This window comes from Heteronotia binoei, chromosome 6 (genome assembly GCF_032191835.1).
Source record: "Heteronotia binoei isolate CCM8104 ecotype False Entrance Well chromosome 6, APGP_CSIRO_Hbin_v1, whole genome shotgun sequence".
In the NCBI taxonomy this organism is placed as follows: domain Eukaryota; kingdom Metazoa; phylum Chordata; class Lepidosauria; order Squamata; family Gekkonidae; genus Heteronotia; species Heteronotia binoei.
In genome coordinates this window covers 96,296,660-96,440,838 of record NC_083228.1, presented here as the reverse complement: position 1 = coordinate 96,440,838, position 144,179 = coordinate 96,296,660, and positions in this window count along the sequence as shown.

Here is a 144,179-nt window from a genome sequence, read left to right as displayed (position 1 = left end):
TCGGGGCGGAGCCAGGAACAAGGGTGTGACAAGCATAATTGAACTCCAAGGGAGTTCTGGCCATCACATTTAAAGGAACCGCACACCTTTTAAAATGTCTTCCTTCCAAAGGAAATAATGAAGGATGGGGGCACCTTACTTTTGGGGCTCATAGAATGGGACCCCCTGGTCCAATCATTTTGAAACTTGGGAGATACTTTGGGGAGAGTCACTAGATACTATACAGAAAATTTGGTGCCTCTACCTCAAAAAACAGCTCCCCCAGAGCCCCCGAAACCTCCAGATCAATTCCCCATTATACCCTATGAGAATCAATCTCCACATAGAGAATAATGCTCAGCAGACGTGAGAGGATGCAAGGACTACAAGTCCCAGCATGCACCTCACAAAGGGAGGCTGGAATGGAGTGAATAGAAGGCCGGCGGTGGGCGGGTCTTTGTGATTCGGAGGAAGGGAGAAGCCAGGCAGGGAAAAAGACACGATGCCGTTCCACCCCACCCCCACCCCCTCTATCAGATTTTTAGGGAGCGGTGGATTAGGCTGCTAATTCAGGGGTCCCCTGGCAGGGCGGGGGGGGGGGGTTGGGAAGCCTAACAGACAGAGGTTCTCATTATTCCCATTTTGTTCTGTCAATGTATCTTTCTTCACATTACCAGGCCATATATTCTGAAATCCTGATCTTCCGGTAAACCTGCTCTGAACTAACGGCTTTAGAGCAGCACTATTCCTAATGTTATAAATCCCATGAGACAATGGACACACTGGCACAATATCAATTTCTGTGGTCTATTCTGTAGAATGTTGTCTTTATACAGTCCTAACCATGCTCAGAAATTGTAAATTTTAAAATCATATTGACCTTTTCTATATCAAAGAAGTCAGTTGGTTTAAGAACCTGCACATGCTAAATACAATGCTTTCCAACAGTGTGTGTTTTGTAATTCACTTCTGGCCTCAGTGCAAAAGGCAGATTATACATGAAGTAAAAAAATAAATACCGTATTTGCCGGCGTATAAGATGACTTTTTTGCCCAGAAAAACATGCCTCCAAGTGGGGGGGTCGTCTTGTACGCCGGGTGCACTTCAGTTGGGATACCGTATTTCCCCGAAAATAAGACCTACCCAAAAAAATAAGCCCTAGCAGGATTTCTATGCATTTGTGATGGGCTTGTTTTTTGGGTAGGTCTTATTTTCGGGGAAATATGGTAGATCCAAAGCGCAAGGGACGGGGTCACGGGGGCGAGAGGCTGTCTTTTGCTGTGGAGGGAAAAGGTGCTGTGCAAGCCCGATCCTTTGCATGCTTACTTGGAAGTAAGCCCTTTCTGAGTTCTGCGGTTGCTCGCTCTCTGGCTGCTGTCTTTGCAGCCTTGAAACGAAAACCCAAAGCAACCACCTATACATTACGGTATTTAGCGACCTTCTGTCTCCTGTTCCTAGGGATTCGCTGCCTTGCAGCTCTCGCTTCGGGGGAGAATTAAGGGGGCAGTTTTCATCCAGCAGGAGAAAGGGGCCGTGGATGCTCTTCGAGCCTTTCTCCCTTTTCTTGCTGGTGGGCAAACCAGACTTGCATTTGCTTACAGGCTCCGTCTGTCGTTCTCTGTTTGTACGGGGAGGGGGAGAGGCAAGAGATCTGCTGGCCGGGTGTGTTTGTCTGGGACTGTAGCTGCACGCGGGCAGACATGTGCTCCCCCCACCCCCAGTTTCCACCAACGATCATTCCCCCTTCCCTCCCCTGTATCACTTCGGCTGTAAATGCCCTTATTGCAGATGGTCTCCCATTTCTCCAGCTTCCAATTTTGCCCCAGAGATGGAGGATGGGAAAACGCAGTAAAAAGATATTATCCAGGGCAGGGAGGATTTCTACTTTTAAAAAAAATATTGCAACGATGGCTCCTCCCCCCCCCCCTTTTTTATTTGCACCTTGACTCCCTGCATCCTTTGGCCTGCTGGCTGGTGGGGAGAGAAGCTGACGCATCTAAAGCGATGAGCGGCCTCCCAGCTGGCATTTTTAAAAAGGGAAAAAAGCCTCACGAAAACCAGTGGCTCCTCTCCACACATGCTGCTTTCCAGGGTTGGGGGGGGGGGCTGTCTTTGAAGCGCGCGAGCCTGTGGGTGCTCTTGCGTGCGTGTGCAGGCATCCTTCTCTGACCCGGCCGGGTAACAATGAGAGAGGGAGAGACAGAAAAAGTGGCCCAACACCACCAAATTAAATTCCTGAAAGATTGGGGATTTGAACTCAAGTCTTCCAGATTCTAGTCCAGCAATCACTATACCACACTGGCCAGGAGACTTTAGTTTATTTTACCTGAATATGCCTGTGTTTGAACTTACTTTCCTCCTTGTTAAACTCTCTCTCCTCTTCTTCTGCTGTTTCTGTACTATTGAAGTTCTAACTATAAGATTGCTTCAGGTGGGGACTTGCTTTCTGTGTTTATATTATGCACTACTACAACTCCCAAAACGCTTTCTCCCTACTCAGCTGCCATATTCTGCCACTCTTCCTCTCCAGTGAAGGCTAAGGGTGGGAGCTCAGGGGGCGAGAAATCATCCCTCTTAAAAGGGCCACGCTTATTCGGTCTAGAGATAGACTACTCTGCAAGCTCTGCCACCCGGCGCTAGATGAGGCAGGAACAAAGAGGAGAAAGTGTGTGGAAGGTGTGCAGAAGAGAGGGTAGTCTTAAACGGCAAGTATATAACAAACTCTATATTTTGAGTGGAAATGTTGGGGGGTCGTCTTATACGCCGGCAAATATGGTAACTCTCTCTTTAACCAAAGGAATGTATGTGTACAGCATGCATTCACAGAACCATTTTATTGTAAATTAGCATCACTTCCTGTTTCATAATAGGAAATGATGACTCAGAAGTTTCTCCTCTCCCACAATAATATGGGGCCTGCAATGTAACAGAATGAGTTTAGATTCCTGTCCCTCCCAAAATGCGACTCCTTCAGCTAATTATTCAGTGCTTGAGACCTGTGAGTCAAATTGCCAATTTATTACTTCTATAAAGGTTTTGTTCACTGCACTGGTTTACAAATAATAGGTCCACTCATTCTAAAATGCCCTTTCAGTTGGTGGAACATATTTTGTATCTTTCATAAAATCAGGGAGTTTTTTTGTAGAAAAAGTCAAGCAAGAACTCATTTGCATATTATGCCACACCCCCTGATGTCACTGTTGTTTCACACAGGGCTTTCTTGTAGAAAAAGCTCAGCAGGAACTCATTTGACTATTAGGCCACATCCCCTGACACCAACCCAGCCAGAATTGCGTTCCTGTGCATTCTTGCTAAAAAAAAGCCCTGCATAAAATTATGTGAACAAGAGTCTAAAATATCAGCATTCTCTTAAAGAAGTCTTCTATAGCAGTGCCACTCGTGTTTCTCTGTACCCACAGTTCTACAGAAAATATTTTAAAAATAAAGTTAGTATGGACAGTAAAACAACCTTCTGTGCAATTCATGCAGTACACAAGGGGGGAAATGAATGTATTCTAGAGCTTTTGCAATAGTAGGGGGAAGAAAAAATGTTATCTCTCAGTTTAAGCTCTTGTCATATAGATCAGCATGTCCTAATGATCACTTACGTACTGTGGTTTCTACTTTCGTAAATTCTTTGCTGAGAAAACCTTAGACTAAGCATTGTGTTTTCACCCTAGTCTGCTCTCTCTCCAGTATTCCAGCTATGTTAAGGTCATCATATAAGTAGGTCAACCTATTTGTCTAAAATAGGACAGGGAATGTTTGACTAAGCAGAGACTGCCATTGGCACCTGGTGGCACAAAATGGAGTCTGGGTGAGAACCTGTTATTGTTGCTTGTGCAGGCTTTTTGTTATGCATTTTGACGAGCTTCTAGTGGCCCGAGGAAAAGGTATATAGTTCTGGCTCTTCCAGGTATAGCCAGATCTGACACAAAGAGTCATACGTGCTGTAATCACAGCAAGAGGCCTGATTACTGAGGACCACTCAGGAGCTGACAAGTCCCCAGGTCTGGGAGGGGGATCCCCTGGTTTTCAGGGCTTCTCCCTGCTGACAGCCAGCTAGGGAACCCTTGCCTGGAAAAGCCATGTCTCCATGCAATGTCCCTGATGTGATGACATCATGTGGAGTGACCACATCATCAATATTGCATAGCGACACTGCTTTTGGGGCAAAACTATGGTTAGAGCTAAATTTTATCATAGAGTTTACCCCAAAAGTGGAGCAGCACTGCATGACATTGGGGGTGGAGCCAGGAGATATTGGGGTGGAATCAGGAACAAGGATGTGACAAGCATACTTGAACTCCAAGGGAGTACTGGCCATCACATTTAAAGGGATAGCTGACCTTTTTAAATGCCTTCCATAGGAAATAATGAAGGATAGGGGCACCTTTTGGGGCTCATAGAATTGGACCCCCGATTCAATCATTTTGAAACTTGGAAGATATTTTGGGGAGAGGCACTAGATGCTATATGGGAAATTTGGTGCCTCTACCTCAAAAAACAGCCCCCCCAGAGCCCCTGATACCCACAGATCAATGATCCATTATTCCCTATGGAAATCATTCTCCATAAGGAATAATAGAGTGCCCAGTAGACAGTCCCCCCCACTTTCTGATGATCCTAAAGTGGGGGGAGGGCCTCCAAACCTGGGGATTGGCAACCCTCTCTCTCTCTCTCACACACACACTTACTGGTCTGGTTCCTCCACAACAGGGGCTTTTTCCTCTGAAAAGAACAGGGGCTACGCTGCTCTCTCTCTCTCACACACACACACTCTTAATTGCTCTGAAACAAAAGCAAAACAAACAGAGGGACTGTGCTGCTGACCCTTCCCCATGAAGTACTTCCTGCTTCCTGTTCCTATTTAAAGGCACACAAGAAACACACACACACTTTGAAATGGAATCTGTTTGCAGGTTTCTAAATCTGTGAGAGATCTAGAGGTGCATGGTGGCTGTGTGGGCGAGGCTTCCTCCACCAGCCAGCTGGCTGGGGGCAGGGGGAAGCCTGTAAAACCCCAGGATCCCCCGCTGGGACCTGGAGATTGGGACGCCTAGACATCGCTGATATGATGACATCCCCACCCTCTCTTGAAGCACCCTCCAGATACCCGTCCGTCATGACTAGGGGACCTGGCAACCCTGGTTTTTGAACTTTATCCACTTCTTTGCAATTCAGTCTGTTTCTTCCCTTAAAATGTGTGCCAGGACTGTTTGGAAAATAAATATTTGGTGATTGTCACATACTTGGCACAGGCTTCGAAATAAAATTTGAGATTGAATAGTAGTATATGATTGTAATTCATGCACACAACACATGCTGCTATAATACCCTGTGCATTTTCCTTGTATTTGCACACACACTTTGTTGCTTAGTCACATTGTATGACATTTAGACTCCTATAAAAAGTGGGAGAAAATAATCAGAACTGGAAATGTGATAGCACTAATAAATATTGCTATATTCTGGTTTCACATAGGAACTGTAATTAACTCCAACAAAACTTTCTTGGCAATGAGGAATGTTTTTAAAAATTTAAGAACAAAAGTTTCACAAATTCAGCAGAGTAGGCTTCAGCTCAAACCCTCCTTAATATACAGATTACATCAGAGTTTGTTGAAACTACCAGGAAGTTCACCTTTTAAAGAAACAGTAATCCTTCTACCACATATTATATTCAGTATCACAAAGAGACCACACAGAAGGTACAAAACCAACTAGGAACTTTATTCTAAACCACAGAGCTACATCAGGAGAAAACCTTGATGACTTAAAAGTAAAGTGGCTGCTAACAGGAACCATACTGAACTGAAACTAGAAAGTGAAACTCCTGTTGCTAAGAGGTGGAGTTCCTGCACTTCCTATTATGGCAAGCCTGGGGAGCCAATACACACTCTATATAAAATATATAAAATGGGAGAGAGAGGGTAAAAAGTAACCACATGTTGAGTACATGGATAGCTTCGCAAATGACTAACTTTTCCTGCTTATGACTGGAGTGGACTGAAGTCAGGCTATCAGGCAGATAGGGTTGCCAGGTCACCCCTATTCCATTTGGAGGCTGGCAATCCTAGGTGTAGACAGCATCTCTTCCACCTTTCTTGCCTCTTAGAAGCAAGTAGTAGGGCTTCTCTTGCGTTTGGACAAGACTGAACTAGACTCAACTTTTCTCATTATCATCAGCCATATTTTACATCATCATCTAATACTCTATAATTTGTGCACGACCTGATTTTTTTAACTGTGCAAACATTCTTTTGGAAGATCTTATATCTCTTGATATTTTATTTTAGCCCTGTAGTGGCATGCACTTTGCTGCTAACAGCAACACCACTTTACCCCAGTCAGTTCACTTGCCAGGCAACAAGCCACTCTTAATTATGCTTAGCATTGAACTGAAAACCAGGGTCCAAGATCCCAAGGTTTGGGATTAGCTAAATAAGTGTCATGAACTGTGTGTTCTCATCCTCAAGTGCAAAAGAAATATGTGTACAACATTCAGGGTTACCAGTTTAAGGTTGGGAAATACCTGGAGATTTGGGGGAGGGGTTGGAGGGCAGAATTTGAGGAGGTAGATCAACCCCCAAAAGCACGTATTTTCTTCAGGGGAACTGATCTCTGTAGGCTGGAAATCAGTTATAATTCTTGGAGGACTCCAGGCTTAGGGTTTCCATGTCTGTGTTCGAAAATACCTGGAAACTTTGGGGGTGGATTCAGAAGAGGGTGCAGTTGGGGAGGGGAGCAGCCTCATCGTGGTACAATGCCATGGAGTCCACCCTCGAAAGCAGGCATTTTCTCCAAGAGAGCTGATCTCTGCCAGCTGGAGATCAGTTGTAAAAGTGGGAGTTCTCCAAGCCCCACCTAGAGGCTAGTGACCCTATCAGGTTCCACATGGAGGTAAGCAGTCCTAAAAATATCAGCCAGTGGGATTGGCTGGCAATATGATGTCTCTGTGGTGACCAAATTTTACAAATGGTAGGACCCCAACCTGCTCAACAGTGTAGGTTTGCTTGCTGACATTGAGGATCCTGAAATGTGGGGATGGGCCTAACCCTGGAACGCATGCAGTGAAATTCTAAAAATGCTTTCCTTGAGTAAATCCCTCTTGGTGTGGGTATGAGAGTGGCTACCTATTTCCCTAGACCAACTGATCTTTTTTTTCATAATAGGATTGCCAACTCCAACTTGGGAAATTCATGGAGATTTGGGGACAGTGCTTGTGGAGGAAGGAATTTGGGGAGGGATTTCACATAGATTCTATGGTATATCATAGGGTCAGCCATCTGAAACTGCCATTTTCTTCAGGAAAACTGAACTCTGTAGTCTGGAGATCAGTTGTAATTTTGAGGGAACTCCAGAGCCCATCTGGGGGTCGGCAACCATAGCCATTAATGCTCAGGCCATCAGAATGGATATTCCATAAACAACAGCTCATTCCCAGTCACAACACCATGCAAAGATATCTGCATGCAATGTGAGACTTCCCATAAAAGGGATCCTGAACCCTAGTTTTAGAGCTGAGTACTTAACGGTATGGAGGGAGGTAGCATGGTATACCCCAAACTTGTCAGATCATGGAAGTAAAGCAGAGTCAGTACTTGGAAGGGAGACCACCAAGAAAGACTACACAGAGGAAGACAATGGCAAAACATTTCTGCTTCTCACTTGCTTTGATAGCCCCTTGCTGGGGTCACTATAAGTTGGCTGTATTTTGATTGCACCTTGCAACACATCACTGTAGGGGAAAATGGGAGATCTCAAATAAAAGATAATGATTTTAATTGGAAAGGTGCAGGGCTTTTTTGTAGAAAAAGCCCAGCATGAGCTCATTTGCATATTAGGCCACACCCCTGACACCAAGACAGCTGGAACTGCGTTACTGTATGTTCCTGCTCAAAAAAGCCCTGGAAAGGTGACAAAGTCACTGATCGAATCTAGAAAGTCAAAATATGGAATTGGTTTCAATCCAAATGGGCCTCACAATAAACCACAGTTTGATAAGATATTTATTTTCTTGATACAGCTGTGTATAAACTCTTATCTATCTTATAAAATTACAGATCTGAGAAATTAAGGAGTCAGGCTTACTTGTCCTTGATAAAGTGCCAGCTGCTGGTATATCTGTTCTCAGAAATTACACCCCGTCCTTTTCTCATCATGATTCACTCTTTTTTTCCTCCTTGCTAAATCTGAAACATATTAGGTAATGAAAAATGCACTCTCTTATTAGAATTGTCCCACCTGTCTTTGGTAGTTTGTTTCTTCACACTATTGTCAAATGAAATTAAGAAGGAAAGTGGTAATTAATTAATGCACGTGAACATAGTTTCTATAAAAGTTAAATTTATTGATTTTTTTTTTAAAAAGGTGTAATACCAGCAAAGAAAACAACTATTTGAGTATTTCAAGGGCTCATTTTCTGCATCAATGAAAGGGGGAGGCAATTTATTTATTTAAATTATTTATATCCCACTTTTATTCAGTGGAACTTGAAGTGTCTTGCATAATTAAAACCATATAAAATTTCATTTCACAAACGTACAATACAAATAACATAAAAAGAATGCCAGGTTAAAATAACTTTGTATGGTGTTTAAATTTATAGATTAGTTAGCTAAGAACATGAGACTATCAAGTGGGACAGCTAGCCATTGTTAGGAAATGATTTAAAAACATATTATTTGCAAATCTGCAAATGCAATTTTGGGCTGTATCAACAGAAGTATAGTGTCCAGATCACGTGAAGTGATGGTATCACTTTACTCTGCTCTGGTAAGACCTCACCTGGAGTACTGTGTAGAGTTTTGGGCACCATATTTTAGGAAGGATATAGACAAGCTGGTACAGGTCCAGAGGAGGGCAATGAAGATGGTGAGGGGTCTGGAGACCAAGTCCTATGAAGAAAGGTTGAAGGAGCTGGGCATATTTAGCCTGGAGAGGAGGCGGCTGAGAGGTGATATGATCACCATCTTCAAGTACTTGAAGGGCTGTGATATAGAGGAGGGTGTGGAATTGTTTTCTGTTGCCCTAGAAGGTAGGACCAGAACTAATGGGTTGAAATTAAATCAAAAGAGTTTCCGTCTCAACATTAGGAAGAACGTCCTGACTGTTAGAGTGGTTCCTCAGTGTAACAGGCTCTCTCAGGAGGTGGTGGGCTCTCCTTGCTTGGAGGTTTTTAAACAGAGGCTAGATGGCCACGACAGCAATGAAGATCTTGTGAATTTAGGGGGAGATATTTGTGAGTTTCCTGCATTGTGCAGGGGGTTGGAATAGATGATCCTGAAGGTCCCAACTCTATGATTCTATGAAGGTCAAGACTGGGTAGCCATGTTTGTCCGCAGCAGTAGAAAAGAACAAGAGCCCAGTAGCACTTTAAAGACTAACAAAAATTTTGGTAAGGTATGAGTTTTAGTCAGTCACTGCTCATTTCTTCAGAAATCTGACTCATGAAAACTCATACCTTACCACAAATGTTGTTAATCTTTAAGGTGCTACTGGACTCTTACTCTTCTCTATTAAAAACGTGTTATTTGGGAGGCTGGATTGATTGGGAACTCACTGGATCCTTGATTGTAACCTGCTTACCTTTGGATAAGATACTTTTATGGACTCATGTAATTGCTCTTCTTTAATCATCTATTAGTCTGACCTGGATTGCCCAGGCTAGCCTAATCTCATCACATCTGGGAAGCTAAGCAGGGTCCTGCTCAGTACTTGGATGGGAGACTACCAAGGAAGGTTGCTATGGAGAAGCAAGCAATGGCAATCCATCTCTATTCATCTCTTATATTAAAACTCTATGGTCGTTTTCGCACTCACCTCCAGCCGGCGCGACCCCCCTCTTCACCGCGCAGGATCTGCACGGATTTCACACTAAATACCGTGGAGCAGCCTTTTGTGCCAGAAACTCCCGTCGCAAAAGCCGTGCAAACGTCAAACTGCTTTTTGGCGATTTATGTTTGAGCGGCTTTTGCGACGGGAGTTTCCGGCGCAAAAGGCTGCTCCGCGGCATTTAGTGCGAAATCCGCGCAGATCCTGCGCGGTGAAGAGGGGGTCGCGCCGGCTGGAGGTGAGTGCGAAAACGACCTATGAGATTGCCATAAATCACCCACACTGAAAGTGAAAAGGAGAGTCAGCTAAATTGTCCTGACTGGGAAAAATTTACACATGCACATTCTATAAGGTAATGTGTCCACTATATGTAACGCAAACAATGAAGGGGCATGGCATCCCTTGCTGCCCGGCCGCAGGCCAGGGTCCATAGGGACCAAACTGGCCCATTGGCCATGACCAAGCTGCAGACCAGTGCCCATGGAGGAAGAGGTACCCCCCAGCAGCAGCACCTGGCACCACCTGAGAAGCAGGAGCCCAAGGACCTCATGGCCAAGCCATGCCCGTGTATGACTGTGTAGTGCCCCCAGCCTTACCCCCAGATCCAACCGGCACCAGTGCTGACCCTGCTCCGGGATCTGCTGGAAACAAAGCTGCACCTCCATCTGCACCGCTGGTGCCCTCAACTCCTCCAGTGCTGAGTCCTGCAGACCTGCCCTCAAGGATGGACAACCTAGTTAATATATCAGCCTGCAATGCCACCGTAGAGGTTTTTCCCAAGCCCAAGCCTGACCTCTGCGAGGAAGGAATGCCCGCCACCTTTTCCAATCCCGAAAGCCTTTGCAGAATAACTGTATTAACCCCCCATTGCCCTCCTCATCAGAAGAAGATGAAAGGGGGGGGGGGATGGCATTTTTGGCGGGGCTTTAGGGCCCTTGGGTGCTGGCTGCTTGCCTTTATGCTTCCCAGACCCTTTCTTCCCAGGCATTTTGCAAACTGAGATAAAAATAAAACCTAACAAAATGCCCCTGAAAATGGTTGCCCTTGAATTCACTGAAACTGACCTAAAATGGCTGCCACCCTAAAATGGCTGTCGCTGGGCACCACTTAAAATGGTTGCCTATACCTTCACAAAGAACAACCTCCAGAAGCTGATACTGGATGCCTATATGAAGCTGCCTTATACTGAAACAGACCCCCAAAATGGCCTCCGCTCCACTGCCTCCAAAATAGTTGCTGTTCTTATGAAGAAGCAAATATGGCCGACCCAGCCTGAAGCAGCCCAAAAAACAAAATTTTGGCCCCGTACAAAATCCCCCTCCCCTTGGCCAAACTAAAAGGGAAAGGTGCACAGAAAAACACCACCACCCTGAGAACCCTCAAATCTTTACTTTTTGGGGGGGGGGAGAGAAAGGGAAGAAATAACAGGCTGTGAAATGGAGCTCCTCTTCCAAAATGCCACCAGTCCAACGCTGAGAAACAGCCAGCCACGGGGCCTTATCAGAGGCCTGATTGCAGCAGCTGAACTTGAGAAAAGGCCCTACAACCTCCGTCCAGGCTGCTCTTCCTTATCTACGATCTGATCAGGCAGCAGAGAAGCAAGCGAAATCGCTGCTTAGCCTCCCAGCCCTGAAACTGACAAACAGAGCAGAGCTGTCAAAGGAGCTCCGTCTGCCCCGATCTCAGCCTGGAGACTGAGGTAGGGGGCAGATGGTGCTGCTGCTAACACAGCAAGCTCTGCCCCTTCAAAAGCACGCCCAAATGGGCTGCAAAAGTCCTCCCTTTCCTCCCAGAGAGGCAAAGACGTTCCAGCAGCCTAGCAGCGTGCCGCTGGCTGCTAGAAACAAATTGCGTAACTAGGAAACAATAAAATACTTTATGATTTGTTGGTGGTCTATGACAGTATGATTCAATAAATTGTTCAGGGTGGTGAGAACCAGAGAGGAGTGTAAGGAACTCCAAAGGGATCTGTTGAGGCTGGGTGAGTGGGTGTCAATGTGGCAGATGCGGTTCAATGTGGCCAGGTGCAAAGTAATGCACATTGGGGCCAAGAATCCCAGCTACAAATACAAGTTGATGGGGTGTGAACTGGCAGAGACTGACCAAGAGAGAGATCTTGGGGTCATGGTAGATAATTCACTGAAAATGTCAAGACAGTGTGCATTTGCAATAAAAAAGGCCAACGCCATGCTGGGAATTATTAGGAAGGGAATTGAAAACAAATCAGCCAGTATCATAATGCCCTGTATAAATCGATGGTGCAGTCTCATTTGGAGTACTGTGTGCAGTTCTGGTCGCCGCACCTCAAAAAGGATATTATAGCATTGGAGAAAGTCCAGAAAAGGGCAACTAGAATGATTAAAGGGCTGGAACACTTTCCCTATTAAGAAAGGTTGAAACGCTTGGGACTCTTTAGCTCGGAGAAACGTCGACTGCGGGGTGACATGATAGAGGTTTACAAGATAATGCATGGGATGGAGAAAGTAGAGAAAGAAGTACTTTTCTCCCTTTCTCACAATACAAGACTTCGTGGGCATTCGGTGAAATTGCTGAGCAGACAGGTTAAAATGGATAAAAAGAAGTACTTCTTCACCCAAAGGGTGATTAACATGTGGAATTCACTGCCACAGGAGGTGGTGGCGGCCACAAGCATAGCCACCTTCAAGAGGGGTTTAGATAAAAATATGGAGCAGAGGTCCATCAGTGGCTATTAGCCACAGTGTGTGTATGTGTGTGTGTATATATATATATATAAATTATGCCACTGTGTGATACAGAGTGTTGGACTGGATGGGCCATTGGCCTGATCTAACATGGCTTCTCTTATGTTCTTAATATGAGGAAGTGTTTAGGATAATTAATAGTCAGATTTCACGGTTTGAATACTATCAGATGAAGATTGTTTTCTAAACTTTACCAACTGATAATAACATCAAATATAAATGCCAAAGTTTAAGCTAAAATGGAGCTCAGCACTAGGACATGAAGTTTAATGGAAGTTTGGGAATTTGCTTTATCTTATGGATCTAAGTTTTCTATATGTTTGAATTTCAAGAAAAATCTGTGGAAAATAATTCATCAGTTATATTTAACCCCAAAAGCAATTGTCAAACTCATATTCTAGATCCTACTGATATTATAAAGCAGAATCAGCTGATTTTGTTTACATTTGGTGGCTTTGCCCTAGAGTTTGTTTCCCCCCCCTCTTTTTTTTTTTTTTTAAAGGGAGGGAGTTGTGTGCTTGGTGAGCATTGGTTTGGAAAGGACTATAGAAAATAAAACAGAATGTCTGTTACTGAATTATGTACCAAGAATTCCAATTAGGTTACAAGATATAGCTTTGTAGCTAATTACTGCAGCACATTTAACTTTTCCATGTTATTGGAAATCAAACAAGATGCCTGAAGTTATAGAATGACTCAATAAAATGAAGGAGGTTTTTCTTATGCTAAAACTTACATCTCTCCAAACGAATGATAGCTTTGATTTACTAAGGTCCAAGTGGTTTAAAGTTATAAAGAGTATTAAGTCAAAAGCTGAAGGACAAAAAATGTAAAGTTTTTATTTGTTTTGTAATGTATAGGTGTGTATATGAATTTTTTTTTTAAAAAAAAGTACAGATAAACATTCTAGAAGATAATGTATCCACTATATGTCATGCAAACAGTGACATCAACTGTAAGCACAAAGAGTCTTTGAATCAAGAGTGATAACATGTAGATCATGTTAATGACCCAGCCATGAAGACGGGATATGTGCTTTCATCAGTGATCAATAAGATTTTATGCTCTGACTGTGCATGTGCAAAAGTAGCCACAACCTGCAAAATACATATTGCAAGTATAGCTTGTTTACCAAAGTAAACCTCAGCCAGATCCTGTAGCACAAGTGGCTACTATACAGGCATGAGCTGCTTGGCATAGGCAGGAGCTACTATAGCTATAGTGGGAGTCTCTCTCCCCCCTTTGGGACCCCATTCCCTAGTGCTGCTCAACAGGATGGAGGGAGGACGTGGGGGAAACAACTTAGTGTCACTTCCACCATAAAACTGGAAGCGACAGCACACATCAGCTGAAGGCTGAATAGCTTGTCCCTGCCCTCTAAATTCTGACAACTCTATTGACACAGCCTTCAAGCTTAACTATGAACAGCATTATTGAGACAATGTGTCAAGATGCCTCAACTCACGGGTAAATTAGCAGTTCAATCACAGGAAATTCAGCTCAGAATTCCATACATGTCTACGTTCTCAAGATCCCTGGCCCCAGTTTACAGGAGAAGCAAAAGTGACATTGGGTATGCATATTCACTGTGAGAGCAATTTGTAATGGTATATTAAAATAAGCATTTGATTGCATATTTCCATAGGGACTAATAATATATAACACAGCGGCTGATGTTCTGAGCTTCAAGTAGCTTAGTTTACTTTAAAATTCAATTAAGATATCCTCAGTTTGTAGAGGAACTGGTAGTGGTTTATCATAAGGAGCAAAATCCAGCTTTCACTTTCCACTAAAGTGATAGAAGGGAATCCGGCCCCACCCTGGCCGGGCCGCAAAAGCAGCTATGGGCCGTGGGGCCGTTCTTTGCAGCCCCGGATGGATCCGAGGCTTTCCGGAGCTTTCTGGCCATCCGGGTCCTGCAGGAGGGCGGAGGGTTGAGGCTATATATAGCCTCGGCCCTGCCCATCCTCGCATTTGGAAGAAAGCTCTCGGCTGGGTGGGAGGCATATTCATGCTCCTCAGCCGAGAGTGCATAGTTAACATTTCGGCGAGCTTGACTCCTTTGAGCCAAACAGGCGTCGGAGAGTTGACGAGCCGGCGTTGAGGCGGCAGCTGTCTTTGTCGATGGCGGTGTTCATTGCCAGGCCCCAGGAGGGGCGAAAGTAAAGGGAAGGGGGTGGGGGCACCAGGGAGCGGCCCACGGTTTTGCACGAGCCTCGGTCAGGGGCTTTCCCCCCCTTATCACAGAGTTGGACAAAAGGGGGGCTGTGCGTGCTCATTACCCCCCCTTCTTCACCCCTGGGGATTTTTGATAAACCCCCTCCCCCTTTTTCGGTGGTGGTGCTCATAGTGGGAGGTGAAGGCTGCCCATACTCTGTTATTTTCATTACCCCCCCCCCCCAAACAACCAAAGTAGTTTGTGAACGGGGTGCATTAGGGCCTGTGATATGGGTATAAAGAAAGGCAAGGGCTCTTCAAAGGGTAAACAGCCGGCTAAGGGGACAAAGAAGCGGGCCCATCCAGGGGCACCGGGGGAGGACCAATTGGATGGTGTTGACGTGAGGCAGGCTATAATGCATAGCCTCAGTGCTCTAGAAAGAGAGCAGGGTGTGTCAGGGGCGTTGGTGGTGTGGCCTGGGCATCGCAGCGCCACGGGGCGCTCTGGGACTTTCACTTTTGAGCGTGAAGTATTGGCGAGACTTTCTGCTTTACAGAGCAGTATGGCTCCTAGGACGACATCCGAGCAGGGTCAGGAGGCAAGTACGAGCAGGGATGCGGGTGCAGAATGATGAAGTGGTGGAACAGGAAGTTGCGGACCATGGGCAACAGACGGCACAGCCAGTGGCAGTTGCAGTGACACCGGCAAGTGCCGAAGGTAAAAGGGGAGTGACACAGCAGTATGCTACTTGGCCTTGGGGTCCTCGGGGCCCCAATGTATTGCCAGGGCCTGGATCTGCATTGACTGATCAGGGGGGACAGTGGGTTTTACCGGCCTAGCCAGGACCATCATGGGCATCAGGGAACCCTGCTGTGGGTCGGGTTCAGGGCGCACCAGTTGTTTGGTGCCAGCCACCCGCTGTTTCAGTGGGATCGGAGGTCGCCCAGGGGGCGACGACATCGGCTGCAGCAATGAGGGTTTTCTCCAAGATCGGGGACAAAGCGTGGTGATAGGGGAGGAAGCATCCCAGAGGCACTCCCTTAGTTGCGGGGTGCCGCAGGGAGCGGTCCTATCCCCGATGCTATTTAATATCTATATGCGCCCCCTTGCCCAGATTGTCAGGAGGTATGGACTGGGTTGCCATCAATATGCGGATGACACCCAGCTCTACCTAATGATGGGTGGCCAGTCTGACTGTACCCTGGAAAACCTAGACCTGGCATTACAAGCCGTGGCCTCCTGGCTCAGACTGAGTCGGCTGAAATTGAATCCGACGAAGACGGAGGTTCTCTACCTGGGTCGGGGCGGTCCGGGGAGAGAGATCCAGCTGCCGGCCCTTGACGGGGTGCCACTGATACCGGTCCCCAAGGTCAAGAGCTTAGGCGTGCTCCTTGAGTCCTCCCTTACAATGGAGGCTCAGGTGGCAGCCACTGTTAGATCTGCCTTTTTCCATCTTCGGCAAGCACGGCAGCTGGCCCCTTACCTGGAGCGCAGCGACCTAGCGACGGTAATCCATGCTACGGTCACCTCAAGAATAGATCACTGTAATGCTCTCTACATGGGGCTACCCCTGACGCTAACCCGGAGACTACAACTAGTGCAGAACGCTGCGGCACGGCTGTTAATGGGGCTACCACGACGGGAGCACATTCAGCCAGTGCTGAGAGAGCTGCACTGGTTGCCTGTTGTGTACCGAGTTCGCTTCAAGGTGTTGGTACTAACCTTTAAAGCCCTTTATGGTCAGGGACCTGCCTATCTACGGGACCGCCTTTCCCCATATATCCCCCAGAGAGCACTGCGATCAGGGACAAAAAATCTGCTGTCTGCCCCTGGCCCAAAAGAAGCCAGGCTATGCGCAACAAGATCTAGGGCTTTCTCGGTGGCAGCACCAGAACTTTGGAACACCCTCCCAGAAGCTATAAGGGCCCTGCGGGATTTGTCGGCGTTCCGCAGGGCCTGTAAGACCGAACTGTTTAGACAGGCTTTTCTGGTTGATTGAAAATGGGCTGCCACCGGACATCCTACAGAAGCTGGCGATCATAGTCAGAACCCAATACCGCCAGACTGGATTGAGACAGCGCAAATAGTTTTAAACTGATAAGTGTATTATGGTTCTATATGTTTTATGGAATTGATTGTTTTTATGATATTGTAAGCCGCCCTGAGTCCGCTTGCGGAGAGGGCGGGATATAAATGTAAAGTAATAAATAAATAAATAAATACCCTGGGGGAGGCAAATGTTGCTTGCCCAACCTTCAGTATGGCCCAGTGTCCCTTGTAACCCTTGGGGTTATTCTCCTAACCCTTATGGGTCAGTGCCTTTTTTGGCTCTCCCATTTGGGAACTCGGCAATGCCCTTGGGGGACCACTTGACCCCAATGACTTGGGAAAAAAATTTGAGGGGCGAATACATGGATTTAGTCTCCTTTATAGAGAACTGGAGAAGAAGCGTAAGGAGGAAATGGACGAAAAGGAGAAGGTAAAGCTCAGGCGTAGGAAGGTGGATGGGACCTGGGCCGATTGGCTACCAGGTTTTCTTATTTACACGGGAGTGATTGCTAGGGCACAGCCAGCAAGGGCTGCGCCATTGTTTCAGTATTGTGACATCATTTATAGGGCTTACATCAATTTTGCGGGGGCGGCCTGGTTATAATATGGCGGCACTTTCAGGATGAGAGCAGCAATTAATCCAATGTTGCCGTGGGACCAAATCAATCAGCAGCTGTGGTTGCAGCTAATGGCCCCGGCTAAGCTCAACTTGGGTGATAGGGCCGATAGTGGGCATTTAGTGCATAGGCAGCCTGGAACCTCAACAGCCTGCTCCATGGCGGGTAAGCCAGTTTAACCCCGGCTGCTATGTTGGGAGTTCACTTCCAAAGGAGTATGTTCACGTAAAACATGCACATTTCGGCATGAGTGTGGTGGCCCCCATGCATTTTTGGCATACAATAGGGCCAAACAAAAAGGGGGGGCAAAGCGCCCCGGGGGAGGGGGTAATCCACAGGCACCTGGTAAAGGGTCCCAGTCCCATTCGACTGAGAGTTCTTAGGTGCTTCCTGGAAGAAGAAGAAGAAGAAGAAGAAGAAGAAGAAGAAGAAGAAGAAGATATTAGATTTATATCCCACCCTCCACTCTGAAGAGTCTCAGAGCGGCTCACACTCTCCTTTACCTTCCTCCCCCACAACAGACACCCTGTGAGGTGGGTGGAGCTGGAGAGGGCTCTCACAGCAGCTGCCCTTTCAAGGACAACCTCTGCCAGAGCTATGGCTGACCCAAGGCCACACTAGCAGGTGCAAGTGGAGGAGTGGGGAATCAAACCCGGTTCTCCCAGATAAGAGTCCACACACTTAACCACTACACCAAACTGGCTCTCTTCTGGGAAGGTTATCCCAGAGTTGTGGACAGAGTCTACTTGTGGGAGGGGTTCAGCTATGGATTTTGGATCCCTTTTTAGGGGCCTAGGGCGCCCTAAATGGCATCTAACCTTCATTCCGTTGTAGGGCTGGAACATGTTGTTAGAGCTAAGATAGCTAAGGAATGTGAGGAAGGGCGAGTTATCGGTCCTTTCAATGCCCCTCCAGTTCCATGTTTGAGAGTTTCCCCATTGGGAGTGGTTCCTAAAAAGGCGGTGGGTGAATATAGGTTGATTCATCACCTGTCATACCCCAGCGGGGGGTCGGTGAATGATGGAATTCCCGACCATCTTTGTTCGGTAAGATACACTTCTTTCAACCAGGCGGTCAAGGTTGTTCGGGGGTGCAAGCTGGGTGCAGAAATGGTCAAATGTGACATCAAGTCAGCATTTCACCTGTTACCGGTGCACGCTGATGATTTTGAGTTGTTAGGGCTTAAGTTTGAAGGTAAGTTCTATATGGATAGAGCATTACCCATGGGGTGCTCTGTATCATGCGCTGCCTTCGAGAGGTTTAGTTCCTTTTTGGAATGGCTGGTGAAGGATAGATCTGGGCGAGGCGAGACCGTTCATTATTTAGATGACTCCTGTTTGTGGGCATGGCCGGGACTGGCCATTGCAGCAAACTTTTGGAGCTCTTCATGAAACTGGCGGATGAGCTTGGAGTGCCTTTGGCACATGAGAAGACGGAGGGCCCGGCCATTCGGCTCACTTTTTTAGGTGTTGAATTGGACACTTTCCAGCAAGCTTTGCGACTGCCAGCGGAAAAGGTTCAACAGCTGAGGGACAGGCTGGCTACCTTGAAGTGAAAATATAAGGTTTCACTTTTGGAGTTGCAGCAACTAGTTGGGCATCTCAATTTTGCCTGCTAGGTAGTAGCCCCAGGCAGGGCATTCCTCCGGTGCTTTTGCGATGCCATGGGGTCCCTGCGTTTACCTCATCACAGATTGCACATAACAGCGAGTATGTGCAGTGATTTGGAGGTTTGGGAGAGTTTTCTGGAGTCATTTAATGGGGTTTCTTTTTGGCGGGAGGATACGAAAGTCGAGGCCGACCTCCAAATATCCTTTGATGCTGCAGGTTCTTCCGGTTTTGGTGTTGTGTTTAGGGGACATGGGTACGCTGAGCAGTGGCCTAAGGATTGGCATACCAGCGGCATTTGCAGGAACTTGACATTTTTAGAGTTTTTTCCAATTGTGGTGGCAGTCTGTTTGTGGGGGGAGCACTTGGCTGACCGAGTTGTGCACTTTTGGTGTGATAACCTGTCGGTGGTGCATGTCATCAACTCCTTATGCTCCAAGTCAAAGCTAGTGATGAATCTGGTTAGGGTTTTCACGTTACGCTGCCTTCGTTTAAATATTTTGTTCTTAGCCAAGCATGTTCCAGGGGTCAATAATAGGGTAGTGGATGCTCTTTCGCCATTTGGCCACGGAGGCCGATCCTTAGCCGGTTTGGATGCCTCGGGACTTGTGGCAGCTTGGCAGTCTGAAGCCGGAAGGGCAATTCTTTTAGCTTTGGCCCCGAGTACCCAGAAAGCTTACAAACGTGTGGCCCTACGGTTCAGGGTATTCAGGAATTTTGTTGGGCTGGGGGGATAGTTGGCCCATCCCGGTCTCACACCTGATGCAGTTTTGTGTGCAGCAAAAAAGTAGAGGGCTGACGGTTAAATCTAGCCGGGGTCAGTTGGCCTCTTTAGCTTTTATTAGTAAGGCACAAGGGTACCCAGCAGCTGTAGATGATTTCAGGGTTAAGAAGATGCTCGAGGGCTGGTCGAGGGAATGTGGGATGCAGGCAGACACCAGGCAACCCATTTCCCCTTCTATTCTTAGTGGGTTAGGTGGCATTTGGCCCGAGGTTTGCAGTTCTAATTATGAAGCTATGCTTTTCCATGCAGCAGCACTTACCGTGTTTTTGGTGCTTTAAGGGTAAGTGAACTAGTTAGGCTGTCACGTTGTGACCAGTCTGATAGCACATTACAGTGAAGCAATGTATCATTTAAGGGCGGACACGTGTTTTTGCGTATACGGAGATCCAAAATGGACGAGGGCACCATGGTGGAGCTTGGTCCTTGTGTGGAGGCTGGTTTGTGCCCTGCGCAAGCGTAACAGCATTATGTTGCTGTTCGAGGGGATGCCCAAGGTCCATTTTTCTGCCATACAGGTGGGGTTCCCCTCACCAAGTATCAATTTTGGGTGGTGACATTACGGGCACTGGATAAGTAAGGATTGGGGAGATTCAAGTTTGGGACCCATTCCTTCCGAATCGGAGCTGCATCAACCGCGGCAGCAATGGGCTATTCTGGACCGGCTATCCAACGGGTGGGACGTTGGCGATCAGCTGCTTACCGTTCCTATGTCCGCCCAATGTTGTTTCCCTGATGACTCTTAGTTAATGGTTATGTATTTTTAGTTGAGTTCAGTTCTTAATTGTTGTTTTATTCTAGGTGCTGTGGCTCGTCATGGGAAGCTGCGGATCCTCATATGCGGGCACAGTATGATTTTCTGGGCTGCCCACTTTGCAAGGAGATCGCCAATCGGCTCACAGTTGGGGTTGAGCGAGTGGGCTATTGTTGAATGGCAGGGGCGATGGGGGCTAAGATGGCCTGGGCTCCTGCCTTTGCTGTTTTCGGGAAGGGTCGGTTCCCCACCTCACATTCTTGTCATTCACCTGGGTGGTAATGATTTGGGTTTGATGAAGGGGAAGGCTTTGTCCCTGCAGGCGGTGGCAGATCTTCGGGTCATCCTGCGGAGGTGGCCCGGAGTTTGTCTGATTTGGTCTGCTATCCTGCCTCGGAGACTCTGGTGGGCTATTTGGGATCCAGCGGGGATCAAGCTGGCCCGCGGGAAGGCAAATCGGACCCTGAGGAAGGCCTTGGAAGGGGGGCTGGGTACCTTTCTTCCCCACCCTGGGATCAGAGTGGGGATGATCGAGTTGTATCGGTCAGATGGTGTCCATCTTTCGGATACGGGGAACCAGGCCTTTTTGAGCAACTTGCGACAAGGTCTGCGGGTGGCTCTGGGCCGCCTGGGGGGTGCGAATGCCTAAGCGGAGGCTTGGCATTTGTGGTGGCAGAAGGAGCAAGGGGTTTATTCCTTGCTGGTGAGCACCCAGGCATCTGCACCTGTTTAGTGCAGTCGATCCGCAGGAACAGCAGATGGGCTTTACGGCTCAATGTCATATAATGTGGATTGTATTCATGCCTCCCCTTATTAGCCTCCTTCTGGTGATCGGGGCTCAAATGTAAGGGGAGGATAATTTGTGGCCTGCCGGCCTGGCGCTAGCCACATTGGTATGGCTCGCGCTGGGAGTGAGCCATACCAATGGACTTGGTGGGGTCAGTGGAAGACCCCAGGGCTTGTCCTATAGCTGTTTACCTTGCCGCATTTGTTTTGAAGTTAATAAAGTGGGCCATTTCCCAATAATCATGTATCAGCCTCTTTATTCCGACTGGGGGTGCAATAGTCATAAACCACAATCTCCACCAGAAGTAAGAAATGTGAAAATGATGGGGCTGTGTGATATAGGGTTGCCAGGTCCCTCTCCCTGGCCACTGTCAGGAGATGGCAAGAGAGTTGCCAGATCCAGATTGGGAAACCCCTGCAGATTTGGAGATTGAGCCTGGGGAGGCCAATGATCTTGGTAGGATACAACACCATAAAACCCATCCTCCAAAGCATCCTTTTCTCCAGGGGAACTGATCTCTGTAGTCTGGAGATGAGCTGTTATTTGAAGGGATCCCTAGGTCCTACCTGGAGATGGGCATCCCTAGTGTGGAAAAGTGGCTAAGAGTGTCAGACTAATATCTGAGAAAGCTGGGTTTTAATCAACATGTGCCACGGAATGACCTTGGGCCAGTCACAGTTTCTCAGACTAATCTACTTCACAGGGTTGTTGTGTGGATAAAGTGGAAGTGTGGAGAATGATGGACTGAGACAAGACTGTTCACTTGCAGATGTAGAACCCTATGCTGGCATTATTGATGGTCTATTAATGGTTCCTAGCCATGGTGACTAAAAGGAGCCTCCACATTCAGAGGTAGAAAACTTCTGAAAACCAGTTCCAGGAAACAACTTCAGGACAAGGCCTCAGTAACAAAACACTGTGTTGGGTTCTTATCATGTTAGAACAGCATAGGAAAGGAGAGGACCAAAAAAATCCTTGCCCTTCCAGGAAGCTGAATGCAGTTCTTTCATGGGATTGGTATTTATGGTAACACAGAATAATTTTATATATACATAATCAAGGTATGTTATTATTGACCACAAATTACTGTGCTTTATAGAAATAACATTCTGGTTTTTGATTTTTAATTACTAGTATTCCATGGAAAAAGCCATCTTGTCCTGCATTCTTTGCTGCTGTGATATTTGTCCTTGTAATTTATACAGTTGACAGCATTTGAATAAGCTGGAATGATGACACCAGGAAAGGCATATTTCTTTCTAAAAAAATAGTCTTGCCTGCAGGCAGCAAAATTACTGCTGTTTCCTAAAAGACCCAGTGCACGGATTGTGTGCATGGATTCAAATTTGCACTTCCATAGCATCTGTATAATTCTCTCTCAGCTATTTTTGGTAATAGTCCTTAGCCTACATTTACAGTGGTCCCTGCTGATGCATTCAATGCTGTATCATGTGGAAAAAAATTATTCATGTCCTTATTAAATATTCCGTATGGAAGTTGGTGAATCCCACATTAGATTGTCTGAAGATAGCCTTGCAGCCTTGAGCAGATGATACAGGTAGTCTAGAGGGTCAAGGAATAAATGCACTGCATGTTAAAAATATTTTAATTTCAGCTTTTAAAATGTAGTGGGAAGATGGATTCCTTATGGGCATAGCAGTGAGCAATCTTATCACTGAGTAAGTGTCCCTTTGTTTTTAACTAGCAGGTACAGCCATATGTTAACATTAGTTCTGCATTAAATTGCCCACTTGGAATTTGTAGATTGAATTCTAAACTTAATGTGCTATAACTTCAGATTAGTAGCTTTTATGTTTGCAAATGTGACATGCTTCCTCTTTGTTAATGCTGTGTGGCACATTCGTGAATCGTCCCCGAACTTTAACACTAATTACACAATTGCAGGTTTTTACTCAGTTGTGCTTAAAATAGTCAAAAGAACAAAAATATCAACCAGGCACTGGAAAAATAATTGAATTTCCCCATTTAACAGTTGTGATATGATTTGTGCACTTTTTTATTTTGTTTTTTTCAATTTTCAAGATAAAATATTCCATCCAAAATCCCTACTGATGAGAATATTTACCTTTTCCTGTGACTATTTTCTGCCACTGTTACTATGCTCTGCTCCTAAAGCTTCAATGCCACATTTACAAAAAGTTAACTTCTTCACAACTTCCCCAAAATAATCACATTGAGAATTCCAACTAATAGAGAATCAGGTGGTTAACAGGATGCCATCACAGCAATATGTGGCCAATCAGACTGAGGTCAACTGAAGAAGCCATCCAAAAGCATTGAAGTTTCTCTCAGTGGAGCAGCACTTTTGCTTACCTTTGATACAATGTCAGCAATGTCGGGGCAGGGGGGATGTTGAAAGGAGACTGCATTTTTACTAAGGCTGAACCAAATCATGAGACATGTTTCATGAAAATATTTTATAGCCTGTGGAACGTGCTCTTCTTTCCACCTTTGAACTATCATATCACCCAATATTGTTGATTCAATACCACTACAATACCTGATGTAGCACTGGTACTGTTCTCACCCAAATTGATTCCTCACTGGCAGTTACTCCACCCCCAGGCTGACTGAGCTTTTTTGCTGGCTAAATAATTGTGCAGACCTTCTGGTACCTTGGAAAATAAATAGAACTGAGCACCAGATTAATTTCTGGGTTTCTCAGTAAATCTCAAGCCTGAAGAAATGGATGCATGAAACGGGAATTACATGCTAACAAACCTGTTGCAATCTACAATTTTGGGGATTTGAAGATATATTTGTTCTACTGTGATTAAAACAATTTTATTGGTAACATATGGTAATAAATCTATTTCTTACATCTTTAAAAACTTCTTTTATCCACCCCGTATATTACTTTCTACCCACCCATCCCCCCATTACTTGACCCCCACCAGTGTTATTTACTTAAAATGCAAATATTTAAAGGTACCTTTAACTATTAAAACAAAAATTTATATATTTTTAAAAAAACTTAATCATTATCAAAAATTGTCCAATGCCCTTTTATTTTCCACTCTTTTTCTACATATCTTCTAAACTTTTTCAACTCCGTCTTAAAAACTTCTAAATCATAGTCTCTTAATATTCTTGTTAATTTGTCCATTTCACCCCATGTCATAACTTTTATAATTGAATCCCATTTCTCTGGTATTTTTTCTTGCTTCCACAACTGCACATATAATGTCCTAGCAGCTGAAAGCAAGTACCAAATTATTTGCATTTTATATATATATATATATATATATATATATATATATATATATATATATATATATATATATATATATATATATATATATATATATATTTGTTCTACTGTGAACCATATCTGTGTGAGACATTTCTATGAGACATCTGATTTATTAAAGACTTTGATATACAATATGAACATTACAGACTAGTTATTTGGATCACATATACCTTCAGAGGTTTTTGGTTTGCATATATTGACTAACAACATTTAGTAAAACCTTTTAAAGAGTTATATAAATCTTTTGTACACATTATAAAGATGTACAACTCAATAATATTACAAAGAGAAGTCCGTCCAATGAGCACTGGATGTAGGCTGATTTCATCAAAAGTCTTCCTCAGGAGTGTTCTTATTTTCTTCAAAGTTATCAGCCTTTTATTAAATTCAGTGTTAATATTGGGAGCAAGCCGGGCCTTAACTTCTCTAAACAGATGCAAAAGTCTTCTGGATTTGAATGGCAAAATACTCTCTGCAACCTCTTTATTTTTTTCAAAATCTCAATACTACTTAAGTGTTTATATTAGGAGCAAGCCAGTCCTGAACCTCTTCTCTGACCAGATGCAAAAGCCTTCTGCTGGCAAAATGCTCTCTCTTTTGAGAGCAAATGGGTGCGATCACATGAGATATTTGGCCTGACCTAGCCGTAGTTCCCATCTGGATTTAATGTGCATGATCACATATATCTGCCTCCTGAGTCCCACCAGTCCTTACCTAATCTTAGGATGGGCTGGGACCGGATTAAATAGCTACTGGGTACTTCCTGGTAGCAAATATCTAAAGCGTAGGTAGGGTCCATTTCCCAGCTATCTGAACAGCTAGGCACACAGTACAGGCACCCCACATGCACATGAGCGGTCTGAATGCTTCTCATGCAGGTGTGCCTCTTCCAGCAGCAGGGTAGGGGCCGTGTGAATGCCCCAGCACACATAAAAGAATAACAGCTTTTTCAAAGCTGGGATACTGCTGGGCCAGATTCCTTGTGTGATTGCACCCAATGAAAGATTTTGAATCAGGTGGAGTTAGAGTTGCAGACTTGAAAATTCATTGGGTCTGAATCACTGTGTTTATGGTTGGATTGTGCCTTTCCGTGGCATTTAAGTAGGTCAAGTCCTAATAATTCTACTTTACCCAGTTTGTGGATGCAGGAAATGAGACTGTAGAGAATGTGTGGAGCATTTACTAATTGGAACTACATATTTACAAAGAACTCAGTGGAGTCATGAACATTCTAAACCTATGCAGTCATAATGAATTTTTCCTGTATGTATAGTTCCAATTAGTATGAAATGGTCCCCTGAAGAAGGGCTGTCTAGTTTAAATTGTGTTAGGATTTTCATGATTTGTGGTTTTTAAAAAATTATATCTTTTCTGTGAATACATTGTGATTTCTTTTTTTTCTATTTAGTATTAGTGGACTCCCCCAACTTTTTGCAATTAGTGGCTTGTGGTTCAAGTGGGAATGAATTAAGAAATAAGACAAAAATAAAATATTACTGAGACAATATCAAAGACATCTTATCTCTATTGGAACCGGTTTTAAAGACAGCATTTTCAAACAAGTGGGTAAAATAACCCACCAGTGTTCTGCTTCCTGTTTTGTTGATTCATTTGAAAAAAGTTTGCATTTTTAACAATCCCAGTTTGATGACATTGATCAAGAAGTTTTACAATTTTAAGAGTTCCTTGTTCATCACTCAAAAATTATCATCGAAAGATAAAGCATAAATAGAATAGTTTTCGGGCATTATTATTTCCTCCATATGTAAATATGTACTTTGTCTCTAAATGGCCACTGCTTTAATAACTCCAAAAGTAAGAGATTTCTTGGCAGAGGAAACTGGCACTCATTTTAAAGGGCTTTTCTTAAAATAAAATAAAAAAGTCTCCATCATAGTCCTTGGAGTGGCTTGACTCAAGGGTGGAAAGCCTAAGCTAACTCCACATTCTTCTACTTATCTTTAAGCCTCCTATCCATGTGGCTATTGAACTTGGCTCTGTATAGTACTTTTCATACTCCATATATCTCAGAGTGCTTTATAAAATAATGACTTAGTTACTAGTAATACAGCAACCGTACAGGCAAACAGAGTGGCAGTTATTCATTCTGCAATAGCTCATGTGCTGTAGCCTTGTGTCTCTCCTCCACCCCCAAGCAGAATCTTTGCCAGGACAGCAAGCTTATTCCTTTTTGCACCTGGAAATCGCAAAGTAATCTCTATCTTTCACCTCAGCAGTTGGCAAAGAAGGAAAATGGGATATTTTTCTTTACCACCTTGCTATAATTCACTGAGGAAAACCATGGTATATTAATTTATTTTAACACTTCACAGTTATCCACTGAAGGAAGAAAATTGTGCTAATGTGCTCAGAAGGAAACTGCAAATGCCTATATTCACTTAATGTATTCCTATTTTGTCCACAAAGTGCATAATGAAGCTTCTTTCATGCTTGCTGCAGAATCACCAGACATATTGCACTAGCATTCAGCATCCTGACCTCCATAAAAACAGGCAGTGCATTTTAAAAAAAAATTCTCATGTATGTGTATTGTAGAAGCAAGCAGAATTTCACTATATATGGATATCTTAATTGAGGGGCAATTTAGGGAACCAAATTGGTATGGTGGATTTCTGGGGGAGAGTAGAAGTGAATGGAAGATGGCCTATGATGCCACATTGATAATTAGTTTACATGCCCAGCTTGCTATTGAACCATGTGCCATCATTGAATTTAGTTTAGATGTTTAAAATATATATATTTTCTCCAAAATAAACTGGGACTTAAGGTTGATGACAAGATAAGAACAGTTAGGCTTACTTCTTCAATAAATGCAAGTAGGATCAGGCTGAAAGTCACTGAACCCTTCTTATATATAACACACAACACAAAATAGTTACTTTTTATAGATTTCTCTTGTTAACATAAGAACACAAGAAGAGGCATGCTGGATCAGACCAAAGGTCTGTCAAGTTCAACATGCTGTTCATTCGGTGGTAGGGTGGCCATAATGTCTGAAGGCCAGCCAGGGACACCTTTGGGGGGGGAAGGTAGGGGTGTGCGCACGCGAAGCGCGCGCACCGCCGGAAACATGAAGTGACGTCACTTCCAGTGACGTCACTTCCGGTGATGCCATGCCACCGCCGGAAACAGGAAGTGACACCACTTCCTGTGACATCATTTCCCCCGCGCCACTTGCCGGAAACAGGAAGTGACATCACTTCCTGTGACATCATTTCCCCCGCGCCACCTGCCGGAAACAGGAAGTGACTTCACAGCACTTCCTGTGACGTCCCCAAAAATCCCCCAAATATCACCGCCGGAAACACCAAGATTATTTATAGAGGGGGAAAGGGGGAAATAAAGTTAAATAAAACTCTTTTTTTACTTTTTTCAAAGTGAGAAGACTAGAGAGAATGGGTTCCATGCTGAGAAGCCAGTCAGATTCCAGTGAGATTCCAGTGAGACTGTGCTGCATAATGCAGCCTATTTATTTTGTCCTGTTTGCTCTGTTGGCTCTATCTGCGCCACCTTCATCACTTTCGGGGTGTGGATCCCCCAGTGGGGTGGTCTCCCGATTCCCTCCGCCGGTTGTTTCTGATACCACTGCGCCCCCGCTTTCATTTGATATGTGTCCCGTGTGGGTGCCACCCTCCCGCCGGGAGATGCCGCAAAATGAGCCCCCTTGAGGCTTATGGCGGCAGGGCTCGGGGGAAGTGAGCTAGACTGCTGTTCTTTTGAGGGGTTATAGAGTGTTTCGAGCCCGTCCCTGTGGCATTGGTCCCATCATTGTGGGGCCCAGGGGGCCGGCGCAGCGGCACGCCGAAGCAGCCTGTCACTAATAACACAGGTCGAGATGCAGGACAGGAACCCGGAAGTGACTGACAGGCTGCTTCAGCATGCCGCTGCGCCGGCCCCCTGGGCCCCACAATGATGGGACCTCCAGGGACCAGCGGCGGCCTCTCCACGGCCTCCGCGGGCCTCTGGAGGGCCTCCAGGGACCAGCGGCGGCCTCTCCGCGGCCTCCGCTGGCCTCTGGAGGCCCTCCAGGGACCAGCGGCGGCCTCTCCGCGGCCTCCGCGGGCTTCTGGAGGGCCTCCAGGGACCAGCGGTGGCCTCTCCACAGCCTCCGCGGGCCTCTGGAGGGCCACCAGGGACCAGCGGCGGCCTCTCCGTGGCCTCCGCGGGCCTCTGGAGGGCCTCCAGGGACCAGCGGCGGCCTCTCCGCGGCCTCCGCGGGCCTCTGGAGGCCTCCAGGGACCAGCGGCTGCCTCTCCGCGGCCTCCGCGGGCCTCTGGAGGGCCTCCAGGGACCAGCGGCGGCCTCTCCGCGGCCTCCGCGAGCCTCTGGAGGCCCTCCAGGGACCAGCGGCGGCCTCTCCGCGGCCTCCGCGGGCCTCTGGAGGGCCTCCAGGGACCAGCGGCGGCCTCTCAGCGGCCTCCCCCACCGCTGCCGGGCCCCGCGCGTGGGCGGGGAAGGCGGCGAGTGAGGGAGCCAGCGTCCCTGCGCGTGCGCACACCGCCATGCGCATGCGCAGGGACGCTGGCTCCCTCACTCGCCGCCTTCCCCGCCCGCGCGCGCGGCCTGCCGGCTCCTCGCTGGCTATACCGGGACTTCTAATGGTCCCGGTATAGCCAGCCCGGGAGCTGGGAATTGGGGGCCAGAACCGGGAAAGTCCCGGGAGACCGGGACGGTCCGGCCACCCTATTTGGTGGCCACCCAGCTGCCTCTAGGAAGCCTGCAAGCAGGGCTTTCCCCCAATTTCCTCACTCTTTTGTAACTTTTTAAATTCATTCTAATTATTTTGTTGTTTTGAGATTGTTTCTTGCAACCTTCACCAGAACTACTTCCTTCAGTACAATAACTCATGGGAAACTTCGGTTTCTGTTTTTAGGATCTTATATAAATAAGAATAATAAGAGTAACTATATGTATTGTATCATTATTGGGGTTTGCCTCCAGAACCTCCAGAGAACAAAACCCAGACAACAGATACATCAAAACAGTGCACAAGTAATTTCAAATTATTTCATGTAGCATATAACTGTTAAATAATAGAAGCTTCCAGTAATAGTTAAACTAGAAAGAAATCCAGGTATTTCTATGCCTTACCCCCTACCAACTGAATGTTGCATGGCACCATCCTTTGAAAGAGTTAAACCTGTGCCTGGTTTTTAGGCACAGATTCTTATGCAAATAACATAGGGAGGCTGCTGCTCTTTGGAACTGTCCCAATTCCCATCTGCTTGCTTGCCTCACAAAATCCTTTGAACAAAGAATTGAGATAAAATCTGTCATTGTAACAAGATTAGCCACTGGCTTCATTCACAAGTCTGTTGGGATACCTCTATTGCCTTATAATCTATTATCTCTGTGAACCTTCCTTGGCTTTCAAATCTGTTTCTTGTACTTACTAAAGTTGCTAGGTAATTACTACTTTTATCCCCATTTAAGCAAGCTGATTATATAAATGTTAGACATTGGTAGGTCCTGGCATAATCTTAATCCTGTGACTTTGCTTTATGCTTGCCTACTAATGTGGAAGAGCTGAAATGTGCAATGTGGGATATTTTCCATAATAGCGACTCAAGGGACATGCAGAGGACACCACACACAAGCAAAGAAAGGGGAAGACTGACACATGTGATTCACTCTGCATTGTACTGATGCACTGCAGGTGCCAGGAAGAGAACAAAAAGCAAAAGAGAGAGAAGCAGGAAGGAGAGAGAGAAAAGGCTCCTAAAAGAGGGGGGGAAAGTTCAGCAAATGCCAAATGTTTCTTGATTCTAGTTAACTTGGAAAATAGGAAGTTTCTTGGGGGCAGACTTTTATGGGGTCATTTTCCCTATGAGGAAAGAATACTACTTCCAGTGTTTGTATAACTGTTTATATAAATTGGAGTTGGGGCAGCACACCTAGCTAAGCAGTATTAGAAATTAAAGCAGCAGCAGTTTCCCTGATCAGGGTCCTCTAAAGTTCCATCATGTTAGTTACCTGCAAAAACAAACAAACAAACAACAACAACAAAACTAAAAAAAAAATTGCCAGCTACTTCATTCTGACTGCCTAAACACTTGGAAATGTAGTATAGTCAGAAAGATATCCTGCCAGCTTTTCTGCTAGTGAAAGAAAAGGAGGCCCCTTTTGAATACCAAACAAACTACATCAAGGTTCATGTGAACAACATAGGGTGGTCCTTACACTGAGGAGAAACAGATGATACTGACCAGAAAAACAGGTAGGATCTAGCTCTTTTTATAGTATGAAACATGAATACTTGGAACTGAGATATGTTCAGAAGATATGTAGTATGCCTTGCTAACTAATCCCCTCCTTCCTTCCTTCCTTCCTTCCTTCCTTCCTTCCTTCCTTCCTTCCTTCCTTCCTTCCTTCCTTCCTTCCTTCCTTCCTTCCTTCCTTGTTCTGCATTTAGAAATATATATTTCATATTACGAAACTGTGAAACATTTTGTGTATTGATAAAATTTGTGTATTGATAAAATTTGGAGGTATTTTATCTGTGGATATGGAAGGTGTATGTCATGTAAATAAGTATTTCCAGGATGAGAGTACATGTTTATTTTAAAGATTCCCAAACACTGGTTTACCTCTCATTTTGCTTGCTGGTAATGAACAGGGTCCAGATTTTTCTGTGAACAGTTTATTCCCCAACAGTTCAAGACTGTTCAGCAGGTTATTTTTTGTGTATTCAAACTCTGAAGTACAATGCAGAATAATCAACAATATTTTCTGCCTGTGCATTCTCATACAGCCTGATGGGAGTCCACCCCCCCCCCCCTCCACAGAGCAATCATCAGTGTATACAGCTTGGCAGCCACTTGTACAAACAAAGAGCAAGCAGAACAGTAACTGTGCCAATGATTATAAACAAACAGTGGCATGTATCCTACCACTCCATTCAACAAAGCTAACACAAGTCTTCTTCAGTTAAAGTGGCTCTTCTTCCAGTGGAAGAGCCTCTTCTATTAAAGGAAAGCTCCTTCAGCTGTAGAAAGCCTTCGGGTTGCCCCCCCCCCGCCCCCACTGAAGTGGTAGGATACATGCTTTTGGGTTTGTTTGTTTTTTTAAATAGTCTTCCCAAATTAAGTTTCACCAGCCCAGCTACTGTACAACCACAAATCTATTTGGCACTCATTCAGTTCAGACAGCAGTCAAGCAAGAATATCCAAGGCTCAGCTATTAAGCAATGGCTGTTTTCAAGCATGGAACAGTTGCTTACTGAACTTGTGAATTTTGAGGCATCCCTAGTCCCTTTGGCAGTTATTTTTAACCTTTTGCAGGATAATGGTCTCAGTGTTTTTGTATGAAATCTGAGCAATTTCCTAATATTTTATTAAACTAAGCTGAAATTGGTGATAATAAACTTTTTAATGTATGCAATGCTTCAAGGTATTCGGAAGATAAAAGTAGATACATCATAATGATTTGGAATGAATTTCTTCTTGCATCGCACATACAGCAGCAAGAAATGTAACATCTTTTTACATTGAGCAGTAAGTATAAATACAATATCAGGTAGTACGTTTTGTATGTAGTTAGTAGTTTTTAAAAGTGACTAATATGAGATGATGTGTTGTTTGTGTATCTCAAAACTGGATGCTTTCACACGTGACTGTTTGCAGGTGGATTTTGCCATTCTTGCACAGTAAAAATCCAGTTGCAAAGTGTCTTATTGTGTGTGTGAACACACCCACTGTCATGTGTCAGTTATTACATATTAACAACCACTATTAATTCCCTAATATGAAAAAAAACTCTACCCACTTCAGGTTTTTATATGTCAAAATAACTTGCTTGTCAATCCTCTTTAAAATGTAATTGTTTCCTGTTTCCCTCCCCTAACAAAAGTTCTTCACAAGAGGGAGGAGATTCTGACAGGGTGAGATTTGTTACACAGAAATCCCTTTCTCCCTGGCCTATAGAAATCATGCATGAAACATGCCCCATAGGCATGCTAAATAAAATAGGCATGCTCTAATGCCTGTTGGTTTGGCTAACATCCAATTCACTAGCCTTGTAAGGGGAGCCATTTTTTCAGTGGATCATTCAGCTGATTGTTGACCTGTTTGCTGCTGTCCAGTGGGTTACTTTGTTATATTTCTTCCTAACAGTGCAGAACAGGGCTATCAGTTTTTCATGTGTGTGAAGTACCATCAGATTGTTGCCCTACAGGGTTTTCAAGGCACTTACACGCACACACAGAAACACACACACACACAGAGTTAAATCAGTCACAAATCATACATATGGCATAAATATGCACTATTATAAAATCCTGCTCTTCAATGTTCATCTAACAGGTCTCTAATGGCTGTCAATATGTTTTGATTGCCCCCCCCCCCAAAAAAAACCCTTGAAAACCTGCAGTGTTTTTGTGCATGCATGGGGGGGGGGGCTGTTGCAACATTTTTGAGACATTCGAATCCAACTTAAGAGATCCTATGATTGTCTTACATCTGATCATCACAGTCAAAACAAGGTAATTTTTACATATGCTCAACATGAAATTTGCTGTTTGCACCCTGTCTGCATCTGGCATGGAGATTTACAATCAATTAATCAAAGATGATTGCACAAATAAGTCTGTATTTACAGAGTGTTGTTTATACCAAATATATTGCTGCATTTGTGAATAATTTTATTCCATATAGTTCTTCCTATTTGCATGTTATCTACTGCTAGTGCAGCACAAGAGCGAGAATAGCAAGTAAACAGGAACAACGGCTGAAAACAGATGGCTGGCTCAAGGCTGCATCAAGCCACCCCAGAAGTGAGCCAGCTGGAAAAGGAGTGGCTGGGAGTCTCTGGACAGCCTGTGGCCCACCCCTGGAACAGGCATGGGCTGCATGCACCCTGGAGGAGCTTTCAGAGTGCTTGTGTGCCTGTCAGCCACTCCCCAGGTTTTCTCTGGCCATTCAGACAGGCAGGGAAGAACCTCAGAGCCACCTCTGAATTTAGGTACCACTTTCAAAGTGGTAGCTTTCTGAGGTGGCTTCAGTCCTGCTCAGGATGGGCTGTGTGCAGGACAGGGATGGCAGGCAGATGTGCATGTGTGTTCGCACTTTTTTGATCTGCCTGCCTGCCATCCCTAGGGCAGCTTAAACTGCCTGTCTGTTATCAGCCAATGAAAACTATACTTGATTTCCCTGGTGAATCCCAACTCCGCCAGGGAAGTTTGCAGGGTAACCTGGGAGCAGTCATTCGCTTTCAGCGTAAACCACTTTACAGAGTTGCTGTGAGAATAAAATGGAGCAGAGGAGAATGATATAAGCTGCTTTGGGTTTCCATAGTGGAGAAAGTTTGTGAAGTAACAATGAAGTAACAATGATAGCTGAAGATGAGGGCACATACAAGATTGGTGGGTGGGAGTAAGAGAAGGAAGCAGGGAAAGATGAGAATATGGCAGTCAGGAAGAAGGAAAGAGGAAATAGTGTGAAGGAGGGAATGCAGGGGGAAATGAGGTGCCCCCTGAAAGATATTGTGGGTTCCCCCACCACATAACTGGCCCAAGTGGCCAGCACTGTCAAATTGGGGCATATTTCCCCAGGGAGAGGCTGCATAGGAGATGGAAAGTTAAAAACAGGGGAGCGGATAAAGCTTGGTTGGCTGATTGGTGAGTGGGAAGGAGAAAAGGAAGCAGGACAAGGAGAGAAGTTATGAGGGCTTTCAAGGAAGTGAAAGAGAAAATAATGGCAAAGGAAAAATGAGATTCCACTGTAGGTCCTTGTAGGTCCCCTAGTTGTAAGAAATAATTTTTGGCAGCCAATGATGCTTTCTTCAGAGTGTTATATTCAATGGACAGACAGGTGGAATTTGTATGATAAATACCCCATAAGCTAACATCTCCCCCGTTTGGTTAAGAGTGGTGGACTCTAATCTGGAGAACTGGGTTTGATTCCCCACACCTCCACATAAAGCCATCTGGGTGACTTCGGATTAGTCACAGTTCTCTCAGCTCTACCTACCTCACAGGGTGCCTCTTGTGAGGAGAGGAAGGGAAGGAGATTGTCAGCTGTCCTGAGACTCTTTCAGGTAGTATAAAAGATGGGGTATAAAACCTCCTCCTCTTCTTTCTTCATAAGGGGTCTTGAAGAAGCTGCAGACCCATTGAAGAGGCATTTGTGTTTGTTTGTTTGTTTGTTTTTTACTTTTTTGTCAAATGTTTTGAAATCATCCTTGCATTCCCCCCCCCAAGTGTTTAACTAGAAAGCTTGAAAATTACAGTGTTTTTTGAAATAAACACTCATTTATAATGTAAAGGCTTTTCAAAATAAGCATTTGTGGACTGCTTTTCAGCTCTGAACATTATGGAAAGTTAGAGAACATGTGAAGTACTCTGCTAGGGATAGGGATACTTTAGAAATCTTCCCCATCTGAATGTTTTCCTGAATTTTGAAGTTTCAAAGAGGTTTTGTGCTTAAAGTGGAAGGAACACATTAGGTATATTTTATCATTCTACCTTTATTTCTGTTCTACGCTTATTTCTTTATTTCCAGATTGTATACAGAGTACCAGGTAAACAGTTTAATTCAGTACATATATTTGTCTGTCTTCTAAATTACTGATACATGCATGACAAAACATTACCAAATAGCTATCTTTAATCATAGATATTATTTAACCAAGATTTGTTTGGTTTATTATGGAACTGGTACACATTTGAACAGTGCACAAGTGTGCTTTGATAAAATCAGGAAGAGTAGACTGAAGAAAACTGCACAGCAATACAGGAATGAAACAGTATAAATCCACTCTTCATTGGTTATGGATTTGTGGAGTTAATGTTGAGCTGTGAAGTGCATGAACTTTAACATCAAGTCATCCACTGAATTCTGAAGCTATAATGAATATACAATTTCAAGCACTTTATTGGATTCATCCAGGACTCTAACATCACTTAGTATTCCACTGTTCATAGATACTTCATATTTTTACATGTTTCAGGTTATAACATAAATACTTTCTGTTTAATTAGTTCTTCTGTTTGTATAATGTTTCATGGGACCATGTTTGCAGGAGTTTTTCTTTCCCATACTTTGGATATATTTTCAATATCCATCAAAAGCAATCAATGCTCATTTAAGCAAGCATGTTCTAGCTATCAATGCTTATTAGAGGAACATTTTAGCAGTTAGCTATTTAAAAGTCTAAATAAAAGGTCATCTCCTCACTTTGTGCAGCCATTATACTAGAAATAGAATATCTGTCCCTATATACCAGTTAAAAATCTTAAAAATGCTTCCTATGAAATATCTGCAAGCCTGAGGTTGTGCTCACACAAGGGCCATAAAACTGCTCTTGTCAAGACTTAGGTTTCCAGTTCATGGGAAACTGTGCCTCTTTTGCATAACAGAATGCTGCAAAGTACAGGCAGAATATAGAAATAGTGGCACAATAGTACTGTAATTTGCCATCAATGGGATGGGGTTACAGATATAACAATAAACAAAGCAACTTTGACAATCATATTTTTCAGTTTCTTTGTACAGCAGTTCTGCGGCCCCTTCCCGCCTGCGCCGCTTTACGGCGGCTTAGGGAGGGGGCCGTTTTTGCCTCTCTGGATGGAGTCGAGGCAAACAAGCCTCCCTCATCCGGGGATGTCGGGGGGGGGGGCATGGATCATGGCTTATAAGCCTGGACACGCCTCCTGTGGCGCAGTTTCATCCAGGCTTTTGTCGGCCCACCCTCCCTCCCAGCAATAGTACAGGCTTCTCCGGTCGCCGTGTTGTATGGGGCCAGGTAGGGATTTTTTCATCTCAATGATTGGCACTGGTTGGGATGTGTTTTGCCTACCTTGTACTGTTTGCAGTGTTGGGTTGTTTTTGTTTTAATTGGTAACTTTGGGCAGGATTTTTATTGGTTAGTTAGATAACCGGTGAGCACCCTCGGGTTATTCCCTGTTTTAGGGAATGTGGCGGGATGGAACGGCAGATGGGCTGTATGGCTCTCTGCTGGGATGCCCGCTATAGGTTCCCTTCTCTGGCAGGCTGCTCTGGAATACGGCGCCTGGCCGGGGGAGGGTATACCTGGCCTTTGCTGGCCTGGCATTAGCCGGTATTAATCAGCTTCTGCTGGGGGCTGGGTGGCTCGCCCCGCTGGACAGGGAAGGGTCAGGGGTTTCCCTTGGCCTGTCCGGCTAGTTAGGTTGCCCCATGCCGTTTTATGTTCAATAAAGTTGCCCTGTTTGTTTACCCATATACTGTGTTTGTCTTGTTCTTCCGACTGGAGGGGCAAATATTATTTCTGCTTGTGAACATGGGAAGGGCATTCTTCATTAGTTCACACATAACTAACTGCTGTTTAACTCCTCCCATCCTATGACTGCTTTCCTCACCAGACATTCCACCTGGCTGCACCAGAAGGGGTGGAGAGATGGGAAAGTCCCCCTCCAAACGCCTGGCTAAGGGCTTTTGTTTAGAACTGACTTTTGCAGTAGCCATTCTACCCCGTCATTTTATTCTCTCATATATATATATATATATATATATATATATATATATATATATATATATATATATATATATATATATATATATACATGAGTTGACATTAAGTTTGCTCCTCCCCTTCCTTTCTCATTCCTCCCCTCTCTTCTTTCCACTGTTTATATTATTTGAAGGCCACAGCCTTGAATCACAAATTGCTTTGAATACAGGGGCAGAAAGGTAAGATGTAAATGTAGTGCATATATAATACAACTGGGCCATTAAATCTGTTTTATAATCCCCCCCCTCCAATTTTCAGGACTGCCATGTTCAAAGATAGCATACCTCTCAAAACTGGTTGCTAGGGGCAACAATAGGGGAAATCTTATACCTTTGTATTCCTGTTATAGATATGCAGGGGCTTCTAGTTGGGAAACAGGATGGTGGACTAGAAGGATCATTGGTCTAATCTAATGTTGAAGAATATGATCTTTCTGAGTGAGGCAGGCAGTGAGGGTCCCTCCCCCATTTATTTAAATAATTGTTTACATTTACTAAATGGTTGGTCTATATCACCACTTATTTCAATAAGCTGACAATTTTCACTGCACTAGGAATCCACATGGTCTACCTTTTGGACAGATCCACCCCAACTCCAATTTGGCCAGCATTTCCACTGGCCTTGCTTATCAACATCCGCACAGCCCTATATGTAGAGAGGTGGCCAGCTTCATCCCTCTTCCTAAATGTGCTGTAAGGCTAATTCCAAGTTTAAAAGATGCCACTCAGCACTCCTTCACAGCACACCCAGTTGCAAGACATATGATGGCCTGTTCCAAACATTCCCTTCATCATGCAGCTGTCTCATGGTGCTTGCCAATGAACCCTACCTATCCTGACCAATCTGCCCTATTCCTGCTAATTAGGTGTAGGCCGTTTTAACTATTACAGATGGGTGGAAAGAGAATTTACCACAGAAATGCAGATTTGGCTGGCATCCCCATCATGAGGATAATATGAACATCACTTTTGAACCCCTCCAAGGCTGAACCCCAAGAGATGTAAGCTTTTTTCAAATTTAGAATGTTTTCATCTCTCAGAGTTCATCTGAAATAACCAAGTGCATACTGAACTGAGGAAAACTACTCATATTACATTTTGCTCGTTATTGGTTCTTTCTGTGAACCTGTGCGATACCTCTGCATACTTTTTCAACAACCTCCCTGGAAAGTGAGTCAATGAACCAATGTGACTGATAGTGTCAAAGATATAGTGCTGCACTAGGCTAGACAGAATGAGCAGAGAAGTGGGGAATTCCCTTCTTTGTACATGACAAGATGAAATTTTCCATCCTCTTTCTTCCCTTGCACTGTCATCTTTTAAATGAATAAAAATGATCTGCTAGGATCTTTAGGAAAACAGTCTATAAGACATCGACATTATTCTTTATTTCATTTGAAGTCTTATTTAGCAAATTAGCTGTCCATTGTCATGAGCATATATAAACCCTGTATCTAGATAATAGTCTGACTTGAGACAGTAAAATAAAGTCTGTTACAGTTCTGGAAACTCCTCCTGGGAATGAATTTCAGACATATTAGATTAGGGTTTTTTTTAAAAAAAAGATTTATAACCCTCCTCAACCTTAAAGGTTCAAGGAAGATAACTTTATATAAACAAGAAACTAACAAAAAGCATCATGAAACACTATTTTAAAAGCTATCACACGTTTACAAAATGAAATGAATTTCTTCTAGACCCCCACCCCCAACATCCTGATCTCTTGCCTTTCAGACTTGGGAGCCCTGTCCTAAAATTTCCCTCACCACAGGAGACCCATAATATACCCAGAGCACATGCTAAATATGTTCCCAGTGCCTAGCAAGGTCATTCTAGCAATACCTTTCTTTTCTCCTATTCAGGTTAACGCCTCCCATCACACTAGGAAGCCATAACTTTCCTAGACCTTTCCAAAATACATTCTCTTCATACCCTTCTTGCTCCTGTGCCTCTTACAATATAATAAACATAAATTATTTTACATATATGGTCTCAGCAATACTTTACAAAAGACAATAATGCTAGGAAAGGCTGAAGGAGCAAGAAAAGAGAAAGAACCAACATGAGATGGGTTGACTCAATCAAGGAAGTCATGGTTCTCAGCCTGCAAGACCTGAAGAAGGCTGTTAATGATAGGATGTTTTGGAGGATATTAATGCATAGAGTCACCATAAGCTGGAAGTGACTTGACAGTACTTAACACACACGATATTTTATAACCCCCCTGGTGGTTATTTTTATAACCACCACACGATGCCACTTTTATAGCCACACACACGATATTTTATAACCCCACATTGCAACTGGTGGCAGGGGAAGCTCAAACTGAGAGAGAATGTCTCAGCTGAAGTCATTTGATGAGTTTATGGCAAAGGTTTTTTCTTATGAGCCTATGTGCTACAAACACTTTACAGTAATTGTATATATGATGGGAACCCATAAGAGGTCCAATACATAGTTCCTCTGATCTGGTATTAGTTTTTATATGACTTTGAGTTGGTGCATTCCATCCTCCCCAAATCTCCTTCCAGCAGTTTTGAAATGGAGATATCATGGACCAAAAAATAGTGTATTGTACATGAAAATCATGTTCTTTACCACTAAGCTATAGGGCTTTACATCATAACTATGAGGCATATTTGTTCTTTCACAAAGGCTACTGCTTTCTCAAGTGCATTACTATGCAGTCCTATAAATATCACACTTTCAGGGAGAAGGCAAATTAAAAACCATTATTTGGTATTCCTCTCAGTAGAAGTGATACCCAGCACAGTCACCATTAAATAGATGATCAGCTATATTAATAGGAACCATTGCATCCTCTGTATTTTTGCAACACATGTTTCAAACAAGAAATAATGACTCTTTTCTTGTTTCTAAGAGACCTGCCCAGACATATCAAGCTGCTAATGCTAACCTTGGAACTGAACCAGCACCTACTATGGTCAGTGGGAGGGAAATTCTCAGTGGAGAAAAGGTATGTACAGAAAGCATATCAAATGGCCCCTTGTGAGGTAAAACAGTTTGACAAATACAGAAGAGATACATTTCACCAATCATTAGGGTACTTTATGAAAATATTGTTACAGTTAACCATCATTTCAGAGAATCTAAAAACTGACAAGTTACATAAGAAAGGCAACAAGAAGGGGTGAACAAAACCCCACCTACATGTCAGGATTTAATGATCTTCACTTATAGTAGTAAAAATAAAAAATAAAAAGAGGTAGCTTGAATGGAAATGGTCAGGTTTTGCCTTCAGACTTCTTCCAGTGTCCTGTATAGCAGTCCACTTGCCTTAGGGTTGCCAGGTTCCCCTGGCCACCAGCATGGAAAGGGAGGGAGGGTTGCTAGATCCCTATGTGAAACTCTTGGAAATTTGGGGATGGAGCCTGGGGAGGACAAGGATTTCAGTGGGGTACATTTCCCTAGAGTCCACTTCCAAAGCATCAGTTTTCTCCAGAGGGACTAATCTCTGTAGTCTGGAAATACGATGTAATTCCAGGGGATCCCAGGTCCCACCTGAAGGCTAGCATTCCTAATACCTGTTACTTTTAAAGTCTCAGCTATGATAAGAGGAAGGATTTGAGGTTCACTCCCTCCTTTTCCCCAGCTGGTTCCTCCTTTGCATGGAGCCAACACCAGTCTGCTCTCATTGGCCTCTCCATGACTAATAAAAGCCAGCCTAAAAAGGAGGCAGGTCTACCCACAGCTTCCTGGCTCTCACAGGAAGGTCCCTTCAAGAGTTGGAGAGCTGACAGCTCAGTTCAGCTCTTAGCAGGATTTGAGGGGTAGCCACAACCCACAGCAGAAACCTCTTGTACCACATTATTCAGTATTCAAATGACTTTATGCACATTATATTAGTAATCCTTTTTGAAAGTATGGGTTTAAAAACAGTATGGGTAAAAATTAAATGATGGACCATTTCATTCTGTATAGGTTTGCTTGCCTATTCTGATCAGTTCAGTTGACTGGGCTGTGTTTCTTCTTTTTCTATTTTATTTGTGGATGTTATTTTTAAATGTTTTCTTTGCTGGCTTCCTTCAGAGGGTTTTTTTTAAAGAATAATAAAAATGGTTTTATAAATAAAGATGAAAACAATGTCTCTTCCATATGCAAGAACCCAAGAAATCACTTCAGTTGTTCCTCTCAAAAAAGGGGGCCAGAGTGGCAGACAGGCCTTGCCTGAGCAGGCATTATTTTATGCTAGATCTGTGGGATTTGTTTCATCTCTGTTTCCAGTTGAATTGGGATTGTACCAGTTCATTTCTAGGTTTGCCATCCCCTGATCCTGCTGAGGCATCCTCCAGTTTTTCAGTCTCCTCCCCGCTGCCAGCCAGCTGGCCAGCAGAGTAAGCCCTGCCTCAACAGCCACAATGTGCCTTTAAACCTCAGCAGACTTAAAACCTTGCAGACTGCTTGTGTTTTGGACTCTGTGTGTGCCTTTGAATCTCAACAGGAGGAAAGCTGCACGGGTGAGTGAGCAAGCAGAGCTACATGGCTCTTCCTGGTGAGTGTGTGAACCATGTTAGAAAGGAAGAGAAGCCAGTACAGTCTCTCTGTTTGTTTTGCATTGGTTTCAGAAGATGTGTGTTCAGTAAAAATGGAGTTTATTAGAACTTGATTATGGAATGGAGGAAAACTCCATCTCATAGGCTGATCTCCTTTTATTTTCCTGTTAGTCGGAAGAAGTTGGTTGAAATACAGCAGATGGTTACATTCAGCAACTCCTGTGAGTAAATTACCGCAGTGAGATCATAAAAGTGTGTGCTTGCAAACAATTTTGACTGCTTTGTGAGTGTGTGTGCATGTGTTTTCATTCACTTTCATTTAGTGGAAATGCAGCTGCCAGGAATGATGAAATGAAGACTGTATTCAGGGAAACTACACTGCTGTATTTTTATTTATTTATTTTAAGGAATGGGAAAGTCTCCTGGTTCCACCCCCAAAGTCTCCAGGTCCTACCCCCAAAGTCCCCAGATATTTTCTGAGTTGGACCTGGCAACCCTAGTCATATCTCTCCTTCCATTTGTTCCATAAACATCAAATATGGGACTCAGTGTGCAAACTGTCAGACTAGGATCTAGGAGACTCAGGTTCAAATTCACACTCTGCCACAAAAACTTGCTGGGTGACCATGGGGCAGTCATACACTCTCAGTATAACCTACTTCACAGGGTTGTTGTGAGGATAAAACAGAGGAGAGGAGAACGATCTAAGCTGCTTCAGTCCTCTTTTGGGGGAAAAGGCAGTGTTAAATAAATAATAACTATAAACTATAGGATGAATTGCCCTGATCTGGGTGGCGCAGGCTAGATCACTGACACTAAACAGGATCAGCCCTACTTAGTACTTGGATGGGAAACCACCAAGGACATCCAGGGTCACTAAGCAGAAGCAGGCAATCACAAACTATCTTTGTTTATCTATTGCCTTGAAAACTCTAAGGGTTTTCATAAGGGTTGCCATAAGTTGACTGTGAGTTGACAGCACTTTCTACCACATAGGAAGAACTGTGGCACAAAGGTTGAGTCCAGTGGTACCTTTAAGACCAACAAAGTTTAATTCTGGGTGTAAGCTTTCATGTACATTTTGATGTTAAATGTGCCACTGGACTCAAATTTTGTTGCTTCAGACCAACACAGCTACCCACATGAAGAACCGTGGTCTGTGGTTTGTTACCTGGCAAAACTGATATCTGTATTAGTACAAAGCTGAACTTCTGTCTTACTTTTAGTCACTAGGCAGACTTACTCCAGTCAAAGGCACTGGGCGTTTTCACACAGGGCTTACCCTGGAGCGACGTCCCTCTTCACCGCACAGCGTCTGTGCGGATTTCGCACCAACTGCTCCGCAGAATCCGGAAGAGCAACAAAGTCCCACGGCTTTTGCGTCACAAATGTAAACTGCCAAAAACCAGTTTACATTTGCGACGCAAAAGCCGCGGGACTTTGCGGCTCTTCCGGGTTCTGCGGAGCAGTTGGTGTGAAATCCACACAGACGCTGCGCGGTGAAGAGGGACGTTGCTCCAGAGTAAGGTTAGTGGGAAAACGACCACTGAGTTCAAGGGCCTTCAACTGGAGTAACTTTGTGATTGTACTATAAGAATACTTATTGATGCCCAATTGCTAATTATGAATACTAATTTACTCTATAACACAACTGAAGCATCTATATGTGATATTCCTACAATGCAAGAGCACACAACTTCTAGCCTACCAGCTTCCTATGGACTGTATAATCTTGACTGAGCCTATAAAAATAGAGGGATTGCTAAATACAGGGCAAGCCATATTTTGTGGCTGGTGAGCTGTGTCCAGCTTAGTGATTTGTTTAGCCAAATACAGTGAAATGTGCAATTCTGTTGTGCACAGACTACTGCAAATTCTTTGAAATCATCCAACAATTAAACAACAAGGAGACTGAATCAGTACAACAAGGAGACTGAATCAGTCAGTTTCATTTTGGTTGTAACTTTTAAATTGATTTTGAAGGTCATGACTTAAACAGGGAGCTGTATTTTCTATTTTGGTCTGGTTTTAATTTGGGTAATCTTCCCATTAAATATAGCTATTTATGACATTTGTTAAAAGCCTATATTGCTAATTTAACTTTAAAAAAATCTAATGGAGTTGTATTGGAAGTTTTCCATAAAATTAATGTCCCAGACTTAATGGATGTCTAAGGTATCATTATTAACGGGAATATTCCATAAACTAAAATCAGACCTTTTGAATGGGTGATGTGATACAGTTAGATCGGAACTTATTTAAAACTGGAAATGAGCCAAAGTACCTAGGAATTCAATTTAAACACCTTATGGAGGTTAATGCTTTTACAGTATTTACTTTAATTAGTACTTTATTAAATGCCCAATTTCACTAGCATGTTGGAGAGAAATATTTGCCAACCTGTGAGCAGAACGATTTTTTTTTAGAGGTGAGATCTCTTTATTGTCTCTCCCATCATGCCAGTATCACAAATTGCCTATATTATTTTTGGTGCTCCATTACCTAGAGCAACATTATTTTAGAAACAGTAAAATTACTGGGCATTTCAGAAGGCTATGCCATATCCATTGCTCACAGGGGGGAAAGAACTCTTAAAAATGATCAAAAGTGTCTAAGCAAAGAGAAGAGGGCAATCTATACTCAGCTGCATACCTTTCTAGACATCCTACAATTACTCTAATAGTTTTAATGATAGAGAGCAGTTTGCCCTACAAATTAATAAACTGTCCCAGGAGCTCCCAATTTCATTAATACTAAATATTCCCCTTTTCCCAGAATCTCCAGTCATTTGTCTTCTACATTATCGAGGATTTTGCACTCAGTGAGGAATAACATTCCTGTATTAGACTGAATGAAAACATAACTCATGGGAAATGTAACATATAACATGGAGTTAAAAACTTTAAGCAAAATTTGGGAGATCTAAATTATTATTATTATTTTAAAATCTATTTACCATCTACATGAATCTATATGACATGCTGGAAGATGTAATCCAGGGATCTGGAGCAAAGTGCCACTTATATATGGATAACACTCAGTTCTATTGCCCCTTAACAGCTAAACCAGGTGGGTCTGTAGGAGTCCTGAACAGGTACCTGAAGAAGGTAATAGAATGGATGACGGTAATAGAATGGATGACGGCCACCAAACTGAAGTAGAATGGAACTGAAGTAGAATAGAACAGGTAATAGAATGGATGACGGCCACCAAACTGAAGCTCTATCCAGAAAAAAAAAAAAAAACTGGATTGCTGTTTGTCAAAGGAGATGATGCTCATGAACTGCAGAGCCAGCCTGTTTTGGAGGGACTTGCACTTCCCTGAGAAGCATATTAATACTCTGTGGATGCTACTGAATACTGGTCTATAGCTAGAAGCTCAGATCTCCTGCATGGTACTTAGGACCTTTTACAATCTCTGGTTGGATCACCAGTTATGGCTATTCCTCTAAAAGGCTACAGTGGCCACAGTGATCCATGTTCTGAATCATAGAATCATAGAGTGGGAAGGGACTTCCAGGTTCATCTAGTCCAATCCCTTCATGATGTAGGAAATTCATAAGTACCTCCCCCTAAGTTCACCAGATAAGTATTGCCGTCAGTTAGCCATCTAGCTTCTATTTAAAAACCTCAAAAAAGAGGAGAGCCTACTACCTCCTGAGGAGGCCACTGTCAGGAATTTCTTCCTAATGTTTCTTCAAAAACTCTTCTGATTTAATTTCAACTCACTAGTTCTGGTCTGACCTTCTAGGGCCACAGAAAACAATTCTACACCATCCTCTATATTACAGCCCTTCAAGTACTTTAAGATGGTGATCATATCAACTCTTAGTCATCTCCTCTCCAGGTGAAACATACCCAGCTCCAGGGCTGTTTTTGAGCACAGATGCAATTCCAGCTGGCTTGGTGTCAGGGGTATGTGGCCTAATATACAAATGAGTTCCTGCTGAGATTTTTCTACAAAAAAAGCCCTGCCCAGCTCCTTCAGCCTTTCCTCCAGACCCCTCACCATCTTTGTTGCCTTCCTTGGACACATTCCAGTTTGTCTATATCCTTTTTAAATTATGGTGTCTAAAATGGAACACAATACTCTAGGTGAGGTCTAACCAGAGCAAAGTGATACCATCACTTTACATGATCTGAACACTGTAGTTCTGTTGATACAGCCCAAAATTGGTTTCCTTAATGTTAATTTTCTAGCTGATTTCTTAGTATGCCCCCAGAGTATGGATGCCCTAGAGGTGCTTCATGGTTATGAAACCATTGTGGCACAACTCTCCAATGTTATAAGGTGACAGTCCAGTCAACAACAGTGAGGGAAGGAGACAAATAGGAGTAGTTGATTTGACCATGAATGTTATCAGATGAACTCGCAAGTGCGTGCTGTATACCAAAAATATAGGGAGTTGGAATTTGCCTTTTCAGTCACCACATCACACTGCTGACTCATGTTCAGTGTAACACCTCTAGATCCTTTTCGCACATACTACTGCCAAGACAAGTCTCCCCAACCTATAATTACGTATTTGATTTTTCCTACCTACATGCAGAACTTTACATTTATCCTAATTAAAATTCATCTTATTTGTTTTAGCCCAGTTTTCCAGTCTGTCAAAATTATCTTGTATCTTGTCTCTGTGTTCTACTGTATTTGCTACCCCTCCCAATTTAGTATCATCTGCAAATTTAATAAGCATTCCCTCTATTCCTTCATCCAAATCATTTATAAAGATATTAAGCAAAACAGGTCTTAGGACAGATCCTTGAGGCACTCCACTTGTCACTCCTTTCCAAGAGGATGAGGAACCATTTAAAAATACTCTTCGGGTGTGATCTGTCACCATTTACAGATCCACCTGATAATAACAGGATCCAAATGACATTTTACCAACTTGTCAACAAGAATAGCATGTGGAACCTTATCAAAAGCCTTCCTGATCCAACAAGGTCATAACTTTTGAGAGAGAGAGAGAGGTTAGTTTGATATGACTAGATCTTGAGAAACCCATGCTGGCACTTAATAATCAAAGCCATCTTTTCTAAATGCTCAAGGACTGACTCTTGGATTATTTGTTCTAGAACTTTTCCAAGTATAGTCATTAAGCTGACAGGTAGTTACCCGGTAGTTACCCAGATCCTTCTTTTTCTACTTCTGATCACATCCAAGCTAGATAACTGTAATGAGATCTACATGAGTTAAGAAAGCAATTGAGAAACTTTAATTGGTCTAAAATGCAGCAGTCAGACTACTGATAGGAATTGGTTAAAGGGATCATATCATCCCTGTACTGAAAGATCAGCACTGTTACTCATCTGTTTCTGGGCTCAATTGAATTATCTTTAAGTTCCTAAACAGCTTAAAGAAACATCTTACCCTATGATATCCAGTTCACATCAACATCTCATGTCCTGCTATCTGAGATCTCTGTGATCTCACCTTCAGAGGTGAGATGGATGGCTTGAGACACAGCATGTTCTGTGGTGGCACCTCACATTTGAAATACACTTCCCACTGAGGCTTGTTTGGTGCCTACTTTATTTTCTTTTAGGATACCAGCTAAAATATATCTTTTTTTACCAAAGCTTTTAATTGGGGGGGGGAGGTTATTCTATCAGGTTTTTAATAGTCAGTTTCTGTTTGATGGATAGTTTTTATGCTACTTAGTCAGATGGCTTGTGTTTTACTATTGTGATTTTAGCTGTAAGTTGCTGAGAGCAAGAGTCTGAAGAGGTGGCATAGAAATGCTCTGAATAAAGAAAAAAATATTATTACAAGCAGGGAACCCACAAGGACTTACGGGGGCATGACACTATAAGTGATGTAGGCAATGTGCCTTATTTAATCAGAAAACAATAAAAAATTAAAGAAATATCTCAGATTGAACCCTAAGAACAAGATCATTTTTATAACACTTTCACTAGATAAAATGTGGGATTAGTGAAGGTACAGGAAAGAAAATGAGAGTAAATTTCCATTCCTGGGAACAAATACCATACCATTCCTCTGTATGTAAGTTAACATTTCAATGGAATTCCATCATGGCTATTTTCATGACAACTATTCTTTGGTTAAAACAACCACCAAGAAACATGGTATAAATGGGCCCTGAGAAAAAAGATTCAAAGAAAAAAAAAACTAAGTATGTGTTTAAGGTTGGGAAATACAGTGCTAAATATAGTAAGCTGCATGTCACAGCATTTAATTAAAATTAAAGTTATCCAAGTCTTAAAATACCTGAGCATATGGGCCAGCCTAGTGATTCAGTACATTTGCAAAGATGCTAATGATTCCTTTCTAGGCACAATGGAATAGAGCCAGTATTTTTTACTCCAGATACTTCTTGAAAGTATGTCCCTTTGGCTGCGACCTGAACATTTCAGTCTGTCAGGAAGAAGAATTATGTCAAGATGATGGTGCTTCTCTACAAAGGTTTTGTTCCAAAATACAAATACAGGTCCCCTGCTGCCCAAGACATGGATTCAGAAACAGGTACTAAGACAATATGTACTCTTAATTTCTGAAAAACAAATGTGCCTCTGTCCAATGCTTGTGTGTGTGTGTCTGCCATCTATTTTCACATATTTATCCTTTTCCTACATCACTTTCAACACATTCTCATCTATAAATTCCTCTGATATCCAGCAAATTCTACCTGCTTACTCCCCCATGCAGCTTTTCTCCTGAAGCCTAAGGGGTGAAATTTTCCTCCATCCCATTATCAGATTCAAGTTAACTCTTTACTGTCCTTTCTACTATACACATGACTTCTGAAATAAATGCAAAATGCTGAGATTTAAAGGCACACACATTTCAAAACACAAAGTTTGCAAGCTTCTTGCAACACCCCTCCCCTGCCGCATAATGGGTGAGCCACCCTGCCCCTAGCTATAGCCAAATGAATGGCTCATACCCAGCCGGCATAGCACGGGTCATGCTCTGGAGTTCCAACCCCCAGCCGCACAGCAAAAGGGTGGATCAACCCAGGCAAACCCAAGGCAGTCCGCTTCATCACTCAACCAGTCCGCACGGTCCAGGAATGATTTAGCTAGACCCCAAGCCCCAAAACAGGGGTGCTAATGGTGCTCACCAAGCTGCATAACTGAAGTTAGGCAAAACCCAGCCACCACGAGGCCAAGCCTCTGCTCAGGCTGCTGTGCTCACTAGACACCCAGCACTTTTTTAAGCCCTTGCTTCAGATCTTCCAAAAAGGCATCATTTCCTTTATCGGAAAGATGGACGCCATCCTGCCTATAAAGATCCATGCACGTGGCATGGATCCCAGGGTGAGGGAGAAAGTGGCCCAACCCCCCCCCCCTTGAGGTTTACTTCCCTGTTGTATGTTTTTCTGGTGCTAGGAGCAATGGCAAGACTTATCACTCTGTTAGCCTTGACTTGCCAATCTTCCATATCTCAGGGGGCATCACTGTCAGAAGATCTGTGTCTGGGGCAAGCTGGCAAAACCTCTATATCTATTTGCAAGAGAGAGCGTAAGCCACCCCATTAGCCATCCCGGGCACATGTCTGGCGAAAAATAAAATATTCAATTGCAGGCAATGGAGGGTGAAAGCCTGAACGAGCCTCATAACCCTGGGGGATTTGGAAGTGAGGGAATTGATAACGTGCACCACCGCTAGGTTGTCGCACCAAAAGTGGACCGTGTGGTCCACCAACTCCTCCCCCCACAACCAAATGGCTACCAAAATTTGAAAGAACTCCAAGAAGGTCAAATCTCTCTTCGACACAACTTCTACCCATTCCAGAGGCCAGTCCTCCACGCACCAATGTCCGTGAAAGTAGACCCCAAACCCCAGGGACCCTGCAGCGTCGGATGTTACTTGCAACTTGACTTCCAGCTGCAAATCAGCCCTCCAAAAAGAGACACCATTAAAAGAGGTCAGAAACTTCTGCCATAGAAAGAGGTCCTCACGCATGCTGCTGGAGATCCTAATTCTGTGATGAGGCTGACGCAGGCCAGCCATTGCATCACACAGGCTCCTCAAAAAAGGACGACTAGGGGCTACCACCTTACACACAAAATTTAGGTGTCCCACCAACTGTTGCAGTTCCCTAAAGGTTGCCTTTCGCTGAAGCAAAAACTGAGCAACCATCTCCTGGAGACGTAGAATTTTATCCCTTTGGAGTCACAATGTTTGCTGCCAAGAATCCAATTCAACCCCTAAGAACGTCAGTTGCTGGGTCCGGCCCTCTGTCTTCTCATGGGCTAGGGGAACGCCCAGCTCCTTGGACTGTGCTGTAAAGGCCGCCATCAAGTGGGCACACTGGACGGATCCCAGGGGGCCCACAAAGAGAAAGTCATCCAGGTAATGCACCATGTTGCTCAAATGAGCCCGGCAGCACACACCCCACTCCAGAAAAGTGCTAAAGCGCTCCAAAGCAGCACAAGAAATGGAGCACCCCATAGACAAGGCTCTGTCCATGTAGAACTGCCCTTCAAATTGGAAACCCAGCAACTCAAAATCCAAAGGGTGAACAGGGAGAAGGCAAAAGGCTGACTCTATGTCACATTTTGCCAACTCTACACCTACCCTGCAGCACTGTAGCATCTGGACCGCTTGGTCAAAAGATGTGTACCGCACCGTACATAAGCTTTCTGGTATGGCGTCATTCACCAATTCCCCATGAGGGTAAAATAAATGGTGAATCAACCTGAACTCCCCCAGAGTCTTTTTAGACACAATACCCAAAGGAGATAATCACAAGGTACTCACAGGGGGTGCGGCATCAAATGCCCCCTAAAATGGCTCCCGGACAAAGACCACAAAATGGCCGCTGACCTCCCCCGGCAACAAGGACAGAAAAATACCTACAAAATGGCTGCCCGAGGTCGACACCAGAATGGCCTTTAGCCTGCTGAAAGGAAGGAGTCCACAGGCCAGCTATGTCCTCTCACTGCCACTACAACAGCTGAATCTACGCTACAGCCTGATGGAGGGGAACAGAACAATTGCCCGGGCGACAGAGAGCCTGCCCTGGTAAAACTGCCTAACCCTAGGAGGTGGGGGGGGGGTTCACCCATGCAGGCTGTGCAAAAACAACACAGCTAATGCCACCTCCAACCAGACTAGGCCAGGGAACAGGATAAGAGAGGTGGTGGGGGCTGGACAGCCAAATGTCCCTTTTTGAACAACCCCCATGTCCCCAGACACAACCATTGGCCCCTCTGTGCTCCCCTAAAGCGGCCATGCCAGTAACCCCTAGATTATATTAATAGCTGGGAGGAGGCTGGGGGGGTAGGGGGCGCCGAACGCCAGCCACGCTACGAGCAGTGGTGGGCTCCAACCACTGCATCAGAAGACACCTTCACCACCTCTTCCACCACCGCTGCGAGCCATGACTCCCTTGCTTGTCCCGCGATGCAGGCTCCCGCTCTCCACCAAAACCGCCATGCCTTCGGGCAGCTGCGAAAACACCCGCCATGAGACAGCCGCCTCTCCGGATGGGCCACGGGCCTCATGCTGGGCAAGAGCTGCAGGTATGAGCTCTGCTCGTGCTGAACACGAGGCACTGAGTGAGGAGCGGAGCCAGCCGTTAGGGCATGCAGGATCCACCCCCTCCTCCCATGAAGCTTTGCCCCCTCTTCCTCCTTTGCAGAGGCAAAATGGCCCCTGTAGGCAAGGCTGCTGAGTCTGCCTCCAGTGGGAGCTGCACTTCTTCTGTTCTCATAAATTCTATTTTGTAATCCTCAGTCACCCAGAATCTCACTGCATGATCTAGTATCAGTCCTTTTCTCTCTGTCTAGCCTTCTTCACGTGGTTGTTTTAAGAATAAAATGGAGTATCAGAACAAACTGTGTATACCATCTTGAGCTCCTTGGAAATGTAATAAATAAATAAGTAGACATGAACTGAGAAATGTGATGTGTGAATCAAACATATCCAGACACAATAATAGAGACTAGTAGGCATCATAAATGTCAGGCTGCAAATTGCCCTGTATTTTTGAAAGTCCTGGAATTAACAAAATTGGAGAGGGGGAGACTTACGATTTGAGCTGACCAGCATTTTCAGTTCAGCAAATATAACCACTCCATGCATTTAAAGATTTGACTTAGGGATCCTATGAGGCAGGTGATTTGCTCTCACACAGAGAGGTTCATGACTAAGTAGGGCTTAAAATCCAGGGTTCTCCAGTTTCCGTCCAGTCTATTACACTACACTGGCTCCCATTTAAAGTTCAGCTTATAACAATTTGACTTCTTGAAGAGGACACTGGGTTAGCATAACATCAAGAAGCAGTAGTTTTCCAGGTGGGATATCTCCTGAAATTCTAGCTCTAAAATGACTCTTCTTCCTTCCTCACTCTTCCCTCCCCACCCCCCTCGAGGCATCCTAGCAAAGTCAGCAACATTAAACACAGAGTCTGCTCCCTTTTCTGGCTACCTGTCTTGTGGTTGCTATAAGAAAGGATGATTGAGCCCCAGGCTAGGAAATGTAAAGCAGCTTTCAAACTTGGATGCCGGGGTGTAATAGTGGCAGAAAAGATATTTTCCTCATATTATAGACACAATATATCTAATCACATAATAGCTGGTGTGTGGTGTTTGGCAGACATCCCAGAAAAAGAGACAGAGCTGATCAATATGAAACATTCAAGAGGAAATGGAGCCAACAATATGGGATAAGACAGGCATTGTGATGCCTTGTATCTTAAGTAACAGTTTATAGTTTAAATACTGTGAAGGCAAGACGCATTGGACTGAAGCAAGTGTTTAAAATCTATATATTTCTGTTCTTACCAATGGAAATTGTCTAGAGCTGAAAACTACTCATAGGTTTGGTTAATATTTTCAGCAGTGACAAAAGCCCCTTTTCTGTAATTTTTATTCAGCCTCTTGCAAACACTATATTTTTTTTTTCATTTACATAACCTAGTATTGGTCTCAATTGTTCCCATATGAGCTCTTTAGTATCATCATGTAGTCAACTGCAGCACAACATTGGAAGCCATCCTGTTTATGGTGCAACTCCTGACTGGGGAGGCTCAGGGTATTTTGTAGAAAAAGCCCAGCAGGAACTCATTTGCATGTTAGGCCACACACCCTGACACCAAGCCAGCTAGAACTAGAGGCTTATCTACATGTTTAATCTTGGAAGGATAACAAAATAAGAGTCAGGGAAAATAGGGTGTCAAAGCAGCAGCAACCAAAGGAGAAATGACACAGAACTGCACTCAAAGAACAGCGTTCTCACAAAGTTGTTTTTTAAAAGAGCAATTTCCATCCTGTTAGAATTTCTGATTTTCTTTCTGAAAATTGAAACAGAAAAAAAAAATTGGAGCTGCTTGTTTCCTAGTGTATAGTGGAAAGCCCCAAGAGTTGTTTTTATACTGTTTTTTCCCTTCAAAGTGATTAACAATCTGAATACAATAAAATCCAAGGACCATAAAATCCAACTGATTAAAAAAAATGTAGGAAATGACTGACTGTAATTGTTTTTTTTTTAAGTCTGTTCTTCAGTCCTTAAGGAAGAAATTTCTTTCTAATGAATGAATGAAAGAAAACATTTTTAAATAAACTTTCACCAAGAAATTTATCATTCTGAAACAAAATCTTATACCCAGGCCTCAGATACAGCAGGAGCTCACAGGAAGACAGCTCCTGAACCTTTCTGAGGGTTCCCCCTCCTCCTTCCCACCTTGTCCATTGAATAGTAGGTGCAGCTGCATAACAATCCCTGGATAAGCTCCACCACCTATTTTTCTGCAAAGTGACCCCTGCTTATACCCCCATCTTTTTGCCATCATTAGAGCCACCAAGGCACCTAGCAGATTTAAATAATAATAAAACACATATTTTTAAAAAGCATTAAAACCAAACAAAAACATCAGTAAACCAATTAAAGTTAAAACACATTAAAACAACAATTAAAACATAGAGCAGGAGGGAAGGATCACTGAGGGAATGTAAACAAAATAAAAAGTCTTCACCTTCTGGTGGAAGAATGAAATGGTGACAGACAACTGAGAAGGCTCCCTTCCTGGGTTGCTAGCTGCCTAATCTCAGAAGACAGGGGCACCTAAAGCATGGTCTTGGATAGGGTTGCCAAGTCCAATTCAAGAAATATCTGGGGACTTTGGGGGTGGAGCCAGGAGAATTTGGGGGTGGAGCCAGGAGACATCAGGGCGGAGCCAGGAACAAGGGTGTGACAAGCATAATTGAACTCAAAGGGAGTTCTGGCCATCACATTTAAAGGAACCGCACACCATTTTAAATGTCTTCCTTCCATAGGAAATGATGAAGGATAGGGGCACCTTTTGGGGGGCTCATAGAATGGGACCCCCTGGTCCAATTGTTTTGAAACTTGGGAGTTATTTTGGGGAGAGACACTAGATACTATACTGAAAATTTGGTGCCTCTACCTCAAAAAAACAGCTCCCCCAGAGCCCCCGAAACCTCCAGATCAATTCCCCATTATACCCTATGAGACTCAATCTCCACATAGAGAATAATGCTCAGCAGACTACTCACGGGTTGCTGCCAACTTCTTCAAAGTAACACAGACACACCATCCCAAGAGGAAGCCTTTCAATCAGCGACTGAAGCCTCTGGAGGTAGAAATGCACATGGTTCTCCGGGGGCAGAGCTCCCCCCCTCCACCGGCCAGACTCCCCAAGGAGACGCCACCCAGCAGCCAGAGAGGATGCAAAGACTACAAGTCCCAGCATGCACCTCACGAAGGGAGGCCGGACTGGAGCGAATAGCAGGCCAGCGGTGGGCGGGTCTTTGCGACCCGGAGGAAGGGAGAAGCCTGAAGCCAGGCAGGGAAAGAGACACTGCGCCGTTCCACCCCACCCCCACCCCCGCTATCAGATTTTTAGAGAGCGGGGGATTAGGCTGCTAATCCAGGGGTCCCCCAGCAGGGTGGGGGGGGGGGGTTGGGAAGCCTAGTCTTGGAAGATGATTTCAGTGGACAAATGAGATAATAAGCGGATACAGGGCTTTAATGGTCAATAGCAGCACTATGAATTGTGCCCAGAAACAGTTTGGGAGCCAATGTAGATAGGTCAAGACAATAGTGCTATGGTCCCTTTGTAACCTATTCCGCAAAGCACCAATAATTTTTCAAGGGCAGTCACAAATAGAGTTCATAACCAGGGCATGCTCCACAGTGGCCTCACATATTTTTCTGCCCAGGAAAGGCCCACAGAGGGCTAACCAGTTGAAGCTAGTAAAAGGCACTCCTCATCACAGCTGCCTGAGTCTGATTGTATGCACAAAGTATGGACTGGTGGCACTTTAATTCCTGGGTCAGACCTTCAGTTGTATTTCCATCTTGTTGGGATTAAGGCTTACAATCTCCTTTTACCTTCCTCCCCCACAACAGGTAGGTGCGAGGTAGGTGGGGCTAAGAGAGCTTGCACAGAAGCTGCCCTTTGAAGGACAGCTCTATGAGAGCTATAGCTGATTCATAGCCATTCCAGCAGCTGCAAGTGGAGGAGTGGGGAATCAAACCCAGTTTTCCCACATAAGAGTCTGTGCACTTAACCACTACACCAAACTGGCTCTATTAGCCCACAATCCACTGCAAAACTGCCTCCAGGCAGTCTCCCTATGATTAACCAGAAGTGTGAAATAAAGCTGAGTGTCATCTGCATGTTGGATTAATTTCTTTGAGAGAATCTTGATAAAGACATGATACTTCCAGAGCGGTGGAAATAAATTCCAGTGAGATTAATCAATGAGCCAAAATGGATGTTTATAGCCACAAATTCAAATTAATGTAATTGTCTCAAGATGGAACTAATACTAATATAAACATAAACTTACATGGGAGATATTTGCAATGTAAAACAAATTTGGATCACTTAATGTGCAATTTTTTTGCTTACTGCCAACGTTTCTACCAGAAATTGTGGAGAGTTCCAAAATATATTTATCAGAGTTCACAGAATGGCTGAACAATGTATTTTGATTTTTTTCCCAGATAGAATCCCACCACCACCATAGCAGCCATCTCCTTTATAAAGTTTCATAATTTCTTAAAAGGGCAATTCAGATATTAAAATGCAGGTACTTTTGTTCAAGTATCATTTGCCTGTACATCTCAAAAGAAAAAAAATCCAGACAACAATATGGGTTAAATATAGATTGATTAAAATATCTGTTGAACTTTACTAATACATTCATTCCTATTCCTTTAGCGCAGGTTCCCTAAGAGTTATCCACATGAAGTCTGAAATATGTGTTTGGGCAGCTCAGCCATAACAACCTTAGAGCAGTAACTAGATTACATTTATCATAGCCTGAACACCAAAATGTTGATGCTTACTATCCAATCATCCCCAATCAGCATGTGAGTTCAATCACAGATGCCCAAATCTGAGACTGTCTTTCTTAGGCCTTAGGACTGGTCAGGCCTCAGTGTTTAGCTTCCAATCTGTAGATACGTTGGGTTGATCACTGCTCAAATCAGCTTTAGTTGCAAATCATCACTCACCCTACTAATCCTTTGTTAGAGTCTAACTAGTCTCCTCAAGGACTGGGCTTGTTTAATTGCCTATACCACCAGATGCCCTCAACAGTTAATTTGAGAAAGGCCTCAAAAATCCTGCTTTGCCATGAAGTGACATTCTGCCATGGGAGAGGGGATGATGGCAAGAAACCTTTGACAGCAAGATAGCCTTCCTACTAACCTACTTTGCTAACCAGGATGCACGTTTTTATCCTATCTCATTTGATAGTTGGCATTGTCCCTTTTAAAAGGGGATAGGAACAAACCAAATAATGTCTTCCCAATAGGCTTGCCAATCCCCAGGCTCAAGTGGGGATTTTCCCACTTTCCCAGGCTCTTTCCCACTCCCAGTCAACTGGCCGGCGGGGGAAAGCCCCGCCCCCACAGCCACCATGTGCCTTTCCACCTCCAGAAGCTTCAGACTCCACTTGAAAAGGCTTCCCCTTGGGATGGTGTGTCTGTGTCTTTAAGGCTGAATGAGGGTGGGGGGAGCAGGCAAAACAACATGGCTGTTCCCAGTGGCTGTGAAAGCAGCCCAGACCCTCCGTTGGTTGCACAATCCTTTCAGAGGTCATTTGTGTAGGAAAGGTAAACCTGAACCTTTGGTTGCTCTGTGTTACTTTGAAAAAGTTGGAAGTTTAGCAACTCATGAGTAGAGATGCCAATCCTCAGGTGGGAGCAGGCCTTCCCCCGCTTCAGAGTCATCAGAAACCCGGGGGGAGGGGAATGTCTGCTGGGCATTTCATTATTCCCTATGGAGATCGATTCTCATAGGGTATAATGGAGAATTGATCTGGGGGTATCTGGGGCTCTGGAGGGGCTGCTTTTTGAGGTAGAGGCACCAAATTTTCAGCATAGCATCTGATGAATCTCCTCAAAATGCTCACCATGTTTCAAAAAGATTGGAGCAGGGAGTCCAATTCTATGAGCCCCAAAAGAAGGTACCCCTATCTTTCATTATTTCTAATGTAGGGAAGGCATTTAAAAGGTGTGCAGTTCCTTTAAATGTGATGACCAGAACTCCCTTTGGAGTTCAATTGTGCTTGTCATAACTTTGCTTATGGCTCCACCCCCAATGTCTCCTGGCTCCACCCCCAAAGTCTCCTGGCTCAACCCCCGAAGTCCCCAGATATTTCTTGAACTGAACTTGGCAACCCGATTCCCCAACAATAGGTGGTGGCTTTATTTGTATGAAGGCTGAATTTTTATTCTCTGACTAATTCAAATTTAGGACACCTTGGGTTCCCAGACCTTATTGGCACATTATCATTATTATTTTGTTCACCATTCTGAGCAATGACTGAAGTCTGTAATAAAAACTAAAACTTTGGGAAGCACCTTGATTGATTGAAATCTACATGTGCTGGATGTCTGTGGCTGCTTTCTCCTCTAGAAAAGTATACCTGTAGTTGCTCTCACATTACCAAATGGGGGGGGGGAATCCCCTCCAACATGGCTATATAAAAACTAATGCATTTGTGTGCCCCAGTGCGACCATAGACTTCCACACTTATTTTACCCATCTCGAGACTGAACTGGTGAACATAAAGCATGCCCAAACCTCATATTTCAGTTTACCCTTGAGAAAGTCATCAGCTCAGTGTAATTACAGCAACAGTTAAAAAAAATGATAAAATTACTATCCAAACACTGCATGCAACTTTTTAGGATTTAATCCAAAAGTATAAATGTTGTCTAGAGACATATTAAACAACAGGAACACAATTCCACTACACTGGGAACTAAAATGCTTGCTGCTTTTAGCAGTGTCACACAATCTCATTAGTTCTTTTGACTAGAGCCCTGGGCTTCTACTTTTGCTCCGTTAGCATGATAAATAGTTTTATAAAAGCATAATGCTACTGAACAGTATTTGGAATATTCAGTAATGCAAGACAAAATGGGCATATTAAGCAAGGCAATGGTAGGAAGTAAAGCTTAGTATGAATGGCATTCTCATCTCATATCCAATCAGTCAATGGAACATGGCAGTTTAGCAATCTGTAGACAAAATATCACCTCTCCCACCACATTTCATTTGCGACCACTGGACTTCTAAAGCCAAGCAGTATTTAAACAGACCAATTTTGATTTCATGAGGTTTCTTCAAGAAACCTATTTCCATGAACATGTGTGTATCTCAGGTTCTGCCAGTTACTAACTCCATGCTCATATGAAAGTGGTTCAGTTTTATTAAAGTCAGAAACAAGAGATAACCTTCTGCTAGAAAGCCATTGCCAGGAATGACCTGACAGGCAAAGGGATTACAATTATACACATTAATAACATGGGCTAATAGTATTCACACCCCTGGGTCCGTTAGTTCTCAGAGAAGTTGATACTGCATGGTGTGAGGCATCTTCCATCACTTATCACCTCCAAGGTTGCACTTGCATTCCCAGGCCAAACTGACCCATTACTATAACAACTAGATAAGAAAGTTTGTTACAACGATGATATCTCTGTCCTCCATCTCCCTCCTGCACCCACTTAACAATATATAGTTACAGGCAAGCATTAAAGAAATGAAACCTAACATAGTTCAGAAGAAAGAAAGAAATCATGGCTGGCTCAACCTGACAGTGTTCAAGCAAAATGGGAGCTATGGATGCCATGATGCACAGATAATTCCCATGAAGGAAGATCCATGATCTTTGTCATGATGAACCTGGATGGAATGATCTTCACCCCCTCTTGCTTCAGTTCCGGTAAGTAAAGTGCAGTAATGTGATGATAGTGACAGGACACCATGATACTATTGACTGAAATATACAATGCCTTTTTGCACCTCTGCATTTAAAAAAAACAACAACAACTTTAAACCCCCTGATTACATGATGGTTTTCTGATCTGGGAAAAACTACTCAGCTGATGAAAAATCTCAATAACATTACCCTGAAAAACTCAGACACCAGCAAGTTTCCTTGTCTCTATTAGTACCTAGGTCCTTAGTATGGTGAAACAATAAGTTTTAGCTCTATTCATAGCATCCCCTAATTATTGGAAACTCCCATTTTTAAATGGAATTATTACTGTTTCATAGAATATAAATTATGCACATATGAAATAAATCATTAAAGTGATAAACAAGAGAACATGGTGGCATATATCATAGATGGCTGACTGTCTAAATTGTAGTATGGTCATCACACCTGAACTATGCTCACTAATTTATTTTCCTACATATAGCCCATGTCATGATGATTGGTGAGTGTCAAGGCAAAGAGAAGGAGAGGGGAACATTAAATTACTGTAGGTAGTGATAAAAGTATGAATGCTTACACTCACCACAGGGCATGGCTCATTTATTGCCATCTTCAATTGAGTCAAGATAACCCCTCCTTAAAAAAACAATAGGTCTGCGGAAAAGTTAACAAATTCATGCTAACACATCTCTCTAGTATCAATGGCATTTGCTCTATCGAAGCTTAGCTATAAATGTTTCCTTTTCCTCCAAATTGTCAAGTCTTTAATCTAGCCAGTTGCATGGGGGGGGGGGTGTTGTGTGTGATAATATCACTGACATTTCCAACTTCAATGTATATTGAAAAATTGAGAATGAATATAATCAATATTTTGTTTTTTTCCTACACTCACCCCCAATTCTCCTGTATTCTTCCCTCTGATCCTTCATGTGCTTTCAAACTTCTTGGTGAACTTCAATGCAACATGTTCTGAGCACATAATATTCCTATGATATATACTATAACATTGTTAAATTTTTCACTTTTTGTTGTCCTATTTTATTTTGTACTTTTAAAGCATGTGTATTGGAAAATGATTTGCATATTTTTAATGTTGTATTTTTACTACCTACAATAATGTTGTATTTAATGACGAACCGTCATAAGAGATAAGGTAAGTGACTATAAGGCATTGGCTTGGATCCAGCGGAGCATTTCCTAAAGTGGAAAGATTTCCTTCAGTTGAATGGGACTATCTTGTCTCCCCACTCCCACTGTAGCCTAAAATGTTCCATGAAATGCTGCTCCAAAGAGTAGCATCTTTGAGGGAGCATTTTGATGCGGCAAAGAGGAAACAATGTCAACCTCCTCAAACAGAAATCCTACAGGTCTGTCAGAACAGTCTGCTGGATCTGACATTTGGAATGTTGACAATATTCATCATCTGCCTAAGAAGAAAAAAAGATAAATGACTGAGAAGCAAAAATATTTAGGGCATATTATGGATAACTGAATGCTCTCTGCTGGTTTTTTTTTTTTTTTTAACAATCCTTAGTGCTATGTTTAACATATTATCATGCTTCTTTCTTGAACATCAGCAAGACTTCATTGGGACCACTGCACTTCCAAATTCATGCTGGATGCTGACAAGTTAGAAAATATTTTGAGAGGAGATATATGGGTGGTAAAAATTTTAGATGGGGAATCCTTTGAGGGTAGAGTAAGGTACATAAAAAAGTATGCCAACAGTTTTGAAATATTTAAGAGATGCCAGAAAGGGCACAGTTGATTATCTGCTCAGTTAAGACTAGGACAAAAAAGGTGGGAGCATAAATTGACATTTATGGTTCTAAGGGCAAGGAGAGGTGGTGGGTGGAAAGGTGACACAGAAGCACTGAGAAAACCAGGTGGAGTAAACAAGCCACAGTTTTATCGATTACAGCTGATGGAGCATTGGCACTGCATAGGGAATGGATCCAGACATCAGATGACCCACATGTCAGCCAATGGAAACCCTTCCCCAACTGGCATGCTGGGGTAATCCTGGAGTGGCAAACCAGTGGACCCACATGGTTCTCAGCAACTGATCCCAAATGGCATGGTGCTGCAGAGCTCGACTCCCAAGACCTCTTAAGAGGGTCCCCATCCTAAAATTGTGAAAAGAAATAAACAAGTTGACAAACAAAACAAAATGCATAATTGCATGCAACCAAGGGAGGGAGGGAGTGTCTGAAGCTTAACTGAGCAGGAGGGCTTGGGCAATGTGCCTTAATAAAAGGAAGAAGTGGACCAGACTGAAGACTGAGCTTCCAAGGTCTGTTGCAGCCCTGCCCTCAGAAGGAGCCCAGCTTAACAACAATTGGCTGGCCTGACAGAATGCTGCTCAGCCTCTCCACTCCCCACTTCCTGTCATGGTGAGGCTAGAGCCTGATGCCATGGCTGAAGGGGAGCTGTGTTGCCTTTCCGCCGCCTCACCCCACAGCTGCAAAATGGTCCTGAGTGAGTCCAGAGATATCAATAATCTGAATTTCCTATCTATAAGGGCAGTTTAGTAATCAAACAAGATGGTTGAAAGATTCTGGAGTCTGCTTCTTTTGATTTTTTTTTCCTTTCAACAAAGTTTTTCACAGAATTGGTATGGAACTTTTCAAAGGCATAGGACAGGCTGTCTGATCATAGGGCACTGAAACTAAACAGGATCATTTTCTCCTTCCAATATTATGTTTCTAGCTGCTTGATTAAATTAAATTATTCAATTTATGGTCTATGGTTAGATATGGACTACGATGGAAATATGCTTAGAAATTACTTTATCAATTAAATGTCCATCAGTAACAAATGAATTCACTGAGCTTTTCTGAAGTGTTTGTCCTGCTCTTGCAAGATAATCAAGAATGTGGCTGCCATCATAATTAGTATCATATAAGTTTGATTTCAAACACTTCCCCCACCCTTTTCAGCTCCCAAAGCAGTTTATAGTACAAGTAAAAACATGGAATAATTTTAGAAGATCAACTTAAAAGAAAAACCCTAAACCTAGGAGCTGGCAGTTAAAACTGCACCAATTCAGTAAATCATCCTCTTAACCAAGTATCTAAAAATCAACATAAATGGGCAAGGCAAAACTCTCAGAAAGGGAATTCCATGGTGTTGTTGCCACTTTGTTCCAGATTACCTGCCTTCAATCCCAGTCAGTGAAGTGAAAGATCAGGTTATTTTAAACTAAATATTTAATATTTTTATCAAGTGAAGATTAATGTAGTTAGGTTTGAACATCTCTGTAATCACTCCTATCAGTGTTAGCGTTTGTAAAGGAGGGTGGGGTTATACTAGATTACTGTTAGCCTAGAAGATCATAAACATACAGGACAGGATCAGTAAAAAAAAAAATCTAACATCACAATCATAAGTAGTATTATGTCATTCCAAGACCCTTAATTTCAATTGATTTGACTTTGTTTAAGACTGCATTGTAAGTTCTGGTGAAGTGGCTTCTATTAGGACAATATTATCCCACAAACATAAACCCACAAGGAAATTAAGCTGATACTTTGCAGGCTAAGAAGGGGACCAACCATAGCTAGTAATACCACAATCCGAAGAGCTTTTTTTGTAAACTGAGCTCAGTATGTTTCTCATAGAAGCTAAATATTTGCCTGTTTGTGTTTTATTAAACTCTTTAAAACCTGGTAAATATAGTATTTCAGACTTTGAGGCTTGAGTTGCTTTGCTTTTGGAACAAATTGATGGCAAAGCACAGCAGTTGTGAGAGGCTGAATGTACAGCTGGGTATGCTGTTTTATTTTAATGCAGTCCTTTAAAATGTTGGAAGACTGATTGAAATATTTCTTCTTTGGCTTAGAAGTATGTGCCTATAAGCTTCACTGGAAATTTAACCAAGGGAAAAAAAGGAATGCAGAAAAACTATTTTTTCTTTGTTAAATGTTGGAATATGTCCAAGATCACAATAATTCAGTCAGCACAACTTTTATAAGTATGGTCTAGGCTTGTTAATAACAAGCCCTCCAAAAATCCTCATAGTCCATTGTTCCTTCTAAATATTGTTTATGATGCTAATTTGTCAAAAACATTGATAATCCTAAATAGTAAATATTAGAAACACTTTAATAGATGGAGAAAGTTAGGGCTTTCATTTCATTCATTTCTTTTTTCTTAGACAATGGGGGAAAGGTTACTATGCCATTTAGGTTGGCTGGCATCTAGATGTGATTTGTGATTCATGGTCTAGAAGTGGCTAAAATATCAGAGAATGTCTCACTAGAAAAAGAAATTAGATCGACAAGATCCATAGTTCAACATGAGGATATGAGGGTAAAATGTTCAATATAATTTCATGAAATTATTTGGAACCAAGTATATATAATATTCTGTTTTTCTAAGAAAACAAATGTCTCACCAGGTGAACCTTTACTTTTCTAGGCTATGATGCTGCATCCTAAAAGAGCAGCCCATATTTTTACAAAAAAATTAAAATGTACAAACTTATAAATATTAGCATTATGCATACTGCCTAATTTACAACTTTGTTATGTTACTTTTATAAAAAGGTAAAGGTGCAAGTACCAGTCGATTTCGACTTTGGGGTGACGTTGCTTTCACAACATTTACATGGCAGACTTTTTACAGGGTGGTTTGCCATTGCCTTCCCCAGTCATCTACGCTTTCCCCCCAGCAAGCTGGGTACTAATTTTACCGACCTCAGAAGGATGGAAGGCTGAGTCAACCTGGAGCTGGCTACCTGAACCAGCTTTCGCTGGGATCAAACTCAGGTCATGAGCAGAGGGCTCCGACTGCAGTACTGCAGCCTTACCACTTTGCACCACAGGGCTCATGTTACTTTTATACATAATTCCAAATAAATCCTAAATATGTATCCTATTATTACATATCTAAAAACTGCATTTGAATAGAACCAGAGTTGGAAGGGACCATACAGGCCATCTAGTCCAACCCCCTGATGAATATAGGATCAGACTAAGGCATCCCTGATGAGCACTTGTCCAGCCACTGCTTAAAAACTGCCAGTGAGGGGGAGCTCACTGCCTCCCTAGAAAACTGATTTCACTATTGAACAATTCTTATTGTAAAAGAGTTTTTCCTAATATCCAGCTGGTACTTTTCTGCACTTAATTTAAACCCATTATTGTGAGTCCTATCCTCTGCTACCAACAGGAACAGCTCCTTGCCCTTAAAGTAACAGCCTTTAAAATACTTAAAGAGAGCAATCATGCCCCACCCCCTCAATCTCCTCTTCTCCAGATTGAACATTCCCAAGTCCCTCAGCCTTCCCTCATAGGGCTTGGTCTCCAGGGTCCTGATTATCCTCATTGCTCTCCTCTGCACCCACTCCATTCTGTCTACATCCTTCTTGAAATTAGGCCTCCAGAACTGCACACAGTACTCTGGGTGCAGTCTAACCAATGCAGTGTTTAGCAATATGCATCTGAATCAGAACTTCCTTCTTTGCCAACTCCTTAGGAAAGTTCCTATTCCAAAAATGTATGAACTTGGACTAATATTGTATGACGAGCATTGTTATTAACAAAACTGCTTCCAAGAGGTATGATATTACATACCATTCCTTCTTAGGCAAATTTTCTGAATTATAGCCCAACATGCATATCTGTGGCCTTTTATATAATGTACCATGCCTGGAAACAAGACATGTCCTTTTTGTATTAATAGCAAATAGCAAGCCTTTATTGGAATAAAACAGATTTAGCAGTAAAATAGCAATATAAATAATATAAAATCCTAGATTATAGAGTACATAGGGAGCTAAAATACATAAAAAAGTAAAATATATATGAGTCGAGTTTAGCCAAATTAAATAAAATGTGGTCATTCCAGAACCATTCTCTGTCATATTTCCATGGCCTGTTGGAGAAATCTAGCACACCATTAAAGTTACCTCAGCGCAAGTGTCATTTAAAAGTTTGTGCACTTTGCCTGAATCAGCACAGCCCAACATATCTGCTAAGATATCTTTCAAGTGTATACAACAAATATCATCATAAAGAGGACAGTTCAGTAATACATGGGAAATAGTTTCAATACACTTGGAATTACAAAGACAGTGTCTATTAGAGTACTCAATCCTGTTAAATCTACCAAATAGGATAGCAGATGGTAATGCATTACATCTCGTTAACGAGAACACCCGCCGTTGCTGTGGAGTTTGCAGAGAGGAGAAATACAATGCTAATTTCCCTACTGAGAGAGGGAGTTAATTTCAAGTTAATTACAAGTGTATTATATCTTCCTTTTTCCTTTTCCCAATCTTATTTTATTTTTATTTTTTGTTTTCGCTCTGTATTTTGCTTACTATGCTTACAATGTCATTGCTACTAATCCTAATGGTAATTTTTTTTTTTTTTGCGTTACGGATTGTAAGCTATTTCTACGTCTCAATAAAATGTTTAAAATTGAAAAAAAAAAGAAAAAAAAGAGAGGGAGTTCGAAATTCAGCGGGGAGCAGAACTTGTTGGCCAGGCTATATAACGTTTGCATTTCAATATCTAGAATTCTGAGCTTAAGTTTCAAAAAAGCTTCTTTTTTCAAAAAAGATGCTATCCTTTTTGTACCATATGGGTGCATAGCACCTAATAATGTTTATGTTTTTATTTATTCTGTATTTTTATATTTTTATGATTGAGGTTTATATCAATACTGATTTTATATGATTTTTATGAAATGTAAGCTGCCCTGGGTGGGATGTAAACCAAATAAATAAATAAATAAAATATTTCAGAATTTTTTTATCATTTTCCAATCCCATCACATGTGGAGGTAAGAACCAATGTGTTCCCCACATCTCCAGTACAGTCCTGTTGCAATTGGGAACATTTTTCACTAGGTTTGTGTGTGTGTGTATGTATGTGTTACTGCTATATGTTGCTTTTAGGCAGTTTTCTCTGAGATGTCTCTATATTTTAGGATATATTTATTCACATATTTCTTGCAACATGGACACTCCTATGATTGTGTGTTCTATCAAAATTCTCAATCCCTATATGTGTGATAATCAAAATTTTTAAAGTACCAATTGCATATAATAATCTGCAAAAGTATTATTGTTATTACTTGCCCTGAGCTTTGTGGTGCAGGGGAGGGTGGGCAAGAAGTCTAATGAAATAAGTATTTTAAAAAAATAACCTTTTACCTTTCAGTTATTGCACCCATAAGTTATCTAGATGTAGATAAAATATTACATAAGAACTTTAACCTAATTTTTATATTTAAAGACTTCAACATCATACACATTCTATCAGCCTTAAGTAATTTGGCTTATAGAAATGCATTCTGTTACTTTATGTATTTCTTTTTTTTCTTGCACAAGTTCAGTTGGCATTGGTTAAAAAATAATGATATCTCCTAGGTGGTTCAAATATAATTAGAGAACAGACCTGCAGTTGACAGGATTAATCATAGGAATGTATTTGAAGTCTCTTACATTATTCAGATCAGCTCCAGGCTCAGTAATAGCTTGCACTTTGCATAAAAAGACAAGAATCTCTGCCAACACTAACACCAAAAAGTGGATAAAAGTATGTCATGGGATGAATCTATTCAATAGGCAGTGTATTTCACTAGGGTCCAAAATGAACAACTTTGAAAGTAAGCACTAAATCCAAATCCGTGTCAGAGGCTAGGTGCTGTTCAAGTCAGAGTCCAAATTCAGTCCTGAGGTTGATTAACAGAGAGTAAAGTTCAGTTCAGAGGGTGGTCCAGAAAGCTGAATCTTATAATCCAGGATCATGCATAAGAGCAAGCAAAGGTAGTCTGAGGTCCAAGTCCAAAGCTGGTCTGAAAGTCCCTGGAGAAGAACTGAACCTGGGGCTGTGATCACAGAGTCAGGTGGGTGGTGCTTTGTTTCTTCCCCATTCTCCATGTCTGCCTTCATGCTAGTTGTCCAGCTGGAGCTCATGAATGAGTGATCAACCTGGCTTGTTAGCTCCAGGTGTTTTTGAGCTGCCAAATGTGCACTGTGACTCTATTCCTGTAACTCAAACTGTGCTCATTGCAACTGGCATTCCTACAGCTCTGGAGAGGGAGGGGGTGAGGCAATCTGGGAGGTGTCACCAGAACTCTGGACCTAAATTGCAGGTACATTAACTTCTAGTGATGGCTCCTCTGTTGGAGGAGTGGCATTGACCTCCAGAACCCCTTCCTCTTAACTGAGTTGTGGACAGTGCTCCCATTCAGACTGGTTTGATCTTGCAAGAAGCTATGCTTAATACAATGCAATAACTATTGCAAGGCTGTCTCCATTTTGCTCATTCCCTTTCAGCTTGGAGTTGAGACCAGCTTTACTCTATGGTTTTTTCATCTCTATCAAAACAAAATAAAAGTCCAGCAAAGTAGGACCACTCCTAAATCAGCCATATGAACTAGAATTGAAGTATTCTGGAGAGTCACCCGGAAAAGCATTAACCTTGCCAATTGTCTGACATTGAGACTATTATTCAAAGTAATTAGTAATCAGTCTATGCATCTTTAGGCAATAGCTGGACCTGTCACTGTTAGCTTTATATTTTCTATAGAGAGGATCCAAGCCCATATCTGGCTCAGCTTCTATTTCATTTGTTGTTCAGCAGTTTCATTTCATCATGTTGAATTGCCTACCAAACCTTCCTGCTTTGTGTAGCTGGCTCTGGATATGAGCACCCAGTTGACTGCGTTTGCTCAAACGCTGTTGTTGTGATAATATTTTATAACCCCCCTGATAAACCATATGCAAAATGTTCAGGGGTCTCAGAGTGAATTGAAATCAGTTCTCCCACTGCACCAGTTGTCTCTTTTTTGGGGGGGGCGGGGGGGTGGAGGGTGTTATTCAAAAGTAACCTACAACATTTAGAAAGCAATCTTAAACTGGTCTATTCAGAATCTTACTCAGGTTTACTCCCAGGAAAGAATTCCACTGTTAGTATCTTTCATTATTCATTGTGTGTGTGTGTGTGTGTTTTTACAGAGCTCCACACAAAAAAGAATCATATGTTCAAATATATAATCACATGAAGGGAGGCCTGAATGAACTTTAGGAACTGAAACTGAATCAAATAATACATATACAAATTTCAGAATTTTTTTTTAGAAATTTAACTTGAAAACTAGAAACAATGATATATAGGGGGGAGCAAATTCACAAAAAAAGTGAAAAAATGGGATAAGGGAATTCCTTTCATTCTTGTTGATAGTTTGTTTCTGTCAAAATCTGGGACAGAGTATAGACATTACAGCTATCAGTAGGTTGAGCTATTTGCCTATCCTGAATTGTGTAACTTGTCTGCAGTTGTCTCAGGCCACAATCTATATAGAAATCTTCCAGTAAGGAGAATTAAGTGAAACCTGATATTTATTTTGTTTCCTGTTTTCCTCTACTTTCCCTTTTGGGCTCACTGGTGCTTTTTAAAACTTGATTTTTAGGTAATTTAGTGATTCATACATGTAAAAACCATAGGATGCGGAGAAACAGTAAACTGTGCATACTGTAGGCATATTTCAGGAGAAGAGTATGCTGAACACAGCATGAAGTAGCTTTTAATGGGTTTAGGATGATTAATTCTTTTTGCAAAGCCACTTGATTTGAGTTTTTAATTGTTGTATGAGCTGCTTCTCAGGGAGTTAGTAGCTGTGGAGTGTAACTCAAATATGGTAACATATGCTAATGTCAGAACATCCTGCCTCTTACTCAGCCTTCAATCACATTCCATATATTACCAATGATGAAGTTAAGAAGTGAGGCAGTGTAGAAAAAATCATATAACAATGATCATAACATGGTAATTGCTTTGGATCTTGATTTGATTTCTGAACTCATACAATTGAAAAGGACCCAGCAAATCATGCCTGGAAACAAGATATCCCATAAAGAGCCCTTAATGAATGGTAGCCCCATCTTCTCTTAATAGTTCAACATTTTTTTTATTAAAATTCAACTTCAAATTGTCTAGAGGTTGTTCCAGTTCTGATAGCAGCTGGGCTCATTTGGGTTGGAACCTATGTCTCCCTTCCACCAAGTCTTCCTCCAACATTAGAAAGGTTTTCTTCAGTACAGGCTTTTCTTCATTGGAGAAAATCTTTCTGCATTAGAAAAAATAGTTCTCCATTCGACAAAATCTATCTCTGTTGAAGGAGGACTTCATGGAAGAAAGTCACAGTATTCAATATAGGGAATGAAGACATACGATCCAGTTCAGTGTTAGGGGATTCAACCTAATACTGTTTTCCAACAGTTTAAAATCATTGCTTCTTATCCAAGCTTAAGCAGATAAGGTAAACAATGTTCCATTTTTTTCCTGATGTATTTCAGCTGTTCCACCCTGTCAACATCTTAACCACAAACCTGCGAATATGCATTACTTCCATTTCTTTTTGGTACTCTTTACCACAGAGCTACTGTTGTTTCCTGTGAATGTGGAGCTATAATGATCATTGCTGTTTGATCTAGTGGCTCCCTTTTCTTTCTCTGGAAAAAAAGATCCTTCACCTTACCTTGACCTTGTTCCTGAAAAGAATTTGAATCCATATGTGCTTGATGCATGCTTTTTCCCAGTCAGCTGTGCACCAGATGGGTGTTACGGTGGCGTGCACAATCTCTTTCTCTGTATGTGTTTCTCAAAAGGCTTATTGTATGCAAGCTATTCATGTTTTTGGGATAAGGGGATGACCTGGAACCTTTTCTGCAGATATTCCTGGCCTCATGCTCAGTATACCACACAGCTTCACACTGTCTTCAAGGTTGTGACTTGCCTGTCTGGTGGGGTAGTAATGCTATCACCATAAACAGAATAGCTGCTTCCACACTAGACAAGTGTGAAAGCATTTTCAGTTTGCTGGGTTCAAATTGGTTGGTGTTGACTGGATTGCCATGGAATAATCTTTGAGGTGTTGCTATGTTATTGTGGTTTAAAGCCCCCTCCTCCCTGGTTTTTATAGTTTTCCACTAGGAATGCCAAGGATTCAAATAACATCATATTAATGGGCCCAATGCAGCCATAGGATGAACAAGAGTGTAGGAATCTTCCTCTCTGAGCTTCTAGAAGACAATAAAAGTAATGAGATATTTTAGTTTACCAAGCAGTGCCAGTTAATTAGGTTATTTGCTTGACTGAACAAAAAAAACAAAAACAACCCACTTTAGTATATTAATCAGTGCAAATCAATGAATATTTTTCCTTGTGTGATCTTCCTAGAAAACCTTCTTACTGTTGCATCAGCCTACTACGACTACTATCTAGCCCTTTCAACAGTTTCATCTTTAAGACTAGCAGACACTTTTTTTGTGAATATTTTTTTCACGAACTATGCAAAAGAAATATTCAAGTTACCATACCTACATTATTCTTATCTACAGAAGAGCATAATTTAGCCACATTGGTCTATTAAGAAAGAAAATCTATATAGGGCTTTTAAAGCAACATGTTCATAAGAAAAGGCCTGCGTGGTTAACAAACAAAGTAATGGAAGCTGTAAAAGGTAAGAAGGACTCCTTTAAGCGGTGGAAAACCAGTCCAAGTGAGATTAGTAAAAGGGAACACAGGCTGTGGCAAATCAAATGCAAGACTGTGATCAGGCAGGCAAAAAGGGACTATGAGGAGCATATTGCAAAAAACATAAAGACCAACAATAAAACTTTTTTCAAATATATTAGAAGTAGGAAACCAGCCAGGGAGGCAGTGGGGCCCTTGGGTGACCATGGGGTAAAAGGATTACTGAAGGAGGATAGGGAAATGGCTGAGAAGCTAAATGAATTTTTTGCCTCTGTCTTCACTGTGGAAGACGAGAACTTTTTGCCCGCCCCAGAACCACTAATTTTGGAAGGGGTGTTGAAAGACCTGAGTCAGATTGAGGTGACAAAAGAGGAGGTCCTACAACTGATGGACAAATTAAAAACTAATAAGTCACTGGGTCCGGATGGCATACATCCGAGAGTTCTGAAAGAACTCAAAGTTGAACTTGTGGATCTTCTAACAAAAATCTGTAATCTTTCATTGAAATCTGCCTCCGTTCCTGAGGACTGGAAGGTAGCAAATGTCACCCCCATCTTTAAAAATGGTTCCAGAGGAGATCCGGGAAATTACAGGCCAGTCAGTCTGACTTCAATACCGGGAAAGTTGGTAGAAACCATTATCAAGGACAGAATGAGTAGGCACATTGATGAACACGGGTTATTGAGGAAGACTCAGCATGGGTTCTGCAAGGGAAGATCTTGCCTCACTAACCTGTTACATTTCTTTGAGGGGGTGAACAAACATGTGGACAAAGGCGACCCGATAGATGTTGTTTACCTTGACTTCCAGAAAGCTTTTGATAAAGTTCCTCATCAAAGGCTCCTTAGAAAACTTGAGAGTCATGGAGTAAAAGGACAAGTCCTCTTGCGGATCAAAAACTGGCTTAGTAATAGGAAGCAGAGAGTCAGTATAAATGGGCAGTCTTCACAGTGGAGGATGGTAAGCAGTGGGGTGCCGCAGGGCTCGGTACTGGGTCCCATGCTCTTTAACTTGTTCATAAATGATTTAGAGTTGGGAGTGAGCAGTGAAGTGGCCAAGTTTGCAGATGACACTAAATTGTTCAGGGTGGTGAGAACCAGAGAGGATTGTGAGGAACTCCAAAGAGATCTGTTGAGGCTGGGTGAGTGGGCATCAACGTGGCAGATGCGGTTCAATGTGGCCAAGTGCAAAGTAATGCACATTGGGGCCAAGAATCCCAGCTACAAATACAAGTTGATGGGGTGTGAACTGGCAGAGACTGACCAAGAGAGAGATCTTGGGGTCGTGGTAGATAACTCACTGAAAATGTCAAGACAGTTTGCGTCTGCAGTAAAAAAGGCCAACGCCATGCTGGGAATTATTAGGAAGGGAATTGAAAACAAATCAGCCAGTATCATAATGCCCCTGTATAAATCGATGGTGCAGTCTGATTTGGAGTACTGTGTGCAGTTCTGGTCGCCGCACCTCAAAAAGGATATTATAGCATTGGAGAAAGTCCAGAGAATGGCAACTAGAATGATTAAAGGGCTGGAGCACTTTCCCTATGAAGAAAGGTTGAAACGCTTGGGACTCTTTAGCTTGGAGAAACGTCGACTGCGGGGTGACATGATAGAAGTTTATAAGATAATGCATGGGATGGAGAAAGTAAAGAAAGAAGTACTTTTCTCCCTTTCTCACAATACAAGAACTCGTGGGCATTCGATGAAATTGCTGAGCAGAATGGTTAAAACGGATAAAAGGAAGTACTTCTTCACCCAAAGGGTGATTAATATGTGGAATTCACTGCCACAGGAGGTGGTGGCGGCCACAAGTATAGCCACCTTCAAGAAGGGTTCAGATAAATATATGGAGCACAGGTCCATCAGTGGCTATTAGCCACAGTGTATGTGTGTATATAAATTTTTTTGCCACTGTGTGACACAGAGTGTTGGACTTGATGGGCCGTTGGCCTGATCCAACATGGCTTCTCTTATGTTCTTATGTTGGTGGTGGAAGAAAATGGCATGGAGTTGCTGCTGATTTATGGCAAGCCCGTAGAATTTTCAAGGCTAGAGGTATTCAGAAGTGTTTTGCCATTAGTTTCCCCTGCATAGTGACCCTGGAATTCCTTGGTGGTCTCCCATCCAAATACTAACCAGGGCCGACCCTCCTTAGCTTTCAAGATCTGACAAGACTGAGTAAAAATTACAAAGTAATATGTAAACTTTCAAGACTGCTAGAATTCTGCTTCAGGTAGGTTATGAAACATACCTGGTTTATGTGTAATGTGTCTAAATTGTCAGCTTTGTTATAAGAAAAACGAGCTTTGTTACAAGAAAAGCCACATTTTACTTCTGCTGACTTATAAGAAAAACTATCATGATCATCCTGAAAGTGTTCCTATTTTTAGTTTCTCTCCCAAATATTTGAAAATGCTTAACAAGTATTTGTGAATATTAAAAGCAAATGTGCATTTCACAGATGCACACATCCACTTAAGTGTCTATTTCCTTCCCTATCAGTAACATTCTCTTTCCAAGTCATGAACGTCACCATTCTGAAAGGGAGGGGGGAAACTGTCTATAAGAGATGGTTCTTTAAACACAGTACTTCTTATTCTTTGTTTTGCTTACATCTTAGCTGGAAGAAAACTGTAGTGAATTTGAAAGTTTTCAGTAGTATTGTGATTTTTTTCAAACCTACCCTGATCTGGATGGTCCAGGCTACCTGATCTTCTCAGATTTGGGCAGCTAAACAAGGTCATCCCTGGTTAGAACTTGGATGGGATACCTCCAAGGAAGACCAGCGTTGCTACATAGAGACAGGGAAAGGTGAACCACCTCAGCTCATTTCTTGCCTTAAAACCCTGTGGGGTTGCCATAAGTCATCTGCAACTTGACAGCACTTCACACAGAGAGATAGTTGTTTCTACTAAGACTGCTGAAATAAAGTAAACTGCAAGTAATGCTATGTTAGTCAAAAAGTGTATTGAATAAATGGAATTACTGTAGATCAGTGTTTTCCATTTGCAGGGTCACGACCCAGTACCGGGCCATGGAAGCCTGAATACCGGGTCACCAGGAGTGGCCTGACAGCCCCTCCCCTTTCTATTTATCTTTGGTGCTGCATCACAATCCAGCCCCTGCCCCCCATGCCGCTGCTTGTAGCACTCAGAGAGCGCTAAAGACACTGCGCGCTGGCCAGAAGCTCTCCCCTGTCCCTCTCTGATGTTTGGAAACAGAGAGGGTGGAGAAAGCTCTTGTCTGGTGCACAGTCTCTGTATGGCTGCCTGAGCATCCTCCGCCAGGACCATGGGGAAAGAACCGGACCGGGGGGGGGGGGAGTTTGGGAAACCCTGCTGTAGACTATCAAGTAAAACTTTTGCCAAGTATGTTTTTTTTCATGCAATTTACTGATGCCTTTGACTGGTCTGACATTACAAAGATTGAGGCAGGTCAGCATTTACAGACAACAAGTAGACTCAATGTCAATTTAACTCATTAAGAAGAAATGTTGGATGTCTATGGCAGTATATTTACTCATATCTATCACTACTTCCTAAAATTCATCATCATGAATTTATTTAAATTAACCTGGTCCATAGTGTGTCTAAGCCTCCTTCAATGATCAGAGAAGTTAACAAAGATGGTTTTTCCCAGTGTCCAGCGTCACTATACCATATACACATATTGATTGAACAACACTGGTTTGACCCTCTGTTGTTTCATTTGTTTCCTGTGACACCTCTCAAGACTTTATGCATCACTCTTACCTTTCCAGTATTTTTCCCTTAATGTTCCTTGGATATGTGTCCATGTGCTGTTGAAGAGTCATTGAATGTTGAAGAGACTTGTACAATTATTCTGTATTTATGCAGTGTTCTGATCAATTTGAACTAAAGGTTGCTGCATTTACAAGTGATACAATTGGGTCAACAAGTGTTGCCCATATTGTAACAGCTAACTAGACTGCAGCTTGGGAGAGGGAATGAAATAAAGAATCAAGGTTCAGTTCCCTGACATCTCTAATTAAAAGGACTGAGAAGCAGGTAACATAAGTATCTGAGACCCTAGAGAGCCACTGCAGGTCAGAGTAGACAGTCACAAGAATGGCTTGTGGCCTGATTCGGTGGCCTGATTCGGTGTAAAGTACCTTCAGGCTTGTGGCCTGATTCGGTGTAAAGTACCTTCATGTGCATTCATGTGTTTATTTTTAGCACACTGAACCTGTACCCATTACTAGAAATCATTGGCTAGGGATTGGCATAACCTGCATTTTTGAGATTTGGTCCATGGTTCATGGCTGAATCATAAACTGAACCATGAACCCATATGAACCAAGGGGTCAGTTCATGAACCAACCTGGTTCATGAGTCCTGTAAACTCTAAACCCCCACTTCTTGCTCTCCCTATACAGTTTAAATTATTGAATTGTTTTTTTTGTTTGTTTATTACATTAGATTTATATCCCACCCATTCAACAAAGACTCAAGGTGGCTAACAACATAAAATAAAATTAAACAGTAAAACAGTAAAACTATCAGATAAAATCACAATGGTGGTACTTCATCTATTCAAGGCAGGATCATATAGTGATACCTTTCTCCAAGCAATCAGGTCCTAGACATTTGGTACTAATACTAACCCTCCCCCCTTTCTCTTTAAATCCCTGCTTTCTGCTCCCTCTGAAAAGCCAAGGGGAGCAGAAAGTAGGGGTTTCCAAACAGCTGAGCAGCTGGGACCAATGCTCAAATGTTTGGTTCAAATGGCTCAGAGCCATTTTTCTTTTTAAAAGCTGAGTGTTGAGGAGCTCCCTGCTGCTCAGCTGTTTTTCCTAAGGAGCAGAAAGCTGGGGTATATCCCTGCTTTCTGCTCTTCATGAACCACCACAAACTGCACCAAAATTCATGGAAGTTTGTGACCGTTCTTCAATTCATAAATATTATTTTGTGAACCACAAATCAGTCAAAATTCATGATGATATTTAGTTTGTCAGCTGGTTCATGTCACACCCTGGGGTGCAGGCAGAGAATGAGACCCAGTCCCAGATGAGGTCTGAGTTGGAGAGCAGAGGGGGAATCCTCTGTCCAAAGCACAGAGTCCAAAGCCAGTCCAAGTTCAGAATCTGTTGATTCAGAGCAGAATAGGAACCAACAGAGAACAATGTCCAAAACACACAAACTGATAGCTGCGTCATTCATAGCCAGAGGTTCAGGAGCCAAAGGATAAGGTTTCAAAGCCAGTCGGGGTGGATGCACATCGCAAGATAGATGCGTTGCTTCCACAGTGGAATCAGCCCAGAGGAGGAAGCTAAACGGCTTGCTACTGCTATTTCCAATTAGCGAGCTCCCAGGCTCCTGTTAGAACTCTGGGCTGAGGGAACGCCTAGCCCTCAGCTGCACCTCTTGGCAGCGGGTTGCCAAGTCTTGACAAAGTCTCTCCCATACACAAGCCATCCGCGGGAGTAAATCGAGAGGGCTTTGTGCTTGTGGGCACTCAAATACAGGGAATAAGGGCAGCAGTGGCCAACTGTCAGTTTCTTCTGAGGGACCAGCTGTTGTGCTGTCAGAGGGCTCAGCTGCTGGCTCTGCTGCAACCAGCAGCTCCACAGCCAGCAGCTTTCCTTCCTCATCACCCATGACAGTTCATGCCCATCTCTATTAATAGCATACATTTCATTCTTGATTCAATTACCCAGTGCAGGCACTAAGACTTTACTTCACAGATGCACTACCACAACTTCTCAGGTTATTTCATAGGTTTTCACAATATTAACTATCTGGGTTAGCCCCAAATAATAAACAATCTCAATGAGTATTCCTATTACAACTTTCCAGCTGTAGCCTATTATTATAGGATGATGTTGTCATTGTTGCTAAACATTGTAAATGTCAAATAATTGGAAATGTTGGCCTTTTGTGCATGGGTTCTTTCTCTCACTTTCACCATGCACATTTGTTGGGCTTTCTTTGTTCTGCATTTCCCCTCAATTTCAACATGCATGTCCCAGACATTATGCCTGTTGTTTTTGTGTGTGTGTGTGTTTTTGAGGGGGTTCCATTCTGCATTGATTTTTGTCCCTTCATTTCAGTACTCAGTTCAGTGTCTGGTCACTGTATCTATGGGTTTTCCAAGAATGTTTTTTTTTCAGTTTTCACCTTGCTTTACTTCCAAGAAAAGGAAAGGTCCCCTGTGCAAGCACCAATCGTTTACGACTCTGGGGTGATGTTGCTTTCACAATGTTTTCACAGCAGACTTTTTATGGGGTGGTTTGCCATTGCCTTCCCCAGTCATCTAAACTTTCCCCGCAGCAAGCTGGGTACTCATTTTACTGACATTGGAAGGATGGAAGGTTGAGTCAACCTCGAGCCGACTACCTGACTTCCAAAACTGAAGGTAATTAAAAAGTGTACAGATTCCCCACCTCTTTTCCCCATCCCTTGGAGGCCACTCCACTGCCCACATTATGGTCATTCCTTCCACTCTGCACTTTCCACCATCCTCCCCCCCTTCGTTGGTGTACCAACTCCACTATTGCTTACTTTCCCCCTTGTTTCATTTTTTTGACAAGTGGGATGAGCCTCATGAAATGAAACTTTTGCTAGTCTCAGATCACTTGAATGAAAAACAAAATCAAAAGGACAGGGGGAAAGTTTAAAAGGAGCTGTGGAGGTTTAGTTCCCTGCTGTCATTGACTTAAAATAGGGATGAGAGAGGAGGCAAATGGCAGCATCCCTAATGGTGCAAAGAAGAGAGAGGGGTTTCAATACTGAATACAAACAAAAGGGGAGATAGACAACATGGAACAAAATTGACATGAGATGTAAAGAGAGAGAGAGAGAGACTGGGATGGGATGCCTAAAGCATTGAAAACATTTTCCCTTTCATACTTTACTGAACAAAGTTTGGAAGGGGAACCATTTTAGCAGTTCCCAGAAGCATCGCATTAAAATGGCACCTCATTTTACATTTGTTTTATAAGTGGCATGAGTCTAGCAAAATGAGACTTTCACTAGTCTTGGATGGTTGGGGGAAAAAAATTACAGGAACAAGTGCACTTCTCTGGCAGGTTTCCAAGAACCCTATTCACAAGCTCCATAAGGGGGGAAGGGAAGGGGAGGAAAAGACCAGCATTGGATCATGTGGGGGATGTTGAAAGCTGGTGACTCTTTTCCATCGTTCACAGTGGCTGATAACACAACAGAGAATCCACTAGAGCTTGTCAATAAGAAAAGAGAGCTGTCTGTGCATAATCGACCGCTGAAAACGTTGAAACAGAGAGAATATATGTTTTACAAGCAATTGGAGCTCAGCAAAGGAAATTTCCAAGAAAATATGCTTCTCAGATTTTGCTACCATTCTGTCTCATGTCCAACAACCAATCACAGTTGATCCTGCCTGTCCTCTGGTCCTTTATGGTTCTGTTTGATTTACAAGTGGATAAAGGATTCAGTACAGAGACAGCTCTCCATTTATTTCTTTTAGCCCTATGGAAAAGAAACTTTCTGAAATTTAGAAATGCATGGGTGTGGTTATAGAATGTATACAAATCCCAATATTCCTTGATTCATATCCAGCACATAAAGGGCAGCATATATACTACATGTATAAATATATTACAGAATGCATTCCTTTGAAAAGATAAGATACAGAAAAGCTCTGCATAGTTTGATTTCCAAAACAAAGTGATTTTTGTTTCTGTTCATACCCATTAATGAAATGAGCCTGATTGGCTGAATTGCTGCATGAATTAACAGCTGCAACTGTAATTTGGACACTGTGAAATATATAAGGAGGATAGATAGAACAAAATATCATTAGCCTTAATGACCATTATAAGTGACATTTACGAATATATATATGGTACGTAACTAATGTGCATGCACACATTCACACACACACACTCACAATATAAATGTGCTAGTACGTCCTGATCTGTATTAATCAATTAAACATTAGCATGGTTTCTAAGATTTCAGTGGCTGGAAACCTCTACACATTACTTTAAAACAAGTCTTAACCATCTGTTTTACCCTCTAATTACAAATGCAACAAGAATATAATTCACAATTGCATCATTAAAAAGACATAAGGGTTTAATGTATGCCTGTGTTCCTTTTTAATGCTGACAGCATCTGTTATGTTTTCTACACAAAAACACAGATGAATTTTCACTATTTTTCCCAGAGGGTAAAGACAATTTCATCTGAAAATGAGAATTTTAAAAAGATGTATAGATGTATATTATTGAAAATACACAAAGGGCTAGTTGGCATATTTTGTTCTGTGTTTATCTTTCAACTTATGATTTCAGTAGTAGCATGGGATCAGAATGCCAGTTATCCTAATTCTTAGTGAGCCACTAAGGCAAGGTACGGATTACTATTTTTCTGTATTTGATGGCTTCTTACACATCATGTATTTCAGCTACTTTGGGGGTAGTTGACAAAACCATTTCTTCCACACCAGGCACATTAGAGGCAGTGCTGAATTTTGGAATGGGTGACAGTCAGAAACATCCTCACTCAAAAAAAATCCTGTGTCAATTATGAATCAACTAACCCCTTTTACGATATTCAGTCAGCATGCTTCAGCACTGTTTGATCCCCAACTATTCTACTATCAGTTGCCTTCCTCCCTTTTCTTTCCCAAATTTATGCTGTTAAGGCAAAACAAAGAGCATGGGATGACAGAGGTCATAGTTCTAAATACCAAGAATTCAAGGGAGGCTTCCAAGTATGCTTCCTTCCAGTGGCACTAGTTTCTGTACTTTTAACACTTCCATCTGTCTTCTTTCAATAAGGAGAAATTAATAAACACCTGTCTCAGAAATTCTGGCAGTGATGCAAGTTCATAAGCACAGAACCCTTCTCCTAGACATGTTGTTTTCCATGTCCACAATGAGGGTCAAACTAGATGATACTCAGGAGACATGTGGTTACTCTTTCAATTGTTTGTTTGTTTTATTGAAAAGAAGTTTTTGAAAAGATGAATGATAAGGAAGGACTGATTAACTGCTTTCATTCGCAATTATCACTTCTATGTTGATTTTCTTCCTAGAAGATATATGTAGTCCTTCTCTTTTCCATTTTAAAAATATATATTTAAAGAAATTGAAATCCCTGCTTTTTTTTTTAACTTTGAAACAAATTTTATAGCTGATTGTTCTAAGCTGTACAACTTTAAGAAATGCAACAAAACTAAATTCAAGATAGAAGAGTGGAAAAAAATAACAATCCACTTACATACTATGCTGTATTTAGAATAACAAACGGGACTAAAGAAGAAGGAAAATTCTGTCCCCCTGATAGCCCTCTTCCCTATGTTGTTTCTACCCCCACTTGCTGGTTCCTGCTTTTCCAACCTCCCTTCTTCCCTACATTTGCTCAAGCTCCCACTCTTCCCCTTTCTTCTTTTCTTTCCATTCTTGCTAGTTGTCACTTTTGTCTCCAGTCCCCTCCACTATCCTGTCCTGTATTTCCTTCCAACACTTGAAATCCCTGCAGCCTTGCTCCCTCTATCATGCAACCTCCATAGCCTCATCCATTGCATTCTCTGAACCTCAACTTCAGTTTTTGGCCCTTCTTGACTCCAAAGAGGATTGAATACAACAAATATACTTTTAAAGTTTTGAGATCTATCAAGAATACCAGGCAGGAGCTCAGTTACCATTTCCAGTTGCCTAGATAATGTTGTCTGGGGATGCCAAAATTAAGGCTAGGCTCTCAGGAACAGGATTTTGAGATTTCTTTGAATTATTTAATCCCACCCCCTTTGAATTTTAGATTTAAAAAAAAAAACATTTGGAGTTATCTTGGGTTCACAGAAAATGATGGGACTGTTCTTTATTTAAATATAGGATTATCACAAGATCAAAGACGTAAGGCAATTTCACATTCAAATGGTAAGAATGCTGAAGTCCTAAAATTAGCAGCACAGCGGAGAGGTCTCTGAAAAGTAATGCCATATTGAAACTTCTTCTCAAGAACCACTTAAACATCAAAAAAGCTTTCATGATCTTCTCCCATACCCTGTTTGAAATGAATGCTACTTAAGCGGTACTTGTATGTAGACGTGCATAACAGTCCACCTTGTTTTAGATCCCCAAAGATCAGTATACAGAATTACCTGCAGACGAGGCATAGAAATCAAGAAGAAGCAAAGTATTCTTTGCAGTTCCCACTTTCCAGCACAGTCTTTGGTAAAACATTTTATTTTACTACAACAAAATGAAGCACACCTTAAAAAAAGAGGTTATATGAAAACCAAGATGCCAACAGGTGTTCTTTCTCACTTTTATTAAAGACCAGTAAATAAACTACCAGGCAACCTAGGAAAAAGTGAGTCACCAAAACCTGTATGATTTTTAATGTATTACAGCCACAGAAACACCTGTGCTTAACCCAAGAATTTGGTGCTAATCTGTTCTGAATATTGCAACACTTCTATATTACCAGCTCTTTCTGTGGTATCTAACCAACACCTTTCACAAACTGCATTGCAAACAAAGCATTTGTTGCTAAATAGCTGGGGAATGTAGCTGATAGCTTCAGGCACACATGTCCTAATTAACTTTAATAAGATTATATGGTACAGTAGATAAATTTTCAAACATAAGTAGAAATAGTTTTGCTCATCTTTAAACACACCAACATCCAAGTCCACCACACACTGATTTCACCTGCGAAGCAGAATATAAAGTGTCTTTCTTAAGAACTGTGCACAAATAGTTTTGTGTTCTACAGCTGTCTTTTACATTTTCCTCACTTATCCTCTGAGAAGCTCAGATTTCCCATCTTTCCTTTAACATTCATATCAACCTTGTGAGGTAGATGACACACACATACACAGAGAGAGAGAGAGAGAGACAGACAGACTGGTCCTCAGCCACCCAATGAGTTTCATGGGTGACAGATTTACCTTCAAATTGACTTTTGGCTTTCATGACTGTTTGATATACCTGAAGTGTCTACTCTCACCTACTCAGTTTTTCATTATGGCTGATGATTATGGGCAGCCAGCTATTGGACCTGCTGTGCACATCCAGCCTGGGGTTTTGTTTCTGTGGACTCTCTGTGAGTAAACCAATCCACTCTGATACCATATGGAATCCCAATGTTGATGCCTTTCTTAAATGACATTTTCATAGCAGGGATTTAGATTGGCATAGGAGGATTCTGATAATATAATTTAGTTTAATGTTTGTAAACACAACATAGCTGGATGGCAGGGAAGAAAAGAAAGGATGGAGAAGAACTGAGCAGTTTCAACCTGACACATATATCACAGAGGGTGAGGTAGCAATGGAGTAAGTGTTCAAAGCAGAGAGCAAAGTGAAAGAACTCTTGAAATATAGCTCCTTAACACAAACTTCTGCTTTCTTCTGCCTTTCCATGTGCATTTGGTTTGTCCATTTCCACTCTTGCACATATTCTCTATTTTTGAAAAAAATCTGTTTTGATTATTTAGGATATTGCACAATGGATTTCTAGATGGACAAGTCAGATTTGCAAAATGGACATGGACTGGATTGCAATTACTAGCCATATATTTTATTCCGTTATTATGGGGAAGGGAAATTATTTGAGGAGAGAGGTATTGAGGGCTCAGTTCCCAACTTTCCTATGTACTCTGCATCTGGCTTTCGGCAGGTCTCAGCCTGATTGCTCTGACCTGAATGTTTTGTTGTTGGATTAGATGTTTCAGAATGGTAGTCATGTTAGTCTGCATGAATATTTCTACCACCATGGATTGTCCATATCCCTTGATAGCAAGCATATAGTAAGCAACATAGAGCACATAGTATAAAGCATATAGTAAGCAACATAGAGTGAATATATAAATGGGAGTATAGCAAGCTGTAAGATCTATGCTAGTTCTACAGATCAGCCTATGAGTCAATAATTGATTTCCCAGGGGTTGCTTCCAAGCTGACTCATTAAGAAAACAGTAGCTTTTATGTCAATGAAGTTGTGATTTGGGACCAGAGCCATCAAAATAAATGTTTAGTGGTTACAAAAACTATTCCCCACCACCACCAATAAGACTTAATTAATGGACGTATACATTAGTGTTCATTTTTCCGCATGTGAGATTGTTAATGTAATTCAGTCTCAACAGATTAGAAGAGTGTCAGTTGAATGACTATTAATTTTTTTGCACTAAACATTCCTCAACAAGCATCAGAGAAGGGGTGAATTGCCCTGAAGTCATTAAGGAAAAAAGAGCTTTCTAAAGAGAGTGTTTCAGAATGCATGCTTATCCTTCAATGAATTGTATAGAATTCTATTACAGTGGCTATAATAACTGGCATCATTAGTAATTACCTAAGTGGATTCATCCTACTCCTTTTATGTATGATTTCTGAAATTTTGCTCTAATATTTCCCATTATTAATTCTGGAATAGTAGCATGTACAGTTTTCATCCTTTTCCCACCTGTTTTACTAATGTCCATATGTGCACTGCCAAAAATGCAGTCTTGAGAGAATCATCTTTTTGGGAGGTGTGTGTGGTGTTTTACTAATTCATACAAGTGCACATATACCTCAGTAAAACACTAACCAAAAGAATCTTGATGCAATCAGTCACATCAAGATTGTTTTTTGGCAGTATCCCCCAGCCCCCCAATTCACTCATGGATATTGGCAAAGGGAAAAGATGAGACTGAAAGGAAGAACTGAAGAATGCCCATATATATGTATAGATTGTTTAGAGGTAAAGAACAAACAGAATTCTTAATAGATCAGTTCAACCTTGAAAACAATCCCAGGTAATTTGGGACTCCATAACCTAGGAAGATATTTGGATGAAAAGAACTTTTGAAGCATCCCTACTTCATTGATTAAAATTGTCCCAGACTGATTGCTCGGATAAAGTATTAGTCTACTGACTTCTGCTTGCAACACTAATAGAAATGCATTATTCATATTCATAAAGGAATTCATTAGCATGTGGTCATGATGTTAAGTGTGTGCACGTGAGTTGAGACCAGAGGGAGAAGAGTTAGCAGCCAGGCAGTCTTGCCAGGATCCAGCTCCTGCTGAGAATTTCCTCCCACTACTACCAACTGCCACAGCTGAGGCCAGAAAAAGCTGCCAGGTATCCATCATGTCTGAATCCAGTTCCTGCTAATAGCTGTCTTCCTTTGAGCTACCAAATGCTGTCACCCTAATCAGAGGGCAGAACACAGATAATGTTCCATCATAATTAGATTCAGATGTAGGCAAGAACTACTGCTTCAAGACCACAAGCTGCCCCCAGTGCCAGAGGAAGAAGAGGCAGCTGCTTGGTATTCTACAATTGATCCTTGGGAATTCCCTCCTGGAGCAGAATTTTACATTATGTTTTAACTATTTATATAACTTTAAAATGTGGCCAATCAGTAAAAGAAGATCTGTCCTTGGGCCCAGTCTGTCAAGGTAAGAACATTCTTTTTTTCCTCATATCTACATACTAAGTAAATGACACTGGACTAAATCACACAATTGTTTGGTCTGTGCCTACCCAGCTGTAGGTTCTGATACAATAAACCTTGGGGCAGGGTGAGAGATACATAATAAAAAAGTAATTTGATTTACCTAACAGGTACATGGAGAAATTAATATAAAAGGCATGAAAAGAAGTACAAACCTGGTCATAGTAGCAACTTAAAACCAAAGAGGAGGGAGCTACCTGTGAGTAATGGACAGGGAAGCTAGAAAGGAGAGAGAAGAATGTGAATCATACTTTATTTCATCTTGAAAAGGATCCTAATGTGTCCCTGTTAATGTGGGAGATAGTTGGAGGGCCATCTTCAAAGTTAAGGGTGAGGACCTCAGGGGTCTATCAAAGGAGCTGGTGTTGATGTCTTTCTGCTGCCTTCAAGGTGTCAAATGACCTTTCCTGCTGAGGATCCTGTTTATCATTCAGGACTTGTGATCCTTGAGACATAAAGCCAAAGGGATTCATTGCCCAGACGTTGTGGAGTCTACATGCTGCCTTTCTGCATTCCTGCTAGCTATTCAGGTCAACGGTTCCTATTCTTAACATCATAACCAGGGCTTTTTTGCAGAAAAAGCCCAGCATGAACTTATTTGCATATTAGGCCACACCCCCTGATATCACCATTGTTTCACATAGGGCTTTTTTGTAGAAAAAAGCCCAGCAGGAATTCATTTGCATATTACTCCACACCCCCTGATGCCCAGTCAGCCAAACTTTGTTCCTGTGCGCTCCTGCTAAAAAAAAAAAGTCCTGATCATAACATAATAGTAGTTAGGAAACTGTGGAGTACAGGAGTTAAGATATCAGACTAGAACCAAGGAGATTAAAATCCCTACTCATTCATGAAGTTTATTCAGTGCTGGGTGATAGTGAGGTAGCTCATTGTGTCTAATCTATTGAAAAGCACTGGGTGGTAGTGAAAATAAAGGAATAAAATTGTGCATAACACTCTTACATTCTTATATTAAAGTCAGGATATAAATGAGATAGATAAGTATACTTTTCATTTTAAATTTTAATTGAAAGTTTTCTTTAAAAAATACAGTGAACTCTTAATTTAAAATGCACCTCATAATAATCATCCAATATATTTTAATAAATATAATATCATAACTATCAAAACAAACTAAAAAAATGACTCATATCAGAAGATTAATTTACTGTGTTTTCTCAACAAACAATAAACATGACCAATCTGGAACAAAGCAATTATTGCATTGTTTCCCTTGTTTGAGTCTTAGTTAATTAGTCAAGTTGTTCAGCGGAACATATTCACAAAATTTATTTTCCCATTTATTTGTAAAGAGAATAGACATAATTTTCCAATGCTTAAAGTAGCTTATTCCTGATGTCATTGTCATATCATGTATTTAATTTTGAATTTGGGATCAGATTGTGGATCTGTGTAAAACCTATACAATTTGGTCATATAAAAAACAAAGCAAATTCTAAATGCTGAGAATTTCAAAATATTCACAAGGGATAGGCACAGATTGGCTCACAGACCAAATTTCACTATTCATGTTTAAATGCCTCCCCTTCCCTTCTCCAGTTGCACTGCAGTGGTGGCACACTTCTAGGAAAGAAGGGAACAAATTTGCTTCCCTTCACTTCTGGAAGTGTGCCACCACTGCAGGACAACTTTGGAAAGTGAAGGGGGGACATGTTTAAACCCTTCCCGTCCTTTCTCCAGTTGTGCTGCAGTGACAATACATTTTCAGGAGAGAAGAGAAGGCAATTTGTCTTCCCTTCACTCCTGGAAACATACCACCACAGCAACACAACTTTGGAGAGTGAAGAGGGGCATGTTTACATGCCTCCCCTTCCCTTTCCCAGTCACATTGAAGTGATGGCACACTTCCAGGAATGAAAGGAGGGCATTTTGAATGCCTTCATGAATCCAATTAATCATGACCCAGTCCATTAAACAGGAAAGTCCTTGGAGGTTCATGGTTCATAAACCCCATGAACCTTCACAGACCTCATTTTTTTTTCAGTCCATGACAACACCTAGCCAGTTCCAATATAGTCTGTGATTGTCTTGGAACAGATCTATATGGATACACCACATGAACCTCAGCTAGCCATTTTCTATCTCCTGACTGAAATACACAACTCCAGAAACCCAGAATGTCCTATTTTCTCAGACATAGGCAACTTCACTGTAGAGGTATCTGGTTACACAGACTTCATTTTCAGACCGTGTCATCTATGCCCTCAGAAACAGAAATCCTGAGAAAAATACAATCTGTTAATAATGTTCCAGGAGAAACTATTCTGGCCACCATGGATGTTAAGTCTCCGTACACTAACATCCCTCAAAGAGAATGCTGGGAGACAAACCTTTCCTTACCCACAGACAGCCTCCTAACCTTAAACAACTTATCACCTGCAACAATGCCCTTCCGAACACAGACACAGATTCTGGGACCAGGGCCTGCAACAAACCAAGATGCCAACTCTGTCCCCATATTCACTCTGATAGCACTGTCACCAGACCTAGTAACACCAGCCATGCCATCTAAGGCTCATTCACTTGTTCATCTTCCAAACATTATATAACCTATCAAATGTCCTTCCTCTCTCAATTGGACAAATAGGCCAGTCTCTATTCAAAAGGATAAATAGACATAAATCCAATGCAACCCCCCCCCCCCACCCACCCACAACACTCAAAAACAACCGGGGACCGTTTTAATTTTCCAGGCCATTCCATTGCTGTCCTAAGAACGGAGGTCCTAAAACAGAGAAGCTTCAAGGCAAGATTATGACATAAAATTGCTGAATTTGTGTTAATTCACAAGTTCAGAACAAAGGATCCCCCAGGGCTGGATAAGGACGTGGGATTCTTATCTCACTACAGGTGCTAATTTTCTGCTGAAGCATTTCTCCTTTACTGTAATCGAGCCAATTACTATGTTCTTTGTACCTTTGCATCCTGAGTTCCTTCTTGGCAACATCCTTCCCACCTTCTGACTGGGATATAAGGAATCAGAAATCTCTGTTCCAAATCATATCTGATGAAAGGAGTTTGACTCTTGAAAACTTATTACCCCCCCCCCCCCAAAAAAAAAGTATTCTTCTGTAAGGTACTACTGGACTCAAATCTAGCTGTTGTACTGCAGACCTTCTGCAACTAGCTGTCACTATGAAACAGAGCTTTGTCAATGTTTTCTCTAAAATTGGCAGGAAGAATTTTTGTTCATTAGTTTATATTTTTGTGTAAGTTTAAGGAGGCTCAGGGCTTTTTTTGAGCAAGAATGCACAGGAACACAGTTTCAGCTGGCTTGGTATTAGGGGGTGTGGCTTAATGTGCAAATAAGTTCCTGCTGAGCTTTTTCTACAAAAAGCCCTGTATGAAACAATGGTGATGTCAAGGTGTGGCCTAATATGCAAATAAGTTCCTGCTGGGCTTTTTCTACAAAAAAAGCCCTGAGGAGGCTTAATTCTTTTGTGTTGGTTAGCTGTCCATTAATTATACTAGACTGGCTAGCAAACTAGGCATTTGAGAAATGGAAGAAGTACCCAAAGCAGTCAGTCATTGCTGAGCAGACTCAGGGACTGGGAGAGTTTTGGTTCAAAACACTTGGATCTTGACCTGTCCCATTCTCTGGTGTGGGAAAATGGACTTGATAATCAGCGTTAAGTTCAGTGTGCCAGCAAGGAAAAACAAGGCATGACAATTTGCTTCGAGCCAAGGTGGAGTTGCCAAACACTTGACATCAGTTGGTTGACTTTTTAGTCTTCCACACTAAGGAGACAATGAATTTTGATTAAATTTTGCAATTCAGATATTAATCCATAAATCCTCTAACCCCATTTGACTTGCCTTGTGTCTTCATTTCAGGGTATGAATTAGGGCTGCCAACCTCCCGGTCCGAGCGGGGGTTTCCCTGGTTTGGAGGGCTTCTTCCCACCCCGAGCCAGCTGCCCGGTGGGGGAAGACACGCCCCCAGTGGCCCAATGGGCACAGGCTGCACCTACCCTGAGCCGCAAATTTGCAGCTTGTGAGGCAAGTACACTCAGCGTGGGCTCTCTGTGAAAGAGTGGGAGCTGCTCGCACCTGCCTTTTCAAGCTTCGATTGGGGCTTGGAAGGATAGACGAGCCCGGTGCCCACTCTCTCAGAAGGAGCAGGGGCCCCTACTTCTTGCCTTTCCATGCCTCGATTGGGGCTTGGAAGAGCAGCAACGCCAGGCACCCGCTCTCTCAGAGGGAGGGAGCAGAGCCACTCTCCAAGCCTCCATCCAGCTAAGCCCAGCACCCGCTCTCTCAGAGAGAACGGGAGCTGCTATCTCCTGCCTTCCAAGCCTCAATCAGGGTTTGGAAGGGTAGCTGAGCCTGGCACCTGTTCTCTCAGAGAGGTGGGAACTGCTTGCTTCTGCCTTTCCAAGCCTTGATCAGGACTTGGAACGTCTGCAGCACCAATGCTTGTTTCCTCCCCAACCATTTAAAGGGAAGGTTCCTTTAAATGTTTGGGGAAACAGTGTGAGTGTGCAATGCTGTGTTTTCAGTGTGATGACATCATTCTACATAACAACATTGTGTTGATGGTAGCCCCACCCCCTCCCGGAACATCCCCCAAATTCCCCCGCTGGGGAATAGTTGAGACTTGGCAACTCTAGTATGAATGCAATGCCAACAGATTTTTTTTTTAATATCAGTGATATATTTCCTGTTATTAGGTAAACAAATGTTCTCCAACTGGAAATCTTTCTTTATAATCTCAAAATGAATCCCCTAATTTGTAAATATTCAGCTATTCAAACCATGAGCTTAATTTGTTTATACATCTGGAAGTGTTCTTCACTAAACAAAATGTCATACCTGCATAAATTATATTGTTCACTTTAAAAGGGTTTAATTCACCAGGTGAATCAAAATCTTTGCTATCTGTAACAATAGGGGACTAATTCTTGCTCTGTATGGATTTCAGTTTCTTAATAAGTTAGTGATCATAAAGGTATCTTCCCAATAATTTGCATGGCTTTTATTTTCCATCTCTAATGAAATCTAAACATTAACAGTATTTGTTTTATTTTTGTTTCAATGTTCTGTGCTTCAGATATCCAGTGCACCAGCTGCTATATACAGTTATCAGGGTAATATAAATTTAGGAATGCCAATATTTCTTTATCTTTTTTCCAAAAGCATTGTTTTAATTATTGATTTTTTTTCTATGCTAAAGAAATCCTGAAATAATTTGATTTTACTGTTTAATTTGTACCCTATTACTCTAACTGCTCTGTAGTAGTTATAAAACAGGTAAGTCTTATATTACAACAAAACAGCAAATCAAAATTCTAAAATAACATCTAGAACAAGGTAACAGCCAATGAAACAATAAATAAGCTGTTGCTTTGGTTTTAATTATATTTCTTCAGTCTTTATGGACAGCAATAGAAATTTAAAAAAAAAACCCCTCTTTCTCTGTTTCTTCCTTCTCCTCCTCATTATCTGTGATAACAGGGTCATCTTAATTGTAGAAGTCCTACCAAAAAGAATAATATTTACAGTGCAGGCCTAAACAGAGTTATACCCTTTTGATTTCATTGACTCTAGAAGGGTTTATCCCAGTTTAATATTGAAATGTCAATTTCTACCATTTCTGTTTGTTTTGTATATCATTTTATTATCTAATTTTCTCCAGGTTTTTTTTATTTTAGTTAGTAATATAACTAATAATATATTGATTTGTTTATGTCCAATGGTAGCTTCATATGTCTTACTGGATTGCTTCAGATGCATATCAGATATATAGCAATAGTCTTTGCTTAATCTAAACCTTTATGTGACACCCTTTTTCAATCCCTCAGGGCTCCACACTTCCTGTCATACAGATTTAGCATTACAGATAGATCATACAGTCACAGTTCACAAGCCAGGCAGTCTTAGCTCTATTAAAATATGTAGAGAATCATAGTCATTTCACATTCCAGGTCCACTCATTTAAAGATCACTAGACAGGGTAGCCCAGTCCCTTTTAATAATTCATTTATTTAATTCATTTATACTCCACCTTTCTCTCTAATGTGGACGCAAAGCAGTTTACATCATTCTCCTGTCCTTAATTTTATCCTCACAACCTTGAGAGGCAAGTTAGGCTGAGAGAGTGTGACTGGCCTAAGGTCACCCAGTGAACTTCCATAGCATGAAGTTCCATAGAACTTCAGACTTGAGGCTTCCAGATACTAGTGCAACACTCTTAACTACTACAGTATACACCCCTTGCTTAGACACTGAATAGGGCTTTTCGGGACTGGGGAATCAACCACTGTTTCATTTACATGCCGCCACTATTTATTCTTATCCTAATAAGCAGGGCCTTTTTTGTAGAAAAAGCCCAGCAGGAACATTTGCTTATTAGGCCACACCCCTGATGTCACCATTATTTCACACAGGGCCTTTGTAGAAAATGCATAGCAGGAACTCACCTGCATGTTAGGCTACACCCCCTGATGCCAAGTCAGCTGAAACCGTGTTCCTGTGCATTTCTGCTCAAAAAAAGTCCTGCTAATACCTATCTATACATAGGCTGAGAGCTTAACATTTGTGTGTGCATGTGCATATGCATGCGTGCTTCTTCCTCTAAAATCATGCACATTCAGTCCACAGGGTTAAGGAACAAAGATAAAATTTTTATGTATGGTTTGAGCATAACGATGGAGAAAATCAAAGTTTCTTTTCAGTTGAACTTTTGGATTATTTCCCTATTCAGGCATTTGAGATTCTTTGTTATAAACTGACCAGGCAGCATTAAGCTGCTCTTCTGTCATAGCTTCACTCAGTCAGTCTCACTCTCAGCTAAACTAATGGCTGTTTTCATCTGTTCCTCTCACTAACATTCCATCAGTTCCCATTGGTCACTCTTAAGAAGAGATAGAACCTATTCAGTCATACTTGCCAAATCTCATTTTAATAGTCTATAAACTAATTGATGCTGATAACGTTTAGAAAGAAGTATTAGCACTAGCAATATGACCATAGACTTTAGATATATACTATGCAACCTATCTACATGTAAAGCTACAAACAAAACCTGGAAGCATCTGCAGCTGTTATATAGGCATCTGAATTCTGCAGTGACCTAATGCAATGTATCTTCAATTTTCTTATTTAATAAAGGCACTGGAACAAGTATTGGCTAACATGTTTGGCAGAGTTGCTGTGTATACATCTACATCACAGAAACCATCATTTTCCATGTGATGGTATAAAATGACTGAATTTTATAGGTCCTCTGGTATATGAGGCATATTTTATTATCCTATTATTGTGTTTTAAAGAACCATCACAAAAAGAAGTCTGTGAATTATAGTACATAAGTAAATAATATGTACTTTTAGAAACAACTAAAGATGTTTCAGTATTTTGGGGGCATCCCCCCTTTTCTCCATTTTCTGTAAACATGTATCTGGTGATAATTTTGCTTTTGCCCATGGAGAGGATGATGTTTGGTTTGGGTCTTTTACTATAATGAGAACAAGACTTAAGAACACCACTTCAGATCTGCAGAAGTTATGGAATATGATAGTACATCTTAAAGCAAGTGTATTCCCAAGAAAATTGGCATTATATGTTCAGCCAGAAGCAAGAAGCATAACTGAAGCAGCAAAATAAGCCATCAGTATTATTTCCCAGTGAAGTTTATAATATGTAGTAGCAAAGAGGACAGTAATAGTCTTGATGACCTTTCAGTCTCCCAACACCAGTGGAAGGAACAATTCCAGTTCTAGTGGAACAATTCTTTATTCAAAAAAATGCACGTAAGTGGGATGTACAAACCATTCTTGAATAATAAAACTTCTATATAATATCTCTCCATTCCAGGGAATGGAAGAATTATTCTGCAGTGGTAAGGAAACTATGTGGGACATTCCATAGCTAGAAAATTTAACTCTGCATTCCAAAAGACAAAGGTGGCAAATGGATTTTCTGAATCCTTACCTTTAGACAGAACCAGAACTGTCTCTTTTTGAGTTTGCTGTAGAATAACAAAGATAAATATATCACACTCCCTTTTTTTGGGGGGGGGGGCGGTGATCAGCATACAAAATCACACCTTGGTCATCTGTCATACTGTCAACCCAGTGAGGGAAGAATGAATAATTCCTTTGGTTTGGCTGTTCTATGGTCTTTGTACCCCACAGTTTTGCTCACAGTACCATGCACTAAAACCACTCTAGGTTTCTAAGAAAAAAGTACACAGGTAAGATCTTATTTCAGCAGTATGTAATGAGCTTCCCACAGCTTCACATTTAAAAAATATTTCAGATGGTAGAAAGAAAAACTACTGAAGGAATCTTTCCAGGGTCTAAACGGGCTAGGTATGTATGGAATGAACTGCTGTGGTCAAAGATATAGCTGTGGATGACTGAGCTGTCCCATGGGGCCCAAATAGCATTGGGGGCACCCAAGATGGCCCCATCAGATATTAAAATGGCCGGGTTAGGAGGAGTGCTGGGATGCCACTAAAAAATTAAGATTCACTCTGATTGCTTGTATGGTCAAAAGGCAGCAACATGCAAGAAGGAAGGAAGTGGAAAGCCAAGGAATTGGCTGGGTGGCAGAGGCTGGGAAAGAGTGGTGCCAACCCTAACAAGAGAACAGCAGCTTGGGGCAAGGTTGCAGGTCTGTGTTCTCCCACAGAGCCACAGGAGGAGTAAGGAAATACTCCAGAAAATGGTGAGGCTGGGATCCCTAAAGGGGCAATCTCAGGGACCAGCAGGGGAACCAGCACAGAAGAGCCAGATACAGAGCATGAGATGGCAGCCCAGGACGCAGGAGGCTGAAGTAGACACCCTGCTTTTTCTGCTCTAAGGAATCTCAAAGCAGCTCTCTTCCTCTCCCCACAACAGGCAACTTGTGAACTGAGAAAGTTCTGAGAGAACTGTGACTAGCTCAAGGTCCCCCATCAGGCCGAAGGTCATCCAGCAGAGAGTTTTGAGAGAACTGTGACTGGCTCAATGTCACCCAGCAAGCTTTGTGTGGAGGAGTGGTGAATTACACTCAGTTCTCCAGATTTATTTATTTATTTCATTTTATTTCTAACCTGCTCTCCCTGAAACCAGCTCAGAGCAGATGACATAACTATACAATAAAATCTTCTAAAATTATAATACAACATAACTTAATAAATAACAATAAAACCAGTAAAACAATCAGTATACAATTTAAGATGGTGTAATACTCATACAAAGTGACAATATAAAACATCTGAAGAAGGGAAGAAAATGGGGGAGAGGGGGAGAAGGGAAGGAGGGAGAAGCCAAAACTTACTATGGCCTATTGGCTAGGTGCCCCCTGCTGCCTTCATCCGCAGACCTGGTGGAAGAACTTGTTTTGCTGGCTCTGAGAAATTGTACCAGATCCCACAGGGCCCTAGTCTCTACTGGGAGAGTATTCCACCAACTGTCAAGGACAGTTGGATGCTCTTTGGATTAGGGACCACCAGCAGATTTTGATCACTTGAGCATAACACTCTGTGGAGGATGTACTAGGAAAGGCAGTCCTGAATATATGCTGGCCCCTGACCATTAAGGCTTTGAAGGTCAAGATGAGGACCTTGCCATTGATCTGGTCCTCAGTCTGGAGTCAGTGCAGCTGATAGAACACCAGTTGGATATGTGCTCTAACAGGTGTCCCTGTGAGGACCCTTGCAGCTGCATTCTGGACCAGTTATGTTTTTCTAAATCAACCTCAAGGGAAGTCCTATGTAAACCGAGTTACACACACACACAAAGCCTTTATTGGCATATATCAGATTATAAAAGCAAGTTACAGTAATCTAGTTTAGAGCTGACCATTGCATAGATCACTGTGCTAGATCAGAGAGTGAGAGGCATGGGGCCAAATATTTAACCTGGCAAAGATGGTAAAACTTCAGCTGAACCACCTTTGTGACCTGGGCCGTCATAAAAAAGAAGTTAGAGTCTGCCACTCTTATCTTAATCACCACACCATGCTAGCATGGAGATTTAAGGGTAGCACAAGGGGATGCAGGACCCAGGGGGGAGGGCTGTATATGGTGATCTTAGGCCATGGTACTAGTAGGCACAAGGATTTATCATCAGATAACATAGCTAAGAAGCTACCGATATGCAAGTGTCAGTTGTATGAAACTATTGAGAGCTGGAGGAAGTAAGGAAACGAAAAATCAAACTGTAAGATTGATGATAAATATATAGCAGTAGTATACTCAACTATGTTTAGTGAGTTTGTACTGCAGAGGTCTTCCATTTCACAGTAGCAGCAGTTGAACATTTATTATATTTCCAGAGATAAACATTTCTGTGATATATTGCATTGTTCTGCATATGATATGCTATTAAATTAAGAGACTTCCTCTGATATAATCATCAAGTAGACAACAGTGATTGATTAATCAATAGATGGGCATGGCCTTATTACAGTGAACAAATTAGACATTTCAGAATATATTGCAATGCTGGCAAGATTTCTTCTTTACAAATATGCTTCTTAATTGATAGTTCTGACCTTTGAACAACACTAAAAAACATCTTCCAATTAAAAGTCTCATCTTTCTTTTATGCCTCACTAATATAGATCAGAGTAAATAGATCTATATGTTTGGAGAACAGAGATTTATTAGAAAAAGGCAACATGCTGAGTGATAGTTTCAGAACCTTTGTGCTTTTCTTCATTTAATTGTGCATAACACAGCTGCATTTGTTAAAATGATAAATGACTTAAGAGTGAAAGAACAGTACCAGTAACATAAACATATAATCAAGTTTCCTGTACATTAATTGAATTTTAAGTTATGCTCACTGGGAATACTTTAGAATAAAACCTTACATATTTTCCGTATAATTTGGAAGGTATATCCCATGAGGAACTGATATTGTGTGCAACAGGAGACTTCAAGCCCTCCGTGGTACATATATCCTCAGTCATGCTAGCTATTAATGTACTGGACTTACTAGTTGTATACCAGGGATATGGGGTGTTTTATAATCTCAGCGGGCTAAATTAGACTGTTTTGTGATTCAGGGCAGCATTTGTCTACTGTGGTATACCTGTATCAGCCCTTACAAAAATATGAAATTAAATACAGAAAAAGCATGTAGGGCTGTGTCGGACCCCAGGCGCCCCTCTCGGTCTCCTGATGCTGCCGTCATCCCTCTATCCCGGGCGACCCCCTTCGGGCACTCTGTGGGCATTCCCCGGAGGTCTCAGAAACAGGGGTGGGAGCCAGGTTACTTCACCACAGGCCCCCGTTCCCCTCCTGGCTGTGCAGCAGCTCCTGTCACTCTCTCTCTCGCGAGGAAGCCTCAATAAGCAATGGCCAGCTTCCTCCCTGACCTCCTGCCCCCCTCCCTTTTTATCCTCCCATCCCAGTCCTCCCCGGCTCCTCCCCCCTTCAAAGCCCCAGACGCTCGGGAGAGGCGTGCCGGGGCTGGGCTGCTTGGGCGTGCCTCGGGCGTCCTAGACCTCTGCAGCGTGCTGGAGTGTGGCGTCTCTCACCGCCATGGGTCAGGTGGCTCTCCTCCTCTTTGCCTGGTGCTGGGCTTGGCTTCTCCCTTCTGCTCCCCGACGTCTCGCTCCGGCCAGGCTCCTCAGACCCGGAGACGAGCACGTTGGCTGTGGGGCGTTGCTCGGGCGGCTGTCGGCGCTCCGTCAGCCCAGGTGAGCGGTAGGGCCACCGCGGGGGCTTGGGAAGGTGTGGGAGGCTCTCGGGGTGGTGACGGGGGGCAGGAGTGGCTGGCAGGCATTGGGGGGTCCCCTCGCGCAGTCCTCGCCTGGGCTGGGCGGGACAGGCTGGAACAATATAGGTTGGATGCTCCATCATATGTACATGTGGGACCTTGGGCAGTTCCGCAGGGTCTGTAAGACACTCCTCTTCTGGTTGGCATACAACTGATGGGTACTTGAAAATTTCGAATAGAAGGCTGTAGTACGGTACTTTGGTAAATGGCTTTGTTTTACTGTTTTTACTGGTTTATTGATTAAATATTGTAAATATTGTAAATTGATGTATTTTAAAACTTAATCCTATGTTAGAACTTTTGTGTTGTGAGCTGCCCTGAGCCGCTTTGGTGGGAAGGGCGGGATATAAACTAAATGAAATGAAATGAAATTTCATAGTTATATTCTTTTACCAGTAGTTTACCAGTAATTAAAGTTTATATTTTGTCCATCTACCATTTTTAGCCAACCTACTCATATTGGAATGAAGAGTCAGAAAAACTGATTGCTTTGCTGCATGATTGACTGGTTGATTATCTCGAGCCAATCACTTTTTCTCTGTCTAACCTACCTCACAAGATTGGTGCGAGGATAAAATGGGACATGGAGAACCATGTATTTGTCTCTGTTCCCTATTGAAAGAGGGTAGGGATCTGTAGCTAGATGAATCCTCAGCTAGCTAAAAAAATGAGTATGAGTCAAACTGGCTCTCTCAATCAGATTTGTCTGACATGAAAAATCTGTCCAAACGCTAACTTCTGCCGCCCATCCCCATCCCATATTCATCCCGTCTCCCAGTGTCCTTAAAAAGTCGCTTCCAAAGTGGTAGCAAATTCCAAAGTGGTAGTGAATTTTAGAGCCACACGTCAGTAGCCTCGTTGGCATCTGGACACGGAAGAGCACAAGCAAGGTGCCTTGGTAGTGTGAACCCGCCAAGCTGCCCCAAGCCACTTCTGGCTTTTCTTCTCTTTAAAAACTACCAAGAGTACTTGAGTGCATGAGCACTTGACTTTTTGAGAGAGTTAAAAAGAGCAGTCCTGCTTCTGAAGCACCTCCCCATCTGATCACAGAAAGCTGCTTGGCAGATGGAATGGGGCCATTTCGTGTGGGAGTATGTGGAGGGTTTGGGACAGCTCTTTTTGAGCTGTCCCAATTTAGGTTGCCTCCAATCCACCCCAAATTGCCCTTCTGTTATCAGCTAGTGTTTGCTTTCCAGCTTCTATGGTCAGAGAACAGCTATGGTTATATTTGTATTCTGCTCAGACGATGCTAATATTTCTCCATGTAATTGCATGCATGCTTTAGCTCAGGTAAGTGTACATGGTACAACTGTTTTATAAACTGCCACTGTTACTATAATAAAGGAATTTTTAACCCTATGGGAAAATGTGATACATATTAGTACCAATTAAGTTAAGAACATAAGATCATTTTTGTTTTAATGCTTTTAATTTTCATGTGTGGTTGGGAAGACCATCTCATTCTATGAACTTTGTTTGGCAAATTTCCTGCATTTGTTTGTTTCTTTTACATCATTTTAATGTCTTTTTAAAATATCACCAATTCGGCCCCTTCCCGACCAGGCTGTGGCGACTAAAAGCAGGGGTGTTGTTTGGCTTCCCGGAAGCCTTTCTGCCCATCTGGGGACTAAAAGGGGGTGGAGCACTGAGGTTTTATTAGTCTCAGCCCCGCCCCAAGCAGTGCACTTACTATTCTTCCCTCCCAACAATAGTACAGGTTTTGCTGGTCACCTGGTTTTAGGGGCCAGGTAGGATTTTTTTCACTCCAATTTATTGGCAATGATTGGGGTGTTTTTGCCTACCTTATACTGTTTGTCTGTGGGTTGGAGTAAGTTCAAGGACGGTGCTGTTAATTATTGGTCACTAGGCTGGAGTAAGTTTAGGGCTAGAAAGATTGCCGGTGAGCACCCATGGTTTACCCTGTCCGGTGGGAAATGTGGTAGGCTGGAGCAGCAGCTGGGCTGTAGGGCCCTCTGCTGGGAGACTCTGCCCCAGGGTACCCTCCCCTATGAAGGGCTATTTGGGGAAGCAAAGCCCAGGCAGGGCAAAGTAACCCAAGACCAAGCTGGCCTGGCATTAGCCAACTGGAATGACTCATGCTGGGGGCGAGGTGGCTCGCCTGAACAGGACAGGCAAGGGTCACAGGTTTAGTTAGCTCCATGCCGGTTGAAATATGTTAATAAAGTGGCCCAGTTTGTTACCCAAATATTCTTGTGTTCGCTTCATTATTAAGAACATAAGAACATAAGAGAAGCCATGTTAGATCAGGCCAATGGCCCATTCAGTCCAACATTCTGTGTCACACAGCGGCCAAATACACACACACACTGTGGCTAATAGCCACTGATGGACCTCTGCTCCATATTTTTATCTAACCCCCTCTTGAAGGTGGCCATGCTTGTGGCCGCCACCACCTCCTGTGGCAGTGAATTCCACATGTTAATCACCCTTTGGGTGAAGAAGTACTTCCTTTTATCCGTTTTAACCTGTCTGTTCAGCAATTTCATTGAATGCCCATGAGTTCTTGTATTGTGAGAAAGGGAGAAAAGTACTTCTTTCTCTACTTTCTCCATCCCATGCATTATCTTGTAAACCTCTATAATGTCACCCCTCAGTCGACGTTTCTCCGAGCTAAAGAGCCCTAAGCGTTTCAACCTTTCTTCATAGGGAAGGTGTTCCAGCCCTTTAATCATTCTAGTTGCCCTTTTCTGAACTTTCTCCAATGCTATAATATCATTTTTGAGGTGCGGCTACCAGAACTGCACACAGTAGTCCAAATGAGACCGCACCATCGATTTATACAGGGGCATTATGATACTGGCTGATTTGTTTTCAATTCCCTTCCTAATAATTCCCAGCATGGCGTTGGCCTTTTTTATTGCAAACGCACACTGTCTTGACATTTTCAGTGAATTATCTACCACGACCCCAAGATCTCTCTCATGGTCAGTCTCTGCCAGTTCACACCCCATCAACTTGTATTTGTAGCTGGGATTCTTGGCCCCAATGTGCATTACTTTGCACTTGGCCACATTGAACCGCATCTGCCACGTTGATGCCCACTCACCCAGCCTCAACAGATCCCTTTGGAGTTCCTCACAATCCTCTCTGGTTCTCACCACCCTGAACAATTTAGTGTCATCCGCAAATTTGGCCACTTCACTGCTCACTCCCAACTCTAAATCATTTATGAACAAGTTAAAGAGCATGGGACCCAGTACCGAGCCCTGCGGCACTCCACTGCTTACCGTCCTCCACTGCGAAGACTGCCCATTTATACTCACTCTCTGCTTCCTATTACTCAGCCAGTTTTTGATCCACAAGAGGACCTGTCCTTTTACTCCATGACTCTCAAGCTTTCTAAGGAGCCTTTGATGAGGAACTTTATCAAAAGCTTTCTGGAAGTCAAGGTGAACAACATCTATCGGGTCTCCTTTGTCCACATGTTTGTTCACCCCCTCAAAGAAATGTAACAGGTTAGTGAGTTATTCTGATTGGTTGGGAGGGGGGGCAATATGCCATGTATAGCTGACACAAAATAGGCATCCACAAACAGCAATATTTCTAATAAATCTGAGGGTGGGTGGAAAACACTGGCCAATATGAAGCAAGAAAATTCAACTTTTGAATCAAAAGATGCATAAGTACTGGGTGATTATAGCTGAGATTGGATGCAGATCTTTCTTACATCCAGTTTCAGCTATAATCTCTCAATACTTCTGCATTGTGACTCTAAATGGACCTTCCTGACAATCACCCCACCCTCTATAAATAAGGGTTGAGGCAACTCTGTTTCATCTCTATCTGACAAAGTGGGCTACCTCATGAAAGCTTATACCGTGAATAGAACTTCATTGGTCTTAAAAGTGCCACTGGATTTAAATTTTGTTGTATCTTTCTAAGCCTACTAACTCCAGTGCATATTAGAAGGGTATAATGCTGCTTCAGACTGCACCATAAATAAAACTAAGTATATAGGATGTTAAACTTGGAATATATGACTTCAGATTGTCCATTAACTGCAGGCCAGGGCTACTTGAAAGCCAGGTGCTACCAATTTAAGCACTTCTGTGTGGCTTCTGCTGTTCTCTTTCTTAGACATAGTTTGGGATCAGCAATGATTCACTCATTTTCATTGATTAATTGCAACAATAAAGGCAGACTAGTGACAAGACTATAATAAAGCAAACAGCATTTGCTCATTACATGGTAATATGAGGGAGGGAAAGTGGCATATGAATGTTAGTTCCCAGGTGAGGACAGGGGAGCCCCTGATTTGACACTCCTGCCTGCTGCTTGCCAGCTGTTCTATGGGGGAAGCCCCACCCCCAAGAGCAACCACTGGTGGCCACTTCTCTCCCTCCCCTCCTGCAAGATTGAAAAGGTCCTCTAGCATGTGCTTCCATGGATCAGTTGGAGGGGACCTTTAAATTTTGCAGGAGGGAGGGAGGGGGTGGCTGTCAGCCACATGCCTGAACTCCAAGTGGCAAAATCAGATGTGCTCCCTCTGCTTCTTGAAAACATGCTCCTGTAGATCAGCTAAAGGGCCCTTTCAGTCTTGCAGAAAGAAAGGGAGAGGTGTGGCCACTGCTCACATGCCTGAACTCCATGGGAAATTTTCCACTGGAGTTCAGGAGCATGCAGCCCTTGCTTTTTGTCAACAGCATTTAAAGGGTCCCTTTAAATGCTGTTTGCAAGAAGTGGGGATCATGTGCACCTGAACTCCAGTGATGAATTTGCCACTCGGAGTTCAGGCATGCAGGGCACCCCAATGTGATGATGTTACTTCTGTGTGATGTCATCACATTGGGGATGTCCCACCCCCTCCAGAAACACCCCTCCCAAAGTCCTCTCAATGGGAAAGAAGAAGGACCTGGCAACCCTAATAATAGCATGATTTGGTCAAATCTGAAAAAGCTAAGCAGGAACAGTACTTGGAAAGGAGACTACCAAGGAAGACACTACAAAGGAAGGCAATGGCAAACAATCTCTACTTCTGACTTGCCTTGAAAGATCCTTGCTGGGGTTGCATAAGGTAGTTACAACATGATGGCATTTACATATATATGATAATATAAACCAGAGTTCTGACCTATACAATATTTTAAAGTGATTAGCAGGGACTACATAAAGTTGGCTGCAAGCTAATTATTATAATTCTCACTACATTTCCATTTCTTGTTCACCCTACTTCTAATGAAATTATTGCCAACTAGAATGGTACCATTTCAGAACTGAATTAGGCCTTGCTTAGAACTGAATTTCAGGTGATGGCCTCCATGAATAGTTCCCAAGACATTTAAACTCTAATAAGCAAAAATATAATAAAATGGGATTTCAGCTCTTTAATCAAGAAACAAAAATTATAGAATAAATTATAGCTCTGATATTTTGGGTTGGGAAAAAGCAAAAGTGGGAAGACTAATTGCTTCTTTTTTGTGTGTTTCCCCCAATATATCCTACCTAATTGTTGCAGAATGGCAACACTATACTGAAAGTGCTGGCACAGCAAGAAGAGCCTGCTTCGGTGGGGAGGGCAGGATATAAATTAAAAATTATTATTATTATTATTAAGATCCCAAGAATTGCCACTATTTGACATTTTCCACATGGCTTCCAAATCACCTTGTCCTGTGCAGAAATGTATAATGAGATGCTAAGTTCAACTAGGACATCTACAATTAAGAGATTCAGATGCCATTGACAAGATGATTATGAAGTCATTAACATTTTAGCTTTGATATATATAGTGGTCTGTTCCCAAAAGATACTACAGTATATGGAGAACACAAACCTACTTGTACAATCCATAGCTTAATTAAAATAAGCACTGAAACCTATGTAAAGTCAACCTATGTACTATGGTGGAAAATCCACTGCTAGTAAGTCCAGAAGTTAATGAAGAAAACCAAACAGAATTTTATCCTCTTAGGTAATGTGTAATGTTAAAAACCTAACTGCAAATAGTTCATCATGCTGTCAAAAGGTACCTTGCATGTGCATCAATGAGATATACAGTATCAACATTTAACCTTCAGTGAGGATAGAAGATTAGGAGGTGTGAATTTGGGGACTGACTACAAACAGTGGCTATCTTTTAGAAGCTACTAGACATAGCGTGGGCATGGAAATTGCTGCTCATCATATGCTCCTTTGCTTCCGTGCTACCTGGTCATTTGGCGTGTGGGTGATGCCAATTACTATTTTTAATGTCTTTAAAAGAAAAACAGACTTGCTCAGTTGGGCTGGTTCTATTCAGATAATGACACCTCTCCTGGTGCCCATCATTTTTTTAAAAAAAAGTTAGTGGGGTCAGGTGAGATTTTTGTCCAGCAAGACTTCTGATTTGCTATTGCAAATTTTGTTGGCTGTGGTTTGGCAGCAGCTGTCACCACAGCACAAGGATATTAACTATGTGACTGAAAATAAGCTGTGGTGGCTCTTTTATGACAGCCATTTTGTGGCTGTACCTACCATACTATGTCAGCATTCTAAAGGTGTCCACAGGCTCAAAAAAAACCCCACCAGGGACCTTGTCACAAGATGACACATTTGCACACTCAAATCAGTAAGTATGTGTGTTTGTGTGTTGTGGACCATCAAGGATAAATGTCTAACAGGGTCTGAGAACTTTTGAGAAAGAGGCTGTTTGAACAGAATTTTGTTGAGACAGTCAGTGAAATAATGACAGTTGGGAACTGACAGTTGAAGAAGAGAGGTAAGTACTGACTGTGGACTGGGAAGGAGGCTTAAGAGAGTGAATGGATCAAGGAGGATCCTCATTCAAGCAAAAAAGAAAGAAGGGAAATAGCTTCTAGTAAAGAGAAGTGATCCCTACCCAGCTATGAAGGGAGTATCTAGAAAAGAGATGTGATCCTTGGTTTGTGTACCAAGATGGATTTTGGGAACTTGGTTGTTTCTTCCAGCCTTCTAAACTTTATTTGTTGGTGAAACTCAGAAATGTATGCAGAAACTGAAAAGAAAGCCTCTCTCCTCAATGTTTTAAAGATTTTTTTTGAATAGCAGAAACAACAAATTGCTGGCAACAAATTATCTGGTCTTTGTGTGAACACAACGTTACCCCAGCTTATCTCTTCAACCTCATACATCCTACACCTGATTCCACATGACATTTTCTCCTCCAAGATAAATAAAATGTTTTATTTTGAACTTTCAAAAACTTCTTTTTTGTCATTTCAAAAGCAGAGTATAAGAGGCAATTTTTTGCTCTTTCCTCAGCCCCCCCCCCCCACTCTGTGTGTGTGTGAAGAAGAAAAGAGCTAAAGGGGCTGCTTGCGCAATAGAAGGGACAATTCTGCATGTGAGGGATGGAGAAGGTCTGAGTTTATGGAAATTTTTTTTAATTATTATTAGAATGTACTAACATCAAAAAATTGAACTGTGCACCCGCATATGGTTGACTCTAACATACTTGCCTGTGCAAGACTTCAACTTTAGCCTTGCATGTAGGATCTGTTTGTATGCTTGATCAATGTGCAAGGGGGGGGGGGGGGGGGCGGTAACTTGAATAAGTGTTCCCCCATGTGGAGCATGAGTAGGTGCCTATGTGTAGAGGGAGTGTACAGGTATAAATGTCATCCCCATGACTGGGAACATTAGAAAAACAACATTCAAGAATCTAAGGACAGTGTCTGCATGTAGGTTTCTGCCACTTATTGATGTCATGCTTATGAGGTGGCAATCACATGAAGGTGGGAGGTGAGGCCAGAGGCTTCCCATTTGTTTCTGGGCACAATTCAAAATACTGTTACTTATCTTTAAAATCCTGAATAACTTGGGGCCAGGCTACTAGAAGGATCACCTCTTCTAATGTCGAGTCCATCATTTACAATTTGTAACACAAGACCTGCTCTCTGTACCCCCACCTTCAGAGGTGAGGTTGGGGGCAAGAAAAGACAGGGCTTTTTCAGTACAGGCACCTTTGCTTTTGGAATGCTCTGCTCCTTGAGGCTCATTTAGTGCCTAAGATGCTTCCTTTTTGGTACCAGATGAAAATGTTTCTGTTCAACAAGGCTTCTAATTTGCAGGTTGTTTTTACCTCTATTTTGTCCTGGAATTTTTTTATTTTAAGCTATCTGTGGTGTGTTTTATGATCTATGTTTTTTTATGCTGGGCTGGGGCTTTATAATGCCATATTTTATTTAATATTTTCTTTTTTAATTATATTTATCTTGTAAGTCACCTTAGGCAGGTTCCTGAGGAGGGGACATTAAAGTGTTATAAATAATAAATAATAGAAATTTGTACAGACCTTGTATGAGGCACACTGTATTAGAATGACAATCCCCCCTGACCAGTCCTGAAGCCTGTCTTTCTGCCATCATCTGGGCAATCTGTAGGCCCATCCACTAGCTATCTGCTCCTCTTAATGATGTGATGCATTCATTTTAGTCCTCTGGGGCTCCTGCTGAGCCCCAGCCAGCTGCAGTGAGTCTGAAGCTGCTGCTTTTGCAGCCTCTGTTGATCGCTTTCTCCTTGGCCATGGCTCCTGAGGCTGCAGGACAGCCACCAGGATATCTGGGGATGGGTCCATCTCTGGACAATCTGAAGTAATTGTTCAATTGTTCAAAAGGGAGGAGGAGGAGTCTCTGCTCCTTATCTAAATGTACCTAGTTAGTTGACACTAATGATGTACCATACTACATTATTTTCCTGATATACACTTTAGCAACTCTGTTCAAAACAGGTAACAATAACATGGATTTAGGGAATACCATTGCCATTGACTATACTTTGTTTAAATTGTTGTACGCGTATGGAACATTTTTTTTCCTTATTAAGCTTTTCATATAGAAACTGAAAGTAATGGTTTATGATGAGTAAATACCAGACCTATAACAGTTGTGAAAAGCCTGATTTTTTCTATCATACAATACAATACTTTCTTTGATCTGGCCCATTTAAAGGTGACATTTACAGTGGGGGAAATTAAGTAATAAACTAGCACAATACTTGATGCTTCCCAAATCTCCATCTGAAATTAAACAAGATTCCACTTAATGAGTCTAGTCCTTAGGAATCATTTGTGATATACAAAATCAATCAAAATCAATAGGAATGCCTTGCAGTATCAGTGCATTTTTTAAACAAAGCAAATCTAAGAGGGATTAAATTCCTAATTACACAGCAATAATGATAGTTTATGAATGCATGCTAGATTATAGATTGAAGAAGGTTACCCCATTCAATTAATATATCTGTTGTTCTCATTTGAAGGGGTGACAATAGGCCTAGTGCTTAAAAAAATCCTCAGTCATCCTCAGTCCCTAAAGAGATCAAAATATAACATTCAACTCTTTTATATGCAGATTGACAGTAAGTAGTCAGCATTATGTACCAGACTCTCATCTCCTCTTATGAATATGTGGTAATACTTAAGCAATTAAAATTATTGAAAGCTTAGTTGAGCATTCTTCATTTACAACAAAAACAGAGGGAAAGAAAATACTATTGGGGGGGCGTGGAAACAGGGTATGGTTGAAGACGATTTGGCCTGCAGGCCTAATTAGGCTTCCCAACCCTCCCGTCCTGGCGGGGGACCCCCGAATTTTCAGCCTCCTCCCCCGCTCTTAAAAAATCTGGGGGCGGGGGGAGAGAGAACATACCTGTAGGCATCATGTTGTTTTACAGCTTGGGATCCATTTTTTTAATTGTGTCCCTTTAAGGCTGCACAGGAAACAGGAAACAGGAACGGCCCCTCCCTTTCTTTTCCTGTGCAGCCTTGCTTTCATTATCACAGCGAGCAAATTCTGCTGGAAGAAGACCAAGTACGGTAAGTATTTGTGTGTGTGAGAGAGAGGGAGGGGGCAGGGAGGATGGATTCCCTGGTTGGAGGCCCTCCCCCCCTTTAGAAAGCATGGGGGGGGAGGGAAATGTCTGCTAGGCACTCTATTATTCCCTATGGAGAACGATTCCCATAGAGAATAATAAGGAATTGATCCATGGGTATTGGGGGCTCTGGGGGGGCTATTTTTTGAGGTAGAGGCACCAGATTTTTAGTATAGCAGCTAGTGCCACTCCCCAAAATACCCCCCAAGTTTCAAAAATATTGGACCAGAGGGTCCAATTCTATGAGCCCCAAAAGATGGTGCCCCTATCCTTAATGATTTCCTATGGAAGAAAGGCATTTAAAAAGGCGTGCTGTCCCTTTAAATGTGATGGCCAGAACTCCCTTGGAGTTCAATTATGCTTGTCACATCCTTGTTCCTGGCTCCACCCCCAATGTCTCCTGGCTCCACCCCCAAAGTCCTGGCTCCGCCTCCAAAGTCCCCAGATTTTTCTTTAATTGGACTTGGCAACCCTAGGCCTAATCCAGACCCCAGAGGGCTCCAATCTGGCCTGCAAGCAACTGGCCATTTCTTGCTTCCTTCTCCTTCACCTGCTTTCTCTCCTGTGATGAGGCAGCTGAGCAAAGCAGTCTCTCACTCTTTCCCTCTCCCCCCCTCTTCCCAAAGGGAGGAGGAGTCTCAGCCAATGAAGGAGCTTAGCTCTGTAGCTCTGCTGTGTGGCTGAGATGGCCTGGGGTGCCAGGCTTTCTCAATTACCTAGCAGAACTACTGAGCCAAGTCTCTCTTTGTCTATTGGCTGAGGTGCCTCATGCTCCTCATCCCCTAGGAATGGAGAGAGGGAGTTTCCTTTTCCCAGTTCCCTCCATTGATTGTACAGGAGAGGTACAAAGAAAGCACCTTTAAGACCATCAATATTTTATTCAAGGCATGAGTTTTTGCCTTGCTACAGAGAGCGGGGGGGAGAGTTGGCTTTTTATGCCAGGACCTATCTGGATACAACTGGATTTGCCTCCCCCTTCTCATACCTTCATGATTCAGAAGAGGAATAACAATAAGCAGGATTAGGCTGAGAGTGTTTTCAGATCAAGTTCACCTAGCACATTTCCTTTGATTTTTCTCTCACATTTCACATTTTACTTTGATTTCCTTTCATTGATTGGGAATTTTTAAACTCATATTTTCCAGATAGTAGGCTGATACTGACCACTATAACTGTCTGTCTTTATTCTTGCACTGCCACATAGGAGTTGTGACTATTTTTCTATGGAAGACTATAATTTTGTAGACAAACACATAATCTTGTATTATTATTATTATTATTATTATTATTATTATTATTATTATTATTATTATTATTATTATTATTATTATTTATTCGATTTATATCCTGCCCTCCCCACCGAGGCGGGCTCAGGGTGGCTGTGTTTTTAGACAGTCTGGGTCATGGTGTCTTCACATGTTTTTGACCAGTACATGAAGCAATTTATGTACAAAAGCTCACAATACCCAGTCATTTCATGTGTTCTTCTGGGTTTTTCAGCCCCTTCCCTCCCGCGCCGCCTTATGACGGCATTAGGGCAGGGGGCTGCTTTTGCCTCCCTGGACGGAGTCGAGGCAGACAGTCCTCGCCCATCTGGGGATGTGAGGGGGCACGGTTCAGGGCTTTATAAGCCCAGACACGCCTCCTCTGGCGCAGTTGCATCCGGGCTTCTTGCGGAGCGGTCAGCATCACTCACAGCTGTCCTTCGGCCTGCTTGAGAGGGCCAGGAGCTTCTAGCGGCAGTGTGCAGCCCACTGGGCTACCGGCAGGTTTTGGTTTTTTCAGAGCGGTTGTGTCGCTCCCAGCTGTTGCGGCCCGAAAGTAAAGACCGGGAAAACGCTGCATCCTGTGGTTTCGTCGAGCTGGGCTACCGGCAAGACATTCCTGGGGGTGGTGATGTATTTGTTTCCCCCCCCCCCTCCGTTTCTTGTTTGCTTCCATTTGAGGACATGTGTGGGCCGCTTCCACCTCCTCCCGGACGGGCGGAAAGGGCAAAGGAGAGTGTCGTTTGGGCCCCTTCTCCCCCATTTTTTCCATAGGAAGGCTGTGTGGCCGCTGTGCATTGGGTGGAGTTTGTGGGTGTCTGTTGAGCTGTTATTAAGTGTCCCCCACCCCCCTTTGTCTTTTTACCCCTCCTCCTTTTTAAGAAAGCCTTGTTTGGAGGTGGTAATGGGTCCCAAAAAGGGACAAGGGAAGTCTAAGGGCAAACAGCCCCTTAAGGGAGTGGATAGAAGGTGCAATCCCATTCCGCGACCCGAGGAGGAGGAAGAGGCATGCACTAAGCGTGCCATAATTGATCAACTGGGGGCTTTGGAGAGGCAGCATGGTTTGGATCCATCTACATCTGGGTTAGCCAAGGACCGTAAGGCCGCAAGGATCTCTGCTAGGGCTTTTGAGCAGGAGGTACTCACCCGTCTTTCTTCTTTGCAGGACATGGCCACCCAGACCGATTCTGCTGGAGGGCCGAGCCAGGTCCCAGTGGACAACAATTCTGATTGAGAAGTGGAGGGCAATCCTCCTGACAGTGCGGCCCCTCTGTGCCTGTGGTTCTAACCCCTGTGGTGGTAGCGGCCAATGTCGAGGATCCTGATGGTAAGTGAGGCAGTCAAGGTAATAGTAGCTCTTGGCCATGGGGGGGGGGGGGTTGGGCCCCCCCTGCATGCCGGGTCTGACTGGCTCCACGGCTGTGTTTGGTCCTGGTAGTTTTTTGGGGGTCATCTGGCCTCCCTGGTGGTCCAGGGGCTTGGGTTTCAGCATCTCCAGGGCAGGTTTTTCCTTGGGGCTCTTCTCAGGTGTCTTCATCTGCCTCCATGCCTTCTACTTCACAGGGGTCACCGTTGCAGCAGTCAACTGGCGGAACGTTGCCTTGGGGCTAGCAGCATTACAGTCAGTGGCCTTTTGGATGGCCTGCTGCCCAATGGGGTGGCTGGGGCCTTTCTCTGACGCCTTATGGCTCATTGCCTTTTCAGGCCCGTTCTTTTGGGGACACTACCATGCCACTGGGCAACCATTTGACTGTCGCTACCAGGAAAAAAATCTTGTGGGGAGAGTATGTTGATGTTTTTAGCCTTCTTTACGGGGAACTGGAGAAGAAGGACAAGGAGGAGTTAGATGACAAGGACAAGGAAAAACTTAAACAGAGGAAGGTTGATAGGAATTGGGCTAACTGGTTGCCCAGGTTTTTAATATATGCAGGTGTAATTGCGTGGGCGCAACCTTTACGGGCTGCTCCGCTGTTTCAATATTGAAATATAATTTATAAGGCTTACACAGGCTTCTTGGGTGCTGCGTGGTTGCAGTATGACGAGGAATTCCATATGAGAGCAGCATTGAATCCTGCTATCCCCTGGGACCAGATTAACCAGCAGTTATGGTTGCAGTTGATGTCCCCTGCTAAGCCAATTAGTGGGGATAGGTCAGACAGTGGTCATTTGGTCAGTAAGCAGGCAGGCGTAGCTGGTCCACGCTCAACAGCGGGGCAGCTGGTTCAACCCCGGCTGTTATGCTGGGAGTACACGTCACAGGGTACTTGTAACAGGAAAACGTGCAAGTATAAGCATGAGTGCCCGCTGTGTGGGGGATCCCATGCCTTGTCAGCATGCAGTAAATCCAAACCCAGGTCTGGGGGTAAGAGGCCATGCGAGGGTAGTGGTACCCATTCAGCTAGCAAAGGGTCCCAGCCCTATCAGGCTGAGGGTACTTAATAAGTTGCTGGCTGATTATCCCAAAGCCACAGATAAAAAATATCTGGCAGAAGGTTTTCTTTTTGGATTTCATATTCCATTTCAGGGCCCTAGGGCCCCTTTTATGGCAAGGAATTTACGTTCAATCCAGGGGATGGAACATGTGGTTCGGGACAAGATAGGGAAGGAGTGCCTGGAGGGCCATGTCTTGGGTCCTTTTGATAGGCCGCCTGTCCCTAATTTGAGGGTTTCCCCATTGGGTGTGGTGCCGAAGAAAGCACCAAGCGAGTTTCGGCTTATTCACCATTTGTCCTTCCCAAAATGCAGGTCGGTGAATGACGCTATTCCTGATCATTTGCGTTCTGTACGGTATACCTCCTTTAACCAAGCGATCAAAGTGGTCAGGAGTTGCACAGTTGGGGCTGAATTGGCGAAATGCAACATTAAGTCAGCATTTCGTCTTCTTCCTGTGCACCCTGATGATTTCAAACTCTTGGGGTTTATGTTTGAAGGCAAGTATTACATGGATAGGGCTTTGCCCATGGGCTTTTTTGGAATGGGCACTGCGTAAGCGGGCGGGCTCAGCCAATTCAGTGCATTATCTGGATGATTTTTTGTTTGTGGGCCCGGGAGGGTCCAGCCAATGTGCGCGGATGCTCCATTCCTTTTTGCAGTTGGCTGAGGAGCTAGGGGTCCTGCTGGCCCATGAGAAGACTGAAGGTCCAGCACAGGTTCTGACCTTCTTAGGTATCAAGTTGGATACAGTAAGGCAGGCATCGAGGCTTCCTTTAGATAAGGTTCAGGACTTACGGTTGAAATTGGTGGCCCTGAGGAGAAAACGCAAAATTTTATTGTTGGAGCTTCAGCAGATTATGGGTCATCTTAACTTTGCATGCAAAGTTGTGGCTCCCGATAGGGCTTTTCTTCGGCATCTGTGTGATGCTATGAGCGGGTTACTTTTTCCCCATCATCGGATCAGGATTAGCAGAGGGATGCGTCAGGATCTGGAGGTATGGGAGCAGTTTTTGTCTTCATTTAACGGCGTTTCTTTTTGGCGTAATGATGTGAAGATTGAGGCTGACCAAATTACTTCCGACGCAGCCGGTTCCATTGGGTTTGGGGTATACTTCCGCAGACACTGGTGCGCGTAAGCTGGCCTAGTGAGTGGTTGAATAGTGAACTTTGCTGCAACCTTACATTTTTGGAGTTTTTTCCAATCGTGGTTGCGGTTCATCTATGGGGGGCTGAATTGGCCAATCTTGTTGTGCATTTTTGATGCGACAACATGGTGGTGGGTCATGTGATCAATGCTCTGACGTCCAAATCCGTTCTGTTAATGGGCCTTGTTAAGGCTTTTACTTTATGCTATTTACATTTGAACATTTTATTTCTCACTAAGCACATGCCCGGTGTGTGCAACGGAGTGGCGGATGCTCTATCTCGCCGATAGATGGAGCGGTTTCGACAGCTCGTAACAGAAGCCGACCTTTGGCCAGCACGGATGCCCACGGAAATGTGGCAGCTTGGAGAGTTAAAGCCGACCGGGCAATGCAGTTAGCCCTGGTGCCCAGCACCAGGAATGCTTATAAGCGCTCTGTCAGGCAGTTTCAAGCTTTTAGGGAGCAGGTAGGGTTGGCCCATTCCAGCTCCGCATCTTATGCAGTTCTGTGTTCATTTAAAAGGTAAGGGGCTTGTGGTTAAATCCATAAGGGCAAAGTTGGCTGCGTTGTCTTTTGACAGCAAGATTAAAGGTTTTGCGGACAATACAAGGTGACTTTCGGCTTTGTAAAATGTTAGCGGGTTGGGCCTGGGAGCAGGGTCCATGGCCAGATTCTAGGCACCCCTTTCCTCCTTCGGTTTTAAGGGGATTGCATGCGGTATGGAGGGTAGTCTGTAACTCCACGTTTGAGGTTGTATTGTTCCATGCTGCGGCACTGACGGCCATCTTTGGGGTGCTCAGAGTTAGTGACCTCGTGCTCTCTTCACACCATGATTCGTCTGGTCGAGCCTTCCAGTCAGGGGACGTAAAGTTTGAGGGCGACCAGGTATCCATAAAAGTGACTGACCAGACTGACCAGAAGCAGAAGGGTGTTGTGATCACCTTGGGCCTGTGCCAGGAGCAAGACATTTGCCTGGTACTTGCACTAAAGCAGTATGTGGCCTTGTAGGGCGATTAATCGGGTCCCCTGTTCTGTCATGAAGACAGGTCACCGCTGACCAAGTATCAGTTTTGGACGATCACCTCCAAGGCCTTGGAAAAACTGGGATTGGGAGGGGTCAGATTCAGTACCCACTCTTTTCTCATTGGAGTGGCATCTACGGCTGCTGCGATGGGGTATCTTGGTCCAGTCATCCAGCGGGTGGGCCGCTGGAGGTCGGTGGCTTATAAAAGTTATGTTCACCCATTGCATGCCTATTAGGGTCGGTATATGGGCAGGTGTTACCACTGTTTTGGTTCAACTGGTTGTTTTTCTGTTTTTTTAGGTGCTGTGATGTGGCGTGAGAGGCAGAGGATTTTGATCGCTGGCCACAGCATGGTGTTTTGGGCGGCCCATCAGGTGCGGCACTCGCCAATTGGATCCCAGTTGGGGCTCAGCAAGTGGGCCGTGGTGGAGTAGCAGGGCTGGCGGGGCCTACGGTGGGCCGGGCTCCTGCTGCTCTTGTTTCAGGGGAGGAACGGTCCTCCGCCGCACATTTTGGTGATCCACCTCGGTGGTAACGACCTTGGCCTGTTAAAGGGGAGGGCCCTTTCACTACAGGCCATTGAGGACCTGCGGGGTATTCGGAGCATGTGGCCCGAGGTGCTGGTTTTGTGGTCCGCCATACTCCCCTGCAGGGTGTGGAGGGCCGCTTGGGATCCCGCGGGGATCAAAAGGGTCAGGCAAAAGGCTAACAGAGCAATCAAGAAGGCGCTTTGTGGAGGCCTGGGCATTTACTTGCCGCACCCTGCTATAAGGGTTGATCTGGCGGACCTGTATCGGCAGGATGGTGTTCACCTGTCCGTGAAGGGTAACAGGGCCTTTTTGCAAGAACTATGGCTGAGGCTACGGTTGGCTTTAGGCCAGCTGGTGGGCGCAAGTGCCTAAGCTGAGGCTTGGCCTTGTGGTGGCAGGAGTTTATGGGCTAGTTAGGCAACTGGTGAGCACCCTCAGTTTATTCCCTGTTTCTGGGATGGAATGGCAGATAAGCTGTATGGCTCTCTGCCCGGATGCCCGCTATCAGGTTCCCTTCTCTGGCAGGCTGCTCTGGAATACAGAACCTGGCCTATGGAGGGTATACCTAGCCTTTGCCGTCCTGGCATTAGCTGGTACTAATTTGGCTAATGCTGGGGGCTGGGTGGCTTGCCCCGCCAGACAGGGAAGGGTCATGGGTTTCCTTGGCCTGTCTGGCTAGTTAGGTTGCCCCATGCCATGTTTTGCTTCAATAAAGTTGCCCTGTTTATTTACCCAATATATTTGTTTGTCTTGTTCTTCTGACTGGGGGGGCAATTTGTCCCCTTCCTGCCCGCGCCGCCTTATGACGGCATTAGAGCGGGGAGCCACTTTTACCTCCCCAGACAGAGTCGAGGCAGACAATCCTCGCCCATCCGAGGATGTGAGGGGGTGCGGTTCAGGGCTTTATAAGCCCGGACATGCCTCCTCTAGCGCAGTTGTGTCCGGGCTTCTTGTGGCCCACCCTCCCTCCCTGCAATAGTACAGGCTCATCCAGTCACCGTGTTGTGCGGGGCCAGGTAGGAATTTTTTCATCTCCACTGATTGGCTCTGGTTGGGATGTTTTATTGCCTACCTTTTACTGTTTGCAATGTTTTGGTTGTTAAATGTTTATTGGTAACTTTTTAGCAGGAGTTTATGGGCTAGTTAGGCAACTGGTGAGCACCCTCGGTTTATTCCCTGTTTCTGGGAATGTGGCGGGATGGAACGGCAGATGGGCTGTACGGCTCTCTGCTGGGATGCCCGCTATCAGGTTCCCTTCTCTGGCAGGCTGCTCTGGAATACGGGGCCTGGCCTATGGAGGGTATACCTGGCCTTTGCCGGCCTGGCATTAGCCGGTACTAATTTGACTAATTTGCCCTGTTTATTTACCCAATATATTTGTTTGTCTCATTCTTCTGACTGGGGGGGCAATAGGCTTAACCATAAGATTTCTGTAATAATAATAATAATAATAATAATGATGATGATGAATGTCAATAAATAAAAAGTAGGTTTGCAATTTACAGAGGCATACCTGAAAAACACCTGAACAGCATGCTCAAGATTACAACAGCACTGGCATTGTCTCCAGTTTTTGATGCAATAATTCAGAGCAAGAGATGTCAGTTATAAGAGACTATTAAATAAAATATTGCAAACAGGCCTCATTTGGGGCAAGAGCTCACAGGAGTGGAGCTTGGGAACCTCTAAATTTTATTGTGCTCTTTTTTTCTTAAACCTCTCCCCACAAAATATTTGCTTCTGGGCTCCATTGTTCAAACTCCCTGTGAGAAATTTGCTGAAGATCTGACAAATTTTCTATTATTTTTCCCCACAAAAAAATGAGAAAATAACCAAAACATATAAAGCAGACAGATGGAAATCTTCCCCATGCCACTGTGGCCACACAGGAGAAAGTAATTTAAAAAATATGATGGAAGCAAGGTTTTATTATGACAATTCTAATTCAAGAAGCATTTTAGGGTAGATGCTGAGCTGATATAATTTAGTACACTGGTGATGTCGGGGTGTGTGGAATATGCAAGTGAGTTGTGCTAGTGAGCTCCAGCACCTCTTTTTTTCTACAAAATGATTCCTGATTGCAAGCATGCTAATGTTTTAAGCATGTTTTATTTTAAGAAAAAAAATCTTTAATTGTGTTTATCTGTGCCTTTTATAATTTTTTTTTTAATCTCCTTGCGGCATTACATTTTATGACACATGGCCTGGGCAGACAAGGTCTCAAATCCATCCGTCATGAGTTTGACACTCCTGAACTGAAAAAAATCTCTACTCTCAAGAGCTTGGTTATTCATTTAAGTTGAGAGTATATGCACCATAGTAACCCTTCACTGGGATGAGGGGAAATTTTCACACAGTGAAATTCTGTAAAATTGGGTAAAATCACAGCACACATGGACTCTAGACTGGGTTATAAGCACACAACATATAAGTCTCTGGTTGGAAGCTTATTTGTAATCGGGTTCATAGGCAGTAGCTGGGGATTTGGGGGCTCCTCCACCTCCCATAGCTTGATCACTTTAAAATTTATACCCCACCTTTCTGCCCTCAAAGACAGATCCCACAGTCCAAAGGCTAAAGTGCTAAGAAGCAGTCACTGGCTTGCCATCACATATATTTTAAATAGCATAATGACCGAGTGCTCAACATGTAAAGTCTCATGAATGACATCTAGCCTGGTTTGAATCCCTACTCTCCCATGAAGCTTGTTGGCTGACCATGGGCCATTCACACTCAGTCTAACCTACCTCACAGGGTAGTTGTGAAGGAAGAAAAAATATTTATAAGCTATTTTGGGTGCCATTGGGAAGAAAAGTGGTTTATAAATATCTAAATAAATAATTTTTGGCTCAGTGTGCTCTAACTACTTCAACTTAGAGACCTATGTTAGGCTATCTCTCTTCTGATAATGCTACTAGAAGGAGATGACTCTCCAACATTACCCTTCAATTTGCCAGAGTTTTTGAATACATTTTATACAGTGGGATCTGCAACAAATGTTTTCCTATAATTCTTCTCAAGTTTACATTTCTATTTGTTTCCATCTGTCTTGGCCCATATATAGGACTGCTCAAGTGAGGCTTAGAGAATGTAGAACTCTGTAGAAGAGAGTAGCTGAGTTAGGCTTGCCAATCCCCAGGTCCCAGCGGGGTTTTTTCCGCTTTCCTTCCTTCCTGTCCCCAGTCAGCTGACTGGCGAGGGGAAGCCCCGCCCCCAGAGGACCATGTGCCTTTCCACCTCTGGAGGCTTCAGTCTCCGATTGAAAGGCTTCTTCTTGGGATGGTGTGTCTGTGTTACTTTGAAGAAGTTGGCAGCAACTCATGAGTAGAGAGGCCAATCCCTCGCTTCAGAGTCACCAGAAACAGGGTGGGGGGGAAAGGAAACGTCTGCTGAGCACTTCAGTATTCCCTTTGTGGAGATCGATTCTCATAGGGTATAATGGGGAATTGATCTGGAGGTTTTGGGGGCTCTGGGGGAGCTGTTTTTTGAGGTAGAGGTACCAAATTTTCAGTATAGTATGTAGTGCCTCTCTCCAAAGTACCCCCCAGGTTTCAAAACGATTGGACCAGGGGGTCCAATTCTATGAGCCCCAAAAGAAGGTGCCCTTATCGTTCATTATTTCCTATGGAAGGAAGACATTTAAAAAGGTGTACTGTCCCTTTAAATGTGATGGCCAGAACTCCCTTGGAGTTCAATTATGCTTGTCACACCCTTGTTCCTGGCTCCGCCCCAATATCTCCTGGCTCCACCCCCAAAGTCTCCTGGCTCCACCCCCAAATTATCCAGATGTTTCTTGAATTGGACTTGGCAACCCTAAGCTGAGTTGAATAATAAAGTGAAATAACTGAAAATAAGGACTCTGCCAGTGATCAAATGGGAAGCTCTTGGACTATATTGAGCTCTCAGTGCTACCAGTTATGTTCCCCTGCAGATATCTTTAAACCTCCCAGTTATACCAAACACTTTTGTTCTACATGGAAAACAACATACAAGAAACATGTGAAATCTTTTGTTCTGGTACCATGCACTGTCTCCACATGGGTGTTTTGTTCTGCCTTGACTTCTTTACAGCAGTCACTTCAGTGCCATTTTCCTTGCCTCAGTCCCTGCAGCCACCATTTCCCCCATACACAGTGGAGAGCTTCAGGTGTTGTTGTTGTTTTTTTTTTAAAAAAAAAATAGGAATTGTAGATTGTTATAGCATTATAATATTGTATCCATTGCCACAATATTTTTTTCTTTAAAAAAAACCACTAGCTCTTTTCCTTGCAGAGCTACAAAGGGAAAGATGTAAACAGCACATTTCCTCTAATACTTCGATATGGAGCTGGTAGATTGTGGCAATAAATGGTCATAAGGTTAACATTCATTTTTTTTTTAAAGAGACAGTCTAGGGGAAGGGGTAAGAGTGAAGACAAGGAAAGTGCAGGGGGAACTGCATATGGACACTCTGCTGCCACTCTGAAAGCTCCTGCATGTACATCAACAATGAGAGCTATCCCAGAATAAACTTCATGCAGAAGCAGCCACACATAAACATGTATTTTACACCCAGGCATATGAGTGTCACATGGAAGGCCTTTTTGTACAGAAAATAAATGTATGAAATAACTTCTCACAGAGTCTAAGTCACCTTCTTAAAATGAAGTAAATGATTGTGATCTGTTTAACTTCACTGATGTTCGTTCAGCTTCCCCTCAAATCTCACAGCCATCTGCATAAATCAGACTGTCCAGGAAGGAAAGGAATTACAATTTGGAAGATAATCTCTTCTCTTTACCATCTTTACCTATTGACAGAACCTGTGTTGTGAAATAAAAAGGGAAACAGAGAGAGTGAGAGAAAGAGAGAGAGAGAACTGTGCAGCAATAAAACTGACATTATTTTTTATGGCACCCTTTCTGTGGAAAAATGTGTCTCATATATGGTGTGAACATAGTTCAGTTTCAAAGAGCACATGGGCTGCACCATTATTTGTTCCACAGTATCTTTGCAACAGCAACACATAACCCATGGCCTCAAGGCAGCAGTATGGTAATTCTGTTAGGAACAAAATGAAACAGCAATAGAGCAGCTGTGATTCTGTTAATATAGCTGCCCTATATACATTTTATATTTCTTGGCTGTAAAGCACCAGACTGATTTCAAAACTGGCTGTGTGGGGTTTTACAATATACAGGCAGCGAGGGCATAGATCTGGCTATATGTGTGATGCAGTCTGCAAATCTCATCTTGGCAGGCACCTGACAATAACTGTCTTCCAAGTGTTCTTTTCACCATCTCATTACAAATCAGAAAGGATGTATCCATGAGATGATTTGTTCATGATTTGCAGCTATTACTCATAAAGAGGGAACACAGCCTGCTCTGTGTATGTTTGTATAAAGTACCATCAAGTTGCAGCAGACTTTTGGTGGCCACAGCAAAGGACTTTCAAGATAAGTGAGAAGCAGAGGTAGCTTGCCATTGCCTTCCTCTGCAGAGTCTTCCTTGGTGGTGTCCCAAGTAATGACTCTATTTAGCTTCCAAAATCTGATGAGATCATGCTATACCAGCTATACCATGTCTCTGTCCCTCTCACAGTCTGTCCTGCATACTATAGTTTTTCACCATTTGTACTCTGCTTCCTGACATTTTTCTTACTGAGCCTGCTTTGGCTGGGAGGGTGGGATATAAATTGAAATAATTAAATAAAATAATTACTAATCCTTATAGAGCTAATGTGGCATAGTGTACTGGAGTAGGATTTGGAAGAATTCAACTCCCTACTCTCATATGAAGCTTACTGGGTGACCTGGAGTAATTTACAGTAGAATCACAGAGTTGAAAGGGGCCATACAGCCATCTAGTCAACCCCTTGCTCAATGCAGAATCAGCTTAGAGCATCTCTGAGAAGCATTTGTCCAGCCACTGCTTAAAGACTGCCAGTGAGGGGGAGCTCACCACCTCCCTCGGTTGCTGATTCCCCTGTTGAACAACTTACAGTAAAACCGTTTTTCCTAATATCCAGCTGGTACTTTCCTACCCTTAGTTTAGACCCATTATTGTGAGTCCTATACCAACAGCTCCATGCCCTCCTCTAAGTGACAGCCCTTCAAATACTTAAAAGAGCAATCATGTTCCCCCTCAACCTTCCCTTCTCCAGAATGGATATTCCCAAATCCCTCACTTTTTTCTCACAGGGCTTGGTCTCTAGGTCACTGATCATTCTTGTCACTATCAAGCGCGCTCATTTCTGGATCACATTTTTTCTATGTAGAGAGCAGGTCATCAGCTCTCCACCTCTCCCCCCTTATTTACAGCCAGCGGGCACATAGCAAAACCATCTGGCCTTGGGATGTTTATATTACAGGCTGGTCGTTAGTACCTTCAAGTCGCCTCTCCCCCGGTTTCACACAGACAATCCTTATCTCTCTACAAAGAAGTGTTAGAAGGTTTGATGTTTCCAATAGCCTAAAATTCCTTAGTAATAAAATAGATAGTTGCCTAGTAACCTCTGAACCCATGACTCAAGTATGCATCTGTAATGTAACCTTTGCTGACATCCTATATAGCAACTGTGTAACTGTTTGTACCCCATTACTCCTTAGGCTTGTGTCCTTGACAAAGCTCCTGAGTTTCTAACAATAAACCTGCTTTTGATTCTAAACAAAGGACTTGGTTATTGAGAAATATCGGTGCTTGACATTTTGGGAGTAATCTCACTTGGGGACTTAACCGAATTGGAAACTTTCTACCATGATGGCAGAGAGATTTCCAGATAATGGAGAGGCCCCCGACAACCCAGAAAGACTGGTTGGCGAAGATCAAGGACCTGACACAGTCCCAAGACAACTTCCGTGGCACATACTCGATGCCAGGAAGCCAGCTGGGAGAGGGTCCCTGCTGCACATACAGTGACTATTCATAACCCCAAAGGATTGGGGCCACAGAAGGTCTACTAGCCTGATGGATGAAGCACCTGCTCGGAGGGAAGCGATCTTAGCGCTACCCCCCCCCCCCCCCGATGTACACGGATGGGGGATGACAGCGATCAAGGCACTTCTGAGGCAAGTGAGGGTGATGGTCAAGAAGATCGGGGTACCGATCCAATCCCAGATGAGGAGGAGGAGGAACAAGATCCTGACCAATGGGACTTCCTCCAAATGATGAGGTTGGAGATGGTGGAGATGGCCAGAATTTTCAGGGAGGAAATGTGAGTGAACAATGCCTTCATGACTCAAGAAGTGAGGAGGCAGCTTGACCGGGCACTGCAACCACCTGCGCTGAGAGGGGGGCAACCACAACAACCCCCTCCACCCCAACCTCAATAGCTGCCGCTGAGGTCAGGAGATTATGGTAGGGGCTGCGAGTTTGGGACCCTTCAACGGGGACTCCAAGGAGGTGGGATACTTTTCGATACAAGCTAATAGCTTCATGTACTACTGGGGGCACACCTTCCCCAATGAGTTTAGCCAAGTGGATTACTTGGGATCCAAGCTGAAAGGGGCCAGCAAGAGATTGTACATAAGCCTCTATGAAACCCGAAGCCCAGAACTAGATACGGTGACAGCATTCCTGCGGGCACTACTGATGCAGTACGAAGATCCCTTACAAGAGACCCGAGTGCTGACGACCCTGCGAGACGTACAACAGGGGTCCAAGGCAGTAAGAGAGTACTCAGCAGAGTTTTGGGCCAACGCCACGAAAGTATGGGGATGGAGTGAGCAGATGAAAATTGAGCAGTTCCAGAGAGGCCTGAATGCCAGCGTGCTGGATCAAGCCCTCCAATAAGCTTGCCCTACATTGCTGGTGGGGTGGGTGCAACTGGCGGGAGAAGTAGAGACCAACATGAAGGGAGTGGCTCTCCAGCACCAACAGCAGCAAGGGAGTAAGGGAGGATGTGAGTCTCGGCCAGGGGCAAAGGCAGAAGGGTGAAAGGCAGGCCTGTCCAAGGGAGCAACTAAACCACCCACCCCCGGCACTGCATTCAATGCGGAGACCCTAACCACATGTCTGCAAACTGCCCGAGAGGCCTTGATGCCCCCCCTCACTCTGAAGACCAGCACGCCCAAAGCGAAGAAGGCAGAGGGATGAACGAAAGAGCCAGTGAAGAGCAGCTTGACATCTGCAACCCCACGGGAAGAAGAGGTCATTGTCATTGACAAACTGCGAGAAGAAGCCTGGGGAAAAGAACCGGCAGGAAACGAGAGCAGCCTGCACTGAGCGGTGCTGAGCAGCAAGTCATAGAACTAACGGCACCACTGAGGGTGAGAATTATGGGTACTTTGTTTTTCATCCCACTGACTTCACTGAACCCTAACCTTAAACGTTTTATACACACCCGAGTGCTACTGGATTCTGGGTGCACCAGAGACATAATCACACCCAAACTAGCGGAAGCGCTCAGACTCCCTACAAGTCCCCTGCAGCACCCCATACAATTTGAGCAGATGGATGGGACGGTGATGAAGGGGGAACCCTGCACGGAACAAACCCAAGGGTTGCCGTTAGCAATAGAAGATTACTGGGACACGAAGATCTTTGTCATGGCCCCCTCATCATCATTTGACATCGTCTTGGGGGTGGGGTGGCTGGCTAAACATGAACCTAACATAAGGTGGGGGGACCAAATCATAGACTTTAGAGATGGGGTGTGCAAGCCCCACAGATGGAACGAGGGGTGGGGTCCCGAACCTCTCCCCCTGAACGAGAAACTATGCCTCACCTTGGAGGAAATGAGATCGATCCCAAAGGAGTATCGAGACTTAAAAGAAGTATTTAGTGAAGAAGAAGCTAATGAGCTCCCACCCCATCAGGACACTGACTGCGCCATAGAACTAATTCCAGGGCAGAGCCTCCCCAGAGCAAAATTATACTCCATGGGGTGGGCCAAAAAGGCAGAGCTCCGAAAGTTCTTAGACAAGAACCTAAAACGGGGGTTCATACGGCCGGCCACCGCCCCCCACACTGCCCCAGTGCTCTTTAGGAAGAAAAAAGATGGGGGGCTGTGGCTATGCATGAATTTTAGGGGGCTTATTGTGATTTTGACATCCAATGTGTACCCCATACCCCTCATAAAAGATCTACTAAGCACTGTGTCAGAGGGAAAGATTTTTACCAAGCTGGATCTGTGAGACGCTTACTTCCGGGTGTGCATAAAAGAGGGGGACGAATGGAAGAAGGCGTTTAAAATGCCGATAGGATAATTTGAATACTTAGTCATGCCAGTTGGGTTGCAGGGAGCCCCCAGGGTTTTCATGAACTTCATAAACAAGGTGCTGTGAAAGTATTTGTATCACAGAGTAGTGATGTACCTGGATGAAATAATTATTTATTCAAAAGACCTCCCCTCGCATGTGAAATTGGTAAGGGAAGTGTTAGCAACCCTCTATGAGAACCAACTGTATGCGAAACTATCCAAGTGTGAGTTCCATAAAATGGAACTGGATTACCTGAGCTACAGAGTGTCGGGGAAGGGTTTGGTGATGGACCAGCCAAAATACAAGCTGTGCTGGATTGGTAACCCCTGAGGACACATAGACAGCTCCAATCCTTCCTCGGATTTGCAAATTTTTATCGTAATTTTATACAGGGATTCGTCCACACAATGCTCCCCTTGATGGACCTCCTAAAAACAAAAGGGAAAGGTCCCGAGGCCAAGCAGCCGGGAGCCAAATTGAATTGGACAGAAAGCTGTCAAGAGGCATTCACCAAATTAAAGAGAATATTCACCAGTGAACCCATCCTGATCCACCCCAATGAATTAAAACCCTTTGTGGTTCAATGCGACGTCAGCAATGTCGCTGTGCGGGCAATTCTCATGCAACCAGATGAGGCGGGGGGTCCCTAAAACCATGCACATACATCTCCAAAAAAATTTCCCAAGACCAAAGGAACTGTTCGGTGTGGGACAAAGAGGCATTTGCTGTAACGTTCACATTAAAGACATGGAGATCTTGGCTAGAAGGAGCGAGGGTCCCGTTTGAGATATGGACAGGCCATAAAAATTTGGAAGCCCTAACAGGGCATCAAAAACTAACTGAGAAGCAAATCTGGTGGGCGGGGTTCTTCACCAAATTCAATTTCAAGCTAAAACACATACCAAGGTCTAAGCACTTTTTAGTGGATGCTTTATCACGCCTCCCCCAGCACAACAGCCAAAGAGAGGAAGTGATTGATTCATTAATCTCCCCCAGCCACTCGGGGGGAGCTGTGACCACCCACTAACAGTCAAAGCGAGAAAAGACCGAAGAACAATAATAACTTTTTATTTTTTTTTTTATTGGGGGGAACTGATTAAAGAGGTAGAAAAGGAAGGGGATGCAATACCAGAGGAGGTGAAAAAAGGAGACAGAGGCTTTTGGTACAAGGACAATAAACTTTACGTACCAGAAAGCCTCAGAAAAGAAGTGCTGCAATCCTGCCATAACCACAAAATAGCCAGGCATTTTGGGTATGTCAAAACCCTGCACATAGTGAATAGACAATTTTGGTGGCTGTTTATGAAAAGAGACATATCTGAATATGTGGCCTCTTGCCCAATTTGTCTAATGGCTAAAAAGGCGAGGGGAAAACTACCGGGATTATTACAACCACTGGAGACAGCTGCCCGACCATGGTCGGTGGTGTCACTGGATTTTATCATGGAACTCCCTCCTTCCCAGGGAAAAACCATAATTCTTGTAGGAGTGGACACCTTTTCTAAACAAGCACACTTTATCCCATGCTCCCAAATACCCACGACTAAGAAACTAGCTCAATTATTCTTTCAACACGTGATGAAATTACACTCCTTTTCAGATAAATTAATTAGTGACAGAGGCATACAGTTTGTTGCCAACTTCTGGCGGGAGTTCTGCAAATTAACCAGCATCGAGAAGGGATTGAGCTCTGCATATCACCCACAAATGGACAGACGGACTGAGAGGGTGAACGCGTTGCTAGAGCAATATTTAAGGTGCTTTGTGAACTATCAGCATTCGAATTGGGCAGAGTTGCTCCCTTTTGCGGAATATGGTTATAAGAGCATGCATAGCTCCACCAAGTCCTCCCCTTTCCTGGTGGTGAATGGGTATGAAGGGAAGCCCTTTCCACAATTGCCAGGAGGACTGATAGCAGAAACCCGATCCACTTTTGAACAATGGTGGGGAAAGTTGGGGAAAGCTTGGAACAACATTCAGGAAAATTTAGAATTGGCTAAAGAGACATATAAAAAACATTGCAACAAGCGTCACTCACCTGCTTGGGACTTTAAAGTGGGAGATACGGTATTTGTATCCACCAAGAACTTGCCACTACCACAAACCTCTAAAAAGCTGGCCTACAAATTTTTGGAACCATTTCGTATAAAACGTGTAATCAATAAAGTGACTGTGGAACTAGAATTGCCAAAATTGTTTAGTAAGATACACCCAAACTTTCATAGCAGCTTATTTCGAAAAGACTCTGGAGCAACGCCTTGGCACCCTAGACCAAAAGCTCCAGATCCTATCCTGGTGGGAGATCATAATCATCATGAAGTAAAAAAAATCCTAGATGCTAAGCTGAAGCAGGGTGTATTGTACTTTCTGATTAGGTGGAAACATTTCTCAACAGCCCACAATGAATAGGTAATTCGTTCAAATGTAAGAACCCCAGCATTAATTAAACAAATCTATGCTAAATATCCTTCAAAGCTCAGAATGGGTGCTGGGGGGGGGGAGTATGTCAAGCGCACTCATTTCTGGATCACATTTTTTCAAAGTAGAGAGCAGGTCATCAGCTCTCCACCTCTCCCCCCCTTATTTACAGCCAGAGGGCACATAGCCAAACCACCTGGCCCTGGGATGTTTATATTACAGGCTGACCAATAGTACCTTCAAATCGCTTCTCCCCCGGTTTCACACAGACAATCCTTATCTTTCTACAAAGAAGTGTGAGAAGGTTTGATGTTTCTAATAGCCTAAAATTCCTTAGTAATAAAATAGATAGTTGCCTAGAAACCTCTGAACTCGTGACTCAAGTATGCATCTGTAATGTAACCTTTGCTGGACCGTGGCACCAAGGCAAACAAGATGGACGCCTAGAGTAAAAACTCCTTTCTAAAACCGACACTGATCCATAAAAAAGTATTCTTAACATCCATGAATGGATAAAAAGATCACTGGGACTGAAAAATCACTGTCCGGAGCAGGTACAGGTAAAAAATCACGGCTGGTGAGTGATTATTTTAGTGCAGATACGCTCGAGAAAAAGACGGTAGGTCAGGAACGAGGCAAAAAGGCGGACGAGTCGATGCCCACTCAAGAGGAGGCTTCCCCTATTAATAAAACAGACTTAAATGAAATGGAAAATAATTTGTTTGAAAAAATAAAAGTCCTCTTTGAGCCAATACAAACTCAATTGCTTGAAATTAAAAATAACCTTCTGGAAGCTGGCAAAACAGTGCAGTGTGCAATGACTCTCGCTGAAACCATCCAAGAAGAAAATCAACTTATACAGAAGGAGCATGAACAAATGATGATGATGATGATGATGATGATGATGATGATGATGATGATGATGATGATGATGATGATGATGATGATGATATTGGATTTATATCCCGCCCTCCACTCCGAAGAGTCTCAGAGCGGCTCACAATCTCCTTTACCTTCCTCCCCCACAACAGGCACCCTGTGAGGTGGGTGAGGCTGGAGAGGGCTCTCACAGCAGCTGCCCTTTCAAGGACAACCTCTGCCAGAGCTATGGCTGACCCAAGGCCATGCTAGCAGGTGCAAGTGGAAGAGTGGGGAATCAAACCCAGTTCTCCCAGATAAGAGTCCGCACACTTAACCACTACACCAAAGGGCTTCTATAATACTTTTGTTAGAAACTGAAATCAGACAGAATAACTTAAAATTTAGAGGCTTTACTGAAAACTTACCAGAAATGGTGGACTTAAAATCATATATGGTGCATTGGCTTGCTAAAGAACTATGCTTGGAAGAAGGCACTGTGCCTAGCCTAACCAAGGCCTATTGATTAGGACCTCCAGTAAACCCTAAAAGGAAAGGGCCAAGGGACAAAATAGTCACATTTCTGGATTACAGAGTAAAAGTCCACACTCTTCAAGAAGCAAGAAAAAGGAAAACATTTCAACATAATGATCTCAGTATTGAAATTTTTCCTGACCTTCCCCCAGATGCCATCTTAAAGAGGAGAGAGCTAAAACCCATCACTCAACAACTTCAAAAAGCCCATCAAATAGTCGGGCCCTGCCACACTACAAGTGATACACAACAACAGCAGATTTCAAGCATCAGATATTGAATCAGGCCTGTTGCTGCTAAAGAAGCTGAATTTGTCTGAACCTATGGATATTACCAAGAAAAACCCAAAAAGAAAAAAAAACTGCAGTATAACACACCGCCGAAGACCAAGACCAGCAGAATTCCAATACTTTCAACTCCAAATGAAACAATACCATGAAAAGGACAATGATTGAATGACTAAAATTCATATCTGGTAAAATTACTTATAGAGAGATTGTATTTATCTTATTTTGTCAGACGTAAGGGTTGCATTATGTTTTTAGTTTGATTGAAAGCCCTCTTTTTAATTTTTACTAAACCAGGAATTGGTAGTGAGAGCTTTGCTCCTACACTCCTGTGATTTAACAGGAGCCAATGGTTTAGAAAGAAGTTGAGTTGGAATAATAGTGTTTAGATAGGTTTGAAATAAAATTGTAACAGAATATAAGAATAGGTTTGTTTAAGGTTGATAGATTATAGAATAAATAAGGGATAGTTTTAGATCATTAGTTATTAGATAAGTTTAGTGATAGGTTAATTATATAAAATATTAGGATAAGTAATAGACATAGCTTAACAAAGTAAAACAGGTAATTAGAAGATAAGATAGGATAGAGTTGCCTTAGTACAAGGGTGTGAAAGAAGACTACTATATGTTTTTGTTAGTTCTTTGAAGTTAAAGCTTAAGCAAGTTTTTAAATATAATATTACCTTGTGCTTTTTATAGTAAAACTTATTACTGGTTAAATGGTACAACAAACAAGGGTTTATTCATTTAATACAAGAGGATTGAACAACCCTGTTAAATGGAGAAGAGTGTATTCTAATTTGATAAAATTACACCCAGACATACTCTTCTTGCAAGAGACACGTCTTAGAGATAATAGTAAAAAATTGTTTTGTAATAATTGGTTTACTTTACAGTATCAGGCAAGTGGTTCATCGAAAGCCAGAGGAGTGGCAATATTATTATCTCAGAATGTAAAATGTATTTGTGAAGAGATACAGAAGGATCAAAAAGGAAGGTTCATTTTTATTAAAGGTTTACTAGAAAACAAAAAAGTTACTTTATGTTCGATATATGCTCCCAATCAAAAACAATTACAATTTCTGGAAGATACTTTTGAAAAAATTGATCAATTTAGGGAAGGTGAATTAATCATTGGAGGGGATTTCAATTACATAGTTAATTATCAATTAGATATAAATTAGGCAAAAGGAAAAAATGAAAAAGCGAAAATAATAACACGAAACTGGCAGAACTTTTAGCAAAATTTGGTCTAATAGACTCATGGAGATTAATAAATCCAAAAGAGAAAGACTTTACATTTTATTCCACTAGACATACAATACATACATGGATAGACTATATTTTAATTTCCCAGGGCTTTGTTTCTTCGCTAGTTTCAACACAGATAGGCATCAAATTATGGAGTGACCATGCCTGGGTGGAAACTATATTGGCTTTGAATAAAGAAACATGTCCTAGGAGATCTTGGACATTTAATTCTGCATTGTTGCTGAACCAGCATTATAAAATGGAGCTCACAAAACAAATACAAACCTATTTTAAGGAAAATGCAACCAAGGAGATCACTCCTTTGACTCTTTGGGACGCATTGAGCCGCCCTGAGCCCGCCTCGGTGGGGTAGGGCGGGATATAAATCGAATAAAATAAATAAATAAATTAAAGCCAACTATTAGAGGACAAATTATTTCGTATTCAGTTTTTATAAACAAAGAAAAGCGACAACTGAGACAGAATTTAATTCAATCTATTTAAAATCTAGAGATAAAAAAATAAAAAAAACATGTGGTAAACAAGTATACAAACAACTTTTGACCAAAAGAAGACAATTAGAAATCTTAGATTCAGAACTAATTCAAAAAGACCTATTGGCTTTAAAACAAGAAAACTGATGTAAACTAAACTACTCAAAAATTTACCTAAAAGAGTCAAGCAACATAAAGCTAATAACCATATATATGTGATTAAAAAATGCAACTGGCAAGTTGCTAACTAAAAGAGATCAAATATGCCAGACTTTTTAAAGATATTATAAAAATTTGTACTCAGCTAATAACTTCACAACAAAAAATAAACATTTTTTTGAAAAAAATTCGACCTAAAACATTATTAAAAGAGCATAAAGAATTTATGGAAAAACCCTTCACCAAAAAAGAGATCCTAGAACCTATACAGTCTCTCAAAAATAATAAGACACCAGGCCCTGATGGCTTCACTACCAGCTTTTATAAGTCTTTTGCAATGGATTTAGTTGAACCTCTACTTAAAGTCTGGAATTATATACAAACATCTGGCATTATGCCACAGTCATGGAAACAAGCTGCCATTACCGTAATCCTCAAAAAGATATAATGATCCCATCCTCATTTAGACCAATATCGTTATTAAATTTGGACTTTAAAGTCTTTATGGTATCAATAGTAAAAAGATTAAACAAAATAGTACAGAATTATATTGATTAATAATAATAATAATAATAATAATAATAATAAAATTTTATTTCTACCCCGCCCTCCCCGCTGAGGCAGGCTCAGGGCGGCTTACAAGGCATGACAGAGCCATGTTAAACAATAAAACAGTTGTACAATACAATGTACAGTTTACCAATATAATTCAGTTTACCATTAAGTTTTTACATAATCTAAAACAGTCTAAAATCAGTCTAAAATAGTCTAATCACTGCTATCTCAGTTATTGATGTTAATGATGGCATGATGTTTATTTCAAGCTCCATCTTGGAAGGCTAGCCGGAAGAGGGCGGTTTTGCACGCCCTACGGAATTGGCTAAATATCTAGATAAAGATCAGGTTGGTTTCATTTCAGGTAGAGATCTAGTGGACAATACTTACAAAACCATTCATATAATGCGATATATTAATAAATATAAAATTCCATCAACACTACTTTCTTTGGATATAGCCAAAGCATTTGACTCAGTAAATATCTCATTTCTCAAAGCACTCATACTAAAAATGGACTTTGGTACAAAATTTTTAAAGGCTATAGAAGCTATTTATAATAAGCTTTTCTCAAAATAAATAATATTCATTCTAAAAATGTTATATTAGAAAAAGGCACGACAGGGATGCCCATTATCCCCACTCCTTTTCGCATTAACAATTGAACCTCTAGCAACGTTAATTAGAAATAATGCTACTGTGAAAGGAATCAAAATTGGCAATAAAGAATACAAACTTACACTATTTGCGGACAATATGCTTTTATTTTTATCATCACCAATGGAATCTCTCCAGGCGCTACAAATAATTTTACAAAAATATAGTGAAGCAACTGGTTTGAAAATTAATCAAGATAAATCAAAATTAATGCCTTTACATTTAAATATGAATCTGAAAACTGAAACCAAAAATACTTTTTCTTTTCAATGGTCTTTAACCAATCTTTCATATTTATGCATTCAACTATCCTAAAATTTAGATAATTTATTTAAAGACAATTATTTAAAATGGCATAAAGAACTTGTTCAACAAATTCAGAAATGGGGAAAAATCCATTTACCTGGATAGAACGATATAATTTAATAAAAGCTTTTGTTATGTCAAAATTAATATTTTTGTTTCAAACAGTTCCAATACACATATCAAATAAGCAATTAAATATTTGGCAGATATTAATAACTGATTTTTTATGATCTCAGAAACCACATAGAATAAAACATTCTATTCTATGCAGAAAAATAACACAAGGGGGCATGCAATTTCCATCAATTTTAGATTACTATAAGGCAGCACATCTCACTATGGTCTTTCTTATGCTTAAAATGAACAACAATCCAGATTGGATTAACATTTTGACAGAATTTTCTCATCCTTACCACATAAATGATGTAATATGGAAAACTACGAAAGAAAGGCCAAAAGAGGTAAAAAATAATGAAATGCTAATGGCTTCAATAAATATTTGGGATGCGGTTCAAACAAAATTACTATCTAAAATATCTAGATATACCTCATTTATTGGTCAAAATTGGTACCCACCGGCACAGGATCTTCAGCAATATTCTGTCTGGCAAAAGGCTGGAATAACTACATTAGTAAACCTGTGCCACAAAAGAAAATTAATGGATAAAATTACATTAGAAGCAAGATTGGGTATGAAACTATCTTGGCTATCATATCTCCAAATTAAAAGTTTTTGTGACTCCATTCATTTAGAAAAAAATAATTAAACAGCCATTAACTTCTTTTGTAAAAAATATTCAAGCTATATATAGCAACTTAAAAGGACTTCTCTCACAAATATACCAGACTTTAATTGATTGTAAAGATGATAAAAAAAAACCTGCATATAAAAAAAATGGCAGTCTATTTGTAAGATAAATCTTACTTCTGACCTTTGGGGACAAAGTTGGAACTCATATGAGGCAACAACGTCAATTTTAGAAATCAGACAACAAACCCTGAAAATTAGGACCTTTTGGTATAGCACTCCGAGTCAATTAGCACATTTCATACCTCATCTTTCTCGGAAATTTTGGAAAAACTGCACTGAAGATGGATCTTATATGCATTGCTGGATATTTTGTTCATCAGTGTACCCTTTTTGGAAAGATGTAACTAAAATAATCCAAACGATTACAGGACATGTAATTGAAATCTCACCAGAATCAATATTATTAAATATATATACTTCTAAATAAATCCCTAATATAGTAAAAAAAAACAAAAAACTATTGCATTATCACTTTATGCAGCCAAAGCCACAATTGCATTATTATGGAAAGATAAAAGAAAACCTTCATTAGACCTCTAGCATAAAAAATTGTGGAACCTTTACACGATGAGCAAGATAACAGCAAATATAAAATTTTTATTAAATAATGTTAGTTCAACAAGCTTTGAAACAATTTGGTTTCCAATATTAGAATATTTAATTTCTCAAGGGGAAATCCCAAATTTAGTTAATAAATGGTATTTGTACTGATAATCAATATGGTAACTAATCAATAAGTGAAAATTGGAGTATTATATTATAATTTACTGAAAGATAAACTATGTCATATACAGAGGATAATGTAACCTATTTTAGTTTTAGTGTTTTTTGTTTACTTCAACTGTAATGTAACCTTTGCTGACATCCTATATAGCAACTGTGTAACTGTTTGTACCCCATTACTCCCAAGGCTTGTGTCCTTGGCAAAGCTCCTGAGTTTCTAACAATAAACCTGCTTTTGATTCTAAACAAAGGACTTGATTATTGAGAAATATTGGCACTTGACAGTCACTCTCCTCTGCACCTGCTCCATTCTGTCCACATTCTTTTTGAAGTGAGGCCTCCAGAACGGCACACAAAACTCCAGGTGCAGCCTGACCATGCAGTGTACGGTGGGAATATGACACATTGTGATTTGGATGTTATTCCTCTGTTGATGCACCCCAAGATCACATTAGCCTTTTTTTGTCATTGCATCACAATAGTTGCTCATTTTTAACTTACAGACACCTGTACAGTCTCTCAGCCTCAACTGCCGTACCTGCATCACATAGAAATGAGGCAAGAGAAAACTCTATATGATGCCCTGAGCATCATGCATACTTTATTATGATGCTGGTAGATACATGAGTTCATTTGTACAATGTAAAGGTATAACTATAAAATATTGGAATCTGCTGTTCTGGTTGGAGAAGCACAGATATAGAATAATAGAATATATATGGGCATGTAAACATGTATATGACAGGTTATGTATAAGCACATATTTGTGTGACAGATGTGATGAACAGTACCAGGACAGGGAGCCTTTAAAAAAAATCCCATATATTGAGATATAGCACAGTGTAGTGGTTAGAATGTCAGACTGTGGATCAGAGATACAGTTCAAATCCTATTTCTGGCATGGAAGCTTGTGGGGTGACCTTTAGCTGGTCACTTTACAGGATTCTTGTGAGGTTAAAGTGGAGAACAGGATAATGTAAGCCATTTTGGTACACCTCCGAAGTCTGGAAGCATTTCCGACTTACGGAGGATCCACGCTATGCGCAGTGCCAGCTGTGCAGGGCCTGGGTCAGTCGTGGGTGGGACCCTGCCCACCTGACTCTGGGGGGATGCGGAACCACCTGCAGAAGCACCACCAGGTGATGCTTCTTAAGGGGGAGAAGCAGGCTGGTGCTGGAGTGCCCAAGCGGCCAACACCACCCAGCCAGGAGGTCCATCCCATCACAACTACCTCCAGAGCTTTCCAGGAGAGTTATGTGACAAGGCAGAAACACCAGCCATCTCTGCCTGAGATGTTTGGTGGGGGTGGCACCTGTGTGCCAAGAGGGGAAATCAGGTACGGCAGGAGGGTGATCACCTGGAACCTTGCCGGTCGCCCATGGGCTTCCATTTTCAGTGGTCGAGAATCCTGGGGTGCTAGGGTTGCTCAAGTACCTGGTGCCCTGGTACAAAGTTCCTGCTAGAGCCACCATTAGCAGGACCATTGTGCCATCTATTTTCAGGGCAACCAGATCTGTGGTGAAGGAGCATTTGTCCCATGCTGTCGGGGGGACTGTTCATTTCACCTCAGATATCTGGAGCTCCCAGTATGTGTTCGAGGGGTATCTCTCACTGACTGCACATTAGTGGCAACCCAGTGAGCTGCAGGGTAGGGGTGGCAGTAGCGGCAGGCAGGGTCAGGGTCTCCAGGCCAGCTATCGCTGGGCACGCCGAAGCAGTCAATGCGCCACACACGGCAGACACTCGCAGATCCATCCTCTCACAGCAGTTAGAGGGCTGGGTAGGCAGCGGGGACGTCACCACAGGCTCCAACGTCAAGGCGGCTCTCCAGTGTCAGGACCTAAAATGTCTTCTTTGCATGGCTCACCTTCTCCACCTCATGGTTAAGGATGCATTGGGCCAGACGAAAAGCCAGGATCATCATTATCTAGCCGCAACCCATGAGTACCGACTTCTGCTCCAGAAGTGTCGGCACATCATGGGTCACTTCTCACACAGCAATATGGACTCGTATCTGCTGCGTGAAAAACAGACACTGACAGGCGCTCTGAACCTGCTTTGGCGGGGAGGGTGGGATATAAATTAAAAATTATTATTATTATTACAGGCATGCCAGGGCATTGCCTGATCGGTGACACCAACACATGCTGGAACTCCACCTGTGCCATGCCGGAGCGCATAGTAGAGCAGAGAGCAGCCCTGGATGCCTTTGTCTCTGAGACGAGGGTCTTTTGGGATGAGAACCGTCTCACCCAAGAGGATTGGGTGGTCATTTCTCAGACCGTGGAGGGGCCCTTGGGCCCTTCTTGTGTCCACATGGCCCGTGAGGACCTGGCCGGCCCTCTCCTCCATGGCCAAGGCATTCTTCTCATGCCCACCGATGAGTGTGCAGAGCGAGTGCGTCTTTTCGCATATGGGCAACTTTGTCTGCCCACATCGTGATTGCCTGTAACCCTGCACAGTTGAGCAGTTGGTCTCCCTGAAGGTCAACTTGCCTCTGCTCCCCGAACGTAGACTTTGAGAGTAAATGAAGTGAGCACCTACTTGTGCCTGCATCCTCAATTGGCCCACGCTTGAAAGGTGATTGTAAAATGCTCTCCCACTAAACATAGAGTCCAAAGACAGCCCAAAAACTCACTCACAAATTGATTGGCAGTGCACCCCCCCCACCCCTCATCCATCCCCAAACCAAAAGTGAATGCTGGTTTAAAATCTGCAAAGCAATCCAAATTTCCCCAGTCCCCATCCACACATGCCTAATAACACTGAAAAGGCCATTGCAGCCCCCAACTGTAACCAACAGCACCCACAGGCCCAGCCAGGATAATCCAGGTTTTTTTTTTTCAGGGGCAGGAGGAAGAAAGAGGGAGGTGTCAGTGATGATGAGAGGCAGCCAGCAGCCATACAAATGTTGAGGTCCCTTTAATGGGACAGTGATAGCTGGTGTGTTGCTGCTGAGCTGAGAGAGAAGGAAAGATTCTCTTCCTCTCATGCAATCTGAGGCCCTCCCAGTGATCTTCCTCATTTGGGGTGCAACTCTGGCTCACTTCCTCGTGGTGCACCCTGAGTAACGCAAAAGAGCCTGGACCAGCCAACCATCCATCACTCAAGGTAAGTTTAAATGCTTCTTGCTTTGTGTCAGATACAGAATGATGTGGAGCTAGGTGTGGTCCATCGCTTCTCTTGTTTGAGAGTTGTGTTGTTTGGGGCAGGGCTGTAGAGCTGGCATCTGTAGATTGTGTGTTCTGTGGTAGGGAAGCTGGCACCTGGGTGAGAGACCCAGAACCAGCATACTTGTTGTGCTTGGCCAGCTCTCCCTGCGTTGTTTGTACTGTCAATTGTGCATAAATTATAATTCTAAATTTAAATTTAGATTAAAATTTTAATTCTTCCATAACATTTAAACGTACACTTTTTGGAGGTGGGGCGTTCTGTGCCTCATTTAAAGATTACACATTTTCTAACAAAAACACACTTCAATCAATAATTGTGCATCTCTAAATGATGAGTTAGGAGCCCCATGGTGCAGAGTGGTAAACTGCAGTACTGCAGCCCAAGCTCTGCTCATGACCTGAGTTCGATCCCAGCGGAAGCTGGGTTCTGATAGCCGGCTCAAGGTTGACTCAGTTTTTCATCCTTCCGAGGTCGGTAAAATGAGTACCCAGCTTGCTTGGAGGTAAAATGTAGATGACTGGGGAAGGCAATGACAAACCACCCTGTAAAAAGTCTGCCGTGAAAATGTGATGCAATGTCACCACAGTCGGAAACAACTGGTGCTTGCACAGACAACTACCTTTACTTTAAATGATGAGTTTTTATAGCTGTACAGTAGATATGGCCTAACTCTTCAAATTGTTACAGTGCATCTATATCCATTTCTATCCAAACTTATTATGAATAAATCTAGTTAAATAAAACAAGAATACTTAACATTCGTAATACTTAACCTTTCAGCAAAGGCAGCAGTGACTTGTGAGATAGCAGCATGGCATTCTCACTGAAAAGATTTGTCGGAAAATCCTGCAATCTGAGCTGTCTCGTTATCTCTAAAAGTGACATACTTCTGTGTTATCATTCCATTCTTTTAGTGACCATTCTTCAAGATAATTTTTAATGATAAATTAAAAAATACTAATTTCACATTTCTTCCTGAAGCACTCCTTTTGTTGATTCCCAGAACAATATTTTTTCACCATTTCTTGTCTCCAGATGCATTGATTGGTCTTGTAATAGCTATATAAATATGTTCATGGAAATGTAACAAGGACTGATTGGATAATGTTTGTGATATATTTGAAAAATGAAACATTGGAACTTACTTGAAGGTTTTTTCTCTTCAGTAGTGTGAAGTCATCCAAGCTAGTTAGGTCACGCTTCCTCTTGCTCAGGTAGGGTTATGCAAATTTTGTGTGGACCTCTATTAGAGAGACTGTAGGTTGACCCTCCAGTCATGTCCAAGTCCTGTTGTGTTATGTTCTTAATACATATTTTCCTTACTGTTCTTTGCTGTGCTCTTGCTTCCTCTTTTTTTGGGTGGGTGGGTGGGAAGTGAATGAATTCACCCCACAGAAGAGAAGAAACCTTCAAGTAAGTGCTAATGTTTCATTCTCCTTCAGTGGGGGAAGTCATGCAAGCTGGTTAGCTTTACCCAAGCTGTACTTTTGGATGGGTTCTTTCCCAGGTTCCACCAACTGCTGCAGGAGCCTTTTGCCAAAGGTTGTTTCTACTGAGCCCATCCAGTCAATCCTATAATGCTTGATGGACTGAAAATGATACCCAAGTGGCTGCTCTGCACATTTCCACAACTGATGGTCTTGTGGAGAAGGCTGCTGTAGCCACTACAGCTCTAGTTTAGTTCATAGTAAGAACATGAGAAGCCATGGTGGATCAGGCCAATGGCCCATCCAGTCCAACACACTGTGCCACATAAGTTTTATTCAGAATGTAAGCTTTTGTGTGCTCTCTAAGCACACTTCATCAGACGAGGGGATCAGGCACAGTGGGCCGAAATACATGCAGTTTGTTAATTAAGAGGGCAAACTCTTAATCAACCCTTAATCAACAAACTGTATGTATTTTGGCTCACTGTGCCTGATCCCCTCATCTGATGAAGTGTGCTTAGAGAGCACGCAAAAGCTTACGTTCTAAATAAAACTTGGTTGGTCTTAAAGGTGCAGTTTGACTCCTGCTTTGTTCAACTGCTTCAGACCAACATGGCTGCTCACTTGGATCTATTTGTGTCACACAGTGGCCAAAAAAACCAAGTGCCATCAGGAGGTCTACCAGTGGGGTCAGGACACTAGAAGCCCTCTCACTGTGCCCCTCCCTCAAGCACCAAGAATGGTAATCTTCCTGAGTGTCCTCAAGTCTTGTGCTTCTTACACTTTAATATGTGCAGCTTCACCCAGGTCATAATGGTGGATTTCTATACTATTCTGCCCAAATTTTAGCTGCTGTGCTACATGAACAAGAGATCTGAGAGTCTGAAGGCAGCTGTTTTATTCAGGTGAATGTGCAAAGCTCTGCACATGTCTAGCTCATACCAGGCTTTTGGGGGGTGGGAGGTGGATGCTTTAGGTCTGGGCAGAAGGATGGCCATATCAACAGCTGGTTGAGGTGGAATGCTAAGTTAACTTTGGGTATGAAGGAGGGGTCTATTCTCAGTGTTCTTGTCCTTCCGGAAGATGCATAGCTCCTTTCTGGATAATAATGCTGTCATTTCTAATACCATTCTGGCTGAAGTTATTGCTACCAGGAAGGTTATCTTCCATGACAGAATTTGGGCTCTACCAATTTTTACAGTTTGAAGGAGGTTTTATACAGGCAAAGTTCCCTCTAAAGTGTGCTGACACAAAATTTTAGCTGATAGCACAGGGAGGATTGTCTCAACCCACAACTGAGAAAGCATTTTCTTCCCTCCATTGGAAACAATGGAGCATGGTATTACCAAAAAACCATGATTCTCAGCAACCCACACACCTGACCCTAGGCTCCAATGGATTGTGCATGGGTGGTACCTATGTCAGACCTGCTTCTGGGCACTTGGCACTCCTGCACTGTCTTGGTACTGAATCAAGCAAGGCATAAGGCACCTCTGACATAGATTGTTGAACTGTGGACATAATTGCCCACAAAAACTTAATAACTTTGGACTGTGCTTCACCACCAGCTGCCCAGACATTCTGTTGCAGACCACAGCAACCATGTCTTCATGGAGACAAGACCAACAGCAGACCTGGGTGAAGCTGTATTCTTGACAGTTTCAAAACTACACACTATTTTCCTGTGCCAGCCATGAAGAGGTTGTGTCTTCACCACATACTACATTCCAGAGTCCTTACATCAAGGTTTGGTTATGCAGATGCCAGCTGCCAGCTGCCCAGACAGAGACAAAGACAAAGAAGCTGATATGAGGCAATCATAATGAGTATCTGTGAACAAAAGAGTCTTCCTTCCACCCATTCAAACAGTACCTCTGACAACAAACCATTGTTGGATTAATCTCTTCACCTTCTTATGAACATTGGCCAGATCTCTTCCCCTCCCAATTCCTTTTGTTTCCCATTACTCCCCAAGAGGTGCCACTACAGCAAACCATCAGACCCTAAATTATCCATTCCAGTTTTCTTGTATGTTTCTACTCAGAGAAACATTAATTGCTCTCTGAGTTCTATTGTTAAATTCCTGGGAACCATTAACCTGCCAGGATAGCCCATCATGATATCCTGCCTCAGGTCATAAATCTGGCTACTTAAAGCAAAGATTCTTCTGTCATTCAGATGTGACTCTTCCTGACTGCTACCTTGCTAGAAGAGCTACCCCCACTCCTGATCAATTTGGGTCTTTATCTGCATGACACTGGTCATCTCACAGGTTTCCCCCCCTCCCCTTTTCACTGCCAGATCTCTGCTTCTCGCCTGGACAGGTAACGTATTACATGCCAATGATATTTCTGCTAATGCACACATCCCTATCCTTTTCCAGCTATTTTTCTTAGTTCTGAACTGTGTGTTGAATGTATGCTTTTCCCCTTGTATGTTTGAGTTTCCTTCAATAAATATAATTTACTTTTATCCAAACTCTTATCATTGACTTAAGGGCTCCTGGGAAATACCAGCCATGAATAACCATTGACATAGGTTATTGATCCCACACTAATTTTTGCCATCTTGCCAAATTGACTACAATTTCCCAAAATAACTTGAAAAAGGCAGTTTGGCTAACAATGGGGGCACCTCCTTCTAGTGCCAATAGATTTAGGCCCTGGTCCAAACTTTTTGAAACTTGGAGAGGCGGTGAGGAGAGGCACCAGCAACTGTTCTACAAATTTGGTTCCTATACCTCAAAACACCACCCCCCAGCCCCAGATACCACTGGATTGATTCTCCATTATAGCCTATGGGGTCCATTGACAATAATTATCCCCATAGGCTATAATGGAGCCGGTGGAATCAATTTTTTGCATACCCCTATTATGCTTTTCAGTATGATTTGTAAGCTGCCTTGAGCCACATATAAAATATAAATATTTTAATAAATAAGTAATTTTCTAAGACTCAGCACTGGGCAATGGTCCCAGGCTAGGCCTACAAATATAGTTGACTGGGGCAGGTAGACCTGGTCTCTGGAGGCCAGGCCTGCCAATATAGTGGAAAGGGTCAGGTGGACATATTCTTTTGAAGCATGCTCTACAGCATTTTCTGTAATTAAAATGAACTTGATTCTTATAATGTTTAAATTATTCTTTAAATATAGTTTAAAGGAATTATGGTTATGGAAATAATCTTCTAAAAATTAATTTATGCAATAGTCATTTGTAGACTCACGCAAAACACTAATGCCACTAGCTTTTTTCACTCATGAGGTAGAATTTTTGGAGTTTAGAGGGAACACTGCCTACAGGACTTTTGAGAGGCTCCAAAAGAGAAATCTGTGACTGACAATTGGAATCAATTGCCTTGTTCCCATTAGGAAGCACTTAACATGTTTATTTGTGGATGAATTCTTGGATCTCTGATGCTCTAGAATGAAACTGACAGCTGCAGCCTGCCTCCTTAATATGTTGGGCTTTAGGTCTTGTTTCCAGCAACTTAATGCATCTACAATGTCTTCATGGGATGGGCATAGTGGATCCAACTTACCCCTACTTGCCTATTTCCTAAATGTGATCCACATGTTGTTCCAGATGCATCTTGTAGAGGTTCTTTTCAATTTTAGCATAATCTCTTCTATCTCTCTAGGGAAGCCTTGAGCTTCTAAGTCTGCCCTTTAAATATCCAGACTGGTTTTAGTTTTATGTATTTTAATGTACTTTATTGTAATCTGCCTTGAGCTCCATAAGGAAGAAAGGCAACTAATAAATGTTTTCTACAAAACAAATAAATGTGTCTCATCTGGTTTGACCCTAAGGTTTTGCATGATCTGAAAGCATGCTGTGATGGACAGCAGGCATATGTACGCTTAGAGGTAATGCATATGAGTGACATTTAATGGAACTGTGAATGAGTGACAGCTAATGGAACTCATTCTGATTGGGGAACTTCAGCAAACCATCAATTAAGGCAATTGGAGAAGCAGGTGGAGAGTTGGAGAGTGGATGAAGCAGAAAGTGGTTGCTTTATAGAGATAGACTCTCTGGCATGATGAGTTTCAGAGCCAGTGGGTGTGGCCTTGAATATTAGAGAGGCTCTGGAGAAGTCTGTTCCAAAAAGTTACACAGTCTCTCTCTGTGTAAAACAAAGAAACACCTTTTGAGAGGGAAATTGTTCTTCAAGTTTAAGCTTACTGTCCAGTGAAAACAGACTCAGTCTTGAAGATATGGCTTTGGCCATTGGTTTAGAGGTGGCATTGAGAGGTCCTAAACACACACAGAGGTTATTTATCTTAAAGAGGAGACAACAATCTTGTCAGGGAAAATGGTCTAATGGAGATACCTTAGTTTGCAACAAAGAGACAAAGCATAGGATATTCTCAAGACTGTGCATTTATAAAGTGTGAAGTCTTAAAAAGAAATCTAGAACAAGTAACCTTGAAGAATCAGCCTTTTAACATCTGTAATACCTTTAGTAAAAGCCAAACAGCTTGAAATCTAAAGCCATCTCTTGTGAAGTCAGAAACCTCAGATGCAGTTCTGTATTGAGATTTAAATTTCTCTCTATTCCATATACCAAAATCCTGTGTGAAATTGTAAGTATTGATTCCCTTCCCTGTGAATGTGTTCAAATAAACAAAAATCACCTGTTTAAATCTTTATCTGTGCCTACCATCCCATTTGCTGAAGGGAAATATTTGACAACTGAATTAAAGATGGGGGTGATCATTGTAGTTGGGTGATAAATTAAAGCAGTCATCTTGTCGTACATGTCATAACCAGTGTGCTGGAATGGGGCTTCCTGGACTAAGTTCTGAGCTTACCTTTGTGATGTAACGCAAGAGAGCAATATGAATGCAAGATTCCCAGAGGCGTTCAACACATGTTCTTAATGGTATATAGTTAATGAAGCTAACACAGTACCCATTGAAAGTTTAGACTGATCAAGGAAACAGACCACAAGCATCTGTGTTTCTCCAAAACATAGTGAGTCACTGAAAGCTACTTTGATTTGGCTATTTCAATCAGGCTTCTGGAGTCTAGAGGCTCTTGCCATTTTATTTGTATTGATTTACATTTTTGTTGTAGACAACCAGCCAAATACTTAAATTACTACAGGTGCTAGAGGAATTAACAAGTCTCCACTATTCAACAGAGTTATACAGCAATTGTTGTTTTTGAAAGAGAACTTTCTCTTCCTGAGGCATCTGCAATAACATTGATGTTCCCAGAGAACAAATTACTGTTGTTTATTTTAGATTCATTTAACATTACTTTTGTTCCTAGATATACAAAACAGTTCATTTGATCAAATACAAGCATCCCTTTTGGCAAACTCTTTCCATTTCTTTTAAGGGCTTCTGTTTGTAGGCATCAGTCATGTTTAACACTGTATTCCTAGGGCTTCTCATTTGAGCACAATGTTTGAAAAAACAAACAAACAATACAAATGTTTGCCTGGAACTCTTTGACTTGGAATCACATTTGCTTTTTGTTTATCTCTCAAAAGATTCCCCTCCCTCAAAAGAATAGTTCCAAAGCTTTCTATGGCAGAGGAAGAAAAAAGAATATAATATTTAATCAATGTTTATATGGAGATCCAATTCTGTTTGAGGTCAATATCTATAAAATGATAGAATTAATAAATTAATTCCAATCTATGAAGACTGGAGAACATAAGAACATAAGAGAAGCCATGTTAGATCAGGCCAATGGCCCATCCAGTCCAACACTCTGTGTCACACAGTGGCAAAATACACACACACACACACACACACACTGTGGCTAATAGCCACTGATGGACCTCTGCTCCATATTTTTATCTAAACCCCTCTTGAAGGTGGCTATGCTTGTGGCCGCCACCACCTCCTGTGGCAGTGAATTCCACATGTTAATCACCCTTTGGGTGAAGAAGTACTTCCTTTTATCTATTTTAACCTGTCTGCTCAGCAATTTCATCGAATGCCCATGAGTTCTTGTATTGTGAGAAAGGGAGAAAAGTACTTCTTTCTCTACTTTCTCCATCCCATGCATTATCTTGTAAACCTCTATCATGTCACCCCGCAGTCGACGTTTCTCCAAGCGAAAGCTAAGGAGGTAAACTTGTAGAATGTTGATTCAGATTTGCCCTAGAACATGCACAGAGTTCCAGATAGATTTGCACTAATCCTGATCATAGAACTATATTTGCTGAACCTGCCTTAATATACATGACACAGACTCATAGTGGTCTTTGAGAACAGAGAGAAAACACATTGCATATTACAAAGCCCCTTTCTTTAGCAAGAGTGTGTTATCAGGGTATGTTCTGTAAACATCTAGGAGAAAGTAAACAATTCTCCTATCACCAGGGAAAGGATCACAATGACCTCACGCAGTAGAGATTTGTACAATGTCATGTTTTGGCTCAAAGTGGTAATGGTAATGCTCATTTTGTATGTAAGAAACATGTTAAGATTCCATGTAACATAATAATGGCATAAAAATGCTGTCATGAAATTAAACATAAATAAGAAATTTGCTAAATGAGACAGGAGGATGCCAGGTATGGAAATTAAAGAGAAAAATACATATTTGTAATCCTCTACCAGTTGCTCAAATACTTTGGCCACCAAATGAGAGGGGAGCACTCACTGGAGAAGATCCTGATTCTGGTAAAGACAAAAGGCAAAAGAAGAGGACGGCAAAAGAGATGGCTGGACAGCATTAGTTATGTAACTAACACAAATTTGAGCAGATTTCGGAAGATGGTGGAAGACAGGATGGCCTGGCATGACTTTGTCCATGGGGTCGCAAAGAGTTGGACTCGACTGTGCGACTGAACAACAACAATCAATTGTTTCTTTCCTTTCAGGATTTTTGTAATGTATTCAGTTGTCTTGAATAGACTGAATCACTTTGTACTTTATTTCTTTTTCACAGTGTACTTATTGTGTGTTTTGTGAACAGATAGTTTCAGTCTGGGGGCTGGTAAACAATGCCACTAGCAACAGAGATTATAAAGAAAACAGCTTTTCGGGCATTTAAGGTGGTATGATTAAGCCATGGCTGTCTACAGTAGACATATTCACTGTCATGCAGTAAATATGATGATGTAACAATTCTGCATAGTTTATCACATCACAAAGAGCAAACAAAGCCCAGTGATAGTGGGTCAGCATTTTGTTCCTTCCTTTCTCTAGAATCAACCTCCCATTACCAAACACTCTCCTCAAGCCTAAGTATTATGATATGCGGCCAACTAAAATCAATGGGCTTAGAAGGATATAATTGCTTAAGATTGCACTGTAGGTGTGTTCTTTTACCAATAGGCTTGAATGGAGCAAACCAGTTGATCAATGAGTTCTTAGCCATCTCTATGCTTTAAAATGCCACAGCAAACAGCCTAGAATGAAAACCTGCATTGCAAATTGTACTAAAAATTTGATTTATTTAATTTATACCCACTCTATCCCACAAGTGGGCTCAGGGTGGCTTACAACAAGATCCATCAAAGGATAAAAACAGTAAAACAATGGATGGCACAATAAAACAGTAACAAAAACCCATGCCTCATGTCAGGCAAAGTTGGGCATCCTGTGAAGCTCCAGTGTCCAGCAGGGCACTGGGAAAGGTGCCTTGGACAGGAGACGCCAGAAAAATTGAACATCAACTGCCTCAACTAAAAGCCTGGCAGAGCAGCTCTGATCTTGAGTTGGAGCATGTTTCACCAGGATGTGGCAAGAGTCCAAAAAAAGCCCTTGCCCTAGCTGAGGCTAAGCAGATGTGTCTCAGGCTGGTGACCACCAGGAGATGCTGATTGGCAGAGTGTAAAGGTCTCCAGGGCTCATATGGAGAGAAGCAGTCCTGCAGGCAGGGCTTTTTTTGAGCAGGAATGCAGTTCCAGCTGGCTTGGTGTCAGGAGATTTGGCCTAATATGCAAATGTGTTCCTGCTGGGCTTGTTCTACAAACGAAGCCGTGCCTGCAAGAATGATGGTCCCAGGCCATATAGGGCTTTAAATGTCAAGACCATGATCTTGAACTGGATCCAGTATTCAATCAGCAGCCACTGCAATTGGCACAACACTGGCTAAATACAGACCTGAAGAGATGTCACCATCAGCATCAGAAGAGATGTCACCATCAGCAGGCATGCACTTAGCTGCAATTTTCAGATCAGGTTCAAGGGAAGCCCTGTGTAGAGCAAGTCACAGTAAACCAGCCTGGAAGTGACCACTGCATAGATCACTATAGCTATGTCCTGGGGGGTAACAAGTAACAAGTATGCAACAAGTAAGATCACTGTTTTAGTAAAAATACATATTTCAAATGTTAGAGCTGATAGTAAAACATCATTATCACTATATTTTGAGGTGAATTCTCTCTTTAAAAGAATAAACAAGAACTTTCTTAATAGTGATATTCTATTATCAATTAAAAATGTTACTTCCAGGCCTCATTTTGGGCAGGAACTCACAGGAGTGGAACTCTGGAACCTCTAAATTTTATTGTGCTCTTTCTTATCACCACCACCCCAAAAAATACTTGTTTCTGGGCTCCATTGTTCAAACTCCCTGTGAGAATTTTGCTGAACTCTAAGATTTGACAAATTTTCTAATATTTTTCTCTGCAAAAAAAAGGGAAAATAACCAAAATGTATAAAGCAAACAGCTGGAAATCTTCATCATGTCACTGTGGCCACATAAGAGGAAGTTATTTTAAAAGCATGAGGGGAGTAAGATTTTGCTATGACAATTATAATTCAAGAAGCATTTTAAGGTAGATGCTGAGCTGATATAATTTAGTACACCTTCCAGTGATATCATGGCTGTGTGTGGCATATGCAGATGAGTTATGCAAATGAGTTATGCTGATGAGCTCTGGCTCCTCTTTTTCTATGAAATGACCCCAATTACTTCTTTAACAGACAGATTCCTGCACTAAATTTAAATCATCCTGAAAACCTAGGTATTGTCTTAATAATTTAAGAATTTCAAATATGAGAACATAAGTAAAACATCATTATTACAGTATATGGAGATGAATTCTGTTAGAAACCTGCACTACAAATCGTAAGGCAACCTAAACACTCCCTCATATCGCCCCCCTCGCAGCACACCCTTTCTCATTTCTTCCTCAGTGCTAAATAATTCCATCTGGCACCCCCGAGACAACAGAATTGAAATGAAGTCTCCATTCATTATAAAAATCACCCACAAGTAATTCAGGGCTATGGACCGTCTGCTATTTGTCAGTGGTACTGAACAATTTCTATCTACTGTAACAAATCACTCAACTGTAAAATAAAATGGAAGTTGATCATGTGCCAGTAGTATATTTAACAATACACTATTGTTTTGAATGCTGGACATCTCTAACAAATCTCGTGTACAGAAAGAGGACAGCTACCCTCCCAAATACACTATTACATTTTCAAAAGAAATATTAGTATAATTGCATTTACCACTCACAGCACAAGAAACATACTAGCAAGATTACTTTTAACAGTTTCTTAACTTTGGAGAAAGAATCTTGTTAACTTCAAGGCATTTTAATTAAGCAGACTGGTGCTATCATAGATGCCCTTAGAAGAGTTTCTCCCTCCCTCCTCAATCAGTTAACAAAATCTAGTAGCAACTTATAGAGCTTCAGGAAAGAAAGGAATAGTAACATACTTCCTAA